Source organism: Nelumbo nucifera, chromosome 1 (assembly GCF_055504915.1).
Source record: "Nelumbo nucifera cultivar China Antique chromosome 1, China Antique-T2T, whole genome shotgun sequence".
NCBI lineage: Eukaryota > Viridiplantae > Streptophyta > Magnoliopsida > Proteales > Nelumbonaceae > Nelumbo > Nelumbo nucifera.
In genome coordinates, this window is record NC_142649.1 from 32643691 (window position 1) to 32787869 (window position 144179).

The window sequence follows — 144179 nt, forward strand, 5'->3', positions numbered from 1 at the left end:
AAATATATATATATGTATGTATGTATATATATTGCGTCATCATGGTTCGACCCCGATTTGAACTTCTGACCTGTGAACCTCTCTCTTTTCTGAGTCATTGCCCAGTCTAGTTATCTGAACATTGTATAAAACCATACTAAAAATAAAGGTGACCATTTTAGCCATTTGAAAAATTCCATGCTTAGACCTAGGCTTTGTGTTCAAGCCCAAGCTAGGGCTCTGGCCCTCATTGGAGCCAAAAATTAGGGCTAGGTCTAGGCATAGTGCTTTAAACTTGCCTTCGACTTGACCCAACAAATATCTAGGCATTAGTGCTTTCAACCCATTGTTGGCCTGACCAGTTGAACCTTTCGAACCGTCACCCGGTTGGTTAGGATTCTGAGTCCGGTTATGTCAAAACCCGTCATACGATAAAAAATGGTTGACTTGTGTAAGTACATGTGGTTTTCTACATCCATAATTGTGATGAAGGCATCAAACCAGAATTACAGAAACACCTATGATGACAAAAAAACCACCAACGGTTTGCGATGAGCCCATAACCTATCCCAGGTTTGCGATGAGCTTGAAGCCATTGTGAACTTGCAATGACTAAAGGACTGTCGCACGACCATGATGAACCAAAGTCGCTCACAATAGGACACCTAGCAAACTAAGAGAAACTTGTCAGATTAACTTTGACGTCACCCGTGCCACGTTGATGTAGGAGACCCGTAAAGGGAAGTAGCGCACATGCACTAAGGGAATCCTCAGACAATATGAAACTTTGTCTTAGAAAGATTCTGTGTGACACATGTCAAACCCCCAGTAGTGTCTTCCTGATAACCGACATCGGGTCAAAGATCTCCTTTCCAAATAAGAGTCAAATCTCTTTTGGCTCCTTCCCTTCAAGGCTTCGGGATCTCCCCTTATAAAAAGGGGGTAGACTGTAATAGGGACACAATTCTATCAATACCATGACCCCTGTTCCCCCTTGCTACTCAACAACCTTTCTTCGTCCTTCAAGGAGACCATCACACTTAGCCTTACCACACCACTTGCATTAGAATCTCTAGTTCCGTTAGTCAAGAACTGTCTGACCTAGCTGGCTTAATTGTTGACCTGTTCGACCTAGTCACTAGGTTGCGAGTTGCACACTCAATGCATGCAAACTTGTGGAGGCCATAACTTTGCACTCCGATGTATGGTTGGGGTGATTTTTTGGGTAACTTTTCAAGATCTATGTGCCACAAGGCACTTGCCCTGCAATTTTCGCGAAAAAACTCCCTTTTTGCCTCAAATTGCAATTTTTAATATTTTTATAAAAAAATAAAAAACTAAATTAAAAATATAAATTGAACATAAAGTAATACATATAACATTATACATTATTTAATGATAAAATATGTGTTTATACACATACACATCTATCTATCTTATACCTTAAATCAATGTTTTTAACCCGTTATTGACTTGGCCGGTTGAACTGTTTGAACTGTTACCCAACCATGATTTCGGATTCGGTTCTATAAAAAACCATTGACTTGGTTAAGAACTATCCAACCCTATCCAGTTCAACCACCAACCCGTTCGACTGGTCACTAGGTCACGAATTGCATATTGACTGTGTATGCAAAGTTCAGGAGGCAATAACTTTGCACTCTGATGTTCGATTGAGGTGATTTTTTTTATTTTGGGTATCTTTTTGAGATAGGTGTCCTGCCCTATTTTTTTTCCAAAAAAAAACCCTTTTGGTCCTTAAATGAATTTGCAGTCAAGTTCATTGCTATTGATGGTTGATGATATTGATGGTGGTTAAATGAATTTGAACTGGAAATGATGGGTGGCGTGCCTTGATCCTGGCTCCTTTTAGAAGTGTTTTCTTTCTTTGCAGGTAACTTACCTTCTTAAACCACTAAACCCACATTTTTCATTCCAAAAACCATGTCCTAGTTTAACTTATAAAAAGTCCCAATGGACAACTTAACACCCAATCTAAAGTTGACTCCATCTCACCCAAGTTTTATGTATCAAGAAACCAAAAGCAGAAGCAATTCATTCTCACCTAACCCTTACAACCTATACCCAACAAAAACTACCCTTATAACTTTAAGAGCAAATCCACAACCAATTCAATCTCATCAAGTTTTTGCATCTATGAAAGCCAAGCAACTATCTTATAAATTAAACTAAAACCATTCAAATTTCACCATTAAACCAATCACATGTTGACCCAATTCAACCTAGAACCATGTCCCAAGTGATCTTTAAAACCACTTTCATTTAAGCCTTAGAATCATCCATAATTAACATAATCCAAGCAACCAAATAAATATCCATTTTTACTTATGCCTAGAAGCCCAAAAGATAAACCAAAAGTTGACCATTTTCACCCAACCCTTAAATCCAATATCTAACTTAAAACATGGTTACAACCATAAGCATTTAGAACTAAGAAACTTATCCAATGCCCCATGTTGGCCCAAAATATTGAACTAAATTTAGCATAAAAACCACCCCAAGTCATTTTTAGGGGCACCCCCATTTTGCCATAGAACCAATCCATGACCAACCATTCTCAACCTCAATTCACATAGTCTTACCATCCCAAAACCTAAATCAAAAGCAACTCTTTCCCACCTAACCCTTGCAACCTACGACCAAACCCAAAGCCAAAATCAATTTCATAAAGTCTTTTACATTGATAAAACCTATGCAACTAGCCTAAAAGATAAACTAATACCAACTAAAATTTAACTTTGAAACCAATCACATTTTATCCTAAAAAGTTATACCAAAATATGCTTAGAAATCACGTCTCAAGTCATACTTAGAGCCCTTTCTATTTCAGCCATAGATCCAATTCATGATCAATCATTTCCAATCAACGAAATCACCTCACTTTCACCTATTCTTACTAGTTTAAGACTTAAACCAAAAGTAGTTCATTTTCATTTAACCCTTACAAACCATGGCCTAACTCTAACCACCCTTACAACCTTAAGACTGAATTTGGAGCCAATTTTATCTCATCAAGCTTTTACAACTATGAAATCTATGCAACTATCCTAGGAACTAAACTAAAGCTTACCAAATTTCAGCCTCAAAACCATTCTAATCTTGGCTTAATTCATCGCAGAACTATGTCCCAAGTCATTCTTAAAACCACTCCCATTTTGGATTTAGAATTAGTTTATAATCAACCCCTTCTAAGCAACCAAATCATCCTATTTTCTCCTAGGCATAGTAGTCAAAAACCTAAATCAAAATTAGGTTATTTTCACCCAACCCTTATAATTTAAGATCTAACTCAAAATACCCTAACAATCTTATGACTAAACCCATAGTTAGCTCAATCTTACCCAAACTTTTACAATCAAGAAAGTTACCTAATTAGCCTAGAAATTAAGCTAATAAACCAACCTATATCAGCCTTAAAATCAATCATAGATTAGCAAAAGAAAACATATCCACTTCATCTATGTTTTTTTATAATAACATAAAATTTATTAAAAGGAAAACACAATATAACCTAAATAGGTGTTAAGGCAACATTTTATGGCAAACTAAGGAATTATAGTTCTCCTAAAGATAATTCAATATAAACTAACCAAATTATAACTTGAAAATCCCTTTAAAAATCAAGATTAGGCGATGCCCAAACGACCATATGATACTACGATACCATCATCTTTAACTTAAACTTTCTTTCCTCCGTTCTACTAAGACACAACTGAAATTAAAGAATCTTGGAATCAATATTATAACCTCTATGTAATCTATTTTCCTTTTTCTTATAAGGAAATAATTAAACAAGTGCACCGAACTCAAGTAATTAGAAATTCAAAATTTATTTTGCATTGACAAACAACTAATGAATTTTACTACCTAGTTTCCTTCACTTTTTTCATTGTGTATTGCATATTTAATTAAATCATCAAAAATAATCCTTGTTCCGACTTTTATTTGCTTTCCTTTGTCGGTTAAACATGCAACAAATGGCTCTTAAAGCATTTTGGAGATAGTGGATACTTCTTTTATTATAGACTTTAACATGCATTCAACTTTATCGGAAGCCGTGGCTATAGATTAACTAGATCTAATTACGGTTTTGCAACAAACTGTGGTCATAAATCACACATTTTAGTCACAATTTGTTAAAAATCGTAACTATAGGTTGAAGTATTTAGCTTCGGTTCTACCAAAAAACTATGGTTATAAGTTGTGTATTTAGCTATGATTTTGCAACAAACCATGGCTATAGATTGCATATTTTAGCCATGGTTTTTCAAAAACCATAACTATAAGTCGAAGTATTTAGCTTCGGTTCTTCAAAAAACCGTCATTATAGGTGGTGCATTTAGTTACGGTTTTGCAACAAACCATAGTTATAAATAACAGACTTTAGCTATAGTTTAAGAAAAATCTGTGGCTATAGATTTGAATAATAGCTATAGACAGCATAAAATCTTAGCTATATGCATATTTTAGGTACTGTTTATTCCATGGCTAAAGGCTCATACGGTTTGCATCCATCCTTTAGCTACGGACAACTACCGTAGCTATAGATGTGCTATAATCACGGATTAATTGAACCGTAGCTATAGGCTATAGTTGATGATTTTTGAAGATAAAAACAGTGGAAATTGGACCTAAAGACGAATCTCAACAAATATATATTCAAATATCAAAGAAAAACGTACCTTCCATCTCTCCAAGTAGGAAACTTGATCCGGTCGGAATCTAATTCGTAGACAAGTCTCCACTCGACTCCAAGCCTCCAATAAGATGGGAAACAAATTGAAATTGAACGCTTGGTCGAGTGGTGACCATCTCTATTTATACATGTTCTTGAGGTAATCAAAAGGTCCTCCCATCAATGATAAGCACTCATGGAGATCCCTACTCGGATTTTTGTTGTTATCTCATTTTTCTTTGAGAACTTATCTCTTGTACCAGCTATAGAACTCAAATCACTATAAACGGTTGTGATACTAATCCATGTAATAGTGATAACACCATGAAGAAGATAATAACCGAAACAGAATTCAGAGCAGAAAAAGAAATATGATAAAACCCTAAAGAAAGAGACAACTGAAATTGCAGAACTCAAAGAAAGAGAAGAACTTCAATAGGAGAATATTATTCTCATGAACTTGTGTCTTAGAGGGACGATGGCTACAGTATATATACAAGTTATAGAGTGGAAAAGAAAGTAAGTCTCTAACGGTCACCTCTATAATTTAGCACTTCTAATTATAGAGGATATTATACACCTTCCTATTATCATACTTTCTTATTACTCCCCCTCAAGTTGGAGCATGATGATCCGAAATGCCCAACTTGCAAAGAAGAAATTGAAATTGGCGCTTTCCAAGACCTTTAGTGAACAAATATGCTAACTGTAAATGTGATGGAAGATAATGCGGTAAAATTTCGCTAGAAAGCAGTTTTTCATGTACGAAATGACAATCTACTTCAATATGTTTAGTCCTCTCGTAGAAAACGGGATTGCTTGCAATGTGTAAAGCCGCATTATTTTCACAGAAAAGACTAGTGGCTCCTAACTGTGGTATTAATAATTCACTCAATAATCTCCGCAACCAAATCACTTCACTAGTAGCCATGGCCATGGCTCTATATTCCGCTTTTGCCAAGGATTTAGACATTGTGGGTTGTGTCTTGCTCCTCTAAAGAATAGGGGAAAAACCAAGCTGGAAGTACAAACCGGTTACTGATTTTCTGGTCAAAGGACAACTCGCCCAATCTACATTGCAGTATCCTCGTAATACCATATCATTCTCACCATTTAGCAATATACCTTGCCCTAGACATCCTTTGAGATATCTCAGAACGCGTACTAGGCCGTTCCAATGTTCAACTCGGGGTTGCTGGACGAATTGGCTAAGCACATGCACAGCATAAGTGATGTCGGGCCTCGTGATTGTCAAGTATAACAGTCGTCCTACCAATCTTCGGTACTGATTTGGATCAGAATGAAAACTCCCATTGGTGTACCCCAAATGATGATTTTGCTCAATTGGGGTGTCTACGGGTTTGCATCCAGTCAGTCCAGTTTCTTTCAAAATGTCCAGAACAAACTTGTGTTGATTCAAAAATAGTCCAATAGTAGACCGAGCTACTTCTATTCCAAGGAAGTATTTCAAATTTCCTAAGTCCTTTATCTTGAAACAACTATTGAGATACACCTTGAATTTTGCACACGTTTCTGAACTGTTCCTAGCTAGTATAATATCATCAACGTACACCAAGAGACCAAGAAAGATGTTTCCCTTTTTGTATATGAAAAGAGTACTTTCCGTAGTGGATTGCTTGAAACCATACTCACGCAAGGATGCTGTCAACTTTGCGAACTAGTTTCTAGAGGCCTGTTTTAGGCTGTACAGAGACTTTTGTAGCCTGCATACTGCATTTGATTTTTCGGAGTTGAAGCCCGGCGGGAGCTTCATGTAAATTTCTTCTTTGAGGTCACCATGCAGAAACGCATTGTTTACGTCCATTTGATGAAGTTCCCATCCTTTTGTTACTGCCACTGCTAAAAAAACATGGACAGATACATGCTTTGTTACTGGAGCAAAAGTCTCTGTATAATTCTCTCCCCATTTTTGAGTGAAGTCTGGAACAACTAATCTGGCCTTGAAACATTCAATGCTTCCATCTGATTTGTACTTAATTCTGTAGACCCATTTGCATCCAACCACTTTCTTCCCTTGGGGCAAACTCACAATTTCCCATGTTTTGTTTTCTTCCAAGGCCTTAACCTCTTTGTCCATTGCCTTAATCCATCGTTCATCTTTGACCGCTTGTGCATAACTGGTTGGCTCATCATGAGAATCGATGGCCGCTAAGAAAGCTTTATGAGTTGGACTAAACTTACTATAACAAATGTAGTGTGTTAGGAAATGGGCCTTACCTGCAACCGCTTTTCGGACTGAGTTCACATTGGATGGTGGTAACAATGCGTCACACACATAGTCTCTTAAATACCCTGGCAGTTTTCTTTCTCGTTGAGGTCGCTCTTGTCGCAAAACAGATTGCTCATTTTCATTTCTTTGTGGTGTGCTCACTGCAGCTTGGTCAAACGCACTTGTTCCTTGACGTTCTTCCGAATTTGCTTCCTCGTCAGTTGTGTGGACGCCTTCCTCATTTGTGCCCATATGCTGGTTGCCATTACCTCCAACAAGACTCCTTTTATCCCTAAACGGCTCGTTTTCATCTTCCACAATCACATGCTCCCTCTCACTTGGAAGTCGTTCTCCTCGAAGTGCCTCATTATTGCTAAAAGGAAAGACTTCTTCATAAAAGTGTACATCTTGAGATGTAAAGATATCTCCTTTCTCCAAATTATACATTTTCCATCATTTCTTTCCATACGGGAATCCAACGAAAATACACTTCTCGGCACGCTCTCCAAACTTATCCTTTCCAATGCCTTGCCTTTTGGCATACGCAAGGCACCCAAAAACTTTAATGTGAGAATAATTGGGTGTTTTTCTAAACAACATTTCAAATGGTGTGCGGCCTCCTAATACGCTGCTTGGAGTGTAGTTAATTAGATGAGCTGCTTCCATAATACACTCTCCCCAAAATTTCAAAGGTAGATTGGCCTGGAAACGTAAAGCTTTTGCCACATTGAGGATGTGTTGGTGCTTCCTTTCTACTCTCCCATTTTGTTGCGGTGTCTCAACACAAGAGGTTTGATGAATGATTCCCTGGCTGAGAAAAAATTCATTGAGAGTCCCAAAAAATTCTGTTCCATTGTCACTACGAACCATCTTGATATCAACCCCAAATTGTCTCCTAACAATAACACAAAAGGACATGAAGACCTTTTGAGTTTCTGATTTATCATGCAAAAGATACACCCACGTAGTACGTGTAAAATCATCCACGATGGTTAAGAAATAATGGGCTCCTGAGAGAGATGGAGTATGATACCGACCCCATAGGTCGCAATGTACTAATTCAAATGCACGTGAAGCTTTATTGTCGCTTAAAGGAAATGAAATTCGTGTCTGCTTCGCACGATGACATATATCACAATACTCATCATAATTATTATTACGGTTGAAACCACACCCGATAAATAGGATAAATTTTTGTTAGAAAGATGTCCTAGACGTTTGTGCCACAGCTCCTCTGTATTCTTCTTGGAGGCCATTGCATGAGCACTATGTGTGTTTCGCAAATAGTATAGGCCATCCTTGAGATCACCCAGTCCAATCAGCATCCGCCGGGTGGGGTCCTGTATTACACAAACATTCAAATAGTAAGTAATAACACAACCCATATCTTCACTTAACTTTCTTGAAGATATCCAATTACATTTAAAATCCAAAACATAAAGAACATCTTTCAATTTGATATGCCTGTCAATCATGATGTCTCATATTTTATTTACTTTCAAAGAATCTGCATTCGGGATGACGACTCTTTCATCCCTTCTAGCCTCTCGAATATTCTCAGTCTTTAAGATTACCAGAAACGTGGTGTGACGCACCACTATCAATAATCTAATTCGATAAGCGAACCAAGGAAAATTTCTTACCAGACAGTGCATCATGGATCATGTTTTTTGAATCACCTGTACCCAATAGAGACATTAACCGATCAAGTTGAGCTTGTGTGAGGGACGTCATCTGTACAGTGTTGCTTGACGCTCCCATTTCTTCAGTGACGACACCTGCTCGGCCTTGGATGGCATTGGCCGTTGCTCCTTTGCCTCTGCGATTTCCATTGCCTCATCCTCGACCACGGCCTCCTTTACCTCCGCTTCAGTTCTTCCAGTGTTCCGGGTACCCAATGATTTCAAAACAATGGGATTTGTCATGTCTGGGTCTCTTGCAGTGAGCACAAACTACGGGTAGATCAGTAGAGTCTCGTCCTTCTCTCCTTTGATCTAACTTTCCTTGGCTTGCGAAGGCAGCAATTTGTATCCTTGGATCTTCGTGCTGCCCCACTTTCAATTGCAATTCTTCTCTTGATATCATGGCAAAATAGCGAGTGAGTGAAGGCAGTGGGTCCATGCTTATAATGTTTGATCTGACAGTACCATATCAATCATCGAGGCCCATCAAAAATTTATAGACTTTTTCATTCTCCCTTTCTTCCAGTATATTGATCAACGTTTTACACGTCGATCCGCACACACGTGTCGGTTTTAGTATACTGGTCTAGCTGATCCCATATTCCTTTTAGTTTAGCATAGTAATCTGTGACACTTAGTGACCCTTGCCTGAATTCATTTCATTCCCCAATTGATATATTTGGGGACCATGTCCTTGATGATATCTCTGTTGGAGTTCAGTCCACAACTCTCTAGCATCATCAAAGGAAATTATAGTGTTTTGTATGCTTTTGTCAACACAATTAAAGATCCATGAAATAATCATAGCATTGCATTTATCCCAAGTATTCTTATCAATGTCATCAACCTTAGCTCTCTCTAGAGTACCATCAATGAAACTCAATTTGTTTTTAGATTTTAGAGCTCTTTGAAAGGCCTTTTCCCAAATATGATAGTTTTCTCCATTAAGAATGATTTGGCTTAGAAGCATACCTGGACTGTCAGAGGAGCTCAGATAATACATAGACGTGGGATCACTGATCGATGGGATCTTGAAAGAGGTGGATGAGTTGTTGCCAGTCATTGCTTCAAACATGAGGTTACTCAAAATACCGCTGGGTGGAATGAGTGGTTCGGCACACACCAAACCTCACTGTTACGAGTCACACAACTCCTCTTCTTTGATGGGCACACGCCCTCTGAACGGATCAGTGGTGAAACTCACCATGGCTTTGATACCATGATAACACCATGAAGAAGATAATAACCGAAACAGAATTCAGAGCAGAAAAAGAAATCTGATAAAACTATAAAGAAAGAGACAACCGAAATTGCAGAACTCAAAGAAAGAGAAGAACTTCAATAGGAGAATATTATTTTCATGAACTTATGTCTTAGAGGGACGATGACTACAACATATATACAAGTTACAGAACGGAAAAGAAAGTAAGTCTCTAATGATCCCCTCTATAATTTAGCACTTCTAATTATAGAAAATATTATACACCTTGAGGATATTATACACCTTCCTATTATTATACTTCCTTATTAGATATTAGATAGATATCATCACTGGATGTTGTAGTCTTCTCAAATACTTGGTTTTAATTTGTCGAGGCTGATTTTAGCTTTTTGAAGAATTGCAGAGCTGGTTTTGGTGTGTTGCTTTTTGATAAGGAAAATAGTTTTTCAGTGTCAGACAAGTCTAGATCTGCATTGTTTGCTGAATCTTAATGCGGTGTTATTAGGGGTTCGTACGTTTTGCTCAGGACTGTTAGTTCCAGCATATCGTCATCCGTTCAGATTTTCTGCAGTTAATCCAGTGCTTTGTTTCTTTCGATCCAAGAATTCCGAGCTTAGCGACCTCCGATTTCTGTTTGAAGACATTTCTGCTATTTTAAAGTCTTTCGTATCTGTTTCTTGGATGTTAATTTCTCGAGAACAGAACCCAGTTCCTCACTATCTTATTAGCTCCATTTGCCCTGACGGCCTGGGTGGTTTTTCCCTCTCCTTGGATTCTTGAACTTCTGAGGCGAGGGGTTGTTAGTTGTGATAACTCTGGTCCATTTGGTTCACAGTGATTGGAATTGGAATTGAAATCCCTTGAAATGGGAATCAAAATGGTCTATTCCCAGTTTGGCTCAGAAATCGGAATGAGAGTTGGAATAAGTTAAAATGCGATTTCATTTCCAGGGGAGGAGGGGGAGGGAAGGGAATGGCCATTCCCTCAAATGGGGAAATACCATTTTCACAAGGAATGAAAATGGATTTCCCATTTCACCTAACCAAATAATTGGAATTGGAATGGTCCATTCCTATTCTGCATCCAGACCCATATTCCCGCAAACCAAACGGGCGTTAGTTGTATCTGGTTCTGTTTCATCCGTTGATCAATGAATTTCGTTTTACCGATAAAAAAAAAAAAACAGAAAAAGGTTAACGAACTTCTTTGCTTCTTGTTTACAGAGACAATGCAAATAGAGTGAGATATCCAAAGATCCGTATAGCTTCCCAAATAGATTAAGGTATCCCAAGAGTTCCCAAAAGCTTCTTAATGTTTACGGAGTAAAAATGAATTACTTTAAAATGAAACATACAGAGGAACATCCCATGAAACATTGAAACTTACTTTGATCAGCTATGTTTGTTTGTGTCATTTTGGGTTAGCATAAAACATTACAAAATTGCTTTTCTTTCCTCTTTTTTTTTTTTTCACTCTTTTCAAACTTCACTTTAAATCATGCCTTGATTTAGGTGTGGGTCGATCAGTTCTTGGATGCCTCCACCATTTCAAACTTCACTTTAAATTTGTTTCTTTGATTACAATCCAAACGATTGTCAGTAGGTCTAGTACTGGTCCAAGGCTTGGGCCAAGTATTAATCCTTCTTAGAATCTAGCTCTCTCTGCCAGACAAAGTGAGAAGTGATCTCAATCCCCAAATACCCTGATCAGTGGTTCCAGTGCAGGAGATCTTCATTCATATATGGATGCAGTGCCACCACGCAGTGAAATACTACTTAGCTAGGCTACTCCTTTACTTCTGTACATTTTATAATTCTATATCTTTTAGGAAATCAGAGCCTTTAATACTATGGCTCCTATTGTTGATAGAAACCAACTAAAAACCAGACAGAATCAAGAACTACTTTCTACTGTATGCACTGTTCTCTTTTCCATGTAATTGACTAGGAGGAGAACATGATTTAACCTGTTGTAGTTCAGAGAGTAGTTGGGTGATCAACACAGGGAAACTGGCTGTCTCTTTTGAATCTCCAGACCCTTCAAAGCCTCCCCACCACATCTCCTCTTCCAAAGACTAACAACTTCGTTGCTATCCTCGCCGCCGGCGTTTGGCACCCGTTTAATGACTGGCAAAGGAGGATCCAAATCAACCATTTTGATCGAACGGTAGTCCTCCTCATCTACAAACTTGTCTCTACTGCTACCCACGATCATCTGTCTTCTGCTACCTGTAGTACTAATGAGATCCTTGCTAGAGAACATCTTTTGGAGCTTCAAGTACTTCTTTTTGCCATTGTTGTTGTTGTTGTTGCTTCTACTGTGACCTGGGAAACCAACTACTTTGTTGCTTCGCTTGATCTGGCCCATGCACCCAACTCTAGGGGATACGGGTTCCTTGTAGAAGTACTCGTCGCAGGATGAGATTGTGCCACTGTCCTCACATTTCTGGAGCTTCTCGCTGGTGGTTGCCCACGGTCTCAAACACAAAATCGGCATGATTGATCCGAGCTGAAGCTTGTGATGACTTTGCTGATGATGAAACTCTCTACCCATGTGTCCTCTTGATCTTCTTATTGCTCTAAGGCCCTCAGAATGGTAGCCCACAGAGAGAACAGGACTCACAGTGGTCAAATTCAAAGGAGTTGATTGGTTTTGCTTTCAATGGGTTTGTAGTAAACGTTTCCTTTCATATATAGTTGGATTCTTGGGAGGGATAGTATCAGGGTGGACCATTATTTTGGACTCATTATTTTATCTATTGGACAGGCGATAAGTACAAACTAATGAGTCTACACGGACTATGACAAAGACATGTTTGAATGACAACATGCATGGATTAAGCATGGTTACGTCAAGGTAGAGAAAGACCAAGTTATACCATTGATCATTCATCACACGGCTGGTGGTGGTGGTGGTGATGATTCAATAATAGGATCAGCGCTAGCTAGGCCGACATACTGCATAAAACCTTGTTCAACTTTATCTAATAAAGCATGTGAGGAACACAAAGGGATTGGTGAAATGGTGAGTTGATTAATTCATTGTATATTTGTCGGTGACTGATTTCTTTGAAGTAAGCTTGTGCCAAATTAATTAACTATTGAAATTTGAAAATAGAGATTTGTCTCTTTGAACTAAGCTTGTACCACTTTTTGTATTTGAAAAGCACGAGAAATTTAATACTGTATTTGTTGTCTGTCTGCTGAGGTCTAGAGAGGCTGGACATGGCAAAGGAAGCAGACCCAGATCCAAGAAATTCACCCAAACAATTGAATAATATTACTAATAACTGTATTAATTAAGATGAGGACTTGTGGTTTCTTTGTGTTTTGCACAGAGTATCTTGAATCCTGTTGAAGGACCAGTCCAATACATGTATTTTCTGTATGGATTTGCTGGTTGGAGCCTAATGGAGTGTCCGGTGGAAGGTCGGCCTTGAAGATAACAACAGAAGAACTTTGTTCAGTCAAGTTGGCCAGAAGAGAACAAAGAGGACATGAGGCTGTAAGCGTGCAGCAATGGCTAGTAGTGGTGTTAGAAACAAATTAATTAAAAGGAATGTGGCTATGTACTATGGTTCAATTGTTTTTAGCACCATTTTTAATTAAGATAATATTACACCGCATGAACTTAGGAATGTTGTTAAATTTGAGGGTCCAGTTGGGATATATAGGAACTCAACTCAATTTGGCCTTATTCACAACCATCTAGGTTCAGGTAGATGAATCCTATACCGCCATTCCATTAATTGTATTCTATCAAGGGTCATGTCTTCTGTCAAATTATAAGTAGAGTCCAGTTTGGATCAGGTTTGGCTCAAATATGCTTTGAGTTTCATTTCAATCCAAGAGGTATTTAGAACCGTGGTGTTGCACCCTGTTGAGATTTTAGAGTCCATGTAAGTGCCATATATATATATATATATGCATAAGAAGTAAACACAAAAAATATATATTTAGTAATCCTTATTCCTTAACATTTTGTGTTTCTAAATAAAATTTTTGAACTATCAAATTATCTTAAATTTCAATGTATAAATCTCATTATATCTCCATCTCTATGCATGCCTATACATATTATAAGGGGTTGTAGTTGAATTTATCATATTGATGAGAACAAGCTTCAACTCCCAAATTAAGAAAATATTTCACCTTTCTGTTGGGCAAAGGGTCGTAGTCAGTCGGTATGTGAAGCTGGGCACTGAATCCAGCTTGGGGTATGGACCCACCGGATTATATGATCTAGCAAAGAAATAGATGGAACCAATTAGGTCATTTGAACTTTCCTTTTGTCCTGCATAAAGCCACAGAAAGCTGGATTGGACAAATTCATCTCTATCATTGCAAACTAATTTCCTTTTTCTTTTGGTAGGAAAAGACCTTTTTCTTTCCTTCTTTATTTCACTTTTCTTTTAGTTTGTAAGGTTTGGATTGGACAAATTCATCTCTATGATTGCAAACTAATTTCTTCTTGGGTCTGTGGATACATGACTCTAGTCCGAGTTCACATCTGTCCCCACAGAATGCTCCCCAAAAACGTCCTACATGCACATCTCAGCCTGGATTGAGAACATCTCCTGTACTTGTCATTGGGAGATGTTTCCAATACACAGTTGGGATGTGTTGTGGGACGTTTTTGGGGCGCATGCACTCTGTGAAGGGAAGATTTGAACTCCTCTAGTCCAAGTTGGATCTGGAGTACAACTCACTTTCTATCTGTCAAAATTGTTTTGGTTGGAACCATTCAATGTTGGTCTCAATTCTTACAACTCTCAACTCTGAAGTTGTACTGTTAAAAAAAAAACTTTGTAAGGTGCCATTTTTTTTTATCCAGTAGCTGGGGAGAATCCTTTATTTAGAAAAAAAAATTCCAAAACTCTCCTTTTAAGGCCTTGCTTATCTAAACCATGAGATCCCTATTTTACATGTGGTTCATAATTCTGAAGAGTCCCCAGTGACCAACAATGGGGCTCATATGGGTCCTGTGTTCTCAGGCCTAAGATGCTCCTGTTGCTATTTTTCAACTTTCACTGAAAGTAATTCAGATGTTTAGTTGCCTTCAGTGGGACAGACCACAGGATTTAATTTGTGATTCAAATCTGAACAACAGAAAAATGTATAATCAAAAGGTCACTTTCATGGTCATACAACACTTCTATTTTCTGTGGCAGCAATAAAACAGCATACAACCAACTAATCTTGGGGTGCTTGGAGCAGTTTATCTGGTAAAAGCAAAGTCGTGTTTGACAAAGAAAACAACATGGAAATAAAATAAAGCAGTTTGAGCCTTTGAGGTATCTGGGTCCGTCTTTATCTGATGATGATGATAAGACACTTGTACAATTCAAATCACGTAGGCTGTTAAAATAAAATATCCCAAAAAGTGTTCGACATGTGGAAATGAGTTGGTAATTGGAAATGGGTTTCTGAGTCGTTTTCCACACCCTTGTTTGTAGGGCTGTTCATAAGAAGGTGTAACCCGACCAAATCGACCAACCCGGACCGACTCAATCCGAGTCGATCGGGTTATCTTTAGCATCGGTCGGTTTCGGGTTGTAAAACATCATAAACCGATGGTTCGGGTCGGTTTCGGTTTTCTTGTGTGAAAATTGAAATCGACCTGAACCAAACTGTCCCTTTATGAAGTTTAAATTAATTAAGCCCCCATAACTAATTGTCCTTCTTCAAATCTATTACATTGGCTAGATTAATGATTGTAATTAATTGTCCTGAAGTCTCCCTACAAATTCACCCAAATCCCAATTAAGACAATTAAACTTTAAAATGAATATATAATCAAAGGGATAGGTTGGTGGTTTTGGAGATAAAACTTAATTACTGAAAAGATATATAACATATATACCTCTATAATAGGCATTATTATATATGGGTTTTGCTCTTCTTCTCCTCTCCAAAGTCCACATTGTGGACTAGAGGTATAACCTGTTTATCAAAAACAAGGCTTTTCCCGCGTTCACTACCTCACATACTATGGTGCCACAGTCCCCGCATATATATTGTAGTTGAGTTTCTGTCAAGCATGGTTGAACTTAGAGCCGAAACCGACCCAACCCGACTCAAACCGATCAGGTCGGTTTTGCTTAACATTGGTTCAGTTTCGGTTTCAAGTTCAGGTAACCCAACCAGGTCGGGTCGGTTGAAAAAACCTCAATAAGCCGACCCAACCCGACCCGTAAATAACCCTACTTATTTGTTGGAAAAATAATCAAACAGATGAAGTGCATATTATTTGAAGAGAATAAAACAATTTATAAGGGATCCAGATTTCATCCTACAACTATAATTGAGAACATTTTCCATGAATCAAAACATATAAATATGATGGTCCCCGCAAAGGATACATGTAAAGACTGTTGTCCCTGACCTAGGGGTGGCCACGAGCCAAGCTTTTCATAAGTTATTTCAGCTCAGTTCAGTTTCAATCGAGTTTCGAGATGAGCTTGAGCCTAATAAAAACTCGGCTCGTGAGGCTCATGAGCCGAGTTCAAATAGAAAGATGTTATAAAATAATAAAATATAAAATTATAGAATTATAGAAAATAATATAAAAAATATAAAATTATAAAATACGTAGATACATAATAATAATAATAATAATAATAAAATATAAAATTATAGAAAATAATATATATCATAATTCTTAATTTTTTAAATATCAATAAAAAATATTTTATATATATATTTTTTATTTTTATAAAACATTTTTCTCAAATTAAGCTTGTACTGAACCGAACTCGAACTTACAAGCTTTTGACTCAAACCAAACTCAAACTTACTTACATTTCTGTAATTGCAGTCACTCATTGTTTTACCTCCACTGTTTCGACGGTTGACCTTTTGGTTAGGAGTGTGGACAGTGATGAAACAACCATTGGTTGACCGCAAGCCTTTTATCACGCTGTGCCCAAATTTGGCATGCAAAGAGATCAGACTTAAAATTAAATCCTTGGTTTCTGATTTCCACCCTATTATAGAATTAGACTTAAATGATAGAACCTAGAAACTTATTAATCTATTTCCAAGCAAAGTTCAAAGTATTGATACATATCAGTACATATGTATACTTGTTTGGATCTGCTACCCCAAGTGAAGGCTACTTGCATCTACCCTCAAGACACTATATCCGTACAGTGGAAATATTTTCCATATTTGTATGTTATAATTGGTAGGGGAAATGTTCCAAATGTGTGGTTATAATTTCCTGTGGATAGGTGTGGTTAGTGTTTTTGTAGGTTAAAGATCTGGTTGTATGTATTGATTACTAGGGTGATCACTATGAAGGTGTTTGGTACCATTGACAATTTCTGCGATGATATTTCTCAGAAATCAGAGAAATTATTTATTTAGTATCATTGCTGCCATGTAAGCTCATTTTTGAGAAATTGGTAATGAATTTGTTTGATAGCGATTATCAGTAGTGATTTTTTTTATAGGAACTATCTCCCTTATTCAGGTCGGATGCTAATGTCATCTAAAAAGAAAAAAAAAAAAAACAGATCAGCCTTCCAATAAAAAATGAAGATTATTCCTCTTTTAGGCCCGATTTTCATAATCAATTTCTAAGCAATTTGTTGATTTCTTTTTAGATTCATTAGCCAATTTTAAACCATTGATGTGTCTTTGATGTAATGCCTATTTCTTGAAAAAATTGGCAATGGTACCAAACATCACCTATGTTCTAAACAGGAATCGGGTGATTTCAGTTGTTTTAAAAGTTAAAAAGAAGCAAGAATTTCAGTAGTTTCTTTTTCTGTTTTTTCTTACTGATATTTTAATAAAACTTGGTGACTAATACGTGAAATGTAGATGTTCAAAGCTTAATGAGCAGGGAGTATAGCCCCTTCAAATCAGTCAATATCTGAGAATCAACACAAGAAGAGTATGGGCAGTTTGAACCTTATCTTGTAATATTATGTTAATTGTGGAATCCTTGGAAGAAAAGAATCTACAATTTATAATATCTCCAACTTTTGTTCTTGATTACTTGGTCTGAAGTTGTATTTTCTCATTTTCTCATGCAAGTTACTAATATTCCATCTTGACTGCATGAGTTAGTTATTTTACCTCAATATATATTCACCTATACCATACGTCCCGTAATTGTCATGCTTTCAGCCCATAGGTGTTGTCAACGTCTTGTTTGTCATGAACCACCCCTCTCCTTTTGTCACTTCGATTTCACATTTGAAGTAGGTATGCACGGTTTCTCTTTGTCCTCTCATGACCCATCACTAATTTTTGCTTCCAAAAATCATTAATGTTCTACAACATCACCATAATGTATCTAAAAGCTCCATCCCAGAGAATCAACCGCTCTTTTGGTCATCGGAGATGGTTTAGCCTACAATTCATGTTTGTAATTTGAATCTGAACAATGAAAAGAGGAGGTTGAACAGCAAGTTAAGGACTAAGAAAAGGCTAGTTATAACCGACGAGAATTAACTTGACTCCCAACAAATGTCTTCTAAATCTTTATTCTACATGGGTCATCACTATCAGTTAAGCCTTATCCCCATTATATGGGGTCAGTTATATAAATCTTGTTTTGTCATTTCGTTCTGTTTTTGTCATATGCATTTTTAAATTATAAGTGCTTAAATCATTTTTTACTATTTTATCCCATGTATTTTCTAGTCTGCCTTTAGTTGTTCTAAACCCTTCAAGGCTTCAACTTGTAGAAAATTTCTTCCTCTTATGGCCATGGGTGCCACAGTGGTTTTCTATGCATGTGACCAAACCATCATAATCTACTTTCACTTTTTTACCATCTATTTTCTGGTGACTTCATTTTTAATCTCACCCTTTATCGTTCTTCCACTCATCCATTTCAGTATATACATTTCTGCCACACTATTCCATACAAAAAAATTGTGTGTTGGATAGTTGCTTGATCTCCAAACCTAAGTGTACATTGATTTGCATTCCTATAATCCTATTATTATTAAATTTACATAGTATATATTTTGTTCTAGTTCTACTTAAAACCTCTTATTTCTAATGTATTTGTCCACAAATTTAATTTTTCATTTAATTGTTTATAAGATCCCTTAATGATGATTAGGCATTAAACCTCAATGAAAAACCATCATAGCCGTAAAATTTGATGCCTCTCCCATAGGCATTCCAACATTAGTTGTTACACCATCACACATATCCTTGATCAGGTCTTTATACCCTTTTCATTCCACGTTTGATAAAGTAAAACATGTTAGTGAGCTACACCAATGTTTTCGAACCACCATTGACCCAGATGGTTGGACTGTTAGGCCTAGGAACCATTTCGACAAATAGTTCTATTTCACCCCAAACCTGACCCTTGGCCAAAAATCATTGAATTGGTCAACGTCCATTGACCTGAGCGGTCAAATCATCAACCCGTTCAATGGTTTTTGGTTGTTTTTTATTTTAATTATTATTTTTTTAATTTTTTAAAATTTCCATCAGAACTGGGTGATTGAACCATCATCAGTTCAAACCGAACAGTCAAATCATCAACCCGGAAACCGATGGCCAGAACAGTTCCGGTTCTGAGTCGGTTTTTAAAACATTGAGCTACACAACCACAAGAAAAAAAAACGTTTGGGATCCTTGATTTTCATTTCTTAATTATTCAAATGGTAGTTAACGTAAACAAGAAAAATGCATTTATTAATATAATTACCAAGGGAGAGAGAAAAAACTCGGCAGATCTTGAAGACTCAATGCATCATTCAGTTTTTTACCCAGACAAATACATTCTCCTAAAACTCCTTAATCTTTCCTACAAAGTATCCCACTGATTCTTCCAGAAACCCATCTCATCTTCCAAAGACAATGATTTTCATTCTTAGACGAACCAAATGAATGTTTTCAAGTGAAAACTAGGGTTTTATGGTACATGAAGTCGAAACAGACCACAGTTCCTCTCTTACTTTTTCGAAGAGTACTGGAAAATTAGAAAATTGAAAATCAAGATACAAGGATAAAACTATATAATTTATCAATAGCATAGAAAAAGAATAAAATTAGCTCTGAGCAACCACAGCCATGAAACTCAGTACATGTCACTTAAATAACACAGTTATCATTGGGAAATCTCATTCTTTTCCTCTTCCTGAGATTTAACTGTTTCTTTAAACTGCAGCTTGGATTCAGAACTTTCTGTTCTACAGGTGTACCTTGATCTATAATATCATCTGTTCTACAAGTGTACTTTGATCTATAATATCATCTGTTCTACCAGTATCTTCGTGCTTGTCATTACTCATCACTGTTTCTATTTTCTCTTCAGATTCCTTTTCGGCATTGATTTGGGTTTGTAGTTGACTTCGAGGAATAGGCATAGGTGTAGTACCATCCAACCCTTTACGAAGAGAAACATACTTGAAGACAAGTTGCTTGTAACTATTTAGCAGGTCTTCTACATCATTGATTGTCAGATCACCTACTTGTGCGTACAAGTACCGGTATTCTTGGAATAATCTGCTTAGATGATCCTCCTTCAAAAGCTCAGTAGCTCCTTCCTTCTCCAAATCAGGGATGGATGGCCTCTTGGTCATTGAAGACTGATCCTTTGCATGCAGATCCTCCTTGTTGGCAGACTTGATTTCAGAGGATTGATGTGGAAGATGACGTTGTATTGCAGGGGGAGCATTATATCTTTCTTTCTTAGAATCCAATGGCTGTAATTTAGGATCCACAGGTTCTTTTCTCTGGACATGCTCAAGATCCTGATTACTCTGATCAGGCACACCTAAATCAGTTGACAGGCCTGACAAAAGTGTCTGGGCAAATTTCATGTTCTCTTCAAACTCAGTTTCATCCATTGAAAGGGACTTTGCATCAATGTTGTAGATGAAAGACTCTGCAGAAAGCATGTTGGTGAAGAAATATGCTGCTTCTGAGACTAATCTAGACTGACGCCTATAGCGTTGTATATATAGCAAGTTTGAATGCAACTGTGGAGGATTTGCCTGCATCATATTATCATCGCAAGGTAATCTGACAAAACTTAGATAGGAATGAGAAAAAATTAGATGGAAGCATCAAAATATAGAAATAAGCCATGACTGGAACTGAAGTATTCTTTTAGCAGCCTCAAGATGTGGACAATGAGGAATATTTTTTGCTAGTCTTAAACCCCTAGTCTCTCCTTCATGAGCATGCAAGTTATGCTTTGGTGTTAGGTATTTTTGCTAGTCTTAAGCCCAATATTCCTTGTTGGGAATGAGGTTTCCATGTGCCTAATTAAACTAGTTCTATGTACATTTATTCTTAAATGAATTAGACTTTTTCCCTTTATGACACAATTAATATGTCATCATACTCGGGCAATTTGATAACAGCTGAAGATGCTGAACTAAAAAACTAATTGTTTTGTCATAGTGAATAAGTTTTAAGGAGGTTATGGGCTCCTTAATGGCTGAAGCTGAAATTGGATAGATAACTGTGTTAGTGTATGCCCTTAGCTCCAACCAGAATGATGTACATTATGACATTTAATGTAAATGAATAAAGTACATATTTGATTCATGTTATTGTGGTGTGTTTCTGTGTAATACCCTTAAACTGGACACATATGAGACTCGTGTTAGTTTAGAATCTTCACAGCCATTGGATAGATCTGGGGAGATTTATCCTGCCAAGGTTGACACTGATGTGCCGCCAAGTTGGTTGGGGTGGCTTGTCTCAACTGCCAGGGTGAGACCTGAGGTACATGCAGTGTGGGTTTTCTTGAAACCCTGAACCGAACCAGAATTCCAGTATTGCCCTGGACCTTGGAGATAGATGGGCAAAACTGGAATGTTACACTTGACCCCTAGACTCGATTATGATACTACACTAGGTGTCGGATTGGTCTGTCTTTGATATGCCAATCAATGAGATCCTTAGAGGGGGTCAAAACCTGGGTATGTTGGGACAATTCAAGAATTCATCTGAGTGGATGATCAAAGTGATAGGATCAACCCCTTTGTCGGACAAAGTGAATGATCGGGGATGCACTCTCTCTGATGGAAACATAAACTGACGGTAGTTGATTTCAATCGTTGAAATTTGTTTTGCAAAATATATTTATATAGATATATATATATATATATATTATGGTTTCTCAACTAGTAGGCCCTAGCAACATTTTCACTCTGTGAATAGGTTTCTGCAACCCCATCCCAAATTTCCTTAGTTGTATTTGCCCACAAAAAGCTTTACTTATATGGGGCAGCATAGAATTGCACAACCAAGTCATTACCATATAATTTTCCTATACCCACAGAGAATTGTTAGTCTTGGGTTTCACTTCCTCACCAATGATATACCCCAACTTCCCACGAGCACCAATGGCTACCTTTGCTGATTGTGACCATTCTAAATAGTTTGCACCATCTAACTTAACTGTAGTGATGGTCCTAGCCCTGAAAAGGTCTCCGATACCTCCTCCCCCTTGTCCCATTTCACTCTCCAGTTTGTTTTCAACTTCGTGACCCTCCATTATGCCCAAAAGAGGGTTAGAAAATCACTTTAAGATGAATAAATATGAAATAATTTCCTTCAGGCACCACAGACACCCTTCTGGTACCCTAGATGCTCCTCCCACAACAAATTCCTTTTCCGTGGGTGCTGGAGAAGAGAGAGAAGTAGTCGCTCCCTCCAAAGGCCCTCCAAAACAGGTGGGACTTGAACCGCCCCCTTCAGAAAACTCCAAGAAACCCTAAAAAACTAGGGCGCCACTTCCTAGGTCAAAATTGAAGAGTCCTACAAAAACAAGACTTTCCCCTTTTCTCCAGTTCTTCCTGAATTTAATGGGAAACCCTAGACCAGCTACAGGGCAAAATAGATCCACCAAAAAATCCAAAAGCTGGGCTTACCAAAGGTCTTTGATCAGCCTCTCACATCACCATGCAGTCGGTTGATCTAGGGCTGCACGATGGAGCAGCTCAAGAAACCTTCGGCCTGCTTTGATACCAAGTAGAAGTTGCTGAAAGTTGTTTTAGTGTGATCTTTGTGAAGAAAAGAAGAAGATGAAGAGTTTCAACAGGAGAAAGAAGAGAAGAAGAGAAGAGAGTGGGATGTCGCCAAAATTGAATAGATTTGGCCACCAACCCTCTTTGATTTATATACTTTTTAAAAAGAATGAAAAGTACAATGAAACCCTTAGTAGGTCGGCTACTTTAAGTAGATGAACAGTCACAACTTAAACTTAACATAAACTAATGGGCCTAAGGACCAATAACTTCCTAACTGAATACCTTAAATAAAAATAAAAGCAAAGCTGGACCCAATAACTTAAAATCGGCCCAAACTCAACAGTTTCCAACCCATGAATGCTCTCAATTACCTTGTTCCAAAGCCTATCTCTTTCAAAGGGGAATCTCCACAACCATTTGTCTAGTAGTGCAGTATTCCTAAGAACAATATTCTCTATCCCTAGTCCCCCTTTCTCCTTAGGTTTGATAACTTGTTTCCATTTAAGAAGGTGATCCTTCTTTCCTTCTCCCGGTTCCCATAGGAAATCCCTCATGTATTTCTCTAACTGCTTTACAATCCTAGTCAGAATACAAAAGGTAGATAGGAAATAAATAGGAAAATTCGCCAATGTTGCTTTGATCAAAGTTATTCTGTCTCCCAAAGATATGTAATTTCTTTTCCATAAGGCCAAAACCTCTCCATCACCAGCTTCCAAAAAACATCCGATCTTGGGTTTTCTCTTAGTGGCACTCCTAGGTAGACTACAAGCCAGCTCCTAACCTCACAACCCAAAATTTCAGCACTTCTAAGGACTTTCTCTTCTTCCATGTTAATTCCTACTACTACACTCTTCCTCTAATCAGATTATTATCAACGAACTGATTGGGAGAGTGATGAAGATGCTAAAGCCTACAAGGCTCTTGTTAATAAGCCAAGTGTTTGTTTTCCTTCTTGGCCTCCACCCTTCATATGAGGAATGATGTAGTTCATAAAAATAAATTGCGGTGTGCACATCATCATAGAGCTAGAGATGCCAAGGAGACATGTTGGGTTCTGATTGGGAAACCCAAGCTCCAATTCCAAAATAAGCCGATAAAACAAAAACAATTCTGCCAATGCCATTTCTCAGGAGTTTTGAGTCCGGTTCTATTACTCTAGCTATTTCTCATGAGCACTCAGTTGGTTTTGTATCTCAAGAGGAGCTTCTTTCTATCATTAGGGATTTTTCTGCTATCAAAGATCATCTTGAGCAGTATGGTAGGGTTTTGCACTATTTAGAGAAGTCCACTATCATTCTATCCAACTACTTGTATCTACATTAGGTAACCAGGTTGCTTTCCATGTGTCATCTCTTTCCACTAAGACTCCCTAGATTATTGACTCAAGGGGCCTAAAATCATATGATTGGTAAGCCCAACTTGTTTTCCTCTTATTATTAGTTATTTGGGAGAGGCAGTGAGGTTAGTTGATGGCTCCTCCACCATAGTTGGTCATGGATCTGTCCCTTCCCATGGGGATAAACTTGTCACCTTTTCTTCATGTCTCTAAATTGCCTATTAACCTCCTATCCATTACCAGCATTCCAAAATCTTTGAATTGTTTAGTAACTTTCTATCCTCATTCGTGTGTTTTTCAAGATTTGATCTCCGGGAGGATGATTGGTAAAGGGCACATGGTTGATGGTCTTTTATATACTGGAGAGTGGAGATGGTCCAAAGGCACCAAAGTCAGTTGGGTTTGTCAATCAATCAATGAATCCTTGTGATAAAGATGATATTTATGTTTTGTCATTCATTGTCTTGGCCATTTGTCGTTTGAGTCCTTAAAGGTTTTGTTTGTAGGTTGTTTAAGTTAGTCATTATGTCATCTCTTTAGTGTCAAACTTGTCAATTGAGTAAGCATTGTAGAATCACTTTTTCACAAAATAATAAGAGTTTCTTCTCCTTTTAAAATTGTTCATTTTGATGTTTGAAGCCTTGCTTCCATTGAAACTAAAGGGGGTTATCAGTATTTTATTAGCTTTATTGATGACTACTCTCAATACACACAGATTTATCCGCTTTGATCCAGAGTAAAATGTTATTCAGTACATTCATCATACGATTTTTATGCAATTCTATGTAGAGAAAAAATTCTTCTAGTCAGGTGATGCAAGTTGGAAATGGCTGACATTTTTAAAGATCAACTATCTGATGTACTTACTAAGGGTGTGAATACTCTGCGTCATAATGGGTTATGTAACAAGTTGGAAATGGCTGACATCTATGATTCAACATGAATGGGAGTATTATAATATGTTCACAGTTCACTTGTTGACATAGGAGTAGTTTAGTACTTTTCATCTTTATTATGTCACCCAAATAAAATAATATGAGTGGGCAGCTGCCACGCTCATTGGATTTTTCCTCAACTTTCAATTCGTTGCTCTCTTATCTTCTGTATCTCTTTTCCTCTCCTTTTGCAGGTCAATTTCTCCCTCAGATTTCACAAACTAGTAATGATAATATTAACTTTTAAAAACAAAGCAAAAACAAAAGATTTTCAAATACCTAAAGCCTTAGTTCTTGCAAATAGGATCTCAAGTAGCAATGTTTCCATTAAAGAAGCAACACATATCTGAAGGTGGATCAATTTTGCATAGCATCTCAGCTGGGAACCCCACCCTTGGACCCCCCAAATAAATCTCCCCAACACCTTCATCGTTGTGAACCAAGCAAAGTTTCTTCTGTAGTGGGGTTCTGCTCCGCTTTGGCTCGCCCAACTTGCTTTGACAGAACCATCCTTTTGCAAAACCAAACCTTTTATATGGGCCGAAAATTTAGGTTGGAGATGCTGCCCCAAACACTCACATGGAATTGTTTGGGCTTGCCTCAGGAGACCTTTACAGAGGTAGAGGGCCAATCTCTGAGGGTTAAGAATGCAAGATGTATAACATCACACTAGCTACTTGAATTAATATAGATAGGAGATAAATGAACATATTAGAAATTTCACATGCTTAAATGTTACTTGAGTGCTTGAAGCACATTCGTACAATCCACATATGTTAGCTTTTAATCCTATATTTTCACTTAGAATATGCTTTATATGTTATATTTATGCATTTTAATTTAAGCTGATAGGCTTTTTAAAACATTTAGTTTCTTTTAAAAATCAAGTTTGCATTTTGTATTTTTTATATTTTTATCAAAAATTTGTGGCTTGCTTTGTATAGGCACACACCTCACTTTGTGCCTGGTACTTTCAAATCACTACTTGGACCATGACTCTAGTAGAGGAATCTCAGATCAAGATTCCTATACACTTCCTTGGATAAAACTAGGATGAGTATAGGAAGATCATGGCTATATTAGAAGGCTTGGTGAGGAGTCCTAATTAAATTACAACTTTTGTATTTTTCCTTTGGATGAGAATTAATTGAAATTGGGCTAGAACTATTGTTAACTTTACCTATGGCTTGTCATGAAGTGTTATAATTGTTAACCCTCTTAACCGAAATAGAGAATGAGCTTAGAACAGATTTAGGGGTGACAAGATTGAATCAACCTCCACCCCAAAGAGTCTCCTTTATATATTAAAGATATGTAAAATTACAAGAATGACCATACAGGGGTGACATAAAAGAAGCAACAAATAAAACAATAGTGTACAACAAGGACTATAGTAATAAAGTATATCAAGACATAAACTCTCCACACTTCCCCTCAAACTGATGCATTGTCATAAACATCAGTTTGCCCACAAGAAAGAGACGTTATAATCTTGTCATGCCCTTGGTGAAAATGTCAGAAATTTGCATGTTAGAGGCCATGCGGAAGAGTGATAGTTGATAGAACTAGCAAGAAATAGGTCTATAATGAAGTGACAATCCACCTCAATGTGTTTTGTCCTCTCATGAAAATAGGAGTAGAAGCAATCTTGATAGCACTGGTATTATCACCATAAAAAGAGTATTAGGAAGATGAACAGTTGAACACTAAGATCTACAAAGAGAGATTGTAACCAGACAATCTAACTGCAAACAGATGACATTGCCCTATACTCTGCCTCAATAGTTGATTTGGAGACTGTTATTTCTTGCACTTCTAAGAATTCAGGAAATCACTCATAAAGATACACCACCCCGTAGTAGAACACAAGGAGTCGAGGCAGGTTGTCCAGTCTATGCATCATCATAGGCCCTCGATTGAATAAGAGAGGAGGAAGAGAAGAATAGTCCTTGAGATAATGTGCTATGAACATAATGAATAATACAATGAATAGCAATCATATGAGGGTGACAAGGGGAAGAGATAAATTGACTGACCACCTGAACAACATGAGAGATATCAAGACAAGTCATAGTGAGGTGGATGAGAGACCCCACAAGTTTTCGACATAAGGTGGCATTTGGAAGCAAAGAACCATTTAACTTAGAAAATTTAGCAATCATCTCTAGGGGGTATCAACATGCTTGTCATCAGTAATACTTGGCCAATTTAACAAAGTCAAAAGCATATTTATGTTGACAAATAAAGTATCCCCATTCACAGAGTCGGACTTCAAATCCTAAGAAATAAGTGAGAGAACCCATGTCCATGTGGAAAGAACTATTGAGTAAAAACTTCAATTCTCGAATTCCTTCTTCATAATCCCAGTCAATAACATATCATCAACGTACAATAGGAGGGTCATAATACCCTGAGGTCTCCTTTGGAAAAAAGAGAATGATTAAAAGAGCTTTGATTGTACCTAGTAGCAACAATAACATCTCAAAACCTTTCAAACCAGGTCCGGGAGGCTGGTTTTTGCCTATATAATGACTTCTTCAGCTAGCAAATAAGATAATGATCACTATAGTATCCAAGAAGAGGTTTCATATAAACTATCTGCTTTATTTTTCCATGGAGAAAGACAATCTTCACATCCATTTGACAAATAGAACAAGAGTGTATAACAAACAAGACCAAGAGGACACAAACTATAGTGATTTTGGTAATTGGGGAAAATGTCTCTTCATTGTCAATACCATACTCCTGTGTGAATCCCTATGTTACAAGATAAGCCTTGTAATCGATCTAGGAATCCATTAGACTTCATTTTGATAGTAATGAACCCAACAACTCCTAATAATAAAAGTATCTAAGGGTGCAAGCACCAAATTCCTAGTGTCATTCTCATGTAAAGCGTGATATTCTACATCCATAGTCTCTTTCCAGCGTGGATTGCTAAAGGCTTCCTGGAATGAGCCAAGAATATTTATAAAAGATAAAACAACAAACAAGGAGCTATGGTTTGAAAGAAAACCATAGCAATGAAGAGGCCTAGAAATGTGAATGGAATGACAAAGAAGAATAGGAGCAGAAATAGGATCTAAAGAAGAGACATATGAAGGATGGATATGCCTTATAGGTGCAACGGTGGGAGGATGGTCTGAATTGGGAGAAAAGGGGGTCATAGGCACAGGGATTGGAGCACAGAGCCATTTGTGAGAGAAGACAAAAAGGTCCTTCAAAATGGATGGAAGAATAACATCCTATGAATCAAAGCTCTGTAAAAGAGAAACAGGTGGTGTAGGCAATCTAGCAACTCCAGCAAAAAATGAAACATGTTTAAGAAAACAACATTAAATGAAATACAAGCATGATAGATAGAAGGATCTAGCAAAAAAATCCTTTGTGCTTAGGTGTTAGGACTTGTTAAAGTGTGCCGAATAGGGGTAGTTTAGTCTTCTTATGCTTGTTAAGTAGCTTGCTTATGTGGTAGTGTTATTAGAGTCACTCTGCCCCACACTTAAGTAAGGGCATTTTTGTCTTTGTAAAGATCATTAGAATCTAATGAAGATTAAGGGGGTCGACTGTAGGGGTAATCCAACAGAGTTCGACAGACCCTTATTTTCTTTCTTCTTCTTCTCTTCTTCTTCCTCTTCTCCTTCCTTCTCTTCCTGGTTCGGACTACTGTAGCAGCATTCGAAACATGGTATCAGAGCCATGCTCCTGACCTACTTCAGTTGGTAAATCACCTCAGCAGTGTTTGTGACTCTCCTCCTTCGTTTCTAGTCAGTCTATGGAGAGAACTGGTTCGCCCTAGGTCTGAAACATCACAGGTCGTCTCTCTCTGCTGCGCATAACCTTCTTCATCAAGAAAAGTGACTTCAGAAGTGAATGGTTGGTTGATATTCTCAAAGGAAGGACGGTTATTTCTTCTTCTTGTGTTACTGATATTTCTGGGTAGAAACCCTACAAGAAGCTACTAGTATCGATCAGAACCTAGAGAACTAGGTTCATGGTTGCCCTAGAAAGGGCTGTGTGTGCAGTAGCCGAATGGTGTAGGGGCTGCTGTGAGTTGTTGAGTGGTGTTAGGGCTGCTGTGAGTGGCCGAGTGGTGTAAGGTGTAATGCTGTGACCTAGCCGAGTTTTTTTTGTTGTGTGTAGTGCCCTCTTAAAACTGTTAAACTAGTCTGAACTGGGTGTAACCGGTTTAACTATGTTGTGGTGCTTATGTTGCACAATCCCTATTGAGTGGATGTAAGAGGGCTTACATGTGATTAGTGAGTGTTAAATTGATGCCTATGTGGTCAGTGGTGTTGTGAAATCAGCAGTAGTGTGAATAAGAGCAAGGCATATGTACCCACTGTTGTGTTTAGGAGTTGCTATAGGTGCTGGAATATCAATTTTTTGGATAACAACAATCAGCTTGTTGCTGAGAATTCAGGTTTGAGGCAACGGTGAAAGAGTTCAATGGCAGCAATAGGAGATGGGTATAATGATCAAAAACCTAGTGTGGTGGTTTCCTCTGACTACCTAGGTGTACAGATGACCTCAATTAAACTGAATGGGGAGAACTATGTTCCATGGGCTAAATCTGTGGAAGTTTTTCTCAAAGCAAAGAGGAAAGTGAAGCACATAAAAGATGAGAAACCATCGGCTGACTCCCCAAGGTTTGATGACTAGGAACAAGAAGATGCTCAAATCATGCTTGGCTATGGAACAGTATGGAACCCAAAATCAGTGCCAACTTCATGTTCCTTGATACAGCTAAGGATATATGGGAACATGCTAAGAAGTTGTATTCCGGACAAGATAATACAACAAGAGTATATAAACTTTATCAAGAGTACATTGATTTGCGACAAGGAAACAAAACACTAGAAGAGTACTATGCCTGCATGAAGAATATAAGGAATGAACTCAATTTCTATCATCCCCTCACTCCAGATATTAAAGTTTAGTAACAGCAAAGGGAACAACTAGATGTTACAAGATTCTTGGTGGGGCTGAAATCAGAGTATGAACTAGTTAGAGCCCAAATATTAGGGAGCTCCACCCTTCCTACACTTGAGGAAGTATTCTCACGGCTTCGTAGAATTTCTTTGGGACAGACAGAAAATCCCACACAATCTGATAGATCAGCACTTGTGACAGCTAGAGGAGGTGGACACAATACAAGAGGGGGAGGACATGCCTCCCGAGGTGGCCATGGCAGTTCCATTATTGGTCGGGGTGGTCGTGACTCAGGGGGAGGCCGTGGCAGAGGGAAGAATAACTCTGCAAGGAAGTGTACTCATTGTGGTAGGGAAGGGCACATAGTGAATTTCTGTTATGACCTACATGGCCCTCCCTCCAAATGGGCTAATCATGCTGTAGTAGGTGAGGTTGACATCAGTGACAGTAAACAGGCAGACCGTATTCCTCTCCCATCTACATCTACCTCTGGGAGGGAGAAGGTGAGTGTACCGCATGATGAATATGAACGGTTCCTTCAAACTACTTCACAGCATACCACTGCCACACTTGCCCATTCAGGTATTGCTTGCATGTCATCTAAAACCTCTCCCTGGATTATTGACTCTGGAGCCTCAGATCATATGACCGGGACTCCAAGTATGTTCTCTTCTCTTTCTGAAACCTCCACATCACAAACTGTTACACTTGCCAATGGGTCCTCATCTCCCATCTATGGTGTTGGCAATGTTGACATGGCTTCTGTGCCCTTATCATCTGTTTTATATGTACCTAAGTTTCCATTCAATCTTATGTTTGTTAGTAAAATAACCAAAGCTCTTAACTGTTCTGTTACCTTCTTTCCTTCCACTTGTGTTTTCCAGGATCTCAAGACAGGGAAGAAGATTGGTGGGGGGCATGAAGCTGGTGGATTGTATTACCTTGACGGTGGTGGATCTTCAATTGCTCTTTAGACTTCACTTACTCCTCTACAATGGCATTGCCGACTGGGAAATCCATCTCTCAAGGCTCTCAAGATGTTGGTTCCATCATTGAGTCAGTTGTCAGTTTTGCAATGTGAGTCATGTCAGTTTGGTAAACATCGTCGTGTGTCCTTCAGTCCAAGAGTTGAGAGTCGTATGTTGAGTCCTTTTTCTTTGGTTCATTCAGATGTTTGGGGTCCAATCAAAATAGAGTCTTATAATGGGTACAAGTATTTTGTCTCCTTTATTGATGATTGTTCAAGAATGACATGGATTTACTTAATGAAAGAAAGAAGTGAATTATTTTCCATTTTTCAAAAAATCCATGCTGAAATACGCACACAATTTGGTGTTCCAATCAAAGTTCTCCGTTCAAATAAAGGTCGTGAATACTTTCTTACTTCAATTCAACAGTATTAAGAGCAGCACGGCATTATTCATCAGACCTCATGTGCATTCACCCCTCAACAAAATGGGGTAGCTGAACGGAAGAATCGTCATCTTCTTGAAACTGCTCGGTCTATGCTTCATTACATGAATGTTCATAAACGGTTTTGGAGTGATGCTGTACTCACTGCATGTTTTCTCATTAATCGGATGCCCTCTTTTATTCTTCATGGTCGGTCCCCCTTCTCTATCTTGTTTCCCACTTTACCTCAATTTCCATTAACTCCTCGTGTCTTTGGCTGTGTGTGCTTTGTCCACAATCTGAGTCCTGGAATAAACAATCTAGATGCACGCTCAATTAAATGTGTCTTCCTTGGCTACTCTCGGACTCAAAAATGGTACAAGTGTTATAATCCAATTACCCGAAAGTGCTATGTCTGCCCTGATGTCACCTTTTTTGAGTTTGTATCCTTCTTCTCAAGTCCTGATGCATCCTTGTCTTCACCCTCACTTCCTCTTCCTCTTCCTGTCAGTGATCCAGTTCAAGATGCTGTTGTGGAAGTAGACTCATCACCTCATCCAATGCAGGTCACCACCGAACGACCACCAATCCGACAAGTGTATACACGTCGAATGACATCGGCCCCTCCTCCAGCTTCTACCTCATCTGCGGATCCTCTCATGGCTCCTATTGCTGAACCTTCAAACCTTGACCTACCCATTGCCTTACGGAAAGGTAAACGCAGTTCTACCCTCCATCACATTTCCAATTTTGTTTCATTATCTCGTCTTTCTACCTCACATCGCCAGTTTGTTTCACTTTTGTCCTATATTTCCATACCTAACAATGTTCAAGAAGCTCTTAGTTCACCTGGATGGCGGCAGGCAATGGAGGAGGAACTCTCTGCTCTTCAACATACTCAAACGTGGGAACTTACTACTCTCCCACCTGGTAAGCATGCTATGGGCTGTAAATGGGTGTATACTGTGAAATATTTGCCAGATGGTAGTGTGGAGCATCTGAAGGCCAGACTTGTTGCTAAAGGTTACTCACAGTTGTATGGAGTGGACTACATGGAGACATTCTCTCCGGTGGCTAAGATTGGTTCTGTTCGTGTACTAATTCCCCTGGCAGTTATGTATGATAGGTCTCTCTTTCAGCTTGACATAAAGAATGCCTTCCTCCATGGTGATCTAGTGGAGGAGGTATATATGGAGCAACCACCTGGGTTTGTTGCTCAAGGGGAGGATGGTAAGGTGTGCAAACTGAAGAAGGCAATTTATGGGTTGAAGCTATCTCCACGTGCTTGGTTTGGGAAGTTCAGCGAAGTGGTGAAGAGTTTTGGAATGAAGCAATGCCAAGTTGATCACTCAGTGTTCAGCTATGACTTAGAAGCTGGGAAGATTTTATTAGTGGTCTATGTGGATGATATTGTCATTACTGGTAGTGATAAATTGGGGATTGGCAAACTAAAGGTATTTCTGCAAAATCATTTTCAAACAAAAGACCTTGGAACATTAAAGTATTTCTTGAGTATAGAAGTTGCCAGGTCAAAACAAGGTGTAAATCTGTGCCAGAGGAAATATGTTCTTGATCTACTGGAAGAAACATGACTGTTAGGTGCAAAACCGGATGAGACCCCTATGGAACCAAATATTAAGTTGAGCAGTGATACAGGAGAAGTATTTGAAAATCCTGGAAGGTATAGACGACTAGTGGGAAAGCTGAACTATCTGACTATCACGAGACCTGACATCTCCTTTGCAGTCAGTGTGGTGAGCCAATTCATGCAGAAACCTCGTATACCTCACTAGTATGCAGTCCTTAGAATTGTGAGGTATCTGAAAGGAGCTCCAGGCCGTGGGCTATTGTATAGATCAGGAGGAAAACTTGAAGTAGTTGGGCTATTGTATAGATCAGGAGGAAAACTTGAAGTAGTGTGTGCCATGGCCCTATACTCGGCTTCAGCACTGCTTCTGGCCACAACCGCCTGCTTTTTACTCCTCCATGTCACAAGATCTACTACAGGCTATTGCACATTTCTTGGAGGAAATCTTGTGACATGGAGGAGTAAAAAGCAGGCGGTTGTGGCCAGAAGCAGTGCTGAAGCCGAGTATAGGGCCATGGCACACACTACCTGTGAATTAGTGTGGTTGAGGAATCTCCTACAAGAAATTGGATTTCACATGGATAAACCTATGAGATTATACTGTGACAACCAAGCTGCACTCCATATCTCATCCAACCCTGTCTTTCATGAGAGAACAAAGCACATAAAGGTTGATTGCCACTTTGTGAGGGAGAAAGTCCTTGCTGGAGAGATAAATACAGAACATGTGGGCTCTAATGACCAGTGGGCAGATTTGTTTACAAAAGCTCTAAGCTCAGGGAAAGTGAACTATCTATGTAACAAGCTGGGATTGTATGACATATATTCTCCAGCTTGAGGGAGAGTGTTAAAGTGCGCCGAATAGGGGTAGTTTAGTCTTCTTATGCTTGTTAAGTAGCTTGCTTATGTGGTAGTGTTATTAGAGTCACTCTGCCCCACACTTAAGTAAGGGCATTTTTGTCTTTGTAAAGATCATTAGAATCTAATGAAGATTAAGGGGGTCGATTGTAGGGGTAATCCAACAGATTTTGACAGACCCTTATTTTCTTTCTTCTTCTTCTCTTCTTCTTCCTCTTCTCCTTCCTTCCCTTCCTGGTTCGGACTACTGTAGCAGCATTCGAAACAGGACTATACCCCACAAAGACACATAATAGACAACTGATAGTTTAGAACGTTATTGACCAGCTCATATTCAGCCTAGCTCATGTTCAGCCCACAGATCAAGAAAACCTACATAATACTCCTATATCTTTCTGTTTCCCTAATAGTAAGCAAAGATCTCAAATTCAATTAGATGTTGTTTTGACATATTAGACTGATGATAAATTTCTACAAATAGGAATACATTTCATAGGTTGTCTTCAATCTGTTCATAGGTGCAACAATGTGAGATTCTATAGAACTAAGAATCTAATACACAATTTCACCATTGTCCAATTTCCACTGCTAAAGTGCCTTAGCATTAACTTCAGCCGGTTTAGTAACAATCTCAATTAGATACCCTTCCAAACCATTTCCTTCAACATAGAAGTCAAAATAGAACTTCCACATCCCATAATTTGATCCATCAAGTTTCATAGGAATAACATCAAATTTATCATAAGTCATTTCAGAAAAATAATAGCTCGAGAACAGAAACAACTAGGAAATTGAATCCAATAAGCAAGATAAGGTAAAAGTCTTTCAATCCACTTATGTCCAAAGTGTTTTCGAAATATTCCAGCACTAAGAATAATCAAAAAATATCCAGAAACACCTCAAACAGCTTTAGCAAACAAAATCTTAAGCATTGATGGTCCAAAAAAAAATGTAAGTTTCAGGATATTGAATAGAAAAAGGGATCAAAAACACTCTAGGAACAAAATGAAATCTAAACCATGTCAATGGAATGCAAGAAGACCCTAGGGTGACATCAGATCTAGAGTTACAAAATGATTCGCTCAACCGTTTTAAAGAAGATAATGATTTACCAACCTACTAGACGTTGTTAGACAGTGTATTGGTATGACACATTTATTGTAAATGAATAAAAGTACATTATTGTTTCATGTTGATATTGGTATGTTTTTGTGTAATTACCCCTTAAACTGGACACTTATGAGACTTGTGTTAGTTTAGAATGTTCTCAGCTGTTGGATAGACTTTGGGTGTTTATCCTGCCAAGACTGACACTAATGTGATGCCAAAGAAGTTGGGGCAGCTTGTTTCAATTGCTAGGGTTAGACCCCCAAAGCACATGCAGTGTGTGTTTGGATGAAACACTGAACTCATACCATTTTCCAGTTATGCCCTGGACCTTGGAGATTGATGGCAAAACTAGAAAGTTACACATAACCCCTAGACTTGATTATGTTACTGCAATAGGTATTGGATTGGGTTGTCTTTGATATGTCAATTAGTGAGATCCATCATTGGTCAAACTTGGGTATGTTGGGGCAGTCTGAGAATTCATCTGAGTGGGTGATCATAGTGATAGGATCGACCCCTTTGTCAGACAAAGTGAATGATAGGGCTTACAGTCTCTCTGATGGAAACCTAAACTGCGGCAGTGGATTTTAACTGTGTTTGAGATTTGGTTTCGCAAAATATATTTATATATATATATATATTATGTTTTATGAAAAATGTTTGCAAAATGTTTTAATTCCCGGGACCCACCTGAGCAAAGAGTGTGATATTGTACCATGCAGCCAAGGGAGAGGTCCTTCCCTGTCAAGCAGTGCTGTAATCATTATGGGTCGAGAGGTTAAGTGTAAGAGACCATTAAGGGCTGATTACCTAATGGGCTTTGTCTTACTTAAGTTCATTATCCTTGGGTCTTCATAGGATGGCTGAATTCAATGATCATTCAAGTGTAAATGTTGGGCCCATATTGAGCCCATTGTGATGTGCTCAGGGTTCATTTCGTTTATCAGTGAATTCGACCAAGCCTTTTCACAGAGGCTGAGTTGAACCCATGTGGATTTATGTGAGGCCATTGTAGGGTCCCACGCCATACAAATCAGGCCTAAGTCGGCCATGCAACATCTTGGGTTGTGAGCATTTGAAGGAAATGGGCCTAAGGCCCATAATTAATAAGGTTAAGTAAGTTGTCACATGACAACTTGCTCTGGGTCAAATTTGGGTTTGGAAACGGGTATGGAGTGAATCCAAATTAGATTTGGATAATCTCCTAATTTGATTGGGAGAGTGCTCCGTAAGGAGATAAAAGAAGAAGAGGGCGAACTTGACTAAAACACCATTCTCTCTTGTTCTCTCTTCTCTTTTGTCTTCCAAGAAACCCTATCACGACCTAGGTTTCCAAGGACTAATAGAGATCAGTTTTCTTCTGATTTTTGCAAGAAAAATTCAGAGAAATTTCAGGCTCACCTTCCCCAGTTCGATCCAAGCAGTTGGGTTGTTGTTTTGCTGAAAATTGTGTTGCTGAATCAGCTTCACCTATACACTGTGCCATCTTCAGTGGAGGCTGCTTTGTGGTATCCGTATTAGGTATAGATCTCTCTCTTTGATTGGTTTCATATCTGGTGCGGTTTATTAATGCAAAACCGATCCTGAAAAATGCAATTTTTCAAAACATAGGGAATTCGATTCCTAGAAGGATTAGAAAATTTTTCAAATTTGGCCCAACCATCTAGCATGGTTCGGCCATCAATATGATGGATCCTAACCCTCCCAATAGGCACCTTTCCCAGGAAAAAAAACAGGGGCTTTGTGCTGATTGAAAATTTGAAACAACCCTCAAATATCTCCAACATAGAGATCAAACACAGATTTGAAAGTCCCTAACAACACCCTTCAATCTTGAATGAAAAACCTAGATCACAAGCAGGTGTAGAGGACTTGCTCTGATACCATGTTAACCCTCTTAACAGAAATAGAGAAAGAGCTTAAAACAAAATTAGGGGTGCGTAGAATGAATCAACCTCCACCCCAAAGAGTCTCCTTTATATATTAAAGAAACGTACAATTAGAGAATGCCCATACAGGGCTAAAGGAAAAAAAAATAAAAAAACAAAGAATATAGAATAAAACAATAATGTACAACAGGGACTATAGTAATACTATACATCAAGACATGAACTCTCCACAATAATCATATTGGAACTTTTACCACAATAGGTGGATATTTTGTAGTGTTTCCTTCCAAGGAGCGTTAAAAGCTTATTAAGTCTAGAAATTGCTTTCTAAGGTGTCCCAATGGTGATAAGATTCATAGGTAAATTCCATGAGATGGTGATAGGGTCAAAAGGTGATTTTGAAGTAATTTTCCAATTTGATAATGGCATTATATTTTTTAATGTAAAATAAAGTTTTATAAAAATAAAAAATAAATTTAAAGTGATTTCCCAATCACTTTTACGCCTAGGCTCCTACAAATAAATTTAAAGTTTTATTCTCCTCAACTTAACTCCTCCTAGGCTCCTACAAATAATCCCCCTCCCCCCTTTTACGCCTTCACCCACAACTCCTCAACATCAAAACATTTATTATTCTTAAACTCCTCATTTGTACCCCAATTCATCACTTTCTTTTCATTCTCCCATTGTTCACCTCTTTTTTTACACCCTCTCCCTCTAAAACATCTTGTCTCCCCTCCCTTAACTCCACTCATGCACTTACCCCCTCATCCTGACTAACCTCAAGAAGAGATTTGTCACCTATTTTATTCAATGTGCAAACACCTTTCTTGACAAGATAAAAGCTTGACTGTTCAAATCTAGTACTTTAACCCTGCTTCCCATTCAGATCACTTCCTTTGGATCTCATCTACTGTAATCTTGAAGCTCGTCTGTTGACCAAGACATAACACCTTGTTTTTTCTCTTTTCCAACGATTTTCTTTGCACCACTAGAATCACCCAGAACCCTACTCAAACTCAACTCAGCTCTATTTCTTTCTTCACCAACTTCTCTATCTCTGTTAACAAACTTTGTTATGCACCAGATATAACCATCCTCCACTTGGTTAAAATAAGCCTTATTTTCTCCAATTTTCAAATTGTCACACCAAACTCAATCCTCTTGCACTGATTGACTGTTTTGCATGAAAGAGTTTGATCTAAACAATGAATAAAAGACTAATACATAACACAACATAAGAGACAAGAAGTAAAGAATATAAGCTGTCTCAACTTTTCTCAATAAATGCTACTTCTTTTTCATCCATGTACTTCAACCACAACTTTGTGTCCTCTATTTTTGTTATTCCTATAACCTAAAATGTGTAGGAGGCTATGAGTAAGCTTGAGTAGAAGGAATCCAATGGTGGAAACAAATCAATGCACTTGTAAAAAATTAGATATGGGAATTGGAACATCTCCCAGATGAGGACAAGCTAACATGTACATATTTTGTATAGTATAATTTGTTATAATATACCATTTTTCATATCCTCTCTCAGTCCTCATGCATTATCCAGTGTTGTAATTGTATCTAGTCAGTAACGTGTCCAACACCAGTATGCTGGACATGTATAGGTATCTGGGTATCATAGTTTTAATAAAGATGCCAAAATACGATTCAGGAAGCACTACCTAGGTCATTTATCTGACCATATCCCCTTGCTTTTGGATGTTCAGGGTGTCAGTAGGAAACCACCACTGTTCAGCTCTATGTACATGTTAGAAGAGGAAGGTTTAATTAACCTTGTTCAGCAATGGTTGAAACCATACTAGGTCATTCCTTTCAAGGATATGTTATAAACAAAAAAGCTGAACAAACTAAAAAGAGAAAGTAAAGACATGGAATAAAGAGTATTCAAAGGTGTGAAAATACGAAAGTGAACATCTGAAGACACTATATGAAGTAGACGAAAAGGAAGAATAAGGTCTAATTGTTGGGAATAAGAACTGATGGTTGCAGGCCAAACTTGATTAAGATAAGAAAGTTTTCCTATCAGGAGGTTAAGTGCAGAAAACTCTCAAGTGTGGCTTCGCTAAATAAAGGGGGCAGCAACACTAAACCTTCCACCAAAGTGCAAATGTAACATGATGAGAGAACAGATAAAGAGACTAATGGTGGAAGAACAGGAAAATATTGAAAACATAACCATTGGTTTCTAATTTACTACTCAAATTTGTATATGAAGACTTGAAGAGATGGACAGGCCTATGTTAGATGGTGCAGATTTTGCCTTTTTAACAGCTACTCAAGCCAAGTAACTAAAAGACCCCTAGTAGAGGAGGAAGTCAAAGAATCCATTATCAATAGGATTTGCCAAAGGAGGAAATTATAAAAGATGATTTTGAAAGTATTTTAAGAATTCCATGATGTCACAATTTTTGAAAGAAGCTAGAATGCCACCATTTTGGCATTGAGGGGCCTGAGGAACTAAAAGACTACATCGTATCAGTCTTAGTTGCACTTACAAAATTATATATTTAAGTGTTTTTGAAAAGAAAGTATTCATGGAAAACATCATATTCTCATAAATTGTGAGACTATCACCTTGGTCAACATTGCCTCATCCTTCCAAAATTCATTTGGAGACCTGATAAATACAATCCTTCAATTTTATTGAAATGCACATGTTTATACCATAAATGCCCTTGATGAATCTGGTGTGCATGTGCATGCATGTATTATGAAAAAGAAAGAAAAATTAACAATGTCATGAAAATTAAGTAAACAGGAAACTATGGATACTGAGATTACCTTTATGGTAACATAAATAAGAACAGGAAGAAATTCATCAGCTCCAGGAGGATTCTCGTTTGAAGCAATAGAAGCATTGAGTAATAGATTGTTGATAACCTTGCAACAACTGAGTATACAAACAAGTTTGTCCCTTGGTGCCTTATACATGTTAATCTTTTGCAACTCTTTCTGTGCAAGCTGTCAAATGGGAATATTTAGGACCGAATAGCAACCTTAAGAATTCCTCCTGAAAGATATTTTGAACTAAAAATGCCACTGTTCCCTGTTAACCGAATTAATACTAGAGAAAGAAATAGCAAACAGTAATAAGAAAAAAGCTTTGAAGCGATGTAGTTTAGAGAAACCAACCAGATTGCTTATATATTTGGCATAAATTTGCTTAATCTGAAAGGAAAAGGGAGAAAAAAGAGTTTCACCCTTGCAGTTTTGTTTTCAACTGCAGAACAGAGCCACAAAATTTCTGTTACCTTTCATTGTCTTTGACATTGTCTTGTATGCATATGATCACATTCCCATATGGACAGAATACCCTTGTTTCCAACTTTAATATATTATCACATTTATTGATTTTTAGATGTTACTCGGTCTATTCCAACTACATATATATTTTCACACTTACACCAAATAAATTGTGTTCAAATATCTCACAAGATATGTAGCATACTATATAAATGTGTCAAAAATTTGGGTTTTGATGAAATAATTTGGGGTTTGTGCAACATCAATGTTCCAGCTTGAGAAGGAGAGCACAAATAAATATTTCAGTAATATGCAGGTACTCTATTATGGTGCATCTGTTAGAACATACACCATACTACCTATTTTATATTCCCATGGATCTCTCCACCGTAGTTCCTGTGCTAAAACACCTCAAAAAAATGGTGTTGCAGAAAGGGAAAACTGTCATCTTCTTGAGGTTGCTCGTGGATTATTATTACATACGCATGTTCCTAAATGTTTCTCGATAGATACTATCATGTCCACGGCATATATCATCAACCGTACGCCTTCTCGGTTGCTAGAGTACAAGGCCCCACATCAACTTCTGTTTCCCAAAGCTCCTTTTTTCCATTCCTATGGGTGTTTTTGGGTGTCGTTGCATTGTTCATGATGTTTCTCCTGCTCGTGGTAAGCTTGATCCACGTGCAACCCCTTATGCTCTTTTGGGCTATCCATCGTCTCAAAAGGGCTAGTGGTGTTTTGATCCTACTTCAGGCAAGTATTGCGTCTCCATGAATGTGCCTTTTTTCTAAAAATGAACCCTTCTTTCTTGTTTCTCCTCAGAGGAGAGTAGGGTTGAGGAAAAGCATTTTCAAGTTCAACTTCCTCCTCTTCCTAATCCTCCTCCATTTCGTGTTTTCCTCCACCGCTGCAAAAACTAATAGAGTTCAAGAGCCATGGAACAACCTAAAGTTGCGCCACGACACCACCAGACCTTTCAAAGGCAAATTGCACTCAGCCAAGTACTAATGCTTCTCTTGATATGCCTGATTCCCTTGATATAACTCCCTTTGTTATTGATGACCTAGATGTTCCTATTGCTAAGAGAAAGGGTGTTAGATCTTGTACTACTAATCATACTATCTCTCACTGTATTTCTTATGATCATATTTCTCCTTCATTCCGTGCCTTTCTTACCTCTCTCGACAGTGTTCATCTTCCTAAGAATGTGGTAGAAGCCTAATCAATACCTGAATAGACAGATGCAATGAAGGAAGAAGTTAAAGCCCTACACAATAATGGCACTTGGGAGTTGGTAGATCTTCCTGAAGGAAAAGAGCCAATGGGATGTAAGTGGGTGTTCTCAGTGAAGCATAAAGTTGATGGGACGGCAGTAAGATACAAGGCTAGATTGAGTGGTTGTTCTAGTTCTATTGAATCTACGTGGGGCTTTAAGTGGCTGTTCTAATATGTTATTGGGGAAATTTTCCACATGTACTCCGATGAGCATGCCTTCTTCGATGTGGGATTCTCCTATCTCTAGTGGTAAGCTTTGCTCCTTCTGAAGTTGGTGTGGTCGGAGAAGTGAAGTTCTACTGGTGGGAAGAAGAGGTGGGATGCCAATAGCTAGTATCATAGAGAGGTGAAAGATGCGAAGACTAGGGAAATTTTCTCCTATAGCAAAGCGGTGGCGGCTGGTGTGTAGCCTGGTTTTGGGCTGGCGGAAGTGAAAAAGCTGGATGGAAAATGGACAGTGGTCACAAATCCATAGGCGGTGGAAGCAAGAAGGGAGCTCTTGAGAAATTGTTTAGCTAGAAGGTTCCAGTGGGGGGTGGGGATTTCTAAAGTCGAGGTGTGGGTGAGTAAAGTTTGGAGAGAGGTGGGAGGGATAAGAGTTAAGAAAATGGTAGATGATCTTTTCCTGTTCATCTATCCTTCGAGAGACGATGCTGATTGGGTTCTACGGAATGGAACTTGGCAAATGGGGAGGAACTCACTTCTGCTAGACTGGTGGGGTGCGAGTGCAGGATGTTTTTACCCAGACCCTTTTGCCAAAGGGATGGACATGGACTCGATCTGGATCAGAGTGTTCGGTCTTCCCCTTCTTCTCTGGTGTCCTGATGTAATAAAAGCTATTGGTAACGTCTGTGGCAGTTTAATTGAGACGGATGACTCTCCTCCAGAGATCGCTACCTGTGAATGGGTAAAAATGAGGGTCCGAAGGATGGAGGTCATTCCGAACAAAGTTGAAGTTATTGAAAATGACATTTTGTTTTCCGTCCAAATCTGGCCGGAAATCTTACCTTCTGTTAGTAGATGGAGAGGGGGTGAAGGGGGACTTGGGAGGTCCGGGAATGTGGAGAAAGCATGCTCGGATTTCTCGAATACCTTGGTGCTGGAAGGTATTAATGATAATACCCAACTGAGGTCGTCCGAGATAAACTAGGAGTTTTGTGCTAGATTGAAGTCTCCGGCGGTCGCTGGAAGAGAAGATGATAACAGGCTCCGTTCTAATCCGAGTTGCCCGATTCTTAATAGGACGGAGGGTCCAGATGGGGCGACTGAAGATTTGGGAGGGAGAGATTTTCAAAATTCAAAAATTGGGACAATTAGGAAAATTGGGACAAGTGGGCCGATTTTGCGGGTGGATGAGATTAAATCTCTGATAAAATTGTGTCTGGCCAAGTTACCTCTCCAAGGGAATCGACAGGTTTGACCTGTTGGATTTACCTCTCCAAGGGAATCGATTTACGTGGACTAATAATCAAGAGGTTCCCACTCTTGTGAGGCTAGACAGGTTCTTGGTTTCTTCAAATTGGGATGAAATTTTCCCGAACTTTAAGCAGATTGCCCTTCCTAGACCAGTTTCATATCACATTCCAATTCAGCTAGTTTGTGGTATCAGAAACTCAGTTAGAACTCCTTTCAAAATGGAAAATGCCTAGTTTGAAGAAGCTAATTGTTTTCTTTGCTGAATTGTGTGGGATGAACTATAGGTTACGGGTACCCAACTCCTTCATTTTGGCAAAAAAACTAGGGGCCATTAAAGCAAGATTAAAAATCTAGAAGTTAGAGATTAACATGAACCTAGAAACGGAAATGAAGGCTCTTCTGAGCATTATTAAGAAAATTGATTCAGCAGAAGAACTGGGCCCGATATCAGGGGAATGCAGAAGGAAGAGATCTCAGGCTAAGGTGAATTGTGATAAGTTGGCCGTGACTGAGGAGATTAAGTGGAGACAGAGAGCTAAAGTGTGTTGGTTAAAGGAGGGGGACAGAAACACACATTTTTTTTCATAAAATGGCTAATGCAAGAGCTAGAGCTTCTGTTATCTCTAGATTAGAAGGGGAGGGTAGGGTGAGGGAAACGGAGGCAGATATGAAGAGAGTGGCATCCAGTTTCTACAAAAAGCTCTATAAGGAAGATTGGGTTTTCAGACCTTTTCCTAGGGCTCTTCAATTTAAGCAGCTAAGTGATGTTCAGTCTTCATCTATTGAGAGACCTTTTACAGAGGAGGAAATTAAGGCAGGAATTAAGATGTTGGCAGATGATAAATCCCCGGGGCCAAATGGGCTTACAAACCTGTTCTATATCAAATGCTAGGATTTTGTGAGACAATATACCTTGAATGTCTTCCATGATTTCTTTGAAAGAGGTTCATTACAAAGGAGTCTGAATACTACTTTTATCACCCTCATCCCAAAGATTGAAGGTGCAGTGAACATAAGAGACTTCAGGACGATTAGTCTTCTGCACAGTTTCTACAAGATCTTAGCCAAAGTACTTGCTAAGAGAATGAAAGGGGTTTTAGGGAGTGTTATTTCAAATATTCAAAGTGCTTTTGTTCCGGGAAGACAAATGCTTGATTCAGTGCTTATTGCTAATGAACTGATTCACTCGAGAATAAGAGTGTGATCTCCAGGTCTGATTTGCAAGCTTGACATTGAAAAGGCATATGATAACGTCAATTGGCGTTGTGTTGATCTTGTGTTGAAGCAGATGAACTTTGGGCAGAAATGGAGGAACTGGATCAAAGTGTGTATCACCTCCACCAAATTTTCTGTTTTGGTCAACGGTTAGACAACTGGTTTTTTTGAGAGCTCTAGGAGTCTTAGACAGGGTGATCCTTTATCTCCTTTACTCTTCATATGTGTAATGGAGATTCTCACATTATTTTGTAAAAAGACTGCTGAATCTGGGGAGTGGGAAGGTTTTGAGATGGCTCCGGGGGGGAAAGGATTAATATTCTCCAATTTGCAGATGATACTTTGTGTTTTCTGTATGATTCCCCCCCTCTCAGGTGGAATTAGTTCTGGGGATTTTATCTTGGTTTGAGGTGGTTTCTGGCCTAAAGGTCAATTGGAACATAAGTCAAGTCATTCCAGTGGGGCAGGCTCAAAACTTAGTTGATTGTGCGGAGAGCTTGGCTTGTCAGACTAGTTCTCTTCCAGTCAAATATTTGGGTCTTCTTCTGGGTGCAAATAGTGGACAGTCCTCAATTTGGGATCCGGTAGTTGAAAGAATGGAAAGAAAGATTGCATCTTGGAAGGCAAAATATCTGCCTACTGGTGGGAGGGTGACTTTGATTAAGAGCACTTTATCTAATTTACCTACCTATTTTCTCTCTCTCTCTTCCTATCCCAAGTAAAATTGTTAAAAACTTGAAAATCTTCAAAGGAATTTTCTTTGGAGGGGTTGGGAAGAGGAGAGAAAAATCCATCTAGTTAGTTGGCATCAAGTTTGCCTCCCAAAGGATGAAGGTGGTTTAGGTTTAAGAAAGTTGAAAAACTTTAACTCTGTTCTTCTCTGTAAGTGGATTTGGAGATTTGTGGCTGAATAGGATGCTTGGTGGAGATCTCTCATTGACGGTAAATATGGTGTTGAGTGGGGTAACTGGAGAACTAGGGACCCTCCCCCTAGTTGGGGAAATTCACTTTGGAAAGGAATAATGAAGAATTTCTTTGTCTTTGTTGAAGGGATTTCAGTTAAGGTTGGAAAAGGTAACAGAACTAAATTTTGGAAGGATCCTTGGTGTTTGGATGGTCCCCTTGCTGAAGGATTTCCTCTCCTCTTTCAGTGTGCTTCCAATCAAGAGGCATCTGTGGCTAAGTGTTGCAGCTTGTCTGGAAATTCAGCAGTTTGGACCCCTACTTTTAGAAAGAATCTTTTTAACTGGGAAGTGGAAGAGATGTTGAACTTGCTGGCTGCTATTCAGAGTCAAGAAGTGGATTTCTGTTCCGAGGATAAATGGTCCTGGAAGTGGAGCCCAGATGGTGTTTTCTCTGTCAAGTCTTTAGTCTCCAAAATTTGCAGATCAGGTGTTTCAAACTTTCCTTGCTCTCAGGTTTGGAATCCTATTAGTCCATCTAAGTCCAATTTTCTGGTTTGGACTATGGTGCTGGACAAATGTCTTACTAAAGCTAATCTGGTGAGTAGGGGAGTTCAGCTTCCAGACACTGTGTGCAGTCTGAGTGGGAGTATTTCTGAATCTTCTGATCATTTGTGCATTCATTGTCCATACTCCTCTCAGCTGTGCATTCATTTAAGTTGTGTCATGCCAAGATCGGTCAAGGAGCTTATGTGTTGCTGGAATGTCAATGGGCTTGACAAGAAAAGGAAGTTAATGTGGAAGACTATTCCTAGTGCTGTTTTATGGTCCATCTGGTCAGAGAGGAATGGTAGGCTTTTCTGTAATAAGGCTTTAAGTCCAGATGATCTCATTCAGAAGGCCGTGGGCAAGCTTCTCTCTTGGATGTCAGCCTCAGAAGAGTTCAGAAATTGTAATTTGCTTGTAACTTTTTATTCTAGTGGTTGGTGGAGTTTATAGCTGCTGAGTAGAGTAGATCAGACAGCCTTTATGGGTCTGATCTCAGTTTGTATGTGAAGTTTGTGTTTTTAATAAATATTGCATTACCTTTTCCTAAAAAAAAGATACAAGGCTAGATTGGTGGCAAAAGGTTTCACATAAGTGTATGGAGTGGACTATGCAGAAACTTTTGCCCCTGTAACCAAGATGAACTCTATTAGAGTCCTCATTTCACTGGCAGCTAATTTTGACTAGGAGCTTCACCAACTAAATATCAAAAATGCTTTCTCGAATGGTGATTTAGAAGAGGAAATGTACATGGCTCATCCCCCTAGATTTTGTGCCAAAGGTAGTGAGCAGGCATGCAAGTTGAAGAAGTCCTTATATGGGTTGAAGCAGTCACCCAGGACTGGTTCTGTAAACAATGTCAGTCAAATCTTATGTTGTTTGTAAAGAAATGTGACAGAAAAATTGCAGCCCTGATAGTGTATGTGGATGACATAGTGGCCACAAGTGATTGGAAGACTGAAATACAGAAATTGAAGGAATTCTTAGCCACTCAATTCGAAGTGAAAGATCTAGGTCCCTTACACTATTTCCTCAGGGTCAAAGTTGTCCGCTCACAATAAGGAATCTTTATTTCTCAAAGGAAATATGTCCTAGACCTATTAGAAGATACGGAAAAGCTAGTGGTGAAGCCTACTGGTTCACCCATTGACCCTAATCATCAGTTGGGGGATAGTCAAGAGAAGGCTATAAAGAATGTAAAGTAGTACTAGAGACTCATAGGAAGACTTTTATATATGTCCATGACCAGACCTAATATTGCTTTGTTGTGGGTGTCCTCAGTCAGTTTATGCAGAATCCCAAGACTAAACATTTTGAGGCTGCTAAGAGGATTTTGAGATACCTCAAGAAGTTTCCCAGGGTTGGTTTGTTATTCCAGAAGCATGGGCATTTGAAAGTTGAAGAGTACACAAATTTTGACTGGGCAAGAGTAGTTGATGACAAAAAATCTACCAACAGATATTGCACTTTTGTGGGAGGAATCATGTGGATAAAGAACCTACCAAGTGAAGTAGGTTTTATAGTTAACAATCCCATGTCACTTTATTGTGACAAAATCGTTTCCATCAATATTTACAGCGAGCCTAGCCCTCTGCGATAGGACAAAACATATTGAAGTGGACAAGCACTTTATCAGGGAGAAACTTGTAAGTGGAGAAGTATGCACTCCCTGTGTTAGCTCAAAAGATCAACTAGCAGATATCTTTACTAAGGGCCTTCATCACTTGCAACACAATGACTTAGTGTGACAAGTCGGAAATGGTTCACATCTATGTCCCACCTTGAGGGGGAGTGTTAGAACTGTTAATATTTAGTTTTCTTGTATATGTAGTGTCATAGGGGCACAACGGTCATTTATCTTATTTTATAAGTTGACCTATACATAACAATTAGAACTGGCACCACTAGTTGACTTATATATAAGTTCAGATCTGTATATCCATTAGTTTCAGAATACAAGAGAAAAGAAAGATAGAAAGAGGAGAGAAGAGAGATGAAGAGAGGAGAAGAGTGAAGAGGAGAGAAGAAATAAAGACTAGTTCGAACTAGAGAGAAAAATCACCCCTCTCTAGTCGGCCAGGTTATATTTATAGTTTTCTACATTAAACACAAATGGATTCTTGTGCCCCTACTTAAGTATGGGACACATCACTTAACTCAACATTATACCTCATACTAAACATAAACAAAAAGACTAATCTGCCCATGTATAGTCGACACTAACACTCCCCCTCAAGTTGGTGAGTATATATCATATAATCCTAACTTGTTATATATGTAGTCCACTCTTGCTTGACTCAACCCATTGGTGAACAAATCTGCCCATTGGCTTCCTGTGTTAACATATGTTGTACTTATCACTCCACTAAGAACCTTTTCTCTCACAAAGTGACAATCAACTTCTATGTGTTTTGTTCTCTCATGAAAAACTGGATTAAAGGAGATGTGGACTACAACTTGGTTGTCACAATAAAGCTTCATCGGAGTGTTAATCGAGTACACCATCTCCTATAGAAGATTTCTCAACCACACTAATTCACAAGTTGTATGTGCCATGGCTCTGTATTCAGCTTTTGCACTACTTCTTGCCACCACTGTCTGTTTCTTACTCTTCCATGTCACCAAGTTACCCCCAAGAAAGGTACAATAACCTGTAGTAGACCTTCTGTCAGATATAGAACCAGCCCAATCAACATCGGTGTATCCCTTAGTTTCAAGATTTCCTCCACTCTTGTATAGCAAGCCACAACCAAGAGCTCCCTTCAAATACCTTACAATCCTTACAACTGCATCCCAATGTGGAACCCGAGGATTCTGCATAAACTGACTCACCACACTAACTGCAAATGAAATATCTAGCCTAGTAATGGTTAGGTAGTGTTAAAGTGAGCCGAATAGGGGTAGTTTAGTCATCTTATGTGTGTTAAGTAGTTTGCTTATGTGGTAGTTTTATTAGACTACTCTGCCCCACACTTAAGTATGGGCAATTTAGTCTTTGTAAAGGTTATTAGAATCTAATTAAGATTAAGGGGGTCGACTGTATGGGAAGTCCATCAGATTTCGACTGACCCTTATTTTCTTTCTTCTTCTTCTCTTCTTCTTCCTCTTCTTCTTCCTTCTCTTCCTGGTTCGAGTTACTGTAGCAGCATTCAAAACATGGTATCAGAGCCATGTTCCTGACCTACTTCAGTTGGTAAAGCACCTCAGCAGTGTTCGTGACTCTTCTTCCTGCGTTTCATGTCATTCAATGGAGAGAACTGGTTCACCCTAGGTCTGAAACCTCACAGCTTGTCTCTCTCTGCTGCGCATATTCTTCTTCATCAAGAAAAGTGAACTTCAGCAGTGAATGGTTGGTTGAGACTCTCAAACGAAGGTCGGTTATCTCTTCTTCTTATATTGCTGGTATTTCTGGGTAGAAACCCTTCAAGAGGCTGTTAGTACTGATCAGAACCTAGAGAACTAGGTTCATAGTTACCCTAGAACGGGCTGTGTGTACAGTAGCCGAAGGGTGTAGGGGCTGCTGTAAGTTGTTGAATGGTGTTAGGGATGCTGTAAGTGGCCGAGTGCTGTAATGTGTAATGCTGTGACCAAGCCGAACTTTTGTGGTTGTGTAGTGCCCTCTTAAAAGTGTTAAACTAGTCTGAACTGGGTGTAACATGTTTGACTAGGTTGTTGTGCTTGTGTTGCACAATCCTTGTTGAGTGGTTGTAAGAGGGCTTACATGTGATTAGTGAGTGTTAAATTGATTCTTATGTGGTTCGTGGTGTTGTGAAATCAGCAGTAGTGTGAATAAGAACAAGGCGTGTGTATCCACTGTTGTGTTTAGGGGTTGCTATAAGTGCTGGAACATCAATTTTTTGGATAACAGCAGTCAGCTTGTTGCTAAAAATTCAGGTTAGAGGCAACTGTGAAAGGTACCATGGCAGCAATAGGAGATGGGTGTAATGATCAGAAACCTAGTGTGGTGGTTTCCCCTGACTACCTAGGTTTACAGATGACCTCAATTAAACTGAATGGGGAAAACTATATTCGATGGGCTAAATCTGTGGAAGTTTTCCTCAAGGCAAAGAGGAAAGTGAAGCACATAAAAGATGAGAAACCATCGGCTGACTCCCCAGGGTTTGGTGATTGGAAATAAGAAGATGATCAAATCATGACTTGGCTATGGAACAGTATGGAACCAAAAATTAGTGCCAACTTCATGTTTCTTGATACGGCTAAGGATATATGGGAACACACTAAGAAGTTGTATTCTAGACAAGATAATACAACAAGAGTATATCAACTTTATCAGGAGTACTTTGATTTGCAACAAGGAAACAAAACACTAGAAGAGTAGTATGACAGCATGAAGAATATAAGGAATGAACTCAATGTCTATCATCCCCTCACTCCAGATATTAAAGTTTAGCAACAGCAAAGGGAACAACTAGATGTTACAAGATTCTTGGTGGGGCTGAAATCGGAGTATAAACCAGTTAGAGCCCAAATATTAGGGAGCTCCACCCTTCCTACACTTGAGGAAGTATTCTCACGGCTTCGCAGAATTTCTTTGGGACAGATAGAGAATCCCACACAACCTGATAGATCAGCACTTGTGACAGCTAGAGGAGGTGGACACAGTACAAGAGGGGGAGGACATACCTCCCGAGGTGGCCATGGCAGTTCCATAATTGGTCGGGGTGGTCGTGACAAAGGGGGAGGCCGTGGTAGAGGGAAGAATAACTCTGCAAGGAAATGTAGTCATTGTGGTAGGGAAGGACACACAGTGAATTTCTGTTATGACCTACATGGCCCTCCCTCCAAATGGGCTAATCATGCTGTAGCAGGTGAGGTTGACATCAGGGATGGTAAACAGGCAGACCGTACTCCTCTCCCATCTACATCCACTTATGGGAGGGAGAAGGTGAGTGTACCGCGTGATGAGTATGAACGATTCCTTCAAACTACTTCACAGCATACCACTGCCAAACTTGCCCACTCAGGTATTGTTGCATGTCATCTAAAACCTCTCCCTGGATTATAGACTTTGGAGCATCAGATCATATGACCGGGACTCCAGGTGTGTTCTCTTCTCTTTCTGAAACCTCCACATCACAAACCGTTACACTTGCCAATGGGTCCTCATCTCCTATCTGTGGTGTTGGTAATGTTGACATGGCTTCTGTGCCCTTATCATCTGTTTTATATGTACCTAAGTTTCCATTCAATCTTATGTCTGCTAGTAAAATAACCAAAGCTCTTCACTGTTTTGTTACCTTCTTTCCTTCCACTTGTGTTTTTAAGGATCTCAAGACGGGGAAGATTGGTGGGGGGCATGAAACTGGTGGATTGTATTATTTTGACGGTGGTGGATATTCATTTGCTCTTCAGACTTCACTTACTCCTCTACAATGGCATTGCCGATTGGGACATCCATCTCTCAAGGCTCTCAGGATATCGGTTCCGTCATTGAGTCATTTGTCAGTTTTGCAATGTGAGTCATGTCAGTTTGGAAAACATCGTCGTGTGTCCTTTAGTCCAAGAGTTGAGAGTCGTATGTTGAGTCCTTTTTCTTTGGTTCATTCAGATATTTGGGGCCCAATCAAAATAGTCTTATAATGGGTACAAGTATTTTGTCTCCTTTATTGATGATTGTTCAAGAATGACATGGATTTACTTAATGAAAGAAAAGTGAATTATTTTCCATTTTGCAAAAATTCCATGCTGAAATACGCACACAATTTGGTGTTCCAATCAAAGTTCTTCGTTCAGATAATGGTCATGAATACTTTCTTACTTCATTTCAACAGTATTTAGAACAGCATGGCATTATTCATCAGACCTCATGTGCATTCACCCCTCAACAAAATGGGGTAGCTGAACGGAAGAACCGTCAGCTTCTTGAAACTGCTCAGTCTATTCTTCACCACATGAATGTTCCTCAACGGTTTTGGAGTGATGCTGTACTCACTGCATGTTTTCTCATTAATCGGATGCCCTCCTTCATTCTTCATGGTCAGTCCCCCTTCTCTATCTTGTTTCCCACTTTATCTCCTTTTCCATTAACTCCTCGTGTCTTTGGTTGTGTGTGCTTTGTCCACAATCTAAGTCCTGCAATAGACAAGCAAGATGCACGCTCAATTAAATGTGTCTTCTTTGGCGACTCTCGGACTCAAAAAGGGTACAAATGTTATAATCCCATTACCCGAAAGTGCTGTCTGCCCTGATGTCACCTTTTTTGAGTTTGTACCCCTCTTCTCAAGTCCTGAAGCTCCTTTGTCTCCACCCTTACTTCCTATTCCTCTTCCCGTCAGTGATCCAATTCTAGATGTTGTTGTTGGGGTAGACTCATCACCTCATCCAGTGCAGATCACCACAGAACGACCACCGATCCGACAAGTGTATACACGTTGAACGACACCGGCCCCTCCTCCAGCTTCTACCTCATCTGCGGATCCTCTCATGGCTCCTATTGCTAAACCTTCAGACCTTGACCTACCCATTGCATTACGGAAAGGTAAATGCAGTTCTACACTCCATCCCATTTCCAATTTTGTTTCATTATCTCGTCTTTCTACCTCACATCGCAAGTTTGTTTCACTTTTGTACTCTATTTCCATACCTAACAATGTTCAAGAAGCTCTTAGTTCACCTGGATGGCGGCAGGCAATGGAGGAGGAACTTTCTGCTCTTCAACATACTCAAACGTGGGAACTTACTACTCTCCCACCTGGTAAGCATGTTGTGGGTTGTAAATGGGTGTATACTGTGAAATACTTGCCAGACTTGTTGCTAAAGGTTACTCACAGTTGTATGGAGTGGACTACATAGAGACATTCTCTCCGGTGGCTAAGATTGCTTCTATTCGTGTACTAATCCCCCTGGCAGTTAATTATGTATGATTGGCCTCTGTTTCAGCTTGACATAAAAAATGGCTTCCTCCATGGTGATATGGTGGAGGAGGTATATATGGAGCAACCACCTGGGTTTGTTGCTCAGGGTGAGGATGGTAAGGTGTGCAGACTAAAGAAGGCAGTTTATGGGTTGAAGCAATCACCACGTGCTTGGTTCAGGAAGTTCAGTGAAGTGGTGAAGAGTTTTGGAATGAAGCAATGCTAGGTTGATCACTCAGTGTTCAACTATGAATCAAAAGCTGGGAAGATCTTATTAGTGGTCTATGTGGATGATATTGCCATTACTGGCAGTGATAAATTGGGGATTGGCAAACTAAAGGTATTTCTGCAAAATCGTTTTCAAACAAAAGACCTTGGAACATTAAAGTATTTCTTGGGAATAGAAGTTGCCAGGTCAAAACAAAGTGTAAATCTGTGCCAAAGGAAATATGTTCTTGATCTATTGGAAGAAATAGGACTATTAGGTGCAAAACCGGCTGAGACCCCTATGGAACCAAATGTTAAGTTGAGCAATGATACAGGAAAAGTATTTGAAGATCCTGGAAGGTATAGACGACTAGTGGGAAAGCTGAACTATCTGACTATTACAAGACCCGGCATCTCCTTTGCAGTCAGTGTGGTGAGCCAATTCATGCAGAACCCTCGTATACCTAACTGGGATGTAGTTCTTAGAATTGTAAGGTATCTGAAAGGAGCTCCAAGCCGTGGGCTATTGTATAAACCAGGAGGAAAACTTGAAGTAGTTGGGTATACAGATGCAGACTGGGCAGGCTCAGTGAATGACAAAAGTTCTACTACAGGCTATTGCACATTTCTTGGAGGAAATCTTGTGACATGGAAGAGTTAAAAGCAGACGGTTGTGGCCAGAAGCAGTGTTGAAGCCGAGTATAGGGCCATGGCACACACTACCTGTGAATTAGTGTGGTTGAGGAATCTCCTAAAAGAAATTGGGTTTCACATGGATAAACCTATGAGATTGTACTGTGACAATCAAGCTGCACTCCATATCTCATCCAACCCTGTCTTTCATGAGAGAACAAAGCACATAGAGGTTGATTGCCACTTTGTGAGGGAGAAGGTTCTTGTTGGAGAGATAAATACAGAACATGTGGGCTCGAATGATCAGTGGGCAGATTTGTTTACAAAAGCTCTAAGCTCGGGGAAGGTGAACTACCTATGTAACAAGCTGGGATTATATGACATATTCTCCAGTTTGAGGGGGTGTTAAAGTGAGCCGAATAGGGGTAGTTTAGTCATCTTATGTGTGTTAAGTAGTTTGCTTATGTGGCAGTTTTATTAGAGTACTTTGCCCCACACTTAAGTATGGGCAATTTAGTCTTTGTAAAGGTTATTAGAATCTAATTAAGATTAAGGGGGTCGACTGTATGGGAAGTCCATCAGATTTTGACAGATCCTTATTTTCTTTCTTCTTCTTCTCTTCTTCTTCCTTCTCTTCCTGGTTCGAGTTACTATAGCAGCATTCGAAACAGGTAGTTTAGCTTACCCGCCTGTATCACTACTCAACTTGACAATCAATTCCATGGGAGTTTTAGCTAGTTTGGCACCCAATAACCCTATCTCCTCCAGTAGGTCAAGGACATATTTCCTCTAGCACAAGTTAATACCATACTTGGACCTCGCTAACTCTATCCGTAAGAAATATCTTAGTTTACCAAGGTACTTTGTCTGGAATTGATCATGCAAAAAGGTCTTCAACCTATCAATCCCGAACCTGTCACTGCCAGTAATAACAATATCATCTACATGTACCACCAACAAAATCTTCCTAGCACTAGAATCATAGTTGAATACTGAATGCTCGACTTGACACTATTTCATGCCAAATTTCTTCACTACATCACTGAATCTACCAAACCATGCACGAGGAGACTATTTAAGTCCATAAATAGCTTTCTTGAGCCTACACACTTTATCATCCTCCCCCTAAGCAACAAACCCGGGTGGTTGTTCCATATACACCTCCTCAAGAAGATCACCATGCAAAAAAGAATTCTTAAAATCAAGTTGAAACAAAGGCCAATCATACATAGTAGCTAGAGAGATCAAAACACGAACTGAACCAATCTTGGCAACAGGGGAGAAAGTCTCAATGTAGTCAATGCCATATGACTATGAATAACCCTTGGCAACCAACCGAACTTTCAACCGCTCAACACTACCATCAAGTAAATACTTGACAGTGTATACCCACTTACATCCGACAGCATGCTTACTAGGGGGAAGAGTGGTGAGATCCCACGTATGAGTATGAGCTAGAGCAGAGAATTCTTCTCTCGCTTGACGCCACCCTGGAGAGATAAGGGCTTCCTAGACATCCTTAGGAATAGAAACAGAAGATAACAACGAAACAAATAGTCGATGGGAAGGAGAAAGGTGAGATACAGAAACATAATTAGAGATAGGATGAAGGGTACAACTATGTTTACCTTTCCGCAGGGCAATGGAAAGGTCAAGGTCAGAAACAGGGTGTGATGGTGTTGCGGAAACCACTGTCAAATCCGTCGACAGTGAAGAAGGTAGAGGAGCCAGTGCATGTTGACGCGTATACACTTGTTGGATAGGTGGCCATTCAGCAGGAAGTGGCATTGGAGGCAAAGGCTTAGTCGTAACTGGAACAAGTGGAATGAGGTATGCAACAGGAACTAGAAGCGAAGAAGAAGAAGAGACATCCGACCCAAAAAAGAACAGAACCAACTCAAAGAAAGTAACATCGAGACACACAAAGCAACGTCAAGAACTGGGATTATAACACATGTACCCTTTCTGGGTCCTAGAATAGCCAAGGAAGACACTTAGTAGATCGTGCATCTAATTTGTCCAATCCAGGTCCAAGATTATGAACAAAACACACACCCAAAAACCCTACGAGTGAGAGGAAAGGGGGACATTGTAGGAAACAAAACAGAGAAGGGAGACTGACCATCAAGGATGGACATAGGCATCCGATTAAAAAGAAAGCAAGATGTAAGCACAGCACCACTCCAAAAACGTTTGGGTACATTCATATGGTGCAACAAGGACCAAACAGTTTCCAAGAGGTGGCAGTTCTTCCGTTCATCTACTCCATTTTGTTGAGGGGTGTAAGAGCAAGATGTTTGATGAATAATACCATGTTGTTCTAAATATTGCTGAAAAGGCATATAAAAATATTCTCGACCATTATCGGAACGTAGGATCATAATATGGACACCAAATTGAGTGCGAATTTCAGCATGAAACTTTTAGAAGATAGAAAACAATACCATGTTGTTCTAAACTTGTAACCATTGTGTGACACAATTTTATTTGGACCCCAAATGTCTAAATGGACCAAAGAAAAAGGACTTGACATACGACTATCGACTCTAAGACTAAAGGGAACCCGATGATGTTTCCCATACTGACACAACTCACAATCCAAAGTAGAAAGACGACTCAATGCTGGAACAAGTTGCTTAAGAGCTTTAAGAGATGAATGACCAAGTCTACAGTGCCACTAGAGAGGAGAAAGAGACGACTGAAGAGTTGTTGACGAACCACCACCACCATCAAGATAATACAGTCCAAGATGAGGGGTAAAAGGTGATAGAGCAATTAAGAGACTTGGTCAATTTACTAACAGACACAAGATAAAAGGGAACTTGGGAACATACAAAACTGAAGACAAAGAGAATGAACCAATGTTAACATTACCGATACCACATATGGAAGAAGTGGAACCATTAGCAAGGGTAACAGTGTGGGTTGTAGAGGATGAAGAAAGAGAAGAGAACACACCTGGAGTCCCAGTCATATGATCGGAAGCTCCAAAATCAATGATCCAATGGGAGGGTTTGGATGCCAGACAAGCCATACCTGAGTGGGCAAGCATAGTTGTACTCGGCTGAGAAGTAGCCTGGATCAACCACTCATATTCATTACATGAAATACTCATCATCTCTTGCCTGGAGGCATCTGTAGATGGAGGTGTCTGATTGGCCTATTGATTCTCTTGTCCCATACCACCACTAGGTTGAAGGTGGGCCATGTAGATCATAGCAAAAATTAACAGCATGTCCATCCATACCACAATGTGTTACACCTTCTCGGACCATTACTACGTCCTCTACCACAAGCTCCCCCTAAATCTCAACCTCCAACACACCTACCACCATGATTGTACATGTGTCCACCTCCACCATGACTGTATATGTGTCCACCACTACCACCACAACTTGGCAGAACCTAATTGGTTACTCGTCTACCACCACGACCTCCCCCTCTTGTCACTGCAAACGTAAACCTATCTGATATGGTGGGGTTCTCCGGAGGTCCAACGGAAATCCTCCGGAGACGGGCAAACACCTCTTCAAGGGAAGGGAGGGAAGCCCCACCTAATAACTGTGCTCTCACCGGTTCATATTCGGACTTCAATCCCACTAAAAATCTAGTTACATCAAGTTGCTCTATCTGTTGTTGCTGAATTTTGACATCAGATATAAGGGTGATCAGTGTTTTAAAAGGCGCACCTGAGGCGCAAGGCGAGGTGTTTTCGAGAGTTGGCGCCTCGCATGGGTCAAGGCGCTCGCCTCTGCGCCTCAAACCAGGCGCCAGGCGGTCTAGGCACATGCCTATGTTTGGTTGCCCTTTGTTTTTAAATTGGCTTTTATAGATAGATTATAATCGTACATGTATAGATTATTTCCTTTTATGTGCCAAAATGGTTGGGATATGGTATAGCAAATACGAAAGAAAGTCACGACCCTCTCAAGAGATAAAAACTTGCCATGCAAGGCTTATCAGACTCCCAGTATCAGTTGAAGTCTCGAGCCCTCAGCCCCCACATTCTTCTTGGATCAACAAGTTCAGGCCATCTCTCAATCAAACAGCCACCTTTGAAGTTCTATCAGAGGCCATCTCTCAGTCAAATGACCAACTGCAACATTCAGGCTTTCAGCAATCAGCATCAGATATTTGTTTCTTCTATTTTTACACTGAAAATAGGGGTTCCGCCTGCCCCCTTCTTCTTCTTCTTCTTCTCCTTCTCCTTCTTCTTCTCCTTCTTCAGTTCTTCTTGTTCACAGAAAAACAGGGGCTCCGCCAACTCTTGTTTTTTTTCATTGTCTTTCTTCTGAAATATTTTTACAGTAAAACAGGGGCTCCGCCCCCTCCTTCTTCTTCTTCTTCTTCTTCTTCTCTTTTTACACTGAAAACAGGGGTTCCGCCCGCCCCCTTCTTCTTTTCTTCTTCTTCTCCTTCTCCTTCTTCTCCTCCTTCTTCAGTTCTTCTTCTTGTTCACAGAAAAACAGGGGCTCCGCCCACTCTTGTTTTTTTTCATTGTCTTTCTTCTTCTGAAATATTTTTACAGTAAAACAGGGGCTCCGCCCCCTTCTTCTTCTTCTTCTTTCCTTGTCTGTTTCACACTAAAACAGGGGCTCCACCCCACTGTTACACAATATTTTTTATCAACAGCAAATATTAGTTTGAATTTGAAAACAGTAAAACAGGGCTCGACCCCCCTTCTTCTTCTTCTTCTTCTTCTTCTTCTTCTTCTTCTTCTCTTTTTTTCCATTCTTTTTTTACACGAAAACAGGGCTCCCAGCCCCGGCTCTGTCTGAACTTCTGTTTCAGACTTTCAGTTCAGTTCAGTTCAGTACTTCAGTTTTCTATTTTTGTTGCATTATTTTCTGAACTTCTGGTTACAGAAATACAGAATACAGATTGAAGTATTGAATAAACTTTCAATAAAAATAAAAGAAAGAAATTAAGCATTATGCATTAGCATTACTGATTTCTATTTCGGTATTTCCTTGGTTAGCTATTTTAGTTGATTTGTTTTTGTTTTATTATATATTTTTGTTTTGATTGATTATTAAATATTAATTTAGTTTCCTCTTTTTTTTCGTACAACTAGATATGGATGAAGGCAATACTTCTCATGAAACTAGTAGTGGTAGGAGAGATCCAGCATGGAAGTATTGCTCTTTACAAGACCCTAATAATACAAATTCAGTCACTTTCAAATTCTGTGGAAAAGTGACTAATGTAGGAATTTTTAGGGCAAAAGAGCACATTGTTGGTGTTAGGAGGAATGTTATAGGATGTATCAAGTGCCCTAAAGAAGTTAGGGAAGAAATTTTGGGATATATGCAAAAAAAAATAACGATGAAAGAGAACATGATGATGGAAGAAAGGGATAGGATCCCTGATTTTGATGATCATGAGAATATGATTGAAATTGAAGATGATGATGATGTACAGGTTCGTGGTAGTTCTAAATCATGTCCTAGGCCTTTTACATCTACTGGATCAAGTTCCAAGCCACCCATTAAAAGCCAAAAAGGGCCTATGGATAAGTTTTTGACAACACCTAGTCCAGAGCAAGTTGTAGAGATGAGAAGGGAACAAAAAAGAATGAAACAAACCACCATCACTGAAACATATAACAAAGAAGGAAGGGAACAAGTTTGCATACGTATTGTTAGGTGGTTATATCAAGTGGGTATTCCCTTAAATACCATTCGCTTGAAAAGCTTTGAAGCTATGGTGGAAGCAATTGGGCAATTTGGGCCTGGATTAAAGATCCCAAGGTATTATGAAGCAAGGGTTCCTTTCTTGAAAAAGGAGGTTGAATACACAAAGACATTATTACAGCATCATAAGGAGGCATGGGAAAAGTGGGGGTGTTCTCTATTATTTGATGGATGGATCGACAGAAAGGATAGAACCCTAATCAATTTTTTGGTCCATAGTCGTGCTGGGATGATGTTCATAGAAAGCATCGATGCATCGGGTGATACAAAAACAGCTGAGAAGTTGTTTAATTTACTTGAGAAGATGGTTGAGAGGATTGATGAAAAGAATGTCATTCAAGTGATGGTTGAGAGGATTGGTGAAAAGAATGTCATTCAAGTGATTACTGATAATGCTTCAAACTATGTTTTGGCAGGTAAATTTTCTAACTTGTTTTTTTTTCTTTACAAATTATAAATTGTACTTAGTTTTTATTGTCTTGTTTCTAAAATTATTATTTTTGTGTTATTAGCAAAATATTTGATGGCTAAGTATCCTCATTTGACTTGGACACCGTGTGCTGCCCATTGTATGGATCTCACTCTGGAAGACATTAGCAAGTTACCTATTGTCAAGAGGACTATTGAGAGGGCTATAGCACTAACGGAATACATATACAACCATCCGGGCCTATTAAACTTGATGAGAAAGTTTACAAGTCAAAGGGAATTGATTAGGCCGGCCAAAACCCACTTTGCTACTTCCTATCTTACATTACAAAGAATTTTTAAGCAAAAGAGGAACTTGAGGGAGATGTTCAATTCTATTGAGTGGAGTGATAGCAAGTGGGCAAAGGAAGCCAAGGGTAGAAGGGTTTCAGAGACATCAATGATGCCTTCATTTTGGAATAACATTGTATATATTCTTAAGGTATGCAGCCCTCTTGTTCATGTCTTACGCTTGGTAGATCATGAAAACAAGCGGCTATGGTTACATCTATGAGGCTGTTGATAGAGCAAAGGAAGCAATTCTGAAGGCATTTGATGGTAAAAGGGAAAAGATATCAGAGATTTTTGAGATTATTGATAGGAGATGGGAATGTCAGCTCCACCAACCATTGCATGCGGCTGGTTTCTATTTAAACCCTCAATTTTATTATGATGATGTGGAAAGAATTGATTCACATGAATAAATTATAAATGGCCTTTATAAAGTAATCCAGATGTTTGAAAGTGACAAGAACAAGTTGAATACAATCATTGATGAATTATCAAGGTATAAGAATGCAGAAGGGATTTTTGGTAATAACATGGCTATTTGGCAGAGAAAGATAAAAGCACTGGGTAAATATTCATAATTTCATATATAGTCAATTAATATTTGTGTTTAGTTATTTTAATAATTGCTATTTTTATTTAGTAAATTTGCTCATTTAGTTAATCTTTATATTTTTCAGCTAATTGGTGGACAGCATTTGGTGCTTCAGCTCCAAATCTACAAAAAACTGCTATCAGAATTCTTAGTTTAACATGCAGTGCATCTAGTTGCAAGCGGAACTGGAGTGTGTTTGAGCATGTATGTCTTTAATAAATTTACTTGTGTAATTTATCTTATATTTATATTTTACATTTAAATTTCAAATTTTTAGTAATTCAATGCTATTTTATGAATTCACAGATTCATACCAAAAAGAGGAATCGCTTGGATCAAAAGCGATTAAATGATTTGGTGTTTATTAAGTTCAATCAGATGCTGAAAGAGAGTTTTGATTCCCGCAATTACACCGATCCCATCTCTCTAAAAGATATTGATGAAAGTAATGAGTGGTTATTGGGAGAGATGGATGGGGCTGAAGATGATTTGGTATTTGATGATGGTGATTCATTGACATGAGGAGATGTTGCTTGTGCTTCTGGAGTTGAAGAGCCACTAAGATATACAAGATCTAGAGGCTCAAGCTCAACTTCACAGTTACGAGCCAAGTGGCCCGAGGCAACCAATTCCAGAAGACCTAGCACATCAAATTCCCAATTTCATTTGGAAGATGAAGATGAATTTGACATAGAAGAAGAAACAGAAGAAGAGAATATCAATGATTACAAATCTGATGAGTATGAAGATGATATGGAATTTCCAAATGAAGAAGAGAGAAATGACCAGGAAGAATGAATGCTGGAATCTTGAGGAAAAAAAAAATCAAGAATGGATCAATGGATCAATGGATCAATGGAGTCAATGGACATATGAGAATATATGATATTGAGATTTTGTATAGGCAGTAAAGTTGCTTTTTGTATAGGTTATGCAATGCTGGAATGATGATTGATGAAAGAACCTTTTTTTATATTAGAAAATTGATATTGCATATTTAAATACTTAATATATAGCTTGTTTTTTGAAATATTTTTCAAATCTGATTCCTTACTTGCTTATTGCAATAAATGATTAATTTTTATATTGATTTTGTTACGTGTGAGTGTAACAGTGTGAGCCATGGAGAGGATAATGATACCAAGAGGTAAGTGTCTTTTAAGTGTTAACTTCATTAATGCTGATTATCTAATGTTGTATAGGATAATAGGACCATAGGTTGTGCTCATATTGTCATATACTCATATTCTTTAATTGAGTGTTAACTTCATTAATGCTGATTTCTTAATTCTGTAATTAACTACTTTGCATATTTTCGTGATTAACCAATTGAAACATTGCTGATGCATTTTCTTTAATTCTTTTATATTTAATGCTGATCGCATTTTGCATATCCTATAATTCTTTTAAATTTAATCATGCTAATTTCTTAATTTTTATATTGAACCATTGCTGATTTCATACTTTATCAATTTATGAGTTTATCTCTGATTTTTATTTCTGTAGATTCAAGATTGATCATTTCCTGATTCATTAACTTCAGATTTCTGATAAGCTGATTACATTACCTCTAATAAGTAATGTCTAATAATCTAAGTATCTAATTCTAACCAATTGAGCTAATAATTAAGTAATTAACTTTGTTTTTTGATATTTTCCTGATTTCTTAGAATTTTTACATGTTATTTTTTTCTATTTTTTTAATTTTTTTTTAATTTTTGCGCCTTTTTTAATAAGGCGCGCGCCTCGCCTTGCGCCTCAGGCACATTTGGAACCTGTCGCTTTTTGTGCGCCTTTCGTTTTTAAAACACTGAGGGTGATACACATTCAACTCATTCCTTAGATTCCTCAAACTAACATAGTACTCCTCAAGACTATGATTACCCTATTGCAAATTAAAATACTCTTGATAGAGCTGGTATACTCTAGTGGTATTGTCCTGCCCTGAGTAAAGCTTCTTTGCATGATCCCAAATCTCCTTGGCTGTGTCTAAGAAAATGAAGTTCACACTAATCTTAAGTTCCATTCTGTTCCATAACCAAGTCATAATCTGTGCATCTTCTTGTTCCCAATCATTGTACTCCTATGAGTCAACTAGGGGTTTGTCTTCTCTCACATGCTTTACTTTCTTCTTAGCTCTGAGAAACACTTCAACAGATTTAGCCCAAGGCAGATAATTCTCTCCATTCAGTTTGATGGAGGTCATTTGCAAATTCAAGTAATCAGGGGGAATCATAACAGACTTGTGTTCACTACTGTCTCCCATAGCTGCCATAAATTTTTTTTTCTTCACACTAATATGTTACCCTACCTTACCAACAATCACCACACTGCACTCCTATAGCTGAACGATCACCACTGTTTCACTCCTATGGCTGACCATTGCTGAAACATTCACTATCACAGATTTCAGCAATTGTAATCAGCACTGTTCTCCACTTTCGGCACCACACAAAAACATCACACCAACACTCCATACATCTGATACTAGAACTTCAACCCACCTATCTGAACCACACATTTGAACATAGACCACGAAACTACTGTAGCAGCCCTCTTCGGTTCATCGATTAGAGGGTTTCCTACCAACCACTTGAAACCACCACACCACAATCAATCAGAGGCATTAAAACCTCCAGAAGGAAAAACAACCACTCCTTTTCAGACTTTTTGTCAAACTCCAAGAAACCTAAGAGAAATATGCAAAATACTAAACTAGAGTGTGAGAAGACTATACAGATCTGAACTGATTTAACCTGGCACTGATACCATGATAAAGTTCAGATCTGTATATCTGTTAGTTTCAGAATACAAGAGAAAAGAAAGATAGAAAGAGGAGAGAAGAGAGAGGAAGAGAGGAGAAGAGTGAAGAGGAGAGAAGAAAGAAAGACTGGTTCGAGCTAGAGAGAAAAATCACCCTCTCTAGTTGGCCAGGTTATATTTATAGTTTTCTATATTAACCACAAATTGACTCTTGTCCCTACTTAAGTATGGAACACATCACTAAACTCAACATTACACCTCATACTAAACATAAAAAAAAAAGATTAATCTGCCCCTGTATAGTCGACACTAACAGGCAATAATAAAGAAAACAAGTAAATGCATAAAGGTATACTCTCCCTTTGTCAGGGAAAAGGTCTCAAGTTACACCCTATGTAAGGTCGGACAATCAGCCAGCTAACTTACCAAGGTTTTGAACCAGTCTTGGATGAATCACATATGTGACAAGTTGGAGCTTTACGACATATATTCTGATATTCTCCAACTTGAGGGGAAGTGTTAGAAGTTAGCTTATGTTCCTGTTGTTCTTTAGAGTCGACAGTTGGCCATTTTTTGTTTAGTTGTTCTTTTATTATCTAAGCAGGGGTATTTTTATAATCTAAATCATTATTATTAGGCTATTAGCATAATAAATAAAGGGTGGCAGTTGAGATCACTTTTATGATCTCTTCTGGATATCTCAGCCCTAGTTTCTTCTCTACTCTCTCCTGTCTTCTTATTTCAGACCAGGTTTTCTTTATTTCTTCATTAATTAACAACAGATTAGGTCTGTTCACGGTGATGAAAAACCATAAATCAAAATTACCGATCAGCTACTGTAAAAAAACCCAATATTGCTTCATGATTGACATGGTTAACAGATAATGATATATGGGTCTGCCTCCTCTAGTAGTGTGCTATGCTTCCAGGCATGTCTGGGATCTTTTCATACTTCAAGCCACCCAAATTGTCCTTCCTGACAACTAAGTATCAGAAAGAGCACTGATCTTTTCCCTTTCTTTCTTATTTATTTTCGTTTTCTAGTTGTTATGAGATGCTGCTGAAACATGGTATTTAGAACCAGAATGAGGTTCTAAATAGCCACATGTAAATATAACCATGAAATAACTAGTATTTAGTGGAAGGTCTACAGCTGAAATTCAACTGGCATTTCATTGTGAAAGAGAAATTCATTTGTATAGTAGAGAAAAACAGCATAGGTTAATCTTTAAACTCACCAGCCATGATGCCTCATTTTGGAAAGTTGATTTAATGTCCAAATTTTCCGGATGAATAAATTGTTGTATTAAAGCCATTTTCTCAGAAAGTTGTTCATCATGTTTCACATCTTCTGGAAGTGAGGCAAATACACGGGTATATAATTTTGTCATTACATACTTCTCAAGACCCTGCAATTGAAAGGAAACATTGCACATCATGCACAAGGAACTTAACTTATCACTAGAAATAAGAATTCACCTATCAACAGCTTCACCTAGTGAACTTCAACAACTGCAACAGAAAATTAAAACCTATTCTATAAAATTATTGTCCTTGAAGAATGGGTAATGAAGAACAGAAAATTAAAGCCTATTCTATAAGAGTATTGTCCTTAGAGAAGGGATAATGAAGAACAACGCAAAACCAATGTGACATTTGAGGGTACAGTTCTTTTGTTTAAAATCAATTCTATGCACCCGTTTAAGGCTCAGTTCATACCAAGAATGTGACCTTTGAAGGGACCTTAAGATGTCACACTATCTTTGCAGGGAAACTACAGCTACCTTTGCTTGTCGGCCTCTTAAACCTGATTTAACAGTGAAGTCACTTGACTTTTCTCACTTCCGTGCCTACTGTCTACTCTATTGACCCTTGCATTGCAATTAACCACAATCTATGAAACTTTTGGGTCTAAATTTACTCCCAACTTGAGGGGGAGTGTAGAGAACACTGATGTGGGCCCCACAGCTGTGGTCCCACTCTGTCCGTAGGGTAGAATGTATCTAGTCATAGCTGATGGTCAATCTGTTATTCTGTTATTCTATTTGTTATTTACTTTTCAGTTTTATATTGTTATGTGTTATGATGTAAACACCAAGGGCAGATGTGTCCTTTCATGTAACTAGCATAACATATAAATATTAAATTGAAGTGGCGGCGGCAGAATATCGAGATTCTGTCCTTCCTTTCAAAGCCTGTGTTCTATTGCTCTCTCACTACTCTTTCTCCTCTTTCTTCTTCACTTTCTCTTCTTTTCGAACCTGAAGTTTCTTAGTGCTCAAGACTGATAGCAGTCTTGAACAACTACAATAAAACAGATCTTATTTTTCAATACGGTAAAGTATGAAGTATTATATTTCAAAAAGTATGCTCCTCTGTACACGGAGATACTGTACAAGTATATACCTTTTAACTATGGTTATAAAACAGATCATAACCATAATTTTCAAGACACCAAGGCAAAGCTAGGTGACGGGGCACCTTGCCTCCTGGTCACCTAGGTGATCAGTTTTCTAAAATAAAGAATACAAGTTGTAGGGTAGTTCCCTCAGTTTTATAATTAATCAGCAGTAATCATTAACGAATAATTGCCATAATCCTCATAAAATAAGTATAAACGTAATATCAAAACACTGAAAATCAATATATTTTTGAGAAGAAAAAGAAGAGAAAAAAGAAAAAATAGAAAATAGACGGGCTGAACTCTTGTTCTTGTACCATGAAGAAGAATGGGTGGAGCCCCTATTTTTTTCCCAATATAAAAGAGAGAGAGAGAGAAGAAAGGGGCAGAAGCAGAAAAGAAAAATATTATAAACCAACAAAATTAATAAATTAGTTTAATAATATAAACTGTAATATTATTACATTATAAAATAAAGTGTAAAAATATTATGTGAGGCCTTACACAAAAATACATAGATATTTGGTTAAGGCAACCCTCCAAAGGTGCTTTGTTGCCTAGGCATCACCTTGACAACCATGATCATAACAATGCCAAGGATGCCTTGTCAACATGGAGGGAAGGAGAGAAGACGATGGTGGAAGAGGAAATGTCACCCCATCTCCAAACAATGGTAGAAGAGGAAATGTTGCCTATCTCCGGAAGTCAAACAGTAGAGTCCCAAAAGTCTTTCCATTGCTTGTCCTGAAAAAGAAACAATTTCAAAAAAATTTGAACCAAAGGAGAGAAGGGTTTATCGCTTGCCAAAGTACTTAAAAAAGGGGCTAGCTCTAATCTGTGGTGGGGTCCACATAATATTAAGGAATTAAAGACTCTCTCGGACCTAACCACGTTTAGGCCAGACAATTAGAGATGAACCAGTTGGAAGAGAAAGCTACTAGGACTGGCTCATGTAACGCATTAAGCAGTCATGTGAGGAGGATTTCTTTGACTCTGATGGGAGACCATAATAATGGTCTATCTTCCTCTCCAAGTTCACAACAAAAGGTTGGTTCAAAGATCTCGACTAAGCAAACTTTACAGTGGTTGCCCAAGAATAAGAACAAATATGAGGATTTTGGTAAACAAGCAAAGGATTGCCTGAACCCAAGATATTCTAGGGTTTGGTCAGAAGAGAATGTGGAGAAAGATGGAGGTTAGGCTGATTGCGATTTCTCAAATGATGAGAACGTGTCTGAGACTGAGTTTGAGGTTGGCAATTTGGCAACCTTCAATACAGCTCTACTCTTTGTAGAAGAAAAACAGAGAACAAAGCAAAGAAAATACTTCTGTTTTGAAGCTTTCTACAGAGTCCAGGCATTCAAATGAAACTAGGTACAATCTGGTTTCTAGGGAGGATAATAAAAGACCTAATGGAGGAGAACAAAACCAATTACTAAGCTATGGGCAGGGGGTCTGCAAGTTATTAGTGGATGATCACATGCGGATTCACAAAATAATCCAAGAGGGGATAAAATGCAGACTTGTGGGAGTAATAATGAGTTTGCACCAAGTCTAGATAACTCCTTACAGCGAACTCTCCCTGTGGTAATTAGTAAATCCCAAAATCCTGAACTGGACAAGAGTACAGAGGCTCTTGTTTGGTAACTGTGTGATGTGATGAGCCTAACCCAGGTATGTTAGTGAATTCGGTTTTGGATACTAACCTCTGCTCTGTGCCTGTTGTCTGTCCTCCAAGGTCCCAGCCAGTAACTATGTCGCTTGCGTCTATAAGTTGAAGGTAAAAGATGCGAGTTAGGGGCACAGGAGGAAGAGGAGAGAATAAAAATAAGTACAGAGATAATAGAAGTGTTTGAAGAATTAGAAAGAAAGGAATTAGAGAAAGAGAAGAATGCTGAAGGTAAAGAAAGTGGGTGTGCTACAGTAGGGAGGGGTGGAACTTGAGGGAGAATGTGAGGGAAGCAAAGAGAGAGAGGAGAGGGGCAATGTGAGGGGAGCTGGCCATGGACTTGGATGTTGGGTGTGGATATGGGCTAGAAACATGGATGTGGATATGGATAAGGGGTATGGTTAAAAGACATGGGTTTGCATACAGATAAAAGTATATGACTATGGGTCCAAACATGGGTTGGGTCTTGGTGATGGGCTTGGGCTCTGTTATGGTTTGAGTTTCTTTTCTTCTTGCAGCTGTAAACTTTCAGCCCACCAAACGCTTCAGCACCAGAGCAGCATTCTACAGGAGAAAGTAGTGGTGCAAAAGATAAGGAAGACATGGTGTCTAATTTTTCATGAAGCCTAAACACACCCATGAGACAAGCTCAAAACTTCACCCCATCTTATCCCTTCTTAGTTCAAGAAAAAGAATACCAAGAACACAAGTGAAAATGTGGCCTACCTTCATTTTCTGGTAAAATCCAGATGAGACCAATTTCTTCTAACCTTCCTAGTCTCTTGTCTATGGAGCCCCTAGCCGCTGCTAGGGTTGAAGTGGAGAAGTATAGCAGATACTTGTCTTAATTAGAGACTACAACAGGTGGATCCCCTAGCATTGTGCCTTAAACATCCACTCTATCTATTGCATTGGATAATTCAGAACTTGGGCTACAGAAATTCATAAGTCCACTCTTTGGATGCTTAACTCAGGGGCACAACCGCACAACAACAATGTTCACTATTCCATCCTTACTGTCTATATTAAGGTAGGGATAAAGTCTCTTGAGATTATGCATTGTGGGCAAGGGCATTATTGTCTTTCTCTTTTATTTGTATTAGGGTGCCCATTCAAGGGATGTAATTTTCATTATTAAGTAAAAGAGGATCTTTTTGGGTGTGAACAATAACATACCCTATTTCCCGAAACTTCTCTTCTTCATCTTCGTCTTCTTTCTTTATTCTCTTCTTCCCACTTCATTTTCTAAAATCAAACTGACGCCAAATGATGTCAGCAGTCGGTACAAGTGTTGGCGGCAACCTTTTAATTTGTTTCAACTTATGCACCTAATTTTAGAAAGATTTTGGTATGGATCTCATCTCCATTTGATGCTTCCATATTTTTTCCCAGATTTTCAATCAAAAATTAAAGAAAATTACAACTTCAATGATTTGAAATTTCTCTTCCCATCTGAGGTTGTTTCTTGCTTGAGACCTGCTGTTTGTCCTCAGGTCGTTTTACTTTTTTGGAAGTATGGGAAGTGGTTCCACATTTTTTTGAACCCTAGTTATTTTTTGGGAGATTTTATTCTCCTCCTATATTTCTGCCAAATTTGTTTTGGCCTCCCATTGGCTCTAACCGAGGGTTGACCTGTTCTAGTGGGTCTATTGTGTTGATAGTGCTACAAGATTGTCGAGTTGCTAGTCCAAGTCCAATGGAATTGCCTAAGGAGGTGCAAACTGTTTTTAGAATGCTCCTGAGCAATGCTGATGCTTCTAATGGTATGATAACCACTATAAAACCTGATGGAACCAACTTCCTTAAGTGGTCTTAATCAGCCAAGCTTACCATCGGAGGAAGGGGTAAGTTGGGATTCATTACAGGCAAGGAAGTGAAGCTAAAATCTAATGACCCCAAGTTTGCCAAGTGGGAACAAGATAATTCATTGGTTATGTCATGGCTGGTTTGTTCGGTGCAGCCACACATTGCCTGCAACTACACGTTTTTCTCTATTGTCAATGATATTTGGGATAGTAGAAATCTGCAGAAATAAAAAATATGTAGAAAAGATGAAGAATGGAAGTGTTCTTGAGATAAGAGAGAAGAAGAACAAGAACAAGAAGAAGAACAAGAAGAAGAACAGAAAAAATAATGAGAGAGTTATATGTTCTGGCCGCCCCCTCTCATTATTATTTATACTTAAGGTAAAAATAGGTACAATGAAAAGTATGCCCTTATATGGCGACTGAACACAAAAGCTTAGTAAAGAACGTAAAAAAGGCACTCTAAAAGACTCCAAAGGGTCCCAAAGCAAGTGTGATGTTGTCCCCACTACCTATCTAAACAAATAATCAATAAAATTAATTCATAAATCTACACAAAATCCTCACCACTCCCCCTCAAGTTGGGAATAAATGTCACACATTCCCAACTTGCGTAGGTCATGTTCAAGCTTTTTATTTGCAGCCCCTTTGGTGAAGACATCGGCCAAACTGTAACTCAGAGGAGATATATGGTAGACAGACTTCACCAGTTGTTACCCTTTCTTTTATGAAGTGTCTATCAATTTCAAAGTGCTTTGTCCGGTCATGTTGAACTGGATTGTGGGAAATATTGATTGCAACTTGATTATCACAATTCAACATCATGGGCTCCTTTGCATCGATCCCAATCTCACTTAGCAAGGATCTAACCCAAAGTAATTCCGAGACACCATAGACCATAGACCTGTCGAACCATGCTCTAGGTGATTGTTTCAAACCTTATACTGATTTTTTCGTCCTATAGGCTTTTTCCTCACCAACATTCTCATAGAAGTTGGCTGGAATATCCATATATACCTCTTCCTGCAAATCACCATTAAGGAAAGCTTTTTTAAAATCAAGCTGGAAGAGTGGCCATGAGTAAGTAGCTACTAGAGACAAGAGAATCCGAACTGATCTCATATTAGTCACTGGTGCAAAGGTCTCTAAATAATCTATACCATACGTCTGAGTATACCCTTTTGCAACCAACCTTGCCTTGTACCTCTTAATGCTGCCATCAGCTTTGTACTTCACAATGAACACCCATCTACAACCAACTGTCTCCTTTTCTACAAGAAGATCAACTATCTCCCATGTCTAATTCTTAAGCAAAGCCCCCATCTCTTCTATCATAGTTGTTCTCCACTCAAGTTTGGAAAGAGCCTCACTATTCTTGGGTATAGATACAAAATCTAGTGAAGAAAGGAATGAACGGTAAGAGGGTGAAATGGCACTATAGGAGAGATAGTGTGAAATGCAATGGGTTGTAAACTTCCTCTTTCCCTAGTGGAGTGCAATGGGAAGATCAAGATCAACTGCAACATCATCAGTATTAGGTGCAGGAACATCATCAATAGGATCAAAAGTAATAACAGGCTAAAAGGAAATACCTGGAACTGTATCAGCCAAACATGGAACTTCAGATGAATCGACGAAGAGTGGTGTAGGTTCTTCTACTGAAGCACGTGTGGAGTCAACCCTCTTGTACTGGTGCTAAAAGAACTGTGAGGCAGGCAGGCCATAGTGGGTCAAGTAGTGGAGTCAACCCTCTTGTACTGGTGCTAAGTTCCCCCCCCCCCACCCCCAAAAAAAAAACACTCCCCCTGAGGAGAACTGCCACAGAAAAAGAAAGTAGACTCAAAAAAGGTAACATCCATAGTAGCAAACCCGCTCCCCGTCACTAGACCATAACAATAGTACCCCTTCTAGTTTTGAGCATACCCAAGAAAAACACACTTCTTGGCTTTAGAATCCAACTTCCTATGATGAGGATTGGAAGCTTTTACTGGGAAGCATACTTGGAAAGAATCAACACCTGTGACTTGCTTCAAAGAAAAAGTCTGAAGAGCTATTTATCCCCTTATTGGTGCATTTTTTGTAAGGTCGATGGTGAGAATTGATACCATTTATTGATCTGCTGCCCATTTGTTGTTAAAGGTTTATGGGAATGGTTCTTTTCTTTGCTTGGATGCAAGTAGGCTCCGCCACCAGATGTGCAAAATTGGTTTGATACTTTCTTCAAATTGCCAAAGAAAAGGGGAAGATTAAGGTGGCAATGTGTAAGGGTTGCCGTTAACTGGACCATTTGGGAAGAAAGAAATTCCAGAATATTCACAGGGAAGGAGAGAGGCAAATAATCCATCCAGGAGGTGATTTTTATCAGGGTAATACATTGGCTTAAATCTATGGAGCTATTCAACAATGTGTCAATGAATGATCTATCAAGAAAGTGGAAAGAAGTTGCTTATTCAGTGTCGGGTCAAGAGGTCTCAATTCCAGTTTGGTCCCCCCCCCCCCCCCCAAGTGGCTTTTACAAGATGAATTTCAATGGAAGCATTATTTTTGTAACCCAGGGCCGTAGGGCATTGGGGTGTTTTAGGGGATGAGAAAGGGAAAATAAATTTCCTTGTTCTCAGGTCCAATTGAAGCAGGTGATTCCCTTAGAGCTGAGATCTTGGCGGCATTTGAAGGTGTATAGAGAGCTAAGGAGATAAATATAAGGAAGCTAATCATCGAAGGAGACTCCAAGCTAGTTAAAAGGAGAGAAAAATGGGTTGTGGCTGTACAGCAATGAAAAGAAAAGGTTCAAGTGGCTAACAAGATGCACAAACTCCTTTCCTGATAGGTTAGCAAAACAAGGGATAAAAAGAGGTGATTTGTTTTGAGCTCAATTGTAATTTTTCTGCTTTGTTTGTTTCCTGTTGGGGGAGATAAGAGAGGTTATTTCCTCCCATTGTATCCTTAATATTCTTCAATGAAACCTTCTGCTATTGATCAAAAGAAAAAAAAAAAAAAAAAAAAAGAGAGAGAGAGAGAGAGAGACCGGAAAGGAAAGATAAGAAAGAAAGCAAGTCACCATGTAAAACTGAAGAAGGCATATGATTAATGAGGAAATAAGAGGTAAAAACAGCATCACTCTAATATATTTTGGGTGCTAACACTTGAATCAAAAGAGCCCAAGCAGTATCAAGTAAATGTCTATTCTTCCTGTTGGCCACTCCATTTTGTTGGGGAGTAGAAGAGCAAGAAGATTGATGTAAATGAGCATTGGAAATATTCTTTTGCATGTTAAAACAAAAATATTTAATGGAAACACCAAATTGATTCTTGATTTCAACATAAAAGGAGAGAAATATATCATACATTTTTGTACAAGATTTAATTAAATAAATCCAAGTCATTCTTGAAAAATCATCAACAAAGGAAACAAAATACTTAAAACCATTATAAAACTCAACTGAATACAGACCCCAGACATCTGAATCAACAAGCTCAAAAAGACTCGAGACTCTATTAAATTCCATTGGAACAAAAGAAACACAATGATGTTTACTAAATTGACAAACTTCACACTGTAACTCACGAACAAACACGACATCTGGAACAAGACTCTTGAGAGTTGGAAGAAACAGATGGCCCAACTGACAACGCCACTATAACGATGTAAGGGAGGAATGAAGTGCTTTCTGCAAACCACCACCATCTAAATAGTACAATCCTCTAGCTTCATACCCACCACCAATTATCTTCCCCAACTCGAGATCTTGAAAAATACAATAAGATAGGAAAAAATGAATGGAGCAATTCAAAAATTTCGTCAACTTACTAACATACATAAGACTAAAGGGAAATTTAAAAACACATAGAATAGAAGGAAAAGTCAAATCAGAATGTAGATTCACATCACCAGTACTAGAAACAACAGATGTAGTACCATCAACAAGTGTAACAGACTGGGCAGTGAAGGGGATAAAGATATAAACAAGTCTGAAAACCTAGTCATGTGATCCGAGGCCCCATAATCAATAATCAATGGCTAAAAGAGGAAACAACAAACAAGGCATGTTGTACCTGATTTTGCAAGGGTTGTAGTATTACCAGGGGAAGGGGAAGATAAACGAAGCTTTTTCATACTCTTCTCAGGTGAGAGATACTATTTCCTTCTCCTTCCTAGTGCCTAAAGCAGTAGACTCATCACCTGTAGCACCACCATCTTCTCCTACAACAGCATGATTTGACCAAGTAGATATGGAAGGCCATGCAAACCATAATAAAAATTCACCATATATCCTTCCCATCCACAATAACTGTAGAGAGGATGGGCCGAATGGCCCATAGGCTGTGCTTATTTCTTTATGTTTCTATTCTTTTTGTTAACGGGCCTTTACTAATGGGCCCTTATTGTAATTATTTTTTAATAAAAAGATTAGGGAAGGGAGAGTGGTTCGAACAACTCTTCTCCTAAACCCTGTTACAACTGACTTCTTCTTCTTCTTCTCTCTTTGCTGCTGATATCTACCTCACTTTCACACTTTTTAAATCAGTCCTCTCATTCTTTTGGACTGTTTTCTTCTTGGTATCAAAGTATGTTCCTTTCTTCTTCCTTTTTTTCCCTTTTTTCCCATACACAGTGTGTATGGAGAGCTGAATCGAATGAGTGATTGAAGAAAGTATTCAGCCCAGTTGGTAGTGGTCTTTTGGAGAAAAGGAAGTTGTCTTGTTCATTATTCTAACAGTCCTTGGAGTTTGTGCCCAAAACCCTAATCAACTGGAGAATTATGATTGCGGGCCCCATAGGGAACTTCACCTTGGTGCACAATAACTGAAGGGGTTCTCTTTCTTTATCTTGAAGACCGATCCAAGTCTTTTGCAGTTCTGTGAAGCCTACAGGGAGCGGCTGCAATTTTCTTATTTCTCCCAGGTTCCGGGTGAGACGCAGCTGGCAGATAAGACTTCATAGAGGTTGGTGTCAGATTTTTCCTGCCTTCTTTGTTTATCATTTGAAGTTGTTTGAGGAAGATGGATGTCTCTAGAGTTGAAAATAAGTTTGGCGCAGAGTCCAGACAGGTTCCAGGAGCACCGGAAGCCTCTTTATTGGTTGTGACCACAGTCAAGCTCGATAGAACTAACCATCTAGCATGGTCACAATTAGTAAAGATACATGTTTGTAGTAGATGCAAGTGGGGATATATCTTCGGTAGCAAGAAAGCACCACCAGAAGATGACCCATATTATGAGAAATGGTTGCAAGAGAATTACATTGTTATTGGATGGTTAGTGAATTCGTTGCAACCACAAATTAGTCAGCACTATTTATGGATGAACTCAACTAAGGAAATATGAGATAGTGTTGCTGAAACCTATTCACAAAAACTAAATGTGACCAAGGCATATAAGTTGAGGAGTGATGTGAATAATCTAAGGCAGGGGAAGAGACCTTTAGTAGTATACTTCTCAATGCAGAAATCCTTATGGCAAGAGATAGATCTAATGGAAACAGTTGTTTCAGAAAGCACAAATGATGTTGAGACATAGAAAATTAGTTGAGAGGAATAGGGTCTTTGAATTCTTGACAGAGCTGAATCCAGAGTTTGACATTACCAAACAGAATATCCTTGCTAAGGATAATGTATCTTTGTCCCAGGATTATGCCATGGTGAGCAGTGAAGAGAGCAAGAAGCTAGTCTAGGTTCAAGGGACTATCCCAAGTAACCATTTTGCTAATATGGGGCTGAAACCTAATATGACTATAGGTAGTTCAGGTGGGTCAGGGAAGAAGGAGGTTATATGTGAATACTACAAGAAACCTAAACATACAAAAGATAAATGTTGGAAACTAAATCCAGAACTTCTTCCACCTCGTTTCCAAAAGAAGGTTGATAATGGGAAGTTAGGAAGTGCCAACACAGCCACAGTCTTAGATAATGATAGGTGTTACACAGATGAGAGGACTACTAGTGAGCAGTTAGATGTTATGAAGGCAAAGTATGAGAAGTATGGGAGGATGATCAGCCACCTTGAGAGTGCAGCCTCCTCCAACTCTTCGAGCAATCCAACTTCTACATTTGCGCATTCAGGTATACGTGCTACTGCCAATCATGCAACTATCTCAAGTAATCGTAGGATCCCTTGGATTATTGATTTTGGTGCTTCTGATCATATGACTAAACTTCCCACTCTGTTTAGCTCTTATGATTTGCTTCCTGGCCGTGATGAGATTACCCTAGCCGATGTCTCACTTGCTCCTATCTCTAGCAAGGGAGTCAACAAGGCTTCAAACTCTCTTTCTTCTGTCCTTCATATCCCTAGACTGAATACTAATTTATTGTATGTGAGTAACCTAACTAAATCCTCAAACTGCACTATAACCTTCTTCCCTTCTTATTGTGTTTTTCAAGACCTAAAGTCTCAGAAAGTGATTGGGAGTGGCAATGAGGTGAATGGAATATATATGTTAGATACTCTTGGACAAAGCCAAGGACAACCTAGAATAGCTGCTTTTGGATCTACTTCTTTAGAGTCTTTTAGTCGTGTCATGTTATGTCATTTTCGTTTGGGTCATTTATCTTTTTCTGCTTTGAGTCATTTATTCCTAGAATTGTTTAAGGGAATTAACTTGTCTAGCCTTCATTGTGAGTCCTATGAGTTATCAAAACATTGTAGAAACAGTTATCGTTTGAGTAATAAAAGATCCTCCTTTCCTTTTCATATTGTGCACTCTGATGTGTGGGGGCCATACCACTTACCCTCTATGGGAGGTTATAGATACTTTATCTTGTTCATTGACAATTTCTCTCGATATACTTGGTTATTTTTTATGAGATCTCGAGATGAAGTTCCCAAGCTTATGAAGCAATTCCATGAATTTGTTCTTACCCAGTTTGATACATGAACCAAAATATTTAGATCCGATAATGCAAAAGAATACTTTGGGAAAAACCTAACCTCTTATCTCACTGATTTTGGGGTCATTCACCAGAGCTCTTGTGTTCGTACTCCGGAACAAAATGGAGTAGCTAAGAGGAAGAACCTTCACATAGTTGAAGTTGTAAGAAGCATTTTGTTTGCCTCGCATGTTCCTACAAGATTCTGAGGGGATGTTGTTCTCACTGCAACCTACTTAATCAATTGTATGTCATCCAAAGTGTTGGGCTTTAAGTCCCCTTTTAACCTCCTATATCCAGATAAGGACCTTTTTTCTATTCCCCTTCGTGTCTTTGGTTGCACTTGTTATGTACACATTTCTAGTACCCAGAGACATAAATTTGAACCAAAGGCCCATAAGTGCATCTTCCTTGATTATGCCTTCACACAGAAGGGTTATTGTTGTTTTGATCCTAGCACTAGGACTCGTTATGTTTCAATGGATGTTACCTCTGTTGAGTCCACTCCTTTCTATGGTTCATCTCAAGGGGAGCATTGTTCACAATGGGAGTATTTGTCACAGTTGTTTGCACTCCCCCTTCCTGTCCCTATTGAGTCTCCACTCGAGTCTCCTTCTATTCCTGATGAGTCAAGGGGGGGGGGGGAACAATCATCTCCTGCTCCTTCCAATATTCTTGTTCCTCCATTACCTCCTCGTCCTCTTTTTAATCACAAGTGGTACCAGCAGTAAAGGACCAGGAGTGAGCAGATTGTTTCCTCTACATCACATGAGCCTCCTACACTTCCAATTACTGAAGAGACAACAAGTATTGATACCACCCCCTTGCAGCCTCCCTTCCCAGATCTCGATGTCCCTATTGCCATTAGGAAATGTAAACGGAAGTGTATTGCACATTGCATTTCCAAACATCTCTCCTATGGCCTTCTTTCTTCTTCATATTATGCCTTTCTTTCTTCTGTTGCTTCTAACCCTATACCCAGGTCTGTATCAAAAGCTCTTACTATTCTAGAATGGAGGGATGCTATGAGAACTTAAATAGAGGCTCTGCACAAGAATGACACATGGGAAGTGGTTGATTTGCCTGAAGGAAAGGAACCAATGGGCTGTAAGTGGGTGTATACCATCAAATTGAAAGCTGAACCACTGTAGTTGAAGTAGCAGAGAAGAGGAGAAGAAGAAGAGATGCTGAAAGTGTCGAACTGTCCTAGCCAGTCGACCAGTTCTTTATTTATATATGAATATAGTACAAGGTACAAGAAATTACTGGGATGCCCCTGATTAGTGATGGGACACCCAGATGACTTAAATCATTAAACAGGATTAGGCCCATTAACATAAGCCCAGTTACAAGATAAGTTAAACATAAGAATGGCCTAATAAGAACTCTTATCAGCCGAACATCACTCTCACATTCTAACACTCCCCCTCAAGCTAAGCATAGATATCAATCATGTTTAGCTTGCCAAGTATGTCCCTGAACTTCGTTGATGCCAGCCCTTTAGTTAATACATCTGCAATCTGCATCTCTGATGGAGTATAAGGCACACAGAGTTCTCCTGAAATAATTCTCTCTCTGACAAAGTGTCGATCAATTTCAATATGTTTTGTCCTGTCATGCTGCACAGGATTGTTGGCAATGTTGATAGCAGCTTTATTATCACAATACAGCTTGAGAGGACCCTCTGTCTTGATACCAAGCTCATTAAGGAGAGTCCTGAGCCATAAGAGTTCAGCAACCCCGTGTGCCATAGCCCGGTATTCTGCTTCTGCACTTGATCTAGCCACAACATTCTGCTTCTTACTACGCCATGTGACTAGGTTTCCTCCCAAGAATGTACAGTATCCTGAGGTTGATTTTCTGTCTCCAACAGACCCAGCCCAATCAGCATCAGTGTAGGCTTCAATTTCAAGTCTGCTGTTTTTTCTGAATAAAATTCCTTTCCCTGGGCAAGTCTTCAAGTATCTGAGGATTCTTTCCACTGCTCTCATATGAGGGGTCTTTGGTGAGTGCATGAATTGACTGACAACATGCACTGCATAGGCAATGTCTGGCCGAGTAAGGGATAAGTATATCAGTTTTCCTACCAACTTTTGGTACCTTTCCTTATCACAGTATTCTTCACCCATTGATTCTTGTAATCCATGGCTTGGTTCTATTGGAGTGTCTGCTGGCCTACACCCCATCATGCCTGTTTCCTCTAGGAGATCTAGCACATACTTTCTTTGACATATGTAGATTCCTTCTCTTGATCTAGCAACTTCAATTCCAAGAAAGTATCTCAGATTTCCCAGGTCTTTGATCTCAAACTCTGAAGCTAAGAACTCCTTCAGCCTCTTCATCTCTCTCACATCATTTCCAGTAATCACCATATCATCCACATACACAATGAGTGCTGTAAGTTTGTCATCCTGTCTCCTTGTAAACAATGTATGATCTGCACTGCTCTGAGTGTACCCTACTTTCTTCATGGCCAAACAAAGTCTCTCAAACCATGCCCGGGGAGATTGCTTCAAACCATATAATGCTTTCCTTAGTTTACATACCTTCTTTCCAACATCATATCCAGGTGGGGGTTCCATGAATACCTCTTCATGAAGATCACCATTTAGGAAGGCATTCTTCACATCCAGCTGATGAAGTTCCCAAGAGAATTTTGCTGCTAGTGACAGTAGAACCCTGATTGTGTTGAGCTTTGCTACTGGGGCAAAGGTTTCCTTGTAGTCAATTCCTTCCTTTTGTGTAAACCCCTTTGCCACGAGTCTGGCCTTGTACCTCTCAACTGACCCATCTTCCCTGTGCTTTACTGTGAATACCCACTTGCACCCAACAGTGCCTTTCCCTTCTGGCAGGTCCACCAATTCCCATGTCCTTGCTTTCATTAGGGCTTTCATCTCCTCATTCATGGCTTCTTTCCACCTTGGATCAGATGCCGCCTCTGAATACCTGGAAGGGACACATACAGAGGAAAGAGCAGACACAAAGGAATGATAGGCAGGGGATAAGTGTGAGTAAAAAACATAATCGGCTATGGGATGCCGAGTGGTACAAGAACGAACAGGTTTACGGAGAGCAATAGGAAGATCCAAATCTGAATTGAGTGAATCAGAATTACCTTGGATTGCAGAGACAGATTGATCTGAGTTCAACTGGTTGCAATCATGAGGTTGAGGGGCCTTCTTCCTTCTACTGTATGTAAGTATCTCTTTCTCTTGTTTACTGGAACCTTCAGAAGTATCAGCCGAATCTGGAGAAGCAACTGGCACAGTGGAAGTCTCACTAGGTTGACCCGGAATGTTATAGCTAGTAGTAGTGGAAGGTGCTGAAATGGGAACAAAAAAGAAGGGAGAATGAGAATCCTCTTCCAACCCACTACTCTCCCCCTGAAGAGGATTCTGAGAAGACTCGAAATAGGGTTGAAACTCAAAAAAGACTACATCCCTGGTGACATATTTTTTCTTGGAGACAGGATCATAACACTTATACCCCTTCTGCGTAGGAGAGTACCCCAAAAATATTCCCTTTGTAGCCTTAGGATCCAGCTTGGTCTTCTTTGGATCTTTCACATGTATGAAGCATGTACAACCAAAAACCCGCGGGGGAAGAGGAAATTCTGGAAGAGTGGGACACAAAACAGAGAAAGGGGTCTTCATACCCAGTACCTTAGATGGCATCCGATTTATCAGGTATGATGCAGTGAGAACAGCTTGAGACCAATATTGCTTGGGCACATTGTGCTGGAAAAGAAGGGCTCGAGCTGTCTCCAATAGATGTCTGTTCTTGCGCTCAGCGACCCCATTTTGCTGAGGGGTGTAAGCACACGATGATTGATGTAACATGCCTGCATCTTCCATGAATGAGTTCAGGGATCTTTCAAAGTATTCAGCTGCATTGTCTGAACGGAATTGCTTGATCTTTTTATCAAATTGTGTTTCAACCATCTTGCAAAACATCATAGTTATCCGGGGAACTTCTTCACGTCCTTTCAATAGATAAATCCAAGTGCACCGAGAATAATGGTCAATAAAACTGATGAAGTAACGGAAGCCATCAATGGAAACAATGGGTGAAGGACCCCAAACATCAGAATGAACCAAGTCAAAAGGGGCTTGAATTTCATTACTAGAAATTGGATACATTGATCTACATTGTTTTGACATTTGACACACATCACAAATTAAACTTTGACTCGAAATGCCCTTACATAATTCGGGAAACAACATTGCTAAGGAAGAAAAGGACAAATGACCTAGCCTAGCATGCCACAAGTGCAGCCTAGCTATTGACTCCACACTCTCCGGACTAGTAGTAGAAGCTTGCATGGCTGAGCTGACATCTTCATCAAAGTAGTAGAGGCCCCCATACTCATGACCACTCCCAATCGTTCTCCTCGTCAATCTGTCCTGGAAGACACAATGAGAAGGAAAGAAAGTTATACTGCAGTTCAAGTTTTTTGTAAGCTTTGAAACAGACAACAGATTTGAGGTAAGACTAGGAACATGTAGGACTGATTTAAGAGAGAGATCCTTGCTTAGGTCAACCACCCCCTTTCCAGAGATGGTGGAGAGGGACCCATCAGCTACTCTCATCTTATCCTGGCCAGACAACAAATGATATGTGGAGAATAAGGAGGACATATGTGTCATATGGTCAGTGGCTCCGGAATCAATCACCCAAGAGGTAGAATTAATGGAACTAGATGCACTAAATGCAGAGGCTGTACCTGATTTGGCAAGAGAGGTGGAAGCTAAAGAATTGTTCTTCAGACGGGCTAATGCCCGACTGAGAATCTCTACCTCACTAGCTGTGAAGCCCAAAGTACTTGGTCCAGAGGAGTCGGCAGCCTGCCTTGCGGTGGAAGATGACACTGTCTGAATACTCTGTGAGTTGTCACTACTGTTGTTGGTGGCAAGATTCCCACTTGCTGTGTGGCCCTTCTGTTGCCTTTTGTACTTTCTCAGAGCAGCTGGCTTCAGATGAGGGTACAGGACCCAACATTTCTCCTTTGTGTGTTTCTCACCACCACAATGTGTACACTTGAGGGACTTCTTGTCTGAAAATCTATTCCCCTTAGTGGAGACTAAGGCTGAATGCTCCCCAGGTTGTTCTGTTGATTGTGTCTGGGAGTCAACTTGCATCTCCTTTCTCCTTACTTCTTCATTCCTCACCAGGTAGTAGACATGGTGAAGCTCAGGTAATTCATCTCTCCCTAGAATCTGTGACCTTATACCTTCATATACAGGGTCAAGACCCGCCAGAAACTTGAAGGCTCTGCCCTCCTCAATCTGCTTATCATGCCTCCCCTTATCATTAGCATTTTCCCAATCCAAAATCAAATGGTGGTCAAGCTCTTCCCAGAGGCCTTCCAGTGTTGCAAAGTAGGTTGCCACGGACATGTCTCCTTGCCTTAGGGCTGCAATGTCTTGGTTCAGCCTGTAGATTCTAGCATTGTTCTTTTTCTGGCCATATGTCTTAGATACTTTCTCCCAAATTTTAGCAGCTGTGGGGAAGTGATGAACAGTTCTGGCCACCCTAGGAGTCATAGAGGCCAGCAACCAAGACATGACTGTGGCATTTTCCTTACGCCACACGGTGTATTCAGGACTGCCAATTTCTGGTTGTTTCTTGTCTCCATCCAAATAACCAGTGAGGTCACGAGAGGTAATAAACAGTCTTGCTGAGACAGACCACTCTCTAAAGTTATATTCATCCAATAGCACACTTGTAATCTGCAAGCTATGCAGATTAGGGTTCTCCAGGTTTGAAGACCTTATAAGAGGTCTGTTATCTTTAGAAGAAACTTCACTGGATAGTGATGACATCCTGACTTCGGTCAAGGAGTTGTTTACAGTACTGTTGGTGGTTCTGGTTAGGGCTGGCCGAAGTAGTCACAGAGTTCACAGTGCTGATAGCACACAGGATAGGCTTCACTTGGACTAAACCAGTTCGGGTACAGCAGCAAGAAAAAAAAAATTCTGTAACTAAACCAGTTCACAGAGCTGGAGTAGGGCTGGTAACCGACCTGGAAATGATCAGTAACTGAAGTCGCCACAGTCTTGTAAAGGTTTTTTCTGAACCAGTTCTGATGCAGGTTCTGTTACAGCAGCTAAAAGTGTTCTGGGCTAGTAACCGACCTGTGCTATGTAGACTCCACTTTGCACTTCGAGTACTGCTACTGTAAAGGGAGTTTCCCTCCTTACAGACAACACTAGGACTGCTGAAATCAGTCCTCAACTAGGTCTGTCCTATACAGACCTCTTCTTAGCAGCCGAATAGCTGCTAACTACTAGAAACTAGTAGGACTCCAGCTTCAGGGTCTTACCTCCCTTGCGCCCTACAACCAAGGGAAACCCTAGGTCGAACCTTGTGTTGTTCTCCTGCAACCCTAGGGTTTCACAGCAGCAACCCAGAAAAAAAAAAAGGTGAACTACAGCAAGAAAGATGAGATGGCGTCAGCAGTAACCAGGAAAGTGCTCAATGCTCTGATACCATGAAAGCTGAACCACTGTAGTTGAAGTAGCAGAGAAGAGGAGAAGAAGAAGAGATGCTGAAAGTGTCGAACTGTCCTAGCCAGTCGACCAGTTCTTTATTTATATATGAATATAGTACAAGGTACAAGAAATTACTGGGATGCCCCTGATTAGTGATGGGACACCCAGATGACTTAAATCATTAAACAGGATTAGGCCCATTAACATAAGCCCAGTTACAAGATAAGTTAAACATAAGAATGGCCTAATAAGAACTCTTATCAGCCGAACATCACTCTCACATTCTAACACAAATATCATGTTGATGTCTCTATTGAGAGGTACAAAGCTCGATTGGTTGCAAAAGGCTATACACAAACTTATGGGATTGACTATCTGGAGACTTTTGCTCCTGTTGTGAAGATGACATCTGTGCCGGTTCTACCATCTTTGGTAGCTCATTCAGACTGGCCTCTTTATCAGCTAGATGTGAAAAATGCATTCTTAAATGGAGAATTACACAAGGAAGTTTATATGTCCCTCCCACCAGGGGTGTATGGCACAGACATGGAGGGAAAAGTGTGCAAGTGAAGAAGTCTCTCTATGGGCTCAAACAGTCGCCTAGGGTGTGGTTTGAAAGGTTTAGGGCTGCTCTTGTTAACTTTGGCTACATACAGACTCAATCTGATCATACCCTCTTTGTGAAGAGGAGAGGTTCATTGGTGGTATATCTTATAGTCTACGTTGATGATATTATAGTGACTGGCACTGATGTGACAGGGATTAATAATCTTAAATCCTTCCTTCATATAGAGTTTGAGATCAAAGATCTGGGGGAGTTGAGGTATTTCCTTGGTATTGAAGTGGCTCAATCTAAGGATGGAATCTAGATGGGGACAAGAGACCTTTTCCTCTACAATTCTACAAAAATCTATATAAACAAAAATGGAACAAGAGACCTTTTCCTCTAGATTTACCCTTCAAAAATCTGAGTTCAGATCAGAAGATATTCCTTGAGAGACCTTTTTCAAAAGAAGAAATCAAATCAGCAATCTAGAATCTAGATGGGAACAAATCTCTTGGGCTGGATGGCTTGTCTAATTTGTTTTATATTAAATGTTGAGATTTCATTAAGTCTGATCTGTTAATGGTGTTCCAAGACTTTCACAGAAATGCATCTTTACACAAGGACTTTAGGCCCATCAGCCTTTTAAATAGCTTCTACAAGATTCTGGGAAAGGTGATAGCAATGAGAATGAAGCAGGTGCTAAGTAGTGTTAGTTCTAATAATCAGTTTGCTTTTGTTCCGGGGAAACAAATGTTGGATTCTGTCTTGATTGCAAATGAGCTTATTGACTCAAGATTAAGGGAGGGTTCTCCGAGACTGGTTGTAAAGCTGGATATAGAAAAAGCATATGACCATGTAAATTGGAGGTGTCTAGATCAGGTTCTGGAGAAAATGAATTTTGGACAGAAATGGAGAAATTGGATAAAAGTATGTGTTTCTTCTCCCAAATTCTCGGTGTTGATCAATGGCCAGTCAGTGGGGTTTTTTGATAGTTCGAGGGGTCTTAGATAGGGGGACCCACTATCTCCTCTGCTCTTTACCTGTATATCAAAACTCGTGACCCAATTCTCTTTAAAGGCAGCAGCTAATGGCTTGTGGGATGGTTTTGCAATTGCTCCAGAAGCGGAAAAAGTTAATCTAGTGCAGTTTGTTGACGATACTCTTTGTTTCCTTGATGCCTCTTTTGACCAGGTGGATGTTCTACTTGGTATTCTTTGTTGGTCCGAAGTTGTATCAGGCCTAAAAGTTAATCTTCATAAAAGTAAGATAATCCCAGTGGGACCCGTTCCTAATCTGGATTCTTTTGCTAGGTTGATGGCCTGCCAGGTGGATTACCTACCAAGTAAGTACCTTGGCCTCCCACTAGGTGCCAAATGTTATTCTTCTGCTTCATGGGAACCAGTAATTGAGAGAGTGGGGAAAAAATTGGCATCCTGGAAGGCAAAATATCTGTCTATAGGAGGGAGAGTGATCCTTATCAAGAGTACCCTTGCCAACCTCCCTACCTACTTCATGTCCATGTTTCCTATGCCATCCAAAATTGCAAAGAAGCTTGAGAAGATGCAGAGAGATTTTCTCTGGAGAGGGTGGGAAGAAGAGAAGAAGATGCACCTTGTGAATTGGGATCAAGTTTGTCTTCCTAAGGCAGAGGGTGGATTAGGTCTTAGAAGATTAAAGGTGGTTAATTCGGCTTTATTGAGTAAATGGTGTTGGAGATTTGCAACAGAAAGATCTTCTTGGTGGAGGACCTTAATTGCAACAAAATTTGGTGTGGATTGGGGTAATTGGAAATCTCAGGATCCATACACAACATGGGGTTGTTCGGTTTGGAAAGGGATTCTAAAATCTCTTCCTGTGATGTATGAGGGAGTGAGACTTAAAGTGGGAAGTGGAAATAGGCTGAAATTCTGGAAAGATCCCCGGTGCATGGGACAGACCTTTAGCTGAGGCGTTTCCCCTTCTGTTCCAATGTACAGTTAATCAAGAAATATCAGTGGCAGAGTCTTATGTGATTTCTAACAACTCAGTGATCTGGAACCCTCAGTTCATAAGAGATTTATTTGATTGGGAAATAGAAGGTGTGATGCAACTTCTACAGATTTTACAGGAGCAGACGATAGACATTACAGGTGAAGATGAATGGAGTTGGTCCTGGAGTAAGGATGGCTGCTTCTCAGTCAAATCCCTTACTTTGAAGCTTAGTAGTACGGGTGTTACTGAGTTCCCCTACCAGCAAGTTTGGAAGTCCTGTGCTCCCTCGAAGTCCATATTCCTTGTTTGGACTATGGTGCTAAACGAATGTCTCTCAAGACTCAACCTGGACAGAAGGGGCATTCAGGTCCCTTCTCTGATGTGTGGGTTGTGTGCTTTGTTGCCCAAGTCCACAGACCATCTGTGGTTACATTGTCCTTTCTCTTCGAAAGTCTGGTACCATTTCATAGGAGCAGCTGGTCTTAATTGGGTCATGCCAAATTCATTAAAAGATCTATCGCTTTGCTGGAATCTCCAAGGTTTGAAGAAAAAAGGAAGTTTAATTTGGAGAACTATTCTTGCGGCAGTGATGTGGGTAGTTTGGTCTGAAAGGAATAGAAGAATCTTTAGCAACAAAGTTAAGAGCACGGAGGAGATAGTGTAGCAGGCGGTCAGCAAGCTGATTTCTTGGATGTCTGTTACTCCTTATTTTAAAGAGTTAAATGTTCCTGTATTAGTTACGCCTACTTCCATTTGGGATCTGTAACATGTCCTGAAATCTGAGCAGCTACTTGTGGCTTGCTCTTCTGTTGTACTGAGTTCTTTCTGATTCAATAAAGTTATTACTTTACCTTTCAAAAAAAAAAGGATGGAATCTTTATCTCTCAGTGCAAGTATGTGCTAGACTTTCTCACTAAAACAAGCAAAATGGGTACAAGACTAGTGCCTACTCCTATTGATATGAGTCACAAACTTTCTGCCTCTGATGGAAAACTGTTGAAGGATAAGGGAGTGTTTCAAAGGTTACTAGGGAAACCGGTATATCTTACTCCTGGGAAGGGCATTCTTTTTGCTAAACATGGTCATATGAAATTGGAGGCTTATACAGATGCTGACTGGGTAGGCAACACTGATGATAGGAGGTCAACTTCGAGATATTGTAGCATGGTGGCAAGTAATATTGTTTCTTGGAGAAGCAAGAAACAATCTGTTGTTGCTAGATCTTCAGCTGATGGTGGCAAGTAATATTGTTTCTTGGAGAAGCAAGAAACAATCTGTTGTTGCTAGATCTTCAGCTGAGGCTGATTATAGGGCTATGGCTCATGAGGTTTCTGAGTTACTTTGGCTTCAACCCCTAATGGAGGAACTAGGGCGTTGAGTATGATAAGCCATTGATGCTATATTGTGATAATCAGACTACCATCAACATTGCCCACGATCCAGTGCAACATGATAGGACTAAGCATATTGAAATTGGCAGGCGTTTCATCAGAGAAAAAGTGGCTTCTGGAGGAAGTTTGTCTACCATTCATTACATCTGAAGAACAGTTAGCTGACATGCTCACCAAGGAAATCTCCAAGGCCAAGCTACAACATGACACTGGCAAGCTGGGCATGATTGACATCTATGCTCAGCTTGAGGGGGAATGTAGAGAGGATGGGCCAAATGGCCCATAGGCTGTTCTTATTTCTTTATGTTTCTATTCTTTTTGTTAATGGGCCTTTACTAATGGGCCCTTATGTTTCTTGTTTAATTAAGCTAATCACCCAATTAAGGGCCTACTTGTAAATACAGAAAATTTGTAATTATATTTTAATAAAAAGATTAGGGAAGGGAGAGTGGTCCAAACAACTCTTCTCCTAAACCCTATTACAGCCGACTTCTTCTTCTCTCTTTGCTGCTGATATCTACCTCACTTTCACACTTTTTAAATCAGTCCTCTCATTCTTTTGAACTATTTTCTTCTATAACTGCACTCTCTGACCATGCCCCAACCACAAACACCAACACCACGACCTCTAATGCTCCCATCTCTACCACTACCACGACCTCCTCTCACACCACAGTTATCCCCTCTAAGAAAGCTACTTCTACCACATGAGCCCCCTTTACCACCTCTAGTGATGAGAGTAGAATTTATCATATTTTTATCCCCAATTATTCTGTCTTTTATACTAAATTAGCATCTAATTGAACTCATATCTCTTGTATTTTGGTCCAGGGTATGAAAGAAGGCATCAAGAGCAAAGAAAGACAAATCGGATGATTTTTCACAATTTCGACAACGTTCAGTGATTTGGGTCTAACTTGCGTCTCCGAACTCCGAATGGGTTGATACAAGATCCACTGGAAAGATAAGAGAAAAAGCCACAACTTTCATGTTTTGGGCTTTCGCAGATTCGGCCTGCATCGAAGTCAATTCCGGGCCCGAAGTCGGGGAAATTTCGTAGGAAGGCCCAATCCGCAACTGAAGCCCAACTCGCAAAAAAGCCTGGCTGAAGCCCAATTCGCAGAGGAGGTCTATTACGAATCCAAGAACAAGAAACTAAGAAGAATCCTTCTAGATCTAAATTCTTGATGTAATCTTAGAGTGAAAAAGGGATTGAGTTCAAGAGATAAAAAGATAGGATTAGAATTAGGATAGGACTTTCTATTTCTTGTAAAGATCAACTTCAAGTGAAAGTAGGAGACCACCCCCTCCCCTTTAATCTATATAAAGGAGGGGGCGGACCAGCTTTAGGCATCACTTGATGACTTGATCACTGAATCATTCAATCATTCAACTTCTGATTTGAATCAAGAAACAATGAGCAATCAGTCAAGAAGGGTTAAAGAAAGGTTCAAGAATTCAAGAAACTTCAAGAAGAGGAGATCTCAGCACCATGGGCGAATTCAAGAGTTCTTTCTTCCCCTTTGTTTATTTTAATTCTTCCATTATGAACTGATTTGTTTCTTGTTAGGGTTGTGGAAAGCCTAACCATGTTAATGAATATATTTTTATCTTCTTGATTTATCCAAGATTGTGATTTCCATATAGTCTATGAATTATTGTGCTTAATGCAATTAAGAGCTTGGCCACCTCTTAATTGATTTGGGTTATGTGAATGAATTGAGAGAGGAATTCACATAATTGACAGAATAATTCATAGTGTGAATTGAATAGTATATAGAGATATATATACATGATTCATCTGAATTTAATGGTTTTCTTGGACTTAATGCACTTCCATCTTGAAAGCTCTACTCGAGAGATCGAAGGGTTACCTGATGGGCGTAGGTTTAGTATATCTCGAGAGAGAATATTAAATAAATTTGTGAAAATCCTAGCTTATGGGAATAACAATTAGTCTTGGATAATTGAACCCATCAATATTCATTACATTGGTTAGGTGGACCAAAAGTCCTAGCGATTTCATCATTGCATATTCGGTTAGTGATCATCTTTGTTTTTATTTTCTTTGTTCCAGTCTTTAATTTCAGCAGTTCTTGTTTCCTCAAATCTAAATTTCGACTGTCCAAATAATTAGGGAAAACTGTGATTCTAATACTTATTTTGTTAAATCCCCATGGGAACGATATTATTATACTACTTGATAACTAGTGCACTTGCTAGAGTTGTATATCTATAGCTATCATCTAGCATTAGAGAATTATCTATATGTGGGCTAATAACCCTTCTGACTCTAAAGAAAACTTTTGATAATGTGGGTATATCACTGCTACCTAAAATTTAGGCACATACTGTCCAAAATTCAAACCTCAACCTGGAAAGAAAACTTGCCACATCCAACTGATCTATTTGTTGTTATTGCACTGTGAGATCAATTGATGAATCCAGCTCATTGCACAAACTCTTTAAACTAGCATAATACTCCTCCACACTCCTATCACCATGTTGTAGTTGAACATATTTCTAGTATAATTGATAAATTCTAGTCACATTATCCTGTCCAAAATACAGTTGTTTGGCATGTTCCCAAATTTCTTTTGCAGTGTCAAAGAACATTAAGTTCATACTAATATGAGGTTCCACACTGTTCCAAAGACATGTCATGATTTGTGCATTCTCTTGTATCCATCCAATCATTATACCCTACAGCCCTTGGATCTGGCTTATTTTCTTTAATATATGTTAGTTTACCCCTAGCTGTCAAATTTACTTCAACTGATTTCGCCCAAGGTACATAATCTGTAACATTGAGTTTGACTGAAGTGCTATGGACTGCCATGAAATCTGGTTGTACCATCACACTTGTTTTGGTTTCACTGCCTGAAGGTGCCATAGATCATGAATAAGCTATTTCAGCAATTCACACCCAAAGGCTAACACCTTCCAAGGTCAAAAAAGCACTCAGTTGATTCTGTTACTAATCTGGGAATACCAACAACCTAGCCGCAACACCTTTAATGAGAGGAAAACACCAAGAAACTCCTAAATGCTAACCAACCTCACCACATCAATTGAAAAACAAAAAATTCAGATCACCAAGTTGTTTTGTCCCACCATTCACAGAAAATAAACAACCTACCTGCACCATCCAAAAACAGTCCCTCTTTGAAGTTCAGATTAAAGCCTTCCATTCTGACAATGCAAGAGAATATTTTGAGAAGAATCCCACCACTTATCTCTTGGAGTATGCTATTGTCCACCAAAGTTCTTATGCCTACTACACTCCATAACAAAATGAGGTGGCAGGGTGCCATAACAGGTATATTCTTTAGGTTTCTAGACAAATTATGTTTAATAGTCATGTTCCTAATCATTTCTGGGGTGATGTTATCCATACAATAGTCTATCTTATTAATAGAGTCCCATCTTATGTTCTTGGGTTTAGGACTCTATTTAGTGTTGCTCTCTAGGGATGATGCGTTTCCTATCCCTCTCTAAGTTTCTGGGTTGTACTTTTTTCATTCATATCCTCGGTCCACACAATCCCTTAAACACAATGTTGCATATAAAGGAGTGTTGCAGTAAATACTTATAATAGTTAGAGATCAATGCTCTTGAACATAATGTTGCATATAAATGGGAGAACATAGTAAATTGTATAGGTATTTTGGGTTTATTAGCCATCTTTGATGCTTTGTACAAAACTGGTCAGAAAGCAGCCACTTTGTGCCAAATATATATATGGCATTTTTTTAATTTTTATGTAGTTATGATGCTTATTCTTTAGGTTATCTATTTTTGTTTTTGTTTTTTCTTCATGGACATTTTAATGTAATAGTATTTTCTAGTACTCTCTAAAAATCAAGTGGTTAACAACATAGACTGTGATAAATACTACTCTCCTAGAAAAATGTGCAAAAGATTTAAACAATGATAAATATCTCACTTCACCAGCACTCTCCAGCTCTTCTTCTGAACAACCAGCCCAAAGTGAATGAGCCCTAAAAGCCATTTCCATGTTGGCAAGGAACTCCTGCACAGCAGCACTATCCTTCTCTGGATCAGGAGCATTGTTTGAAAACGACACAATGAAGCTGCCATGAACATATCCAAAGTTAAAACCTTGTCCATATTTGATAAATAAAGAACAAAACTTACTGTTGAAATGGTAAAAGGGCAAACTAATAATGAATGAGCAGGAATATACTAAGAACATATATAGAAAGTAGACAAAGAGGCACCTGATTCATGTAATATAACCTACATAACTACTTTGTTTTATGACACAAGAAATTAAGTTCAAAGAAAAAGAAGAAAGCAAAGAACAGAAGCTACAAAAATACCGAAGTTAGTAGCTTTTGAATAAGGGCATTTTGAACTTTAGTACCAACCTCCGATATCACAAGAGTTGTGAAATTATTGAATTACTTCCCTGCATCAGCAATGCTTTTTCCATTTTTTCTAGGATGGATGAGTGTATACAGAGTTTTGAGGCCTTCTGGAAATTCTCTTGTGGTTCCCTCTTTTGGGTCTTGTTTTCTAGACCCCTTCAATTTATTGGGAGATGATACATGAGAAAAACAATACTTGACATAAACCAAATTGGTCGATGTCACCACAAAGATGGTTATTGCAGCACCTATTTGAGATCAGTCACCATCTAATAATCAGTGTTTTAAAAGCACAAGGTGCAAAAAAGAACAAGGGGCAATTTGCGCCCAAGGCACAAGGGCAAGACAAGGCAGGCACCTTTTCAAAGCAAGGCGCAAAAGTGCAAAAGGAATAAAAAATAAAAACATTAAACATAATATTAATTAAAAATATAAACTTAAATTTAAAATAAATGTTTTAAAAAACCTATTATCTAAAGTTAAAATACATAAACATAACATGTAAAACATATTCCAATGAAAATTAAAATATAAAATCAAACATATTCAAACATATTCAAACATATTCCAATGTAAGACACCCAATCTCTTTTTTTCAAATTGCATCATTTTAAATGGTTAATGTGATGTATAACATTTTGCATTCCTCATTCTATAAGCCGCCTTTATGCCTATCCCCCCCTTGAGGCAAGCCCAAACAAGTCCATGTTAGGATATTAAATTCTAAATCCCTACACAAAAAAAGAAGTGATTTTATAATTTTAATTGCCTTTTAAGAAAATATTTTATTAGGATGAATGAATGAACAACACTAGAAAATAGGAGGTTCTCGGAACTTTGGTGAGTGAGAAATGTGAGCAAACCAGGCCCTATAGACTCATAGCTATAGGGTCTAAACACAACCGGAAAATATCATTATCAATGATTGAAAGGTGGATGGCACATTGGCCAATCAAAAAGGCATGACTAAGAACTTTACTGAGGATTTTGTGTAGATTTATCAGTTAATTTTGTTCATTATTTGTTTTGATAGGTAGTGGGGACCACAGCACACTTGTTGGGACCCTTTAGAGTGTTTTGGAGTGTCTTTTCTAAGTTCTTTATTCAGTTTTGGTGTTCAGCCGCCATATAAGGGTATACTTGTCTTTGTACATGTTTTTTACTTGTAAGTATAAATAACAATGAGAGGGGACAGCCAGATCTGATTGCTCTCTCATTCTTTTCTATATTCTTTCTCTTCTTCTTCTCTCTTCTCACAAAATCTCTTATTTTCTTCATCTTTTTCTATAGATTTTTATTTCTGCAGATTTCTACTTGATTTCAAAGCAGGATTTGAGCTTTTTTCTGTTATCCCATCATGCAGCCATAGACCAGCTGACTGCATGATGAGTTAGAGGGCTGATCAAAGAACTCAAAAGTGCCCAGTTTTTGGATTTTTTGGTGGATCTAGAACCCCTTGTAGGCTTGTAGCAGATCTAGGGTTGATCACCACAGCAGGAAGAATTGGACAAGGGGGAAGAATCCTGATTGTAGTAGGACTCTTCAATTTTGATCTGGGAAGGGGCATTCTAGATTTTTGGAGTTCTTGGTGAATTCTGAAGGGGGCGGTTCAAGTTCTAGTGATTTCTGAGGTCTCTGGAGGGAGCAGAAGCCTTTTCTATTGTTTCTACCAGCTCCCATGGAGACAGGAATCTTGGTGGGAGGAGGTTTCTAAGTACCAAAAGGGTGGTTGAGGCCTCTAAAAGAGATAAATTCATTTTTCTCACCTATAGTTAGTTTCCTAATCTATTTTGAGAATTATGGAGGGCTAAAGCACTAAGCAAAGTTCAACCAGTGACATGGGACTGGGTAGAGGACTAGGTGGAGCAAGCTCCAGAGAATCTTTTGGACTTGGGATTATTACCACAGTTAAGTTAAATTGTACAAACTATTTAGAGTGGGAAACAATCAGCCAAGATGGCTATTGGAGCTCGTGGGAAACTGGGGTACCTTACTAGGGATGAGAAGAAACCTGAAACAAATTCCTCCGGGTGGGTATAAGAGAATTACATTGTAATGTCTTGGCTGTGTAATTCAATGTTACCACATATTGGTAAGAATTTTTTTCTTGGTAAATACAACAAAGGAGATTTGGGATGGAGTGATTGAGACCTATTCCCAAAGCAGAATGTAACCAGAGCCTATTAGTTGAGGAATCAGGTGATTATTACAAAAACAGGGAGATAGGCCTCTTGCTATGTATTTCTCCATGCCGAAAACACTTTGGCAGGAAATAGATCACTTAGAGACTGTGGTTTGGGAGAATACGAAGGATGTGGTAACTGATCAAAAGATTTCTTGGCTGGACTGAAGTACTGAACCCTGAATTTGATATTGCTAGGCAACACATCCTTTCCAGATAGAGTGTGACTCTTTCTCAAACTTATGCTTTTATGTCTGGAGAGAAGAGTAGGAAGAATTTCATGCTGAAACAGTCTAGAGTTGACCAGTTGGCTATGGTTAGTATAGTCAAACCTAAGCCAAATGGAGACAGGGAGAGTAGTGAGATCAAGAGGGAGGATATGAAGGACTTGGTGTACGACTACTGCAAGAAGCTTAAGCATACCACAGACACCTGTTGGAAGCTCTATCCACATCTCATACCAGCTCGGATCAAGAATAAGAAGGAAAATGCAAATGTGGTAGTTATTGGAGACTTTCTGGGACCTCTTGCCCAAGCCGATTTGGAGTCCATTGCAATGGCAACAGTCAAAACTGAATTGGAAAAGTTTGGACAGCTTATGAGTAGAAAGATTCGGCTAGTTCTAGTTCTTCAAGTGGTTGCACATTATGCCTCCAGTCCACCACAAGTAAGGAGGGATTTCCTGGATTATAAACTCAGGAGCATCTGAGCATATGACTAGTATGTCTACCCTTTTCAATTCTTATTAGTAGTGTTCTAGTAGAGATAAAGTCTCTACAGTAGATGGTTCACAATTGTCCTCTGTCTTACATGTTCCTAGACTTAATACTAACCTTCTTTCTATGAATAGTCTAACAAAGAATTTGAATTGCTCAGTGACATTCTTTTCCTGATAATTGTGTTTTGCAGGATCTGGAGTCAAAAAGGACGATTGGGAGTAATCGTAAGGTGAGCGGAGTCTATCTTCTAGATGAGCTTCCAAGACATCCAAGCCACCTTGTTAGCAGCAATGGTAGTGGGTTAGAGTCAATGAGAAAGATTATGCTTTAGCATAATCATTTAGGTCATCTTTCTTTCAATTCTTTGAGATGTTTGTTTCCCAAATTGTTTGAAGTCTATTCAGTCATCTAGTTTAAGTGTAAGAGTTGTCAACTGGGAAAACATTGTAAATATTCTTTTAAACCAAGTAATAAAAGAAGTTCTTCTATTGATCCGTTTTGGATACACACAGACCCGATCATATCACACTCTCTTTGTAAAGAGGAGAGAATCACTAGTGTCAATACTGATTGTATATGTGGATGATAGTTGTTACAAGAAATATTCAAAGGGAAACCGATGCACTCAAGAAGTCACTACAACAAGAATTTAAGACTAAGGATCTAGGTGAACTGAAATATTTTTTGGGAATTGAGGTTGCAAGATCCAAGCATGGGATATTCATATCTCAAAGAAAGTATGTATTGGACCTACTTGCAGGAAATTGGGAATTTAGGAGTTAAACCAATTAATACTCCTATTGATCCAAACCACAGGATTAATGCTTTGGCTGGTAAGTTGGTTAAGGATGTGGCGAGATACTAGAGGATGGTAGATCGGCTACTATATCTATGCAAGACACACCCAAACATTTCCTATGCTATGAGTGTTGTGAGCCAATATATGTATGCTTCTCAAGTTCAACACTAGGAAGCCATTTATAGGATACTTGCATACCTGAAGAAACATCCAAGCAAAGGAATTTTATTCTCAGATCATGGGAATTTGAAGCTAGAATCCTATACAACACAGTCTAAACATGACACTCACCCTCAATGGAAAGAGAGGGTAGATATCCCATTTTAGAGGTATTGTAAAGGCTTCACACCCTAAGATTAGCAGTCCTGAAAGTATAATCACAGATCTCCACTTGAGGCACTACATCTCAGACCATAAAGGCTATGCCACCCACCATAGAACAAATAATATAGTCAGGAGTTGCATATACTGCTCATACATCATAGACTACAGCCCATATCTAAACAACAATTATGACTCAGATAGCAAGGAAAGAACTTAACCAATCAGCCGACCAATGCAGGTTCACATATGCACAACTTCCATTTTCATGTCAAGAAAGATCTGAATACTGTCCTTTAGTTTTAATTTCTCAATCAATCTCAGTAATAATATTCTCCACAGAAGTGTGCTTATGAGCAAAACAGCACTTGTTTCATTCCTTCCAAATATGATAAAAAGGGCTATAAAAAATTAGACATGGAAGTAAGGAGGATAAACAGCAGCACTTTAAATTTCTTTGCTTCTAATCAACCGCACCCATCCAACATTCACCATAGCTAGTGTTCTGCCCACACTTTGATGCCAAAGTTGACCAAATCCTTGTTGAAAAACTGCATTCAAACAAGAGATGACGAAGACTTTCATTGGACTGATAACAGAAAAAATAAGAAGATGGCTGCAAAATTTGATGTCTAGGAAGCCAGTCTTGTGTTGGCAAGCATTTTTTTTATGAATAGTGTGTTGGAAAGCATGGGATACACATCCTCCATGTGATGAAACTGTTCCTAGAAACTTACTTAAACAACAGAACATCCCTCCAGAAGACCAGTGGACTCTGTCTTCTAATAATTTGACATGCATTCTTTTCTCTTTGTTGAAAATGCTTTCTACTTTAATTTACTTAAATATTTTATGTAATTAATATTTAACAAATCATTTTCCAAATAGGATTATCACAGGGTGTCGTCCCTGACAAATGCATTGTGAGATAGAGCAAAATCCTCCTGGAAACCCACTCATCAAAAGTGAAAACAAAGCCATGGAAAAATAAGCACCCATATCCAATTCCTCCACCTCAGCATATATCAAATTTGTTTAAGGCAATAAATAATCCACAAATCACCGCTTAACACAGCTAGCTTTCTAGAAATGATGCATTTATTGACTTCCAACATTCTATCTGAAATCTGACAACGATAATGAATGAAGGCTCCAATTCCATAAATAATGGTTCTTCTCATGAAGCCCAACCTCAAGGAAATTTCCCTAAATCGAGATAGAAAAAGAGTAAAGAACTCAAAAATGCTCTATGTCCTCCAGAATACCGTAAAAATCTAGATTTCATGACATTAAACTCGTAAATGCCCATCCAGATGATGCTCTTGAAGGTCTAGAAACTAAAACCCCGTATGAAGCATACCCAATAACCCAGACCCACAGAAAAGGCAGACACAACCTAAATTTACTTTCTTAATACTATGTAATTAATGTTCAAATCTACATGGAATTCACTGTTAAATCAAGGATACAGTGTATCCAGACAAGATTTCGAAGAATTATCTTCAGTACAAACACATGATGATCTGTAAAAACTATAAAAATCAGAAAAAAAAAATATCACAATCGTTTTATAAGTCAATCTAAACAACTCCTGCTACTAATTACTATTCAATTAAGACTACCCCAAGCAACAAGAATTGCAAACAAGAAAAGAGGATCAGGTAACCTTTTGATGGACTTGACGAATTCTGTGGCCGAGGGTTGTCGCATCCGCTCGAGAAAATCATGCCAAGTTAGTGGCGCCGTTGACGAGCCGAATACATCTGCGTTTTCCATCCACTACCGAAGAATGTATTTAGCTCTTCTATTAAATAATGCGAAACCGAGTTTGTTATAAGGAGCAATTCAGATCGCCCAACTGTTCGACGCCATGACTGAGAGAGTAATTAGCTTTACAGAAAAAAAAAAAAACAGAGAATAAAAAAGAAGATTGAGGAGAGACCCAAGTGGAATACAAGGTCTTGACTTTGAACTTTTGAAGCCTCCAAACAACCGGAGATGGATCGCTATGTGCAACGTGAATGCTCCTGAACGGTTGGTCAGTCAGCCGTCGATAGACCAGTCTATCATCATAATATAGAGTACGTATTTTTTGTAGAAGAAATAATCATGCCGACTGCAAAGAAATAACGCCGTGTGCAACTCCTTCAAATCACGCGCTACAGACAAGGAGGTATCGATCATGACATGGCCAAATTTGTTTCCTTGTATTATTGATCATGGATCGAACTGGGCCATGGCATGGGGCGGGATTCCAAGCCTACGACTTTAGGGCCCGTTTGGCTTGTAGAGTGTATTGGAATTGGAATCGGAATCAATTATTTCTAACACCTGTTTTGTTCGGCCATTAATCTGAATCAAATTCCCATTATTGTTATTTGATTCTTTTGGAGTTGAAATCAAAATCAACTGAAGGCTCAGTTTGGAAGGAGTACAAATGCAAATATGTAAATTGCAAAATCATGTATTTTCTTTTATTTTGCATTTATTTGTACTATATATATTTGTATTTGTACTCCTTTCAAACTGAGCCAAAAAGGTTTCAATTTTGTATCAGTTTATTTATTATTTTATTATTACTATTAATATTTTATGAATATATAATTATTATTTTATTAGTTCATTGTTATTATTATTTTATTAGTATTTAATAATTAATATCTATGCATTTATCATTAATTTATGAATTTTTAATATATTAGTATTTCATTATTATTAAAAATATTTCCATTATTATATTTTATTAATAATTTATTATTTTATTATTTTCTTATATTGTTTTTGTTTATTACTTTAATGTTCATTTATTCTTAGTTATTAGTTAATACATTAGTATTTTATTATTGCTTTAATGATATTATATTCATATTTTTTATTATAGTTAACTATTATTATTTAATAAATGAAATCTTTAATTACTCTTTGTTATTATTATTTGGGAAAATTTTTTATCAGTACCTTGCACTTTAGGGGTTGTCTCAAGTCAGTTGAACTTCAAATAATGTGCCTTTGTAGTACCTAAACTTCCAAAAACTGTCAATTTAGTCCCTACCATTAGCAGTGTCAATTACTTCTGAAAATGTAAAAATTACCTTTCTAAATAAGACATTGTTCATTATCTTCTACATTAAGCCTAAAGACAGAAATCATAAATTCATTTCAAAAAACAAGGAATCATCATAGCTTTTGGTGTCTTGGACATCAATAAAAAACCAAATGGTTGGCTTTGTTTTTCGATAAAATCTTCCAACTTCCATTGTTGCACGCCACCCTTGCATGGAAGACAAGCAATATCCAAGTTTGCTATTCTCACCGTCTTCAGAAATTTTTTTAGTTTTGGGACAAGTGAAATATATCCTCATTCCTTCATAAATCTAAGAAAAAAGTATTAACTATCAGACTAATAGAATGATGCAACTTAAAAGAAAAAGCAACCAATGCTAAAAGAACAACATGATTACCCTCTACAAAGTTATCTTCTATTACTAGTGGATTAATTCAAGAATATTCAACTGTGCATCTTATCAAATTAATTAAAACCAGTGTTATCCTATCAAATTCCACTAATATGGAAACCATCAAACTATAGATTCTCAGTAGGAATGACCAAAGACTAGAAACTGCTTCAAAGAGCCTTGCAGAACCCAAAAATGAAACCCAAATTCAATCCTTGAAAGTAAACCCAGATAGGAAATTTCAATGTAGAGGGAGAAAGGGTCTTGCAGAACCAATCTAAGTTCTAAATGTCTCCCAAAACTAAATTTCCAATCATCAGATCGACTAAAATACTGGAAACCTGAAAAATAATCTTAGGCTTAGGGTTTCAAACTTGCAGGTTTAGTTTGTTTTCCACATCCTTCCTAGCCATGGTGTTTTGTGCTTTGTTCATTGTTTCAGTGGAGACTATAGATGGACGGGGAGACAAGAACTTCTACTTCCTCCTCCTTGGTAAAAAAGGTAGAAGATAGTGAACAATGTCTATTTTGGTTCAGTTCAAGGTAGAAGACAATGAACAATGTCTTCTTTGAAGGGTAGTTTTGACATTTTCAAAAGTGTTAAGTCACACATGCCAATACATGATATAGATAATTGACGAGTTGCTAACAATAGGGACTAAATTGACAATTCTTGAAAGTTCAGATACTATAGTGGCATGTTTTGAAGTTTGGGGACTGACTTGAGGCAAACCATAAAGTACAAGGTACTGATTATGAATTTTCCCCTATTGTTTTATTAGTATTTAATAATTAATATCTTAGTATTTTTCAATAATTATGAATATTTTATTAATATATTTTCATTTTCTTATTAGTTTATTAATATTCCATTATTTTTGTTTATTAAGTTAAAATTATTTTATTATAATTTAAAAACTAATATGTTCGTATTTTATTCTTACTTTAATTGTGTTACATTAATATTTTATTTGTACTATTATTTTACTAATATTTTATTATTATTTTAATTATTAATATATTCTTATATTATTATTGTTGTATTATTAGTTTCATAATATTTTTATTATTTAATTATTAACATTTTATTACTATATCATGAATTGTTTATTGATATTGTATTATTATTATTATTATTATTATTATTATTATTATTATTATTATTATTATTAACTCATATCATCATTTTAAGAATCCTACCAAAAAGTATTCATCATTCAAGAAGGAACATTTGTTTGAATTTCTAGATCAAATCTTACACTATTGTCTTGTTTGATTCAGTATTATCATTTACCAGCACCATAAATTCTTAAATTTGTCTCAATGTAGAAGTAGGGGTGTATTAGTTATCAATATTTTTGGTAAATCATTAACTATCAAGTTACCCCTTATAAAAATACATACCCTTGATGTTGTAAAGCTAATGGTAGAAGTAGAAGATAAACTAAATGAAATAATGGTTCATGTGGATTAGATTAGAAATCCATCTGCAACATGGTAAATGGAGTGACCATTCCTGGAAATTAAGCTAAAGCATATGGTGTTTCCTTGACAACAATGAATCCCAGTTTTTTAATTAACAAGAGACACTGATTGGTTTAAAATTCCTGTTATGCTCTGGCACTTAGAATATAGAGGGGATCTCCTGTTTGCCAAAAAGAAGGAGAGGACTTTGTTTGCATCTCAAATAAGAGAAATAAGATGTAGGATAGCCCTCATTTGTAGTTATATAAAAAAAGAAGGGCAAATTTCTTAAACTACCATTATGGTTTAGTTAATTGACTAACTCTACCCTTACTATTTACATATTGTCTTAAACTACCCCGGAATTTTCTGACAATTGATGCCATTGTTAAGGAAAAAATTGAAATGTCAAAATTGCCCTCCACTATTCATCAAATTTTCAAAATAAAACCCAATTGATGAAAAAAATCAGAATACTAACTTCTAAGTCCACTTTGTCTCCATCTTTGTCTCTATACGAAAGCATGGATTCTGGAACGGGCGGGGGTCTTAGAGGAGACGATTTGTCGTTGAGCTTCTACCCACGATCTTGTCAAAAATGAGCAACGCACCAATCAATAATTGGGGAGGTTATCTTCCTTGCCCTCCATAAATTCCTTAAAGATTCTTGAGTTTCTCTTTCTTCCTATAAAACCCTAGATCTACTCCCGCCCTTTTTTCTTCTCCATTTTTTTTAATGTTAAACCCTTTCTTCTCCAAGAGATGCAACTCTTCCTCATTGTGTCCCAATCCATTATGAAATAGAAAATGGTGATGTAAGCATTAGGACCCAACAAAGCTGAAATGACGATCTCTTTCTCCCCAATCATATCTCCTCCTCTAAACCATGTATTGGAACTGAGGTGTGTCCTAGTCCAATACAAAATACGAAATGGCAATCTGGTGGGTCGTGACTCTACCACAGGACATGTGCAACTTGACATGGAATAAGAATAAGGGATTGTAGCCGATAAGGGAAACTTTTGGGCCCTAATATCAATAAAAATAATCTTTTTAACATAATTATTAAAATAGGCTATTTTTTTTAAATATCAAATAGGGGCAGAAACGCTTTTCATCTCCTTCCTCATTCAAATGTATTGGAACTAAGGTGTGTCCTAGTCCAATACAAAATACAAAATGACAATCCGGTGGGTTGTGACTCTACCACAGGACATGCGCAACTTGACATGGAATAAGAATAAAGGATTGTAGCCGATAAGGGCAACTTTTGAGCCCTAATATCTATAAAAATAATCTTTTTAACATAATTATTAAAATAGGCTATTTTTTTAAATATCAAATAGGGGCAGAAACGCTTTTCATCTCCTTCCTCATTCAAACCACAGAACAAATCTCCCCCAAGATTAATAAATATTGATCACAGATCTCTACTTTTGTGTTCACCCTTGTAGTTGTTGGTTTGCTGGGAGCAAAAATGGCGAAGTCCACTCTTGTGTTTTTGCATTTTGTTATGTGTATCTCGCTTCTCCACTTAGCATACTCATAGACCTCTTGTAATAGGCTTAGTAGTTGGAACCAAACTGTCGATTTGTGTACCTAGTATGGTGTTTTGTGTATTCTTTTAACTACTTCAGAAGAATACTCATAGCATGCAGTTCCACTCTAAGTTTGGAACAACTCAGATGCAAAGAAGAAGAAGAAGGATCGGAGGTGGGGAGATTTATTTGGTGGTCTAGAGGAAGAAGGAGATGAATTGTGTTTCTGCCCCTATTTGTGATATTCTAAAGAAAAAGTTAGCCTATTCTAGAAATTATGTTAAAAATATTACTTTTATTGATATTAGGGCCCAAAAGTTGCCCTTATCAACTAGAATCCCTAAGAATAATAATAAGAAGAAGGCACATGTCTCATTACCAATCAAACAAATTAGATTTTTAGAGAAAAAAAAGAACAAATTTCTCATTGAAAAAAGCTTACCTTGCCCAAAATGAGAGAACTCACAGAGGAGAGTGACCTTGTGTCAGAGCTAATGGAAGGACCGGAGATGGCATTGCATGCGACTATACATCCCGCTTCTCCAATTTATGAAGTAAGAACAGGGTGGATGGTGTGTTTTCAGCAAACCATTTTTGGTAAGACAAGGGAAACCATTCCAATGATACAAGCACCTTGAGTAAAGAAAAAAATTCCCTTGTTTATTCCTTTAACAAAAAATTATGAAATGGAGTCATTGACTATGGAGGCAACCACCTCTAATAGTTTTTCTCTAGTTACACATCACAACACTCCACATCATGATCCACCAAAAACCTAAACTCAGGTGGATGGTGCTTCAAACTTATTATAGAAAATACATAAATGCAAAGGAGAAAATACAATAAATTGAAACAAACAAAGGAGGATATGGAATTAGAGAAGTAGAGACAAGGAGACCTAGGAGGTGGACCGGTGGGAATGGTGCGCGGTGGCACACCCACAGCTTTTGTTGCCATTGGGACATCGCATGGAGGAGGGTATAAGAGATGGAGTAGGTTTAGTTAATTTGTCAAAAGGAGTATTTTAGTAAATTTTAGAAAATATATCAATCACATGATGCTATATATAACGGATTGTGATCAATCACATGATGCTATATTATGAAATGGAGTCATTGACTATGGAGGTAGCCACCTCTAAAAGTTCTTTTCTAGTTACACATCACAGCACTCCATGTCATGATCCACCAAAAACCTAAACTCAGGTGGATGGTGCTTCAAACTTATTACAGAAAATACAGAAAAGCAAAGGAGAAAATACAATAAACCGAAACAAACAAAGGAGGATATGGAGTTAGAGAAGTAGAGACAGGGAGAGATTTTAGACAATTGTGAAGATACCTTATGTAAATGTAGTAAGGATAGAATTAGTCAATTAGCTAAATCATAAGGGTAGTTTAAGAAATTTGCCCTAAAATTAAAGAATACTTTGTTTCTACCTTGACGGTTTTGTGTAGGACAAAGCCAACACAATCTCTACATTCTCTCACTTCGATGCTCTAGTTAAATTGGCTTTGAAACACAACTAATAATTCATCAATATTGGTGATGAGGTCTCCTTCAAATCTCTTTGTGATGCCAAAACCTTACATGATTGAAATGCTTGTTGTGAGTTGATTGACGCAGGTATGGAGGCCTTCATTAAGAACTGCAAGGGTTCAAAAAGCTTTCTTATAACACTAGTGAAGGGCTTTTGTGGTAGATAATATTGCTTGAAAGAAGTAAAACATCAAATACAATTATATACAAAGGAATGGCAATGATAGAGCATGGGTATTAAAAAAATGAGAAGAGTACTTCTTGGAAAAATGATAGAGCATGGGTATTAACTCCCATTCTCTCTTATTATATCCTATACTTAAGTTATTTTTTCACTAATAAATGCTATTAATTAGATTTGTTCTTAAAACTTTTAACAATATAAACCCATGTATGTTAAAAATGACTCATAAACAAAATTATTCTTTCATCCAAGTGGTGACTAAGCAATTCAACCATTCAAATCAAATTGGTTAACCCATGAAATTATAGTTAGATAATAAAATTTTTAAAATAGAAATAAATATAGAAAATTACAAAAATGTAGAAAAAATCAGATATATTTATGATAATTTTATTAATCAAATTAAAAAAATTAAAGGTAATAAACGAAAACTATTTTTATTGACAATGAAAATGAAATAGGGAAAATTGAAGATTAGTACCCTATACTTTGGGCCTAGTCCCACTTTGGTCCCCAAACTTTAAAATGTGCCAACTTGGTACTTATCATTAACCAACTGTCAGTTATGTGTATCATCAAATCAAATTGGTTAACCCATGAAATTATAATTAGATAATAAAATTTTTAAAATAGAAATAAATATAGAAAATTAAAAAAATGTAGAAAAAATCAAATATATTTATGATAATTTTATTAATCAAATTAAAAAAATTAAAGGTAATAAACGAAAACTATTTTTATTGACAATGAAAATGAAATAGGGAAAATTGAAGATTAGTACCCTATACTTTGGGCCTAGTCCCACTTTGGTCCCCAAACTTTAAAATGTGCCAACTTGGTACTTATCGTTAATCAACTGTCAGTTATGTGTATCATGTGACATCATGTAAGACTTAAAAAAGTTTTGAAAATGTCAAAATTACCCTTTGAAATAAAACATTGTTCATCATCTTCTTCCTCAAGAAAATGAAATATAGAGCCATGCTCTTTGTCACAACCACTACCATGTAAACCAAGATGAAACTAGGAAGAGAAGAGGAGTGTGATTGAAACTTACACAAAGCTTAGCTGGTCCTGATGAGGAATATGAAGGACAAACAATGAGTTCTAGGTGTTGGGTCAGTGGTGAGAAACCACAAAACCCACCAACTAAGGTGGCGTTCGGTGGTGTGTATATATCGTTCACGGTAAAATATGGTCATCTGCTATGTGTGGATGGTCCTCATCCATAAAATAGCATGGACGAGGATGGGCTACACCCCAATTTATCATCCATAGTATTTTCTTGTGAATGATCCACACTATGGTGTGAACAGTTTGTGGGAAGGTTTCAGTGTAACACACCTACATTACATTGGTCCAATTATTCTCATTTTATTTAATCTTTTAATAATTTTTAAATTTTAAACTTTTAATATTTTAGCAATAAAATAATAATTTTTATTGTTAATTCTAGCACAAGTCTGATAGTTCTCCTTCTCAACTCTTTTTTCATTATTTAAATATTAATTTTTTAATATTTCTATCAATAAAATAATATTTTTTTTACTTTTTAATATTTAAAATAATATTTTTTAAATTATTTATAAAATGCAATTATTGTCTACATATTGGTGCTTTTTTTCAATTTAATTACCATATAAAATGCAAAAATTAGACATTTATGATCTATTGTGTAGATCTCCCATAAAATGTATATGAGATACATGGAATAAAAAAATATGGTGTGGACCAATCCACACCACACCTACAAAATGCCACTATGGGTGTGGACTAGTACGGTCCACACAATTTATCCATAGTGTGATTACTAGCAACTGCGAATGATAGTGGGAGGAGGGTAGTTTGGGATGGGAAGTTCTTTAGATGGAGTTTATAGAAGCATGGGATGGTGGAAGGGTGTACTCTAGACCTGGCGTGATTATTGGCAATTGGTAGTTTTAGAGAAAGCCCCTCAACAATGGCTCAAACAAATGAGCATGGATCCATGGCCACTATTCTAATCTCTACTCCTGTTTGGTGATGAGCAAGAAGATCAACCGAGAGAATGGATCCAAACAAGATGACCAACAGAAGATAAAAGAGTTGTAGATTGCGAAGGGAGATGTCAAATGTGTAAGTGGAGAGGTTCGAAAAGATAAAAAAAAAAACACAACTATCTTCATGGATTGGATGCCAGCTTAATGTAGCTGTGTATTGAACTTTTATCTCGCTCTCCTCTCTCTCTCTCTCTGTTTATTTTCATTGGTCTATATCAACTCTCTCAATTGGGACCTCATGGCAGATTTCTTATAAAGGTATATATGTGAATTAATTAAAAAGTCAAACCCTATTGTTTGCTATTGTAATTTTAGCACACCAACTTATTTTGATAGGAAATGGATTTAGAAACAGGGGGATGAGAAGAAGATGAAATTGGTTTGGGTATGGATGTCTGTTTTTCATGGTAGATTTCTTCCAAAGGCATATATGAGAATTGCCTTTAATTACATCCCATGTTTACCCATTGGCATCTTTCATTGAAATTCATGCTCTCAAAACCCTAGAGATTAAAATAAGAACCTGCTAAATGGAGACCTCATAGTAGGAAACATTATGAATTATTTTTTTCTTTGACTCTTGTCTCCAAAACTGAAGAAAAAAAAACCCTTTTACATTTTACAGTCTCTGTTTTGAAGGAACAACATAACTCTTGCAACTCTTTTTTTCCTTGAAATAATGTTTTGAGCCTTGGTTAGAGAAGAATTAAAAAGCAACTTTATTGCTATTACTAAGGTTTTAAGAACAACCTTCACAAAATTGAATTACAGAAGGGAAGGAAGTAAAGAAGACCTTTCTTGTTCAATGTCGTGAACAACCCCCACAAAATCGAATAGACGAAAAAGAGATGGAAAAAAATTAGAAAAAAACCAAAAAGATAGAAACAACCCTCAAAAAATTCGCATTTAAAACTTCTATTGAAAGCTTCGCAACAAGTATTTTTCTTTGGAGAACTGAAAGTTTTAGCTTTTGGTTGAAAAGTGTCAGGAGTCCTAGCAAAATTCGCTAAAAACTTCACAATGAGTATTTTGTGGCTTGTATGCCTGGCATCTAGATTCAACATTAACTGAGAAACAGAGAGAAGAGAGAAGTGGAGAGAGATAGTTCAAACTTTTTAGGAGAAGGACATTTGGATGGTTGATAAAGAAAACTAGACAATACTTGAAGGGAATTTACGTCTTTTCACATGCCACTTAATAGTTAGTTATTGGTAGGTACTAAATTGGCATGTTTTGAAAGTTTAGGTATGGGATAGACATGTTTTGAAAGCTTAGGTACGGGATAGGCATGTTTTGAAGTTTAAGAACCAAAGTTAGACTAGGGCCAAAGTATAGGGTACTGATATGCAATTTTCCCAATGAAATAAATAATCTAAAAGCATGGTTCAAAGTATTGATACAACTGATAAGCACAAACATGTGTATTGGTTTTTTCAATACTATAAAATACTATTTTTTTTTTTAATTTTATTCTTTGATATTTTCACAGGGGGTCATTTTTAAGGGTAAATATTTGAAGAATATCCATCTAGAACTTTGACATGCTCCAATACCTCACATAAAATATTCTTCTCTTTCCTATTCATTGTGAAGCATGCATGAGGCAAAAATAATAAATAAGAATTGTAGTTAAATCATAAGAAAAAATAATAAGAATAAATATTTGGAAAATATTTACAAACAAAAGTTATTCTGACCATGAATAAAAAGGATATACTACAAGAAAAATCAGTTTTAGCAAAAGACCAAACCGTTGCAAAAAGCACTAAAACACTGTTGCTAAAATTATAGCAACGGTTTTTTGTCCGTGGAGGATATTGGCGTGGCTAAAACTTATAGCAACGTATGTTGTACACTATGGCTAAAAGTATACATCTAGCCATGGTTTTAACCGTTGCTAATTGCAACATTTATTACAACGGTTTTTACATGTACTGCTACTACAAATTGATATGGCAACGGATCTGTCAATGGCTAAAGGTATAGTCTATGACAACGGGTTATATGGAACCATTGCCATAGGTTGATATTACCACGGTAAAGAATTGTTGCTATAGAATATGCTAAATATATGAATAATTAGCAATAGTAACATTTTAGATAAAAACGGTTGCTTAAAGTATTTACTTTGCTTGCTATTGAATGGCATTTTTAGTTTTATTAAACCGTTGCTAAAGGCTCATTATTTCATTTAAGAATTCAATGAATGCCATTGCAAATTTAGAGAAAGTTTACTTTCACTTGTATTTGTATAATAAAAGTGATTTGTACAAATAAAACCTTTACACATTTACAAAAAATATTCATAGTGGTCTTTGTTCAATATTCACATTTACATAAGTCATTTCAATACAAAAAGTAAAAGAGAATTAACAAAGTTTCTTCATTGCATGTGAACATTTGCTTGTATGCATGTGCATTACACTCAAGACCTTCGTTTTGGATCATATACTTCAATCTGCCAAATTGAACAAAAATGAATATATAAGGATTGATATTAATAATTAACCAGCTATATAAATTGATTAATATAGAAGTTTTATATGCACCATAAACTTTTAGGTACTAATTTGCATCTCCAAGTGACATGAGATCCAAGTGCATCTCCAAAAGTTAGCATATTATCGCATTTCCTCAACAAAACTTCTAGGTACTAGTTTGCACTTATTGACACCTTATAGCCAAATGTTATCCAAGGTTTAGAAGCTAGGAAACCAGATCAAACATTGTTAATTGTCATCTACAAAATGAAGAAGCAATAAATGGGACCAAAGTAATAAAGTTTCTAAATTTACAATTAGTCAATCAGAGAGGTCATAAAGTGGGACTGTGGGAGACCTTACAATCATCTACTAGTTCCTTAGAAATCTTTTGATCTTATTTTATGAGAGAATGTCTTGCACATTTGAGCCTAGAGGTTTGACAACCTGCCATGTCTTTAGTTAATTGAGCCATGCTCACACTAAGTGAGTCATCCCTACCAAATTGCCTACCCCAAAAACCAGCACCACCAATTGAACTTTAACCACATGGTCTATATCATTACATCATCTTTGGACTACTTTTATCACTACCAATCCTTTTCCTTCACTTATCAGAAAACATAGTGTAAACAATGCAAGTTAGGTTCATTTGCACAGGTTGATATCTTCCCTAATCAATTTCTTACATGGGTCTAGACTTTGGACCCAAGATAAAACTACTTCTTATGTTGATCAACACCCACTAAATAGGCCACCAAATGGATCATGTTGAAATTGAACAAAGAATAGCTCTTAGCTTGGTGAATCACAATCTAATAATAAAGTTATTGACTCCCTCTTGATTCCATACATGACTGTTGTCTCCTTTCACAATACACAAGCCATTAATATGACCTAATAAAGTTTCATTAAACCCTTTAAAGGTAGCAAATTTGTAAAAGAGAAGGTTGTCTCTAATTTTATTAAAAGACTATCATATTTAGCTACTATGCACTACTTATGATGTTCAAATTTTCACTCCATTGTTTAATTATGGCTCCATGTACATTCAAGTAAATGAAGTCTTTTTGCATTCTGGTATACATCTCATCTCTTAGGAAAGTGGAACAACTCATGTCACACCTATGCATTTTAAAACATTGGTTGGTACATGCCAAAAGCAAACTCTCTACTTCTCAAATTTCAGCTACATATCTCCCTCCTACATTTTTTTTTGAAAAAAGGGACATCAAATGAATATGTTTAATCAGCAACTGTTTCTTAATTTACTGCCTTGGAAGGTGAAAATGTTAACTAACTGAATGGACATCAATCAACCAAAAAGACTTCAACCATAAGATAAATAGGAGACTTTGAGCTAACAGATTGCATTTACAGCTCCTCTTCATTACAAGTCATTCAAGATGAATTAGAATCTAACAAATCATGAAGATCCCTTTAAACTATAGCAAATGATAAATGAAATTATATACAAAACCAGTTTTAAATTTCAGCTCAATCACATGCATCAAACTTAAATGTCACACACTCAAGCGTTGTACTATGGTACTATGTACTTATATTAACATCAATGGTCATTCTCAACGTACTCAAATCAATCATCTAATTATTAGAACCTTTTATGAAACTTGATTAATACCAAAATGTAGTTAAATGAAACAAGAACTTACTCATCACTTGTTTGACGTGAAAGAATGAAAGTGGGCTATTGTGCTACTTATTTTCTTCACATGATATACCCAGTTATCCTGAATATGATACACTCTAGAATTCTAGGATACTATAGACTTTGTTGCCATGAGAGCATCAAGACAAAGGGCAAATTCTAGATTGGGCTTGATAAGGCATCAAGACAAAGGGCAAATACCAAAGGGCACTTTGGATCTTTAGAATTAAAAACTTTAAGTTGCCCTTTTGGTTTAAATATTTAAAATTTTATGTTAGGAATCAATAGCACAATTTGAATGAAAAGAAAGGTCTTGTGAACAAAACATTGAAGAGGCTAAGGCAAGAGCAGAGTCATGTGATACATACATAGAGGGATAGAAGTATAGGATTAAGGATTTTGGTTCTACCTTCAGAGATGTCTAGGTAGAGTTTTATGGAGTGAGAGGATAACTATTAACTGTAGAGATTCCTCTATTTGCTACTAATCAAATAGAGAACTATCAAGATGTTATCATGGAAAACAACCATAGATGAACCCAAGTAGAAATTTCCTTTTGCAGGCAACATAAGGATGTGTGCATGTTCAGACTTCAAAGTTTCTATATCTAGACATCCCTCCTAACCAATTACATCAGAGTTGAATATAGTTAATTGCATAAAACTGCTTGGACTTTTGATGTTTTGTCTTCTAAGAAGCTTGTTTTATGGTATTCATGTATCTCAATGCGCAAGTACATGAATGTCATTTGTAAGTTTAAAAGAATTGCACATCAAAACAAGTAGACATAGCTCATGAAAAAAGATATTGTCATTCTCTTAATCCCTATAAACCATTTGTTCCTTTCTTTATGCAATAAGTTTCATAATGAATAATCAAATAGGAATTAATCCATAGAAAATACAAGATAGGGAAATTCATGATTGGTTCAATTCTCTTCCAAATCATATATCTAAAAAGGATAAATATTACTTTCTTTCTAAATTTTGAGAAATTAGAAGATTTTTCATAGAACTCAATCAAGTCCAATTCAACTAATCTCATGTGTTCAAGATATTCTAAATTCCATGCCAAACACACACTATAAAATAGAGCACTCTTCAACACAGTTCAGCCTCTCAAAATTTAGAATTTGCAATTCATCTGTATATAGATGGTTCATGCAATTGTGATACAAGCAATGCAGGGACTGTTTATGTCATCAAGAAACTAAGTAACAATCTCATAATCTCATCAGGAGGAATAGCATGCAAAGCATATGGGAGCCATGATTTGGAAATCAAAGCTCTAATAAGAGGCCAAAGCAGCAAAAGATCATACATAGACTAAAGAATCAGTTAGGTTAGTTCATCTCCATTGGGTAGACTTAACCCATTGACAATCAACCTTGATCGGAGATGATTCATGTTCTGTGCTCCATTAGTTACTTCTTACTTTTGAGAAATAACTCTGAACTCTCCATTAACTACTTCTCTAAGTTGTTCTAAATGTTGTCTAGTCAACTTGTAATTCACTGCTTCTCATAGCCTGAACATTGGCATGAAGACTCTAATCATGGCTAGCAGGTTCAAGGTTTTCTACGTTCCAGCAACTAATTACATATATTTTGCAATTTACCCAGCTATTTTTAATTTGCTCTCTATGTTGTGACTTTGCTTTTCTTTTAACCAAATTTATTAATCTAACTAAGTAATTTTTAAAGGAGTTAATATTTTGTTAAGTACTTGGGGAAGAAACTAATTGTGAAATTAATTTGCTAAGCCCATGAGTACCTAACATGTATGAAATACATCACATATCTACTTCCACCTTCCAAGAATGACAAAAAATATGTTGAGTTAGGGTATATTCCTCAACAACTTTAAATCTAATCATAGCTACCATAGTTTTTTTTTTCCTTTTTTGGTTTTCTTTCTAGAAAATTAACTTGGAAACTATTTAAGGACATAATTAAGCATCCTCCAGAACTTTGGAAGCTTTAACTACAAAATTGACTCTTTATTCATGTTTACAACAAGTTATGATATTTCTTTGGAAGTATTCTTTTACTAATTGATAGCTTTATGGTGAATCATCTCATTATAAAAAATGTTTTAATTGTAGTTCTCATTTTCTATAAGGGTTGTATGTTGATGGGAATCCCATGTTTGGACAATTGAGTTTTCATTAGTTATTTTTAGCATTTTTATTGCTTTGCTCCAAGTGATAAGCATAATGCCTTATAGTGTTGTCCAACTATATGAAAATTTATAAGGTAGTCTTTTGAATCATTTTCAAAAACTTTATATGTTATGTAATGGCTTGGAAATAGTTGTTCTCATGGCATGTGATCAATTTTCTATATTTGGTGTTCTAGAAAATTTTCAGAGATAACCAAGACTCACTATAGGAAAAATTGGCTTTAGCAACGGACAAAACCATTGCAAAAAGATACAAAAACTGTTGCTAAAGGATATAGCAACGGTTACCATTGCTAACAAACTTATTTCTCATTTGATCTTTTGAAAAAAGCCATTATAGAAAAATTTAATTTCACCTATTCTTGTATGATAAAACTACAAACTTATACAAAAGATTCATAGTACTCTTGGTTCAATACACACATAATATTTTTTTTTTCATCACCAAAAAAAAGAAAAGAGAATTAACACAATTATCCTCATTGCATTTGAATAGTTGATTATATGCACGTGCATCATACTCACGACCTTCGCTTTGGATCGTAAACTTCAGTCTGTCATATTCAAAAAAATGAATACATAAGGATTGATGTCAATAATTAGATATATGAATTAAATAATGTAAGAGTTTTATATGCATTATACATTTCCATTGATTTAACCCATGCAATGTGAGATCCAAGTGCATCTCCAAGAGTTACTATATTACCACATTTCCTCAACAAAATTAAGTCATTAATCATTACTGATTTTAAAGATATTTCACACCATCCATGACCAAGTGCTTCATCATGACCCACCACCCTTTGAGGATCTTCACTAACAAGTATATCTCCTACCACCTCTTTCTTTAACTTCCCTATTTAATTGAGAATTTGGGACTTGCTGCACTCGATTTGTTTGAGATTGTTTTCTCTTTGATGCCCTAGAAAAAAATCAAGAGAATCAAAATCAGATGGTGCAACAAAGAAAGCCCATCTATGGTGTGGCCCTCAATATTCAGTTTTTCTTGAGGTGTGTCCCTCAATGCTAGATTGATAAGATCAAGTAAGTTGAGCACATAGTTCATAGATCATTTACACTAAACAAACTGATATGGTTCTGTTTATAAGCATAATCGTTCACTCAAATATGAATCATTAAATGAAATGTAATTAAACTATGATTAGACGAATCAAATTCATAACTGAAGCAAATCTTAGCCCAGATCAATGTAATTTAATTATTGACAAAGAGAAAATGTATTAAGTGTAACCCTCAAGCATGCAGAAAAAGTGTGTCTATATACATGCACAACACATGATCATCCAACTCCTCTACATAAGATCAAAATAAGATGGCTGGTTGATGATCTGAAAAATGATATGAGGTCAGCCAAAAATGATCATTCAACTCCAAGCATTTGATTTTATTATAGGGACCCAAAAACAAACGATATGAGGTTGGCCAACTCAACTGATAACAAAGGGTAAACACTTTTGATGGACCTTTTGCTCTCAGCCGTGGCCTAAAGGGTACTACTACCCAACTCAACTCAACAAAGCTTGTTGCAATTATATGAGGTCAGCCAACTGTATCCTGTTCTGTCATTTCATTTCACTCTTTTAAGTTCATCAATAGATAGTTAAACTGAAAAAGATCAGATCTCTAAGTTATTCTTTCAGAAAAACCAGAGGTTAATAAAGAAAAAGAACAAGTGCCCAAATATCAATTACTATACAAGCTACTGAACTAAATGCATTTCAGAGTTTTGGAATGCCCTAGTCAGGAGAAATTGTTAAGGGTCTTAAATACCAGAATTTTGGTATTTTGTCCAAACTCCACCACTGCATTAAGTACCAGAACCACATCCTCCAACCACAACCATATATACACCTGACCTGAGCCATTCCCAAAAGAAAAACCTATCCTGTGCAAGTGGACACCATGACCCCAAAAGTTGAGGCAACTTGGGCTTCATTGAATAGTGATGGCTGTAGCCTAGTTAGCATACCAGTCCTGGGCCTATAAGATAAGCTCACTTTAGGTTTTAACAACCAATAATATGAAGAGAGAGAGAGAGAGTTTGAAAAGACCAAAGTAATCACACACACTGTTAGGTCCCGATCAGATTCAAGGCAAACCAGAAATAAGACTTTCTTTTGGTGAAAGATGGACCAATTGAGAGAGAATAATTCAGCTTGCTCATTCCAACTAGAGTGGTTACATAAATACTAGTTCCTGTAACAACTTACTCCTAAATGTTAGCTACTGACCTGGATTCTAGGAAACAGATTCAAAGCAAATCCATGTAACAACTTATTCCTAATTACTAGCTAACTGACCTTGACAAAGTCATAGTAATGCTGACAAATTCAAATCATAACAGATAACAGAAACTAAAATAATAGAACTTCAACAAATAGCTAGCCGTTTGCTGAATCGATGCTGACCAAGTCAATCCAGGAACTTGGGATTTTTCTTAGGAGCGCGCAACGACCTTCTGGGTTTATCAATACTTTCCCCGCCCGGAAGAACCTTGTCCTCAAGGTTCAGTGCAGGAAATTGATTTTGGAGAAGCACTGCAGTTTCCCAAGTGGCATCTTCAATGGGTAATCGCTTCCATTTAACTAAATATTCTTGTAGGAACTTAGAGCCCTGCTTTCTCCAATGTACATCTAAAATCTTCTCTGGTTCAATCTGGAGAAATCCTTCATCAGAAAGTGGTGGCAACTCCACAGTAGCAGGTAAGGGAGTCCTAAAAAATTTCTTTAAGAGTGAAACATGAAAAACATGGTGTATTTTGGCTTCCGAAGGTAAAGACAATTTATAAGCCACTTTGCCCAGTTTCTGTTCAATCTGAAAAGGGCCAAAGAACCGGCTGGCAAGCTTGTGATGAGCATGCTTAAACACTGTTTGCTGGCGGTAGGGATGTAATTTTAGTAGCACGAAGTCACCCACCTCGAAGTCCACCTCTCTCCTCTTACGATCAGCAATAAGCATCATTCTTGTGGCTGCCGTTTCTAGATTCTTCTTTAATTGTTGGAGCACTTCATCCCGATGAAGAAGAATCTGATCTACCTCATTGACACGTGACAAACCGTTTGTGTACAGCGGAATTGAAGGGGGAAGTCGACCATATAAAGCCTGAAATGGAGTCATTCCTATAGAGCAATGGAAGGTGGTGTTGTACCAATACTCAGCCCATGACAGATAGCTGTACCATCTGCGAGGCCATTGATGGACATAGCAGCGTAAGTATTGCTCAATACAACGGTTTACCACCTTCGTTTGGCCATCCGTCTGTGGGTGATAGGATGAGTTCAACTTCAATTTAGTACCTGACATGGTGAAAAATTCGTGCCAAAATTTGCTAATAAAAATAGGATCCCAATCACTGATTATAGACTTTGGCATTCCATGGAGTTTGATGACATTCTCCACAAATTTTTCAACAATAATTTTTGCCGAAAAGGGATGGGACAAGGCAATAAAATGGGCATATTTACTTAGTCTATCCACAACCACCATTATGCTATCTTTCCCACATGAGGTCGGCAAGCCTTCAATAAAATCTAAGGAAATATCATCCCATACTTGATAAGGCATTGGAAGCGGTTGGAGCAACCTAGTGGGTGCCAGTGTATCAGATTTAATTTTTTGACAGGTTGTACATTACACAATATAATCCTGGACAGATTTGTACATTGACGGCCAGTAGAACGATTGAGCCAATTGCTAAGTTCTTAACACTCCTGAATGACCAGCCTTCTTGCTATCATGGAATTCCTGTAGAATTTGTTCGCGTAGTGCAGTAGGAACGACCACTCTGTTTTTATAAAAGCATAATCCATTTTTCACAGAGTAATTTCCTGGAAGATCGCTCGTTGCCTGCTGGAATAATTTCTGCAAATACGTATCATCTTTTGCTACCTTTTGTATATCATCCCATAGAGACACCTGTGAAACAACTAATGGATTCAGCAGAGGACTGTCAGCTCGGCGAGATAAGGCATCAGCTATTGAGTTCTCACATCCAAGCCGGTAAATAATCTCATAATCGTACCCAAGAAGTTTGGCAACCCATTTTTGCTTCTCGGGGGTGGCCACACGTTGATCTAGAAAGTATTTGAGGCTTCTTTGATCCGTTTGAATAAAGAACTTCCGGCCTTGGATGTATGGTCTCCAATTTCAAATTTCCTCTACTATGGCTAACATTTCGTTAGCATAAATAGATCACAACTGCTTGGAAACACCCAACACTCTACTTAGGAATGCTATTGGCCTTCCTTGTTGAATTAAAACGGCCCCGATTCCATCTCCTGAAGCATCGGTTTCAATGATGAATGGCTCAGAGTTTGGCATGGCAAGGATTGGCGTGGTTGTCATGGCTTGTTTGAGTCATGTGAATGCCTCCTTCGCCTCTTCATTCCACTTGAAACAGCCCCTTTTGAGAAGGTTAGTGAGAGGGCGAGCTATCAACCCATAATTTCGAACAAACTTCCTAGCCTGTCAAACCCAAGAATCCACGCAACTCAGTCACATTAGTAGGTTGCGGCCAGGCTATCATGGCCTCTATTTTTTTGTTATCAACCTTTACTCCATGGGCTGTCACCACGTGGCCCAAATACTCCAGCTCCTGCTTGCCAAAGTTACATTTGCTTAATTTGACAAAAAAGCTGTGACATTTCAAGATGTTTAAGGTGGTGCATACATGACTCAAATGTAAGTCCCAGGTAGGACTATAAATCAATATATCATCAAAGAAAACCAATATGAATTTGTGGAGGTGTGGACGAAATATAGAGTTCATAGTAGCTTGGAAAGTGGAAGGGGCGTTGCATAAGCCGAAAGGCATAACCAGATACTCAAAATGCCCATTATGAGTTCTAAAAGCAGTCTTCGGAATATTAGGGGCGTGGACTCTTACCTGGTGATAACCCGCTCAAAGGTTCGGTTTTGTGAAGTAAGCCGCTCCATGTAATTCATCCAGCATGTCATCTACGGACAGAATTGGAAATTGATCCTTGACAGTTGCTGCATTGAGTGCCCTGTAATCTGTGCAAAACCTCCAGGACCCATCTTTTTTCTTCACTAGTAGAACGGGAGAGGAGAATGGGCTGGTACTTGGTCGAATGATTCCCATATCCAACATTGCTTGCACTTGCTTCTCGATCTCTGCTTTTTGAAAATAAGCATACCGGTATGGGTGAACATTGATGGGCTGTGTCCCTTCTTTCAAAGGAATGTGATGGTTGATTTCCCTTAATGGCGGTAGCTTGGTGGGCTCTTGGAAGATGTCTCCATACTCTCTTAATAGTTGTAGCATATCTGTTGGAATGTCGTCCCACTGAAACTCTTCTTAGGCTTGAGCATAAATTGCAAAAACCATCTGACCTTGGCGATGTTCCTTCGTAGTAGTCTTTAAGGAAGTAGCTTGAATCCCACTTGGAATTCCTTGCAGCCTGTGTGCTTGATTTTTCCATTTGAAATCCATTGTCAATTGCTTCCAGTTACAAACTATGGACCCCAGCATTTCCAACCATTGAATTCCTAAAACCATATCCAACCCAGCCAATGCTAGTGAATAAAATGTAAGTGAAAATGGAATTCCTTGTAAGACTACTGGTACCTTATCAAACCGCCCCTGGCAGAGGAGTCGCTCTCCATTAGCTACATGGACTGTAAATGCCTTGGTAGGGACTACTGGCAGCCGTAAGGAATCAGCTATCCTGTCACTTACAAAGTTGTGCATGGAGCCACTGTCAATTAATACTGTTACCTCTTGCGTCCCAATTGTAGCTGTGATCCGCATAGTCCGTGGTGAGGTCCACCCCGTTATCGCATACGTTGATATTTCTGGCTCCTCTTCCCCGATTAGCAGCGATCCATCACCCCCATCGCTATCATCATGAGTTTGATTGTCGGTGTGGCATTCGAGGAGAAGGAGTTGCGGGCCTCGACATTTATGGCCAGCAGTGAACCTCTCGTTGCAACCGAAACAGAGACCTTGAGCTCGTCTCTTTTGCATTTCTTCCCAACTCAAGTGTTTAGGGGTCACCGGCGAAGTTTGCAGCGCTTGAGGGGCCCTTGCAGGAGATAGGTACTAGGGAATTGGTTGTGCAAACCTCCATTGTCGTGCGAGTTGTTCGTCCTTCATCCATGCCAGCCCGATTGCCTCCTTTAAAGTCTTGGGTTTAAACATGCGAATACCATCGGCGACTTCTGATTTCAGGCCTCCCATGAACATACCAACGAGAGCTTTTTGAGTCCAGCCATGTACCCGATTGCCCAATTTCTCAAATTCCCGCTGATAGTCCCGAAGTGACCCAGTCTGCCTCACACGAGAGAGAGCCTCATCAAAGTCTTCTCCATCCGTTGGTCCGAATCGAGCCCAAAGCTCTTCAGAAAACATGGACCACGTCACTGACTGGTTTTCCTCTTTGTATGTCCGGTTCAGCCATTGCCACCACTGGTTCGCTTCACCCTCCAAGTGAAAAGCCACCAAGCTCACCTTCTGCTCCTCTGCAGTTCTCTGAAATCCAAAGAACTGAGCTACACGATTGAACCATTCTGTTGGATCATCCCCTGAAAACCGTGGGAACTCAATTTTGGCTCGAGGAGGAAGAACGTTCAGTCGGTAGTTGTCTACTTCATCCTGTTCATGCCGGTGCGACTGACCCCGCTCTATTGAGTGCGAAGTTGTAGATGCCTTTGAGGAGAGAACCGCGTCAGAAAGAGCCCTCAAAGACTCCTCAATCCGCTGCATTCGGTCGCCCATTCCAAGCCCAAGCTGCTGCCCTTCATCCTGTAAGCCTCCCAACCCTTGCTCTAATGTTTCAATTCGCTCTTTGTTGGTTGCCATTGTGGCTCTGATACCAATTGTTAGGTCCCAATCAGATTCAAGGCAAACCAGAAATAAGACTTTATTTCGGTGAAAGATGGACCAATTGAGAGAGAATAATTCAGCTTGCTCATTCCAGCTAGAGTGGTTACATAAATACTAGTTCCTGTAACAACTTACTCCTAAATGTTAGCTACTGACTTGGATTCTAGGAAACAGACTCAAAGAAAATCCATGTAACAACTTATTCCTAATTACTAGCTAACTGACCTTGACAAAGTCATAGTAATGCTAACAAATTCAAATCATAACAAATAACAGAACTTCAACAAATAGCTAGCCGTTTGCTGAACCGATGCTGACCAAGTCAATCCAGGAACTTGGGATTTTTCTTAGGAGCGCGCAACGACCTTCTGGGTTTATCGCACACATCCTACCATGCATTGGGAACATCTCCCGTACTTATAAGTTATTATTCACCGGAGGTGTTCCCAATGCACAGTGGATGTGCCTGTGAGGCACCCATGTGTGAGGAGCAGATCCCATTCCATGGTGCACATGCACCAGACTTATCAGAAAAAGAGTCCGGATCTACTAGAGATTGAAGTAAATGCCAGTCACAGGAAGGAATAAATGCCATAGTCACAGGAGACCTTATCAGCCTTTGGAACAAGAGCTTGTAGATTGTGATACAACCAATTATGGATGTGAAGGGGCCTACATGGATTATGCTTTTGAGTGGGTCATTAACAATGGAGGGATTGATACAGAATCAGATTATCCTTACACAGGAGTTGATGGAACCTGTAACACTACTAAGGTCTGCTCTCCTAACCATTTCATACTCAAAATTTGTAATACCTCTTTTGGTTCTCACCTCCACTGAAATAAGTTGCTCCCAATGGACATGCATCTGCTTAAGGCAAATTCCTGTGATTCATAGTAGTTCTTTACCACAACACTGCTTCAATAGAACTTGTTCTCTGTCTTATCTATATTTGTTCTGTTGATTAGGAGGAAAGAAAAATAGTAACTATAGATTGCTATGAAGATGTAGCTGAAGAAGAAAGTGCTCTTCTCTGTGCTGTTGTTGACCAGCCTGTCAGTATGGGGATTGATGGTTCTGCACTGGACTTTCAATTGTATACAGGGGTAAGTTAAAAACATAAAGATTTTACAAGTGAACCATTCATATCACCAAAAACCTGAAATTGTATACAGGGGTAACCAGCTCTTCTGTTTTAATGTTTTTCTACAACTAAATATATTAACTAACTAAAGACCAAAACAATTCAAATAACAAAGCAATTGGTAGTTATATTAACTCCTGTGAGTAACACGTCTTGGTGGTTTTATAACTAATATTTCTACCTTATTTTGTTGGGTTCGACTATGAGAAAAATAACTGACCAATAAACTGAAATCATAACATCAAGGTGGTTACTTCCCTATTCTTTTATTAATTTTGGTGGGGCCGGGTAGGGGGTCAAAGTCAAATACAAAACATACTAAAATTTAATAGAAGTCATAAATCATGTAGTAATTAGTTATAGAATCATGGTGACAAATTGACCTAATATGCATCCATAAGAATTTAAGGTAAGACCCACCCATGTCAGTTACAACCCAAAAGGTAAGACCAAGAAAGAATAACACAAAATAGATTATAACAAGTCATACACAAAATTCTGAAACACACCAGATATCATAGCCTACATGAAGAACAACCTAACTCATAAACCAAGTTCTGATACCAAAAATTTGGTTTGCATTGACTGTAATTCCAAGATTTAGATTTTCCATATTATAAACCAGGACAATTTGTGCATTCAGCAGGGTAATATAAATTAATTGAGACATACATACCCAAAGCACAAATCAAAACCAAATCATAAAAATTAAGGTAGGTGAAACACAAAACCTATGATATATAAGTCTATTTAATTTTTCTACTGCAAATATGATCCAACCTAAAGGACCACAAAGTATAGAAAGTACAACCCCGAGAGAGAGAGAGAGTCCATAAAGATTAAGAATAAGGGAAAGAATTAGCTAGATTGGCCCAAATGTTACGAGTAAGACCAACCTTTTAAAGTTTTAATAGAGGGTCATCAGTTGTTCACGGCTGCAAACCCACCATTTTGATTAGCTCAATCATGTTACTGGTCTACTCCAATAGTGAGCTACCTAGCTTAAGTAGTGCTGAAATAAACATAGAAATCAAACAATTTTCATCTTCCTCATCATCATGTCTCATGGCACACTAGCAGAGAGCAACTGATGACCCTTCAAAGAAAAACAGTACTGGGCTGTTGCATGACCACTACCCAATTGACCTAATAAAGTCAAAACTTTGAAACCTCTCCAAAGTTCAAACTATTTCTTGTAGCAATGCCAAACTGATAATGTGGGGAAGGTGGATTGTGGCCAAACCCACTCTCCAGTTTTACTTTCCACATATTATCAATTTGTGAGTTCTGGAACGGATGGATAAAATGAAGGCCTTGTTCCTTACTGAACAATTTATCAAGATTTCAATAAATTAAATTAAATCTGGTTTTCACTTTTCAGCGGTTCTCTTTGCTTTGAATTGGACATTTGGACCCACTTCCTATTCAGATCCTATAAATAGCCCAAAGTGAAATAACTTCTCCCATCCCATCAATTCCCATTTCTCTCTGGTACAAGCCTCCTCATCTCCATTTCTTTCTATGATAACCTTTAATTGATTTTACTAGTTTAGTGAGACAGGACTCTAAGAATATGTTTGGTTTGAAGGAAAAGGTAGGGAAACATAGGGAAACCTATGCAAGGTTTGTAAGGGAGGGTTTCCCTACATTTCCCTTCCTTTCCCTACTTTTTCCTTCAAACCAAACAAAGCCTAAATGGTTGGAAATAAGGTTGGAAAACTCATGGCTAATGGGAGAGTACAGGGGATAACTTAGCAGAGTTACTTATCAGGTCATTTGAGTTTTCCAACTGTAATTAGAAATTCTAGTTATTGGTGAAATGCAACTAATTGGAAAGTGGAACTAGTCAGTTTTCTGAGCTGTCAGGTTGATGGTTGCCATACTCACAGATTATGACAAATAACAAAATGCAGTTCTCAGGAGTTGTTTATTGGTCAGTGTAGAGCCTTTGGGAACTAACTTATCTTTCTAAACTGAAGGTCTTGCAGAAGAAAAGGCCTCAACAGTTCGACTGGATTTGTCCTTTGGAACCAGATAGCCATTCTTGTATTTTAGATTACATTAAGAGACTTGTGCCAGTGCTGTGACTGTTGGGGACCTGATCAGTTGCTGAAGTAGTTGTTAGAGACCATTAGGACATGTTTGGGTTCAGAAGATTGGAGCTCATTCATGATCCTATTTTGGGCTCTACAGGAGAAAACTAATGTCTTGTGCATTGTCTCAAGGGAGAAATATAATTGGATCAAACACACAAGACAGTAGGGCAACTTGATTAATTGGCAATGGTGTATATCCAATATCATATAAAGCATGTCAATAGCACATTCCATGGTGATGTAACGTAATCTGGTCACGTATCATTTTTTTTTTTCTGGCTAAGTACCTTGTCATCTCATCTGCTCCCAAGTGGCTGATGACTCAGGGTTTGAAGTGGAGCTCCCTAGCGTAGTGCAACCCGGCTGCTCCCTGTAGGAGATGATCTGCTCATCTTTGTAGACGATGGGAACTGAGGAACTCATCCTTCCTGCATGAGATGATCTGGCTACCAGCAATGACGGGAGCTGAGGAACCTGCAAGAACTGAATCAGAGAACCCGAGGGTGCTTACCCGGCGAGGTCACTCCAATGGCTAAGTCAACACTTAGTAGTGAGTTGAGAATGATATTAGAGAATGAGAGAGCTAGAGAGCAGGGGTTACCATCATCTCCTCCTCTCCCCTGGGGGTGAGGCCTTTATATACTGAAGTCCTCGTGGGCTTGGTGGAGCAGTTCCTAGATTCCCACTATGATGGGACATGCTTTCGTGTTAGGTGGGGATAAAGCCACCAACCAGTAAGGTTGCCCATTTCTGCCTAAATTGGGGAGTGGGTGAGCTAATATAGCCATTACAAGTCACAATCCCGTAAAATGCGGGGTACGGTGGTGAGCTCCTTGGGGTTGTCATGCGGTGGTTGGTCTGACTAGGAGGCGAGCTACCCGTAAGTGGCGAGTTGCTTGGTGGCAAGCTGCTTGGTGGCGAACTGCCTATGCAGTGCCAAGTTGTCTAAGTTGCCAGGCTATATGATGGTGAGCTGCCTATGGCGAGCTGCCTGTAAGTGGCAAGCTGCTTGTAAGTGGCGAGCTGCCTGTGAAGTGCTGCATGGTGGCGAGCTGCCTAGTGGCAAGTTGCCTCTGAAGTGCTGCATGGTGGCGAGCTTCCTGTGAAGTGCTGCATGGTGGTGAGCTGCCTGTGAAGTGCTACATGGTGGCCAGGTGCCGAGCTGCCTGTAAGTGACGAGCTGGCTGTAAGTGGCGAGCTATCTAGGTGGCGAGCTGCCTGTAAGGCGCTAGGCTGCATGGTGGCGAGCTGCCTGTGGTGAGCTACCTGGTTGTCACGAGGCTGCACCTAGTTGTCACGAGGCGCCAAGTGTCACAATGTCACTGGAGGGCCAAATCCGCCCTTATCATTTGCCCCCCACTCCCGAGCTGAAAGTAACTCGGCGAAGGGAGTAGATTGCTCCTTTTGGCCTGTAATTCGATGAGCTCGTAAGTGCTGATTCAGTTTCTTAGGCTCTGGGAGCTGCTTGGAAGCAAGCTGCCCGTAAGGCGCTGAGGTCTCTGCCAGTTCGGTAGTTAGCCCTTAGGTTCTGGGAGCGACTTATAGTCCACTCTTGTTGATTTTGTCCATGCCAAAGAGGCGACTGGGTCTTATGTAGTTTTGTGGCCCTTAGGCTTCGGGGAGCGACTCGTAGTCCACTCCTGAACTTTGCCCATGCCGAAGAGGCGAATGGGTCTTATGCAATATTGTGGCCCTTAGGCTTCGGGGAGTGACTCGTAGTCCACTCCTGAACTTTGCCCATGCTGAAGAGGCGAATGGGTCTTATGCAGTGTTGTGGCCCTTAGGCTTCAGGGAGCGACTCATAGTCCACTCTTGAACTTTGCCCATGCCGAAGAGGTGAATGGGTCTTATGCAGTATTGAGCTGATTGTGAGGTGCTGGGCTGACTAGGTGTCGTGCTGCTTGTGAGGTGCCAGGCTGACCAGGTGCCGAGCTGCCTGTGAGGTGCCGGGCTGACCAGGTGCCGAGTAGCCTGTGAGGTGCCGAGCTCTCTGTGAGGTGTCGAGCTGACCAGGTGCCGAGCTGTCTGTGAGGTGCCGGGCTGAACAGGTGCCGAGCTGCCTATGAGGTGCCGAGCTGACCAGGTGCCGAGCTCTCTGCCAGTTCGGTACTTTAGCCCTTAGGCTCTAGGAGCGACTCGTAGTCCACTCTCCTTGACTTTGCCCATGCTAAAGAGGCGAATGGGTCTTAGGTGCCTTTGCCGAAGAGGTGACTGGGTCTTAAGCAGAAGTGTAGCCCTTAGGCTTTGGGAGCAACTCGTAGTCCACTCCTACACTTTGCCCATGCCGAAGAGGCGATTGGGTCTTACTTGCCCATGTCGAAGAGGCGACTGGGTTTTAAGTGATGAGGAAGTCTTTTATCAGTTTGTCAGTTCGCGCCTGGCCAGGCTGCCAGGTCGGCACCCGTGCCAGGTCACACCAGGTCGACGCACGTGCCAGGCTGCCAGGCGGCCAAGCCATGCGTAGGCCGCCAGGTGGGCGCCTTAAAGCTATCATTGCACCGCATTCGCCTCGTAATGAGTGAGCTTCAGTTTCTTTGAGTTCATAAAAAAATGGAAACTATAAAGCGAGAGATTCAGTTTCGAAAAAGTGAGGACTTAGCTTTCTGGGAGAAGAGGGCTTAGCTTTTTGTAGGATGAAAACTTAGATTTTGTAGAATGAGAACTTAGCTTTTTGTAGCGTTCCCACAGATGGCGCCAATTGATGTAACGTAATCCGGTCACGTATCATTTTTTTTCCTAGATAAGTACCTCATCATCTCATTTGCTCCCAAGTGGCCGATGACTCAGGGGATGAAGTGGAGCTCCCTAGCGTAGTGCAACCCGGCTGCTCCCTACAGAAGATGATCTGCTCATCTTTGTGGATGGCGGGAACTGAGGAACTCATCCTCCCTGCATGAGATGATCTTGCTACCAGCAACGACGGGAACTGAAGAACCTGCAAGAACTGAATCAGAGAACACAGAGGGGTGTTTACTCGGCGAGGTCACTCTGATGGCTAAGTTAGCCCTTAGTAGTGAGCTGAGAATGATATTAGAGAATGAGAGAGCTAGAGAGCAGGGGTTACCACCATCTCCTCCTCGCCCCTGGGGGGTGAGGCCTTTATATACTGGAGTCCTCGTGGGTTTGGTGGAGCAGTTCCTGGATTCCCGCTGTGATGGAACCTGCTTTCGTGTTAGGTGGGGATAAAGCCACCAACCAGTAAGGTTGCCTATCTCCGCCTAAATCGGGGAGTGGGTGAGCTAATATAGCTGTTACAAGTTACAATCCTGTAAAACACAGGGTACGGTGGTGAGCTCTTCGGGGTTGTCATGCGGTGGTTGGTCTGACTAGGAGGCGAGCTGCCCGTAAGTGGCGAGCTGCTTGGTGGCGAGGTACTTGGTGGCGAGCTGCCTGTGCAGTGCCGAGTTGTCTAAGTTGCCAGGCTATATGATAGTGAGCTGCCTGTAAGTGGCGAGCTGCTTGTGGCGAGTTTCCTGTGGCGAGTCGCCTGTTGCGAGCTGCTTGTGAAGTGTTGCATGGTGGCAAGCTGCCTATGAAGTGCTGCATGGTGGCCAGGTGCCGAGCTGCTTGTAAGTGGCAAGCTGTCTAGGTGGCGAGCTGCCTGTAAGGCGCTAGGCTGCATGGTGGTGATCTACCTGGTTGTCACGAGGCTGCACCTAGTTTTCACGAGGTGGCAGGTGTCACAATGTCACTGGAGGGATAAATCCGCCCTCATCAGATGACATTCCAATATTAGAAAAGATACCCAAAAGAATAAACAAATTAAACAATGTTGTTACTTACATCCTTTTCCAAAGCAACCTAGATGTCACAAAGCCCACACTAAATTCCTTATGAATATAATCAATCCTGTAAATTTGCAACAATCAATATAAGTAAATAATATTAGGGATAGGATAAAAAATTGTAGTATCAGAAATGAAACCATTTAAAGGAACCTAGGAGTAGATATCTTAATATCTCTAAATACCAATCCATTCTAGACATTCTAGGTCAGACCTAAATCTATTGAACCTAGGAGTAGACAACTTAATATCTCAATTTAAATCAAAATGAATTTGAACATATTGGATGGTCCAAACATTGAATTGGACTGCTCCAAATTGGTCCCATAATTTTCTCCCTTTCCCATAAATTTGCATGTAGGCACACATGAGAGATGAGAAAGAAAATTCAATCAACTAAACTAAAGAAAAAAAACAAAACGAGAGAGCAGATGTTAGGTTTGATTGGAGCGTGGTTTTGAATTAGGGTAAAATTGAATTTTTCTCAGCACAAAGGTTTAAAGTCTTTTACCCTATTTAATATTAACTTGTATTTATAAAAAGGCATCAGTGCGGGAGAAGGGACAATTCACAATTGTTCATTTGTTCTACAGTAAACTACCTATAAAAGGCCATTAACCATAAACCAATCGCACTTCACACAGAACTTGTAACCAGTTCCTCATTCTTCCAGTCCTACTATTCTAATCTCTGCTCAACAATTACCTATGGCTTCTTCCTTTTTTCCTTCTCATGGGTTTTTCTTAAAATCACTATTTAGTTTTCTGGTTTTGAGCTCTTTATCTATTGTTATTGTTTCGGCTAGTAATTTTTACCAAGACTTTGACATCACACAGGGCAATGGTTGAGAAAAGATACTCAACAATGGGGAGCTTCTCACTCTGTCCCTTGACAAGGCCTCTGGCTTTGGCTTCCAATCCAAGCACGAGTACCTCTTTGGTAAGATAGACATGTAGCTCAAGCTCGCCCCATGATGAGATTGACTTCAAATTTCTCGACAACCTTAGTGATGATCCCTATATTCTCCACACTAATGTCTTCAACTAGGGGAAGGGAAACAGAGAGAAACAGTTCTATCTCTGGTATTGTCCTACAACAGACTTCCACACTTATTCCATTCTCTGGAACCCCCAACACATTATCTTCTCTGTGTGGAATACCCATCGGAGAATGGAAGAACTCATAATCCATTGGAGTTCCATTCCCCAAGAACCAGACGTCAAGACCGATTGGACTAAACCCTAAACCAGACACCAAGAACCAGGCGTCAAGCCTACATCATGTTTTCAGTATCCAATGGAAATTCTTTATAAATGAAAAGCACACAAACCAATCCCAAATTAGGGTGTAATGATGAGGGCGGATTTGGCCCTTCAATGATGTTGTGACACATGGCACCTCAGAACAACTAGGTGACACCCGAAACCACTTTGGCAACAACTTGCCTTAGCCAAGTTGATGGTGTCCCACCTAGTGGCACAAACGCGGCCCGACACAAGCACCGACCTGGCGGCCTGGCCCAGGCATGACCTGATAGCTTGGCACAGGCACGACCTAGCGGCCTAGCATAGGCACCGACCTGGCGGCCTGGCCCAGGCGCAACCTGGCGACCTGACACATGCGCCAACTTGGCGACTTGTAAGACGTGCTCACCGACGAATTCGACATGCATATCCTAACACTCCCACGATCCTTGGAAGTTGGCCCACATGCCGAACGATCTGGAGGGTGGTCAACGTGCATGGTGGTTACCTTCAGGAATCTCGAACCACTTAGACGACCTCGCAGAAATCTCGGATATGGTGCGTGAAGCCCACGCTAAACAATGCCTATATAAAGGAACCAACCCCAATGGCATAGGGGGGGCAAGCAAGCAAGTAAGCAAGTTCTAGCTCTCAGACTTTGTGATCGGAGCGACTTCGCCGGGTTAGCCAAGCAAGTAAGCAAGTAAGCAAGTTCTTACTCTCAGACTTAAGCATCGGAGCGACCTTGCCGGGTTAGCCACCCCGGGTCCTCTGACATCTAGTTCCTTGCAGGTCTCTAAAGAGCAACGAAGCTCATCAATTCAGCTCGCCACCAAGCAGCTTGGCACCTGGTCAGCCCAGCACCTCACAGGAAGCTCGACACCTCATAGGCAGCCCTGCACCTAGTCAGCCCGGCGCCTCACAGGCAGCTTGCCACTTGGTCAGCTCGAAACCTCATAGGCAGCCCTGCACCTGGTCAGCCTAACACCTCACATGCAGCTCGTCACCTGGTCAGCCCAACACCTCATATGCAGCTCACCACCTGGTCAGCCCGACACCTCACAAGCAGCTCGACACCTGGTCAGCCCGGCACCTCATAGGCAGCTCGGCACCTGGTCTGCCCGACACCTCATAGGTAGCTCGACAGCCAAAGTTCTCCACTTCGGTCTGAGTCATCGGCCACTTGAAAGCAGACCAAATGACGAGGTACTTAGCCAAAAAATTGTTCATCAACCAAAAATCGATTCTTCATTTGGCGCTGTCTGTGGGAAATGCTACAAAAAGCTAAGTTCTCATCCTCCGAAAGGCTAAGTCCTCCTCTTCTAGAAAACTAAGTTCTCACCTTTTAGAAACTAAAAGCCCTCACTTTCTAGTTTCCATTTTTTATGAACTCAAAGACTATGCAGGAAGTTGATTGCCAACAGACTAAGCAAGTCTACCAACTTTATTTCAACTCAGATAAAGCCTCATCAGTCCTCTTCGCGAGGTACCCTCTACAAAGATGAGCTCTTCGTGGCTTCCGCGGGAGTAGGCGGCAACAGACTACATGGATGCCCCTGCTGGTCGAGCCTTCTGAGGCTCCCGTGCGAGCTGGTGACCTAAAGTTTGTAGTGCTGCCTCCGTAGGTCGAGCTCCTAGAAGCTTCTTGTAGGAGTGGGTGACCAACGTCACTAACGAGGCTGATGTAGCGCAGTTGTAGCTCTAAGGCGCCGACCTGGTGGCCTGGCAGCTTGGCCTAGGCGCGACCTGGCGGCCTGGCACAGGCGTGAGCTGGCAGCCTGGCACAGGCACGACCTGGCGGCCTGGCCCTGGCGCAAGCTGGCGGCCTGGCCTAGGCACGGTCTGACGGCCTGTCCCAGGCACCGGCCTAGCGACCTGGCCCCGGCGCAAACTGGCAAGCTGATAAAAGACATTGGCTCCACAAAAGACCTAGTCGCCTCTTCGGCATGGGCAAAATCAAAGATCAAGGAGAGTGGACTACAAGTCGCTCTTAGAGCCTAAGGGCTAAGGTGCCGAACTAGCAAAGACTTTGGCACCACATAAGACCTAGTTGCCTCTTTGGCATGGGAAAAATCAAGGAGAGTGGATTACGAGTCACTCCTTGAGCCTAAGGGCCAAAATACCGAACTATCAAAGACCTCCTCACCACATAAGACCCAGTTGCCTCTTCGGCATGGGCAAAATCAAGGAGCGGACTGTGAGTCTTTCGCAGAGCCTAAGGAATTGAAATGACGCTTACGAGCTCATCAAATTATTCATTCCGGGCCAAAAGGAGAAATCTACTCCCTTCGTCGAGTTACTTTTGGCTCGGGAGTGGGGGGGGGGCAAATGATGAGGGCGGATTTGAGCCTCCAATGATGTTGTGACACATGGCACCTCAGAACAACTAGGTAACACCCGGAACCACTTTGGTAACATCTTGCCTTAGCCAAGTTGATGGCATCCCACCTGGTGGCACAGGTGCGGCCCGACAGCCTGGCCCTGGCGCGGCCTGGCACAAGCACGACATGGCGGCCTGGGCTTGGCATCGAGTTGGCAGCCTAGCATAAGCACGACCTGGCGGCCTGGCATAGGCACAACCTAGCAACCTGGCATAGGTGCGACCTGGCGGCCTGACACAGGCACCGACCTGGTGGCCTGTCCTAGGCGTGACCTGGCACATGCGCCGACCTGGTGACTTGTAAGATGTGCTCGCCGACAAATTCGGCATGCATATCCTAACACTCCCACGATCCTTGGAAGTTGGCCCATGTGCCGAACGATCTAGAGGGTGGTCAACGTGCATGGCGGTTACCTCCAGGAATCTCGAACCACTTAGACGACCTCGTAGAAATCTCGAATATGGTGCATGAAGCCCACACCAAACAATGCCTATATAAAGGCACCGACCCCAATGGCATAGGGGGGCAGACAAGCAAGTAAGCAAGTTCTAGCTCTCAGACTTTATGATTTTTGGCTCGTAGTCTACTATGAGAGTATTGACTTAAGCATCGGAACGACCTCGCCAGGTTAGCCACCCCGGGTCCTCTAACATCTAGTTCCTTGCAAAGAGCAATGAAGCTCATCAATTCAGCTCAGCACCTGGTCAGCCCAGCACCTCACAGGCAGCTCGGCACCTCATAGGCAGCCCTGCACCTAGTCAGCCCGGCGTCTCACAGGCAGCTCGCCACCTGGTCAGCCCGGCATCTCATAGGCAGCCATGCACCTGGTCAGACCGGCGCCTCACAGGCAGCTCGCCACTTGGTCAGCCCAGCACCTCATAGGCAGCTCGCCACCTGGTCAGCCCGACACCTCACAGGCAGCTCGGCACCTTACAGGCAGCTTGGCAGCCAAAGTTCTCCACTTCGGTTTGAGTCATCAGCCACTTGGAAGCAGACCAAATGACAAGGTACTTAGCCAAAAAATTGGCCATCAACCAAAAATTGATTCTTCAGGTGTATCGATCAGAAAAGAAATCCCAAATCATAAATCGTATAAACTCATCATCGATATACAAATTAATGGGTGAAAAAGAAGAGTGAAGAAGTTAATAGCTGCTACCTTGGTCTTGGTCTCAATGAACAAACCTTAGTGGACAGACCGCCAGCAAGCCATTGACAGGCAAAAGGGTTTGAAGAAGTGGAAGCTGAGAGGTGCCAATCTCTCGAAATGACCCTGGGAGTTTCTATGTTGTTTATGATGAATGCTTTTTCCAGAGAAAGTGAGAACAACTTCGACTCAGAGAGAGAGACAGAAGATGAGAGCTGAAAACTTGAAGAGGTGGGAGCAAGAATATTGCGCGCAAATTTTGGAATGAGCCCACGCAAATTAAGTTGCCATGGTTTAATAGTTTCTAATAAAAATTTAACATGTATTGCAACGGTTAAGTTAAAAACCGTCTGAATAAATTCTATTTAAGCCACGGTCAAGAAACCGTGGTCAGGCTGAATACAAAAAACGGGAATATTGCCACAGATGGGATATTCCGTTGATATATATAGTCTTTTAGCCACGGTCTTTGGTCCATTGCTGGGAAAACCGTGGATAAAAACAGTTTTTCTTGTAGTGACTCTGTTGTAGCAAGACTTGCAGCAAGGGTTTGTGCTGCCATGACTTCTACTTGTTAAGTAAATAGAACTAGCTTTTCTAAATTCTAATTGATTCTCTTATTTTATATTGGTCTTCTTGAATTTTTGTATGTCTAGAGTCATGATTTTACTGATTAAACTTGGGATATTCTGTAGTGGAATTAGTTAACTTGTATGATTTTTATGGAGAAATTTCAACAATGTTGGGTAATCTTCTAATCTAGTCTACATGAATATGAGTGACAATAATCTTCACGGCATAATTCCTGCCACACTACAAGGTTTCTAGTCTCAAAATGGTAGACTTGACTTGCAATAATCTCATTGGAAGCATTCCTTGTGAATTGGGTTAACTAAAGAACTTGACATACATGGTGCTCTCTGTCAACAACCTCACTGGTAACATACCAGAATCTCTATTGAGCATAACATAATTGATAGACTTAGAATTGGCTTTTAACCAGTTTAGTGGAAAGACCTCACCAACACATGGGGCACCAAACTCCAAAACCTACAAAAGCTGTATTTTTCGGAGAACCAACTTTCAGGACAGATCCCAATAAGCTTTTCTAATCTTTTTCATCTGACACAACTTGACCTTAGCCTATACAAGCTAGGGGCCAAGGGAGGTTCCTCTAGAGATGGGGAAATTAGGAGAGATTCAAATCCTTTACCTCCATAGCAATGACCTTGTTAGTGGCTTTGATAATTATTCCCTTCGGTTTCTTACAGCTCTTACCAATTGCTCACTCCTTCAGAAACTTCACTTAGGTTCCTACTTGTTCATAGGGAACCTGCCAGACTATTGGTACTCTTTCCAAAGACCTATATTACTTCAACCTCCTCACTAACAAAATAACCAGAGAAATACCAACCAGAATTGGAAATCTAAGTGGCCTTGTGCACCTAACCCTATGGTATAATTACTTGAATGGAAGAATTCCTACAACAATAGGGAGGCATGGGCAGTTGCAGAGATTGTATATAGGGTGAAACAAGTTACAAGGACAAATCCTAGATAGTATGGGGCAGATGACTAGCCTTAGCCTACTAGACCTTAGCAATAATTCAATTACAGGGCCAATCATATCTTCACTTAGTAAACTCTCTTGGTTGAAGTATCTTGTCTCATAACAACCTATCAGGAAACATTCCTGTGGAACTTACACATTGTAGTTTTCTAATTCTGCTTGATTTTATTTTAACAAACTACAAGGGTCCCTTCCTATAGAAATAGGTCACTCACCCAACTTGGTCCTTATGCTTAATCTTTCAAATAATCATCTTGAAGGAGAAATACCTGCAAGCATTAGAAATCTGGAAACTGTCCAGGCAATTGACATGTTAGAAAATCAATTTTTTGGTCCAATACCTAGTTCAATTGGGAGTTACATTTCTTTAGAGTATCTAAATCTCTCTAACAACACGCTTGTAGGTTCAATACTAGAGTCCTTAGAAAAATTTAGGAATTTAGAAATTATGGGCCTATTTTTAATAGGTTATCTGGTAAAGTTCCAACCTAGTTTGGTAAAAACCAGATGCTCAAGAATCTTAATTTTTCATAAATCAAATTAACATGAGATGTTCCAAACAATGGGAGTTTAAAAAATATGGGAAGAAGTTCATTCATGGGGAATTCTAGTCTGGACCAGCGGCAAGAACCGCAAACAAGATCCCAACACTGGCAAAGTTGCTATCTAAATCAAGTGATCAAGTAAAATATTAACTGATAGAGTACATTCTTTGATTAGAATTATTAAATAATAGACCATGTTCTTAAGCAAATATGAAAAAAAAAGGCAGGACATCTATTTTATGTTTCTTATCTCTTAATAAAACATTTAACTAGAAAACCTTTGAAAAGATAGTTGAGAAAAGATTAAAAAACACTAGACAAACTAAGCAGTCTGGACTCTAGATGATGCATAGACAATTGAAAAGATAGGCAATCTACCTTCTTCCGGTGAAAAGTCCACAGGCAGATGAAGCACCAGAAGACAAAGAAACCCCATGAAACAAAACTCTGTAATGTGGTACGGTGATTTGTCCTAAAATAAAATTTCCCTTTGATTAGTATTAAAGCCTCAATGGCAGAATGCTAAAAGGTGCATTTAACCCCAAAAGAGTGAATTATGCTAATCCAAGTGAAGGTGTTTAACAAATTCTAGACAAAACAAAGGATTACATTATTAAATGCATGTGTTTGGCAAAAAATGACAGATACTTCAAAATTATTGAACAAGCCTTGTTCAGACTTACTTTGCCAATTATCAAAGACAGTAATATTATTTGCCTAAGGCTGCCAATGTTTAGACTTACTTTATTCTTGATGTTGCGTCATGAATTTCTATGAGTCTATTCTGAATATAACACCATTTTGATGAAGCTCCTTTCAACATAAATTTAAATAAGAATCCTATCGAGGATTTACCCACCATTGTCCATGTATTTAACTAGCAAACATATAAGTATTGAATAAAAGAAAATTGTACTTAATACCTTTTTTCATTTCTAGAATCATGCTTTCTCATCAAATATCTTATACCTGAAAATTCCTGCTGATCTACATTATAAAGGTAAAGCAAACAATATGAATGGTAAGATACTATGAGGAATGAAGTGAGAATGGATCCCATCAACTTATAGTTGGATTAATTATCCCTTCATGTTGTAGCTTAGTTTCAATTGATTTTTCTAGGATATGCATTCAATTGAACTTTGCATAGTTAATGAACAAACCAAATTTAGCAAGGTCCTCTTTGGTTGGGGTTGTTCACTACTTGGAGCTGTTAACTTGGTCCTTTCAGTAATGTGGATTTTAAAGGTCTTGTGCATATTTTATGAAGTTCTCATTATTTCACCCCAAAAGAGATTGTTAAAGTGACTTACAACATTATTCATTGCCAAATCGTGCATTTGGCCTTGCGCTCTACAAGTTTTTTTTTGAAGTAGTGAGAATTTCACAAGGGAAAATCATTTTAAACTGTACATCCACATATGGATCCACTTTATCCAGATCATATTATGGAGCACCCGTAATATAGAATTAAATGGGTTTAGCATTTGCAATTTCATATTCACAGGTCTATATGAAAGTTTCAAGGAATGTCATTTCTCAGTTACTCGCTTTATCACCTCCTCCCTTTTCATTCTCAAATAATTCAGTTCCTTCTCCAACTGATCCAAAGGTTCTTGCAACAACTGATACCAAGAAAGGCTCAATAAGATGACTAAGAAAAGGTAGAACAATAATTTAATATTGAAAAACAATTTGGAGATATCAATGGAAAATGATCCCTTGTTATTAATAAGTACCTGCACTTGCCTCTAAGGACAAAAAGATTGATGTCAAAGATAAAATATTCACATACTTCTGGAGCCAAAAGGAGTGTAGAAGCAAGAAAAGGAACTGCAGAAACTCATTTAACAAAAGAAATCAATTAATAGTAACATAATGGAAACCTAAATTAGGTGGAAACCAAGAAGGAAAACAAAACCTATTTGTGCCACATGGGAAACCCTGTGACTAATCTAGACCATCCATCTAGTTCAATGAAAATATCACTAAATTGGATCGAGCAATATTTGAATCCAATTCAATTACTCAACATATTAGATTTTCATATTTGATTCAATTTGGTCATGGCTAAACAGATATCTAAATCTGATTTAAATTAAATGGACTGAATTGAATTCAGATCCTACCTATGTGAAGAATCCAAGCCATCAATCATTGATCTAAACCTAAAGAGGAACTTTAAGAGAAAATATATAATATGAACCTCCATTATTTTAGTTATTTATAGGATTATAGGAGCAATTTCAGCTACTAGGCCACTACGGCATACCCTACCCATGCCTTATTATGTTGGCATGGATGCTTCAGGTAAGCCGAAGGGTCTAAGCACTACAACTTCTCTCAATAATCAAAATAAACTCAAAACATTTGAAAGAAGTAAAATAAAAGTCTCAAGAAGAACCTATCACACAAATGTTACTTGAATCAACAAAACCATGAAATATAATAAGTTAAACCCTAACCTTTGGCTCAAAATGATTTAAATCAAACTTTTAGTAGGATTCTTACCAAGAAACCACGAAGAGAATGTTAGTATCAATCAAAGACCAAAGTTTGTATAGATTTTCTCCCTTGTTTCCCTACCTGAAGGATGAAACAACAAACAAATATTTTGGATTGTTTTCAACATTGCAAGTTCTAGATGGGGCAGGAGAAAGCAATCGAACAACCATTGTCCCCATTTGCAGTGCATGAACCACAAGCACAACACCAATGGCAAGCAATTCTCTTTGAAAAAAATAAGAAAAAAATTATAGTAGTAGATGAACTTGCATTTTTCCCTTGTACAATGAAATAAATGGACTGAGAGACTAATCCTTTGCATGTCGAGAAGGCACCGAGAGAGAAGGAGATCAAAAGGTGCCTAAGAAAACGACCTCTTTACACCGGGTGAAAAAGAGATCAAATGAGAGAATGAGAAGGGGAAAAGAATTGAAAGAGGAAAAGGGATAGAGATAGAGAGAGATGAGGGAGGAGAGTAGCGAGAAGTGTGGGAGCGAAAAGCAGGAATGGAATTTGCATGGCCATTTTCCCTTCTTTTCTCAAGAGTGGCCAAAATGAGGAAGCACACATCTAAACTAGCCACGGTTTCCTAATCCCAAAATAAATTTGAGATATATTGCAACGGTCAGTTTTAAATATGTTTGGATAAATTGATGCATAAGCCACAGGCCAGTGACGATTTCCTAATCCCAAGTAAACGACCATGGATAAAATATTCAGTTGCTATATGTGGTTTTTATCAACTGTTTTTTTGTCTGTTACTGGAAAAACTAACTAAAAACCATTTTTCTTGTAGTGATTGATAATGGAGTCCAAATCAACGTAAATTATGTAAAACATGGAGGTTATGAATTCCTGTTGAAAGGATGTGATAGGAAATATGAGTGTCAATGGATCGGTTTAGGGCTGGATCTATCTAAATCAAAATCAATTTGGATGGATTGGACAAACCAATAAGACATTGAATTGGACCGATCCAATCCAAAGTATTTATTGGATTGGATCTGTCTAAATCAAAATCAATTTGGATGGATTGGACAAACCAATAAGACATATTGAATTGGACTGATTCAGTCCAATGTATTTATTGGATTGGATTGGACCTGGTCCATCTGTAATGGATTTATATCGGATTGGATTGGATTGGACCTGTAATGAATTTATATCGGATCGGATTGGATTGAACCAATATCCGGTCCATTAATTGAAGATAAGAATACAAGATATCATATTATAAAATCCAAAGGGAATGAGATCTTAACAACTCAGACACATTCTGGTTTTTGAAATCAGAATTTGCAGATACCCAAGATATTAATCTGTTAACAGTAGAAAGGAGTAAGTCTTATGAACTCTTCATTCTATTGTTTCTTTTAGTCCAGATAAACCGGATTACAGTTGTGGGAACAAACTTCTAGACAATCTTTCTTTTTTTCTTCAGACCTTGGGAATTCCAGGTGGTGATAGGGCACATGAATATGATTCAAGAAGTTCCACAGTTAGAATGAATATCTGAATCAATTGGACAAGTAGATCTGCTCACTTTAGCAGATTTCATATAGACAAGATTTGCTCACTCCATTTGGAATCTGTAATCTATAATCTGCTCAGCTTTTTTGGCCAAGTCTAATGTGGCTTGGGAGCTGATGTAATATTTGTGTGATGTTCTAATAAAGCCTTACCTTACCTTTCTAAAAGAAAAAATATATTACAGTTGGACAGAGAGGAGCTATATTTCGGATTTGTCACACCATGGAGGTTATTGAGTTGGTAGATCTGCAATTTAGCATGGAGTAAGAATGTCAACAAACCAAGATTTTATATCTTGGATGTTGGTCCACAAAAAATCACCTAGCATATGGCAAAGGGTGTCTATCATTTTATTAATGGTATATGGTATTCTTGATAGATTTAGTTTAATTTATTAATGATGTACACAATATGGATCCAACCTGAGTCTGATCTAAATTGTACAAAAAAGATCCAATTCAACTTCAAATATTAATAGATGAAATTTGCATCTAGGTATATCAGATTCAAACCAGATTCCTTTGCAGCCCTACTACCTTCAAATCATTTGGTGCCAGCTAGAGTTTCCAAGCAATTTCAATAAAGAGAGCAATAACTATATTTCATTTTAGTTTGGTATCTTAACTATCAAAAACCCATTTTAATCCATGCTTTAAGGTCCAATCCTTGAACACCTACCTAACACAACATAAACCTGGCTATTTCACCTTGCAAACATATACATAATTGTTTCGCTAAATACTAGTCTTCAGACACAAATATGATTGCCATATCAATCACATTTGGGTTGCACATTTCAACTTCTGGCATACATTCTGCACCCTACACCTTGTGCATTTTTTGTCCTTTCCATGTTTTCTTATCATATATTAGCAAAAGTGCAGCTCTCATTTTGGCTGTTGGTGCTAGATGGGGCCTGGTAAGTTGTCTTTGGTGGTGGAATAGTTGGATTTTTTTCCAACATCCAGGTCATCCATCTTGTCCTATGTTTGTGATCATGAGTTTTTTTCTAGTTCCTAGCTAATGGTCCTTCTCAAGGTACCAATTTTTACTGCCAGGTCACGCCTGGGCTAGGCCGCCAGGTCGATGCCTTAGAGATACGACTGCGCTGCATCAGCCTCATTAGTGACGTCGGTTACCCGCTCCTACAAGAAGCTACTAGGTGCTCAACTTATGGGGGCAACACTATTGACTTTATGTCACCAGCTCACATAGAAGCCTTGGAAGGCTCGACCGGTAGGGGCGCCCATGTAGTCTGTTGGCCACCTACTCCTGCGGAAGCCATGAAGAGCTCATCTTTGTAGAGGGTACCTCGCGAAGAGGACGGATAAGGCTTTATCTGAGTTGAAATAAAGTTGTTAGAGCTGCTTAGTCTACTGGCCATCAACTTCCTGCATAGTCTTTGAGTTCATAAAAAATGGAAACTAAAAAGTGAGAGCTTTTAGTAGAACTTAGCTTTCTGGAAGAAGAGGACTTATTCTTTTGGAGGATGAGAACTTAGCTTTTTGTAGCGTAATCCCACAGACGACGTCAATTGATGAATCAATTTTTTGGTGCTAAGTACCTCGTTATTTGGTCTACTTCCAAGTGGCTGATTACTCAGGCCGAAGTGGAGAACTTTGGCTGCCGAGTTGAGTCGAGCTGGGCAGGCTAGGTGGCAAGCTGACTATAGTGCCGAGCTGCCTATGAGGTGCCGAACTGCCTGTGAGGTGCCGAGTTGCCAAGGTGCTGAGCTGCGTGTGAGGTGTCGGGCTGACCAGGTGCCGAGCTAGATTGATGAGCTTCATTGCTCTTTAGAGACCTGCAAGGAACCAAATGTTAGAGGACCCGGGGTGGATAACCCAGCGAGGTCGCTTCGATGCTTAAGTCAGTACTCTCATAATAGACTGCGAGCTGAAAATCACAAAGTATGAGAGCTATAATTTGCTTACTTGGTTACTTGCTCACTTGCTATTGGGGTTGGTGCCTTTATATAGGCATTGTTTGGCGTGGGCTTCACGCACCATATCCGAGATTTCTGCGAGGTCGTCTAAGTGGTTCGAGATTCCTGGAGGTAACCGCCATCCACGTTGACCACCTTCTAGATCGTTCGACACGTGAGCCAACTTCCAAGGATCGTGGGAGTATTAGGATATGCATGCCGAATTTGTCGGTGAGCACGTCTCGCAGGTCGCCAGGTCGGCGCCTGTGCTAGGCCACTAGGTCTTGCCAGGGCCAGGCTGCCAAGTCGCGCTTGAGTTGGGCCGCCAGGTCGCGCTTGGGCCAGGCTGCCAACTCACGCCTGGGGCAGGCCGCCAGGTCGGCGCATGTGCCAGGCTACCAGGCCGCACATGGGCCAGTCCGCCAGGATGTGCCAAGCCACCAAGTTGGACACCATCAACTTGGCAAGTTGTTGCCTGAGTGGTTCTGGGTGTCACCTTATTGTTCTGAGGTGCCATGTGTCACAATGTCATTGGAAGGCAAAATCCACCCTCATCAATATATATAAAAGAAAAGAGTGTTTTCTTGAAGAGAGAAGGAAGAGAGAAAGAGAAGAAGAGAAGAAGAGAAGAAAAGATTTTGAGAAGTAGGACAACAATATTTTGGCTGCCCCCTTCACTTGTTATTTATAATAAAAAATATAATAGTTTGAATAGGACTCCAAAACATAATAAGATTTGGACTCACATAACTGTTGTGGTCCCCAATACCTATCTAAATCCTAACATAACACAACTATTCTAAAATAATCACAAAAATCGTCCAAACTTCAACACTCCCCCTCAAGTTGGGAGTAGATGTTACACATTCCCAACTTGTGTAGATCATGTTCAAGTTTGTCCTTTGCAACTCCTTTAGTGAGAATATCAGCCAACTGTGACTCTGAAGAGACATAAGGCAAGCAAACTTCTCTAGTGGTTATCCTCTCCCTTATGAAATGCCTATAAACTTCAATGTGTTTTGTTCTATTATGCTGGATTGGGTTATGGGCAATGTTGATTGTAACCTGATTGTCACAGTACAACATCATAGGCTCCTCTGCTTTTACCCTAATCTTGCTCAATAGAGATTTCACCCAAAGGTGTCGGATTATGATACTGAGGTACATGCAGTGTCGGATTTCACCCCAATCTTGCTCAATAGCTTATCTTAGCTGCTAGGGTGAGAACTGAGGTACATGCAGTGTGGGTTTTTTTGAAACCCTGAACTAGACTAGAATTTCGGTATTATCCTGGACCATGGAGATAGATGGGAAAAACTGGAATGTTACACCTGACCCCTAGACTCGATTATGATACTGCACTAGATGTCGGATTGGGTTATCTTTGATATGCCAATCAGTGAGATCCTTAGAGGGGGTCAAAACCTGGGTATGTTAGGATAGCCTGAGAATTCATCTGAGTGGGTGATCATAGTAACAAGATCAACTCCTTTGTCAGACAATGTGAATGATCGGGGATGCACTCTCTCTGATGGAAACCAAAGCTGCCGGTAGCCGATTTCAACCGTTGAAATTTGTTTTGCATAATATATTTATATAGAGATATACATATATATATATATATTATGGTTTCAAAATGTTTGCAAAATGTTTTAATTCCTAGGATCCATGTGAGTAGAGAGTGCAACACTATACCTTGCAGCCGAGGGAGAGGTCATCTCGTGCCGGGGAGTGTTTGATCATTATGGGCTGAGAGGTTAAGTGTAAGACCATTGAGGGTAATACCTGATGGGCTAATCTTGCATTTGCCCACAGTCCTTGGGTTTTTATAAGGTGGCTTGACCCAAGGACCATTTAGTGTAAATGTTGGGCCCATTAAGAGCCTATGGTGATGGGCTTAGGGATTCACTGTCACCTACAGTGAGTTCAGCCAGGCTTTGTAACAGAGGCTGGGCTGAACCCATGTGGCTGATGTGTAGATCAATGTTTGGGTCCCACGCCATACAAGGATATCCAACTAGGCAGCAGTTTGGAGGATAAGTGTGCATGTGGACTTAATGGGCATAAAGCCCAATTCAAACTGGTTTAATGAGATTTATTAAAGAGGGGCAAATCTGGGATTTAGATCAGCAGATAGGATAAGGGGTTATCCCTATCCACTCAGAGAATCCATATCCAAATAGAGATTTGGATCAGGAAACTCCTAATTAGATTAGGAGGGCTGATCTTTATCTGTAGATAAGATAAGGGATTATCCGTATCTCATAAAGAGAGTACAGATCCAAATACAAGATTTGGATTAGGAAACTTCTAATGGGATTATGAGAACCTCTCTTTAAGGCTATAAATAGAGGAGAAGGGCGAACCCCAAATTCATCCTTCAGTCTTACTGATTCAAGAGAGAAGACAACAATACAGTTGGACTGACACCATCTTCTGCTCTTGCTTTCTCCTGCTATTTTCGCCATTGCTAGTTCGATCTCCACCTGTCAGAGTGATCAAGAAGGGTTCTTGATATCACCTTTTGGCAGAGAAGGTGATCTGAAGTCATGCTCACTCACCCTCCATCAGATTCTTTGTGAAGAATCATGTTCTTGGTAAAGAGCCATCCTCCTGATTCTGCTCCACCCTACGCTGTGTCATCTTTAGTGGGAGCAGTCTTTGGTAATCTCCTTGGGCGTGAACACCTTCGTTGGGAGATACTGTTATTCCGTATAAGGTATTTTCCTCTCCTACCTTTTGGCTTTCAGATCTGATCTGGTTTAGGTTCAAGATTGATCATTTAAAATGTAGCTTTCTAAAATAGGGAATGTGATTCCCACATGGGAGAGAGAGAGATTTTTGAAATTTCGCCCAACCTACCTGTAGGGTTCGGCCATCTATATGATGGATCTCTCATCCCTTCCTTGGTATGCTTAGGCTTCTTACAATAATCATACACCAAGTCCTTCTTATCCTCTCTCTTAGTCTCACTGCTCCCCCTGTCTCCATTCGGCTTAGGTTTGGATGTACTAACCATGGCCGACTGGTTAATCCTAGGCTATCTCAACATGACATTCCTCCTGCTTCCCACTCTAGAAACAAAGGCATAGGCTTGAGAGAGTGTCACACTCTCCCTAGAGAGGATATGTTGCCTTGCAATGTTGAATTTAGGGTTCAACCCAGCCAATAACTTAAAAACCCTATTTTTCTCTACTAGTTTTTGGTAGGTTGCTGCATCATTGACACTTTCCCACATCACAGTTTCTAAGTGGTCTATTTCCTGCCAAAGGGTTTTCAGCATGGAGAAATACATAGCAAGAGGTTTATCTCCTTGTTTTTTTACTAATCACCTGATTTCTTAGCTGATAAGCTCTGGCTACATTCTATTTTTGTGAATAGGTTTCGGTTACTCCATCCCAAATCTCCTTAGTAGTATTAGCCCACAAATTTTTTCTCCAATGTGAGGTAGCATAGAATTACACTGCTAGGATATCACCATGTAATTCTCTTGTACCCACCGAGAGGAATCTATATCTAGTTTCCTTTCCTCCTAGTGATGTACCCTAAATTTCTATGAGCACCAATGGCCATCTTGGAAAAGTGTGCCCATTCTAAATAGTTGGTTCTATCCAATTTTACTATAGTAATAATTCTAGACCCAAAAATATCATTACCACTTCCAACACCCAGTCCCATGGCACCGATGGATTTCAGCTCGGTATTCCAATTCTCCATCTTACTTCAAACAATTTAATAGACTGAAAGAAGAAAGTTGAGAGCTTCCAAGAACAATTTTAAGACACACACACAAAAACAAACCCTTCCAGGAAAAGAAAAACCCTAACTAGAGAGAAATCTCTCTCCTCCTAGCATCTCCCAACAGAGAAAAGACTGAAATGACCACTCCAAAAGGCCTAGAAAGCTAATCACCCTGTACAGAATAATAAAAGAAATCAAACGATACCTGTGCACCCAAGATTAGATCAAGAACAGGGAATCCAACTTTTCTAGGACTCTTCCCCGTACTCCAGTTCCTCCTGATTTTGATGCCAAGACGAAGATCACCTTCTTGATGACTCGATCTCACCAAAAAATTCAAGAACTGGGCAATCAAAAGCAGATTGATCAGCCTCTTCTTACTTCATGCAGTCGACTGATCTATGGCTGCATGAGAATGCTTCAAGAAGCCTAAAACTTGCTTTAATACCAAGTAGAAATTTTCTGAATTAAAAAATATAAAAGAAAAGAGTATTTTGTTGAAGAGAGAAAGAGAAGAAGAGAAGAAAAGATTTTGAGAAGTAAGAGAGCAATATTTTGGCTGCCCCCTTCACTTGTTATTTATAATAAAAAATATAATAGTTTGAATAGGACTCAAAAGCATAATAAGATTTGGACTCACATAACCATTTTGGTCTCCACTACCTATCTAAATCCTAACATAACACAACTATTCTAAAAGAATCACAAAAATTGTCCAAACTTCAACACAAACCATTCTAGTTTTGATAGCTAAGCAGAACCCCTCATTCATACCCAAACAATAAAACCAAGACCCTATTTCTGAGAAATAATTTCTCTAAGTGATAATCTCATAAAACCAACTTGTATAATTTTAGTTAAGTAGTCATCCTACCCCTTGCACTAATAAAAGCAGGTACTTAGTTGACATCTTTATCTTTTCAAAAGTGCATTTTGGCCTTTGGGACCCTTTCGTATGTTACATGGGCAAAGTTGCCTTTATTCATATTTCTTGAAGGGATAAATACTTTTTCATCCATGAAGTTCATGTGAGAATGATGCATTGAAAAAAAAACCTACAATGTTATTTAAAAGCTCTGTAACCAATCACAGATCATATAACACATTAGATTTGTTGAAAATCTACAACATATATGCTAGAACATGTCAGAGTGTTGTCATACATGTTATTCTACTTGAAGGAGGGGTAAGGCTTAGGTAAAAAATGCGGGAATTGGAGAGAGAGAGAGAGCTCAGGGGTAATGGGTGTCAAAATGTTAAGGATTTGATGCCTTTTAATATGAGGAGGACCTCTATTTATAGTGGGAATCCCGAGAACCTAAAAGGTAGGAGATAAGGGTGTTTGACGACATATCGGGAAAGGGAATATTTGATTCGTTGTCAATTATTAGGTGTGCTACTGGGGTTTTGCCATGTGTCTTATGAGGATCCTCTTGAGGATTGACTTTCCTTATCCTTAAGGTCCCTCATTACTCACGTGTGCTACTCCCTTTTTGCTCATCATAACTAATCTCGTGTAGCATCGGTGATGTCACCATTTGATAGGAGGCGCCTAGCTGGCTCCCCGTGGTGGCTCGCTGCGTCTTTAGCTATCATGGGTTCTACGTGTCTTTGGTCATACGTGGGCCTTGCCATGGGGTCGGCTTGGATTTGTCTTGACTTGGGTCATAGGCGAGTTCACAAGCTGTGAATTCATCGCATGCCTTAGCGGGTGTAGCTTCATCGCATGTTCAAGTAGGCTTGGGGCTCTCGGAAAGTCTTAGATATTGTTTCTTTGGGTTCTAGCACTGACTTGACTTGGTGAACTATAGATTTATGGCGATTATTGCGATATGTATTGTGAGTTCATCGCAAGGATGTTGGTGTGCTGCGGTGTGTTCATTGCAATATGGGAGTTGGTTGTGAGCTGCTCACCTGCACTTTTGTGGTGTTAATCTTGATGCTTGGTGTTTTTTTGAGGGTCTAAGTGAGTGCTACATTACCCCCCTACTTATCGGTAAGCACTTTGTTCTTTTGTATTGCAGGTTGTGCAACGTTGGGTTTGGGAATTTTCCTATTATGTGGCTATGTATTTGCAATGGTGGTTTCTTGCGTTCTACAGTTTAGCCCCCTGCCTCTTGGCAATTTGCCTCCTGTCGATGGTCAATGCTATGCTGTATTTGTGCGTATTAGCCCTTTGACCATTGACAGGAAGGAAATTGGCAAAAGAGACTATTAATTACCTTGGTGAGTGCTGCTTCCTGTAGTATAAGTGTTTGTGTTTATTGCATGGTGTTGGTTGACAACGGGTGACTTGTCTATTGTCATCATTTGTTATTAAAGAGTATCCGAATAGGCTGTTGGTGGTGACCATGTGGCGGCTATGATTATTATTTCCCTCATTCGTTGTAATGTAATGAATGTCACGTACGTCATTTGAATGTTCGGTGTTTGGATGGTTTTAATGAATGTGGTGTTATATTTGAAATTAATGTGCCGTTGTGTCCTGCTTTTTGTAAGGTATGTTTGAGAATTATTTCCACTTGTTTTTGCGTGACATTTCGCCTGGGTGCGCTTGTTCGGCTTCCTTGCTAACTGGTTGTAATTCTTCAGCTTGCAGGATGAGTTGCATTATAAAAGGTGTAGTATGTGTCATTGGTTTCCACCTTACCCA

The 144179-nt window shown here is 39.0% G+C and overlaps 3 protein-coding genes and 2 pseudogenes across 4 annotated transcripts; 3 read left to right on the forward strand and 2 right to left on the reverse strand.

The window, feature by feature from the left end:
• Positions 1-11804: 11804 nt before the first annotated feature.
• On the reverse strand, positions 11805-12305 carry LOC104612091 (uncharacterized). The gene has a single exon (XM_010279407.1). The coding sequence runs from the start codon at positions 12303-12305 to the stop codon at positions 11805-11807; it is 501 nt and encodes a 166-aa protein (XP_010277709.1).
• A 7324-nt stretch (positions 12306-19629) lies between these two features.
• On the reverse strand, positions 19630-96591 carry LOC104612065 (vacuolar protein sorting-associated protein 9A). Of its 2 annotated transcripts, none has more exons than XM_088896324.1 (6): positions 96443-96591; positions 96167-96358; positions 90035-90182; positions 64186-64356; positions 39607-39786; positions 19630-20781 (listed from the first exon to the last, which is right to left on the reverse strand). In XM_088896324.1, the coding sequence occupies exons 2-6, from the start codon at positions 96274-96276 to the stop codon at positions 19993-19995; spliced, it is 1398 nt and encodes a 465-aa protein (XP_088752450.1). In that variant the 5' UTR covers positions 96277-96358; positions 96443-96591; the 3' UTR covers positions 19630-19992. The 2 variants fall into 2 exon arrangements, with proteins under 2 accessions (XP_088752450.1, XP_088752451.1); XM_088896325.1 differs by having other exon boundaries at positions 96456-96569.
• Positions 59339-64179, forward strand: LOC148803096 (uncharacterized; annotated as a pseudogene).
• A 21755-nt stretch (positions 96592-118346) lies between the features above and the next one.
• LOC148803097 (cysteine proteinase mucunain-like) lies at positions 118347-119148 on the forward strand. The gene is made up of 2 exons (XM_088886794.1): positions 118347-118691; positions 118886-119148. The coding sequence occupies exons 1-2, from the start codon at positions 118482-118484 to the stop codon at positions 119030-119032; spliced, it is 357 nt and encodes a 118-aa protein (XP_088742920.1). The 5' UTR covers positions 118347-118481; the 3' UTR covers positions 119033-119148.
• A 6501-nt stretch (positions 119149-125649) lies between these two features.
• Positions 125650-126293, forward strand: LOC148803098 (xyloglucan endotransglucosylase/hydrolase 2 pseudogene; annotated as a pseudogene).
• Positions 126294-144179: the final 17886 nt, after the last annotated feature.

Bases quoted from the DNA above. Each gene is read 5' to 3' on its own strand.
- LOC104612091 (XM_010279407.1), bottom strand. From the start codon at position 12,305: ATGCCGATTTTGTGTTTGAGACCGTGGGCAACCACCAGCGAGAAGCTC.
- LOC104612065 (XM_088896324.1), bottom strand. From the start codon at position 96,276: ATGGAAAACGCAGATGTATTCGGCTCGTCAACGGCGCCACTAACTTGG. The intron at 39,787-64,185 runs GTGAGTTTAAAG...CCCATTTGACAG, and splicing joins AAAATGAGGCATCATGGCTG to CTTGCACAGAAAGAGTTGCA. The intron at 20,782-39,606 runs GTAATCTCAGTA...AATATGATGCAG, and splicing joins TTATTTATGTTACCATAAAG to GCAAATCCTCCACAGTTGCA.
- LOC148803097 (XM_088886794.1), top strand. From the start codon at position 118,482: ATGCCAGTCACAGGAAGGAATAAATGCCATAGTCACAGGAGACCTTAT. The intron at 118,692-118,885 runs GTCTGCTCTCCT...TCTGTTGATTAG, and splicing joins GAACCTGTAACACTACTAAG to GAGGAAAGAAAAATAGTAAC.